At 43.5% G+C, this 144,179-nt stretch overlaps 1 protein-coding gene across 1 annotated transcript; it reads left to right on the top strand.

The window, feature by feature from the left end:
- Positions 1-31,474: 31,474 nt before the first annotated feature.
- Positions 31,475-130,936, top strand: LOC126484843 (cadherin EGF LAG seven-pass G-type receptor 3-like). The gene is made up of 6 exons (XM_050108439.1): positions 31,475-31,594; positions 45,773-45,937; positions 48,235-48,417; positions 64,011-64,121; positions 84,769-85,077; positions 130,637-130,936. Exons 1-6 carry the CDS (start codon positions 31,523-31,525, stop codon positions 130,934-130,936), a joined length of 1,140 nt encoding a protein of 379 aa, XP_049964396.1. The 5' UTR covers positions 31,475-31,522.
- The last annotated feature ends 13,243 nt before the right edge of the window (positions 130,937-144,179 follow it).

Here is a 144,179-nt window from a genome sequence, read left to right as displayed (position 1 = left end):
TTAAGATTAAATAAAATTGGCCATTGGGGATCTATGTACAAGCTTTGACACATAAACAAATGTACAAACGCTGCCCATCATTCCTCCACTTATCAGTGGAGGAGTGACAGCACATAGTTTCTCAAGAGCGGAAATCAGAGAAGATGGTGATGGTGAACGCTGGCGTCACATTCCAACTCGTTTCTGACACGTTTCAGGTCTGTACTCTGGACAGGCCTGCCCATCTCAGGAATGTTACTGTTCACAACCCATTGCGTCACACATGGTGGTTTTTCACAGCGTACATTCTCATGCCGTTACAATCATCCAAACTGATACTCTTCTGTACAATGTCTTATCATTCCGCATTTAGAATTTTCTTAGGTTTAATAAGGGGGCCACATTCTAAGAAAAAGGTACCACCGTGTTTAACTGTTGGCACTACGTATGATGACAGGTAGCGTTCTCCAGGCAGTCATGGAATCCAAAACCTTCCAGCGGATTGTGGCTGGCTATTGCATCATGCATCACACCAGATGACGTATTTTCAGTCTTTCATGTCTAGTGGCGTCTCTCTTTACATCACCTCAAGTGTCATATAGCATTGACTGCAGAAGTGTGTGGTTTATGAGAAGCTGTTCACCATTCTGCCCATTCTTTTTATCTCCTTGCGCGCACTAATTGCACTCGCCGGGATGCTGGTAGCTCTTTGGAACTCACGAGTGATTTCTTCTGCTGATTTTATGCGATTTTCTTCAACCATCCCCGGCAATGCTGGATGTTCTCTCTTCGTAAGTACGGGACGTCTATTTCGTCTTGGTCTAACTGTCCCTTCGCGATTCCACCTCACAACCAAATCAACGACAGTCGACTCGGGCAGCCTTAGAAGGTTTAAAATGTCCCTGACGGATCTGTTACTTAGGTGACAACCAGTGATTAGTTCCTAAACTCTCCTGACCGACTCATGGTTTGCTTCTCTACTGACAGCACTGTACTCCCCGCCTATTTTTATACTGGCGGATCTTCCTCTCGTTATATCTAGTGCTCAATTTCGCATTCCGTTGAGGTATCCGGATACCGTTGATCAGATAGCGTGTCAATGTAGCCTATAAATGCTAGTGTGAAGCAGTATACTATATATCTCAAACCCAAATATTTGTTTCACAATTTTATTATTAATGATACTGCACAACCTGTGTTTCGGTTATAAGCCCATTGTGAAGGACATTACTGATTTCCAAAGATAAACATGATGACAAGCGAAACATAGTCACCTCAACTTCTTAAGGTGGCGAAATATTTGAGCAAATAATTATTTCTATTATTTCTATTTAGGCCATTATTTACAACACACCTTCCCTGGCTGTGATATAACCCATTCCGTTTAGCTCCGTGATTTTAAATGAAGGTTGTTCATTATTATTTTCTTGCTGAAACGCAGGGTGTTCGCAGATTCCGTTACAGACTTCTAGAATAGAAAATCGTGTCCGTAAACGTAATCCAGCTACGCTACAGAGCGTCAAAGTTAGAAACGCCGGCGCCTGTGAATGTATGTATATACAGGGTGATTCCGTGATTTACAAACTTCCAGGGACTCTGGCTCCGAAATGAACGAGTCGAAAGTTATAAGCGAAAACCGTTCTGATACCTTCGATGGTGGAATGCATGTCCCGGTACTGCTGCTGCTAAGGTTGCTGGGTAGACAACCTTCAGAGGTGGTACTATGGACCAAACAAGAAATAATTTCTATTAAACATGGGCTCTAAAATGCAACCCAGAGAAGCTAAGAGCACTTGTACACCTCTGTAGTGTGAGATACACCTCCTCTATTGAACATTCGACTCGTTCATTTCGGATCCAGAGACCCTTACCTTAAATTGATACATTTATCTATTCCATCAGTGTAGCCATGTATGGAAGTGAAACGTGGACGATAAATAGTATAGACAAGAAGAGAATAGAAGCTTTCGAAATGTGGTGCTACAGAAGAATGCAGAAGGTTAGATGGGTAGATCACATAACTAATGAGGAGGTATTGAATAGGATTTGTGGCACAACTTGACTAGAAGAGGGGATCGGTTGGTAGGGCATATTCTGAGGCATCAAGGGATCACCAGTTTAGTATTGGAGGGCAAAGTGGAGGGTAAAAATCGTAAAGGGAGACCAAGAGATGTACACACTAAACAGATTCAGAAGGATGTAGGTTGCATTAGGTTCTGGGAGATGAAAAAGCTTGCACAGGATAGAGTAGTATGGAGAGCTGCATCAAACCAGTCTCTTGACTGAAGACCACAACAACAACAACAACAACAACAACAACAAAAACAACAACAACATCTATTCCATCATCTTTGAAAGTTTGTAACATCACGGAGTCACCCTGTATATACATACATTTACAGGCGTCGGGGCTTCTAACTTTGCGGCTCTGTAGCGTAGTTGGATGATGTTTCCTGACATGGTTTTCTATTCAAAATATTATGTAGTCACTCCCCTCAGCACGTCCTATAAGTTTGTAACATGAATTTCCGAGCACCCTGTACTTTGCAGTCTATTAGGCACTACCTTGAGCAAATTATATATTTACTGCCGAGCCATTATCAATTGTTATCGACGAATGGTGAATAATAAAGAAAAATAAAAGATTACTCTGTCACTTCTTCTGGGAGAATCATAGCTGAAGGACGACAATAGAGAAGTGCGCTCCTATTTGTAGCTGACTAAAGCACAAAATAAATGTATATCACTTCAAATCGTACTTATCATAACTCCGCTATATCCGGTCCCACGCCCTGTTGCGAAAGGAGGAGAAAAAGAAGACCTGTATTTAAATGCTATTGCGTTTGCAAGCAAATTAACAGTAGCCAACTCCGTAGCAAGTGAGGAAGGGCAGCTATACTATATTATACACTGAAGACGCTTGAAACAATCAGAATAAACATGTTCGGATAAACAACAATAACAAAAAATTCAGTTGACAATGACGAATCGAATAATAGCTGTTCTTATCTACAAGATAAAAAGTATTGAATAAGCAACTGGGGAAAAATGGCTGCAAATGATATCGCTACAAAATGCACAGATAATTGTGTTTTGCAATTAAAGAACTGCACCGAAATGTTTTACAGACTACACTGAGGTCACAAAAGTCGTGGGATGGCGACATGTATATACACACGTGGCGGTAGTTCCGCATACACAAGCTATAAAATGGCGGTGCACTGGCTTTAGTGTCGTCAGTACTCAGGTGATTCGTGTGAAAAGAATTACGACGTGATCATCGCCGCAGGACATGAATTAGCAGACTTTGAACGCGGAATGTTAGTGGAAGTCAGGCGCAAAGGACATTCCATTTCGGAAATCGTTAGGGAATTCAATATTACGAGATCCACAGTGTCAAGAGCGTGCCGAGAATACCGAATTTCAGGCATTACTCTCACCATCGACGACGCAGTGGCCGAAGCCCTTCACTTGACAACTGAAAGCAGCGGCGTTTGCATAGAATTCTCAGTGCTAAAAGACAAGCAACACTGCGTGAAATAGCCGCATAAATAAATGTGGCACGTACGACGGACGCATCCGTTAGGACAGTGCGGTGAAATATGGCGTTAATAGTGTACAGCAACAGACAATCGACGCGAGTGCCTTTGCTAACACCACGACATCGCTCCGAGTGCCTATCCTGAGCTCATCGCCATATCTGTTGGACCCCAGACAACTGAAAAACCGTGGCCCGATCGGAGGCGTCCCGATTTCAGTTGGCAAGAGCTGATAGTACGGTTAGAATGTGGTGCAGACCCACGAAGCCATGGAACCAAGTTGTCACCAAGGCACTTCGAAAGCTGTTCGTGTCTCCGTAATGTTTTGGTCTGTGTTTACACGGAACTGAAGCGACCACTGACTGGAAATGGTTATGTTAGTCTACTTGGTGATCATTTCCAGCAATTTATGGACTTCATGTTCCCGAACAACTATAGAATTTTTATGGGTGACAATCCGCAGTTTTACTGGGCCACAATTGGTAGCCTTTGGAACATTCTGGACAGGCGAATGACATGGTAACCCAAATCGCTTGACATAAATCCTACCAAACGTTTGCAGTACATAATCGATATGTCAGTTCCTGCACAAAAATCTGCACCGGCAACACTTTCTTAGTTATGGACGGCTACAGTGGTAGCATAGGTCAATATTTCTCCAGTGGACTTCCAACGACTGTAGAGTCCTTGCCGCGCCGAGTTTCCGCACTACGCCGGGAAAAAGGAGATTCGACACAGTATAAGGAGGTATTCCACTACTTTTTTCACCTCAGTGGACTACTGTGTTGTGTCCTGGGACAACCGCCCTAGCCAGTGATCCTACCACACATAGAACTTTGTCAATCAATCAATGACCTTGCATATCGCAACAGGCAGTATCAAACTTTACTGGACTATTATAGTGATTGTACTGACACCAATCTCTCAGCCAGCCGAACAGTTTGTGACTATTTTTCTTGTATATAATTCAATTGCATCCGAGCGTTTTATGTTTTTATCGATGATTGTATTTTTACCTCTCTTTTTTGGTGTAAGTTCTTGCATATACAGGGTGATTTTTCTACTGTATACAAAATCTAGGGATTGATCGAGTCCGGCCAGGGTGGCCGAGCGGTTCTAGGCGCTACAGTCTGAGACCGCTACGGTCGCAGGTTCGAGTCCTGCCTCGGGTATGGATGTGTGTGATGTCCTTAGGTTATGTAGGTTTAAGTAGTTCTAAGTTCTAGGAGACTGATGAACTTAGAAGTTAAATCCCATAGTGCTCAGAGCCATTTGAACCATTTGAAACACTACTGTAAACATTGAATGGTGTGTTGGTCGTCGGCGAGAATGGGTCTCCTAAAACAACATTGCTGCCCGTCGCCCGTTGCAATTTGCCTTTCCGTAAGTAAACACCATGTCGACAAGCTCTCGATTCGAATACGGAACCATTGTGTACAACGCTGTATCACACCCACTACAAGGTGAGTCAGCAAGAGAAGTGAATAAGACAGAACATTACCAATTGCTATTGTAGGAGGGGCGCTAGGGCATGACGTGTGGGAACATTACCATCTTCTAGGGGAAAAAATGCGTACTGCAACTGTGGCTGCATGGTACAGCGCGTATCAGACAGCAGTCTCTGTAACAAAGTATGACTGAATAAATGGTCTGTAGCGACCATGCATTTCCGGACATAAATTCATTAGACGTTTTTTGTTCCGTATCCTCTCATCGATCAATCCCTAGAGTTTGTACACGGTGGAAAAAATCACCCTGTAGAGTTCAGTATATCCAGCAAATGTCTCACAAAATGACAACGACGAGAAAGTCTAAGGAATCAGAACTTACGTGAAGGTTTATCGACATCGTTCTTCCCACTTACCATTCCGGAGTGGTGCAGAAAACGAGAAATGCGGCAGTGCTACCAGAATTACACTCCGCCCAACACGTAACATGTAAACATGTAACGTAGATGTAGGTTTGGATACACTTCAGCGGCGAAACGATAACCACTGCTGCGCTGTGCACCCAACTCCCTGACACGGGACAAGTCCAGAACTCGTATTACGCCTACGGGCACCGGAAGAGACGAGCAAATGAATCAGCAGGGCAGTACGGATGGTGGGGCGCCAATATTGCAGACACGGCGTTCCAATTTCCACTCAGTTTGCCGATAAAACGATAACTGCCGGACTGATTTCCGAGCCCGGACGGCCGTGTTAGCGGGGCGACCCCGCACGCAAACTACGTTTCTGACCCGCCTCCCTCACATGCCGCGACTGAGAGCCACTGTTTCACTTGTTATGACACGAGCTCTTTTTCAACGAATGCGGATTTTCAGAGTAATTGCGGCTCATGCAGTCACATGATCCTTTGCTTAAAGCCGGTCGTTATTTTTCAGTACAGACTAGCAGTGACACACGCGCGCGCACACAGACACACACACACACACACACACACACACACACACACACACATACTCACACACTCACACACAGAAAAGCACATATCAAAAGCTGTTTTCAACGAAAACAGAATTCAATTTAGCCCCACGCAAAGAGGCTAAATCACACGATAGTTAATTTTTCGATGTCGCCTTTCTTCCCGTAGCTATTCATGTTGCAGATACGTTTCATTGCATTAATACAATCATCCTTTGCAATTTAAGTACTGTGGATTGCATATTTAGTCTTTAGTTACCTGAAATCACTAGAGCGTACATTTAGTGGAAACCACTGACGAGTTAGTACACAGAAACGATTCATTATTGCTACGCATAATGTTTGGATGTTTTTAATATTGCTCTGATCGGGCACGTATTAACTGTAATAGTTTCAGCATGACTTACGTGTTTACTGGTCGTCAGGCTGTACAGGTTGAGGTAAAAACGCAGCACAGCCATATGAAATGAATGCAATGTTATTCACTTTACAGATGAGTATTTGTCCCAGGACTTATTTAGTAATGTAGTGGTCGTAATCATTTAGAATTTAAGATGATGGTTTTAACGATTCCGGTGTCCTACGACCACGTGACACTGTGAGGAAAGTCCATCTCAAGGATGCTGTTCAACTCGCACATCGCATACGCACCTTCGTTCAAAAATGTGTGTGAAATCTTGTGGGACTTAACTCCTAAGATTATCAGTCACTAAGCTTACACACTACTTAACCTAACTTATCCTAAGGACAAACACACACACCTATGCCCGAGGGAGAACTCGAACCTCCGCCGGGGTCAGCCGCACAGTCCATGACTGCAGCGCCTAAGACCGCTCGGCTAATCCCGCGCGACACGCACCTTCGTCTTGGCGAACCATCAGAGATCCATTCTGAACTTTATCGTTTTGTGACAGTTTCGTATTGACAACATCAGATCTCGTCACTATTAATTATTTCTTCCGGAACGGGTTAGCGTTTTCCATTTTAGTCAGATCTCGGCAGGCGTCCACACACCGTTATTTCTGTTCGGAAGTCGAGCTTTGTGTGACAAACTTTGCACACGATTTTCTTATCTCTGAGCCATCCTGGAGAATATCTTAAACACTTGATTTAGATATGTTCTGATCATTGCTCCATTACAATTTGTGACACAACAACGTTGACACACTACGGTAGCACGGACGCTACTTAACACTGCCTGCTCACAGCTGACTGATCGAATCGACATCTGTTGTTTACGTTTACTAGTTGAAGATAAATGTTCCAATGTGTGTGAAATCTTATGGGACTTAACAGCTAAGGTCATCAGTCGCTAAGCTTACACACTATTTAACCTAAATTATCCAAAGGACAAACGCATACACCCATGCCCGAGGGAGGACTCGAAACTCCGCCGGGACCAGCCGCAATTCACCGTAGTTACTGCGCTGATATCGCTTATACTCCAGGAATAATATCAGTCTCGTAACATTTTGGGCCGACGACGTATTCAATTTATAACTAAAGAAAACAATCTTATTAACTTTTTGGGATTAATTTTCCACCTCTGCCGTTCGCACAAAAAAATGGTTAAAATGGCTCTGAGCGCTATGGGACTTAACTTCTGAGGTCATCAGTCCCCTATAACTTAGAACTTCTTAAACCTAAATAACCTAAGGACATCACACACATCCATGTCCGAGGCAGGATTCTAACCTGCGACCATAGCGGTCGCGCGATTCGAGACTGCAGCGCCTAGAACCGCTCGGGCACCCCGGCCGACGCGTTCGCCCACGTTTACTAAAAACACTAGTATATGGTATGTCCGCTGTAAATGGTGTACAAGTGGTAAAATCTTGGCAGTGATGTGGTATATGTGTGAGCTAGGAATTAGCAAGGGAAGATGGATTGGCTGTGAGACCTGACAGAATGGCACAATAGGAACTATCTGTTTATACGTGTACATGATCTCACTGTAAATGAAGTTGCCCGATTTCATGTTGCTTCAAAGAGGACTCTGCAACTTATCTACTAAGTCACACGGCGTAAGAACAGTCGTTGTAAAAACATAAGTGACAGTGATTCCAATTCGACTGGAATTTATGCTGCTGGTGAAAGCAAGCTCACCTCAAACAGTTTTCAGGCGAACATAAAATGGACATTTGCACTTGAGTGTCTCGGCAAAGGCCTTAACTCTCACTTGCACAGACAGCTGTACGTTTTGAATGCGCCAAACAACATAGAAACTATACTCTGTATATGCAGGTTGAAGTGACGAATGAAAATTTGTACCAAGGACTGGATTCGAACCTAGGTCTCTTTTTCTGCTCAGCAGGCAGATGAGCTGACCACTAGGCTACACTGGCTCAGTGACTTTGTACAATTGCACGGACTACCCGCACGCCTCCCTCCTCAGCCCAGTTGGCATTCCCCCTAAACTCGAACAGCAATGCAAAGGCTCCCCGCTGGCCGGGGTGACCGACCGGTTCTAGGCGCTACATTCTGGAACCGCGCGACCGCTACGATTGCAGGTTCGAATCCTGCCTCGGGCATGGATGTGTGTGATGTCCTTAGGTTAGTTAGGTTTAAGTAGTTCTAAGTTCTAGGGGACTGATGACCTCAGAAGTTAAGTCCCATAGTGCTCAGAGCCATTTGAACCATTTTCGAAAGGCTCCCCAACTGCATTGGAATAGCATTTCTTCATCGAACGAAAAGTTCAGTTGTCCAAAGTCACTGTGCCAGTGTGGCATATTTATTAACACATCTCTTTAATGAGCCGAAGAGCCCGCGTTCGAATCCCAGCCTTCTAACAGATTTTCATTCGTCACTTCAACGTGCATATATATATATCGTAGATGTCTGAGGCATGAAGAGGTCTCTGGACCCATATAGATTCACTTGATTGAACATAGGAACTGGTTGGTAGCTGAATGGAGGCGTGCAGTGTGAACCGCCAAATCGTGATTTTGTTTTCAAATGACGTAAGGTGACGGCCCAATGAGATATGTAGCCCGTAGTAAACAGAAGGTGCAGATCAGAGCCAAGATGGTCCTGTGATGTTTTGGTGGTGTTTTTCGTACAACGCCTTGTGCTCATTCATTCACTTTGAACACGAACAAATATGTCTATTACAACTTCCTTGGTAACGGAACATTGCATTTCTTCTACGTTTATTCACACTTCAAAACAAAAAAACAAAAAACAAAAAGTTTTGCATCACCTCGGTTCCGAGAGTTCCGGAACCTGTACAGAAAATTGAAATAGAGATCAACATAAACATCATTTCCGCCCTTTTTTATTGCTCATGAAAACCACACACTGCATGTTGTACCACCATACAGTGAGACCTTCAGAGGTGGTGGTCCAGATTGCTGTACACACCGGTACCTCTAATACCCAGTAGCACGTCCTCTTGCAATGATGCTTGCCCATATTCGTCGTGGCAGACTATCCGCAAGTTTATCAAGGCACTGTTGGTCCAGACAGTTCCAATCCTCAACTGCGATTCGGAGTACATCCCTCAGAGTGGTTGGTGGGTCACGTCGTCTCTTTTCAATCTATCCCAGGCATGTTCGATAGGGTTCATGTTTGTAGAACATGTTGGCCACTCTAGTCGAGCGAGAAGTCATTCACAAGGTGTGCACGATGGGGACGCGAATTGTCGTCCATGAAGACGAATGCCTCATCTATATGTTGCCGATATGGTTGAACTATCGGTCGGAGGATGGCATTCACGTATCGTACAGCCGTTACGGCGCCTTCCATGACCACCAGCGGCGTACGTCGGCCCCACATAATGCCACCCCAAAACAGCGGGGAACTTCCACTCGCTGGACAGTGTGTGTAAGGCGTTCAGCCTGACCGGGTTGCCTCCAAATACGTCTCCGACGATTGTCTGGTTGAAGGCACATGTGACACTCATCGGGGAAGAGTACGTGATGCCAATCCTGAGCGGTCCATTCACCATGTTGCTGGGCCCATCTGTACCGCACTGTATGGTGTCGTGGTTGCAAAGATGGACCTCGCCATGGACGTCGGGAATGAAGCTGCGAATCATATAGCCTATTGCGTACAATTTGAGTCGTAACACGATGTCCTGTGGCTGCAGGAAAAGCATTATTCAACACGGTGGCGTTCCTTTCAGGGTTTCTTTCGAGCCATAATACGTAGGTAGCGGTCATCCACTGCACTACGTAGCCTTTGGGCGGCCTGAGTGCGACATGTCATCAACAGCTCCTGTCTCTCTCCGTATCTCCTCCAAGTCGCTTTGGTTCACTCCAAGACGCCTGGACCCTTCCCTTGTTGAGAGACCTTCCTGGCACGAAGTAACAGAGTGGACGCGATCGAACCGCGGTATTGACCTTCTAGGCGTGGTTGAACTACAGACAACACGTGACGTGTACCTGCTTCCCGTTGGAATGACTGAAATTGATCGGCTGTCGGACCCCTACCGCCTAATAGGCGCTGCTCATACATGTTTTTTTTACATCTTTGGACGGGTTTAGTGACATCTATGAACAGTCAAAGCGACTGTGTCTGCGATACAATATCCACAGTCAACGTCTGTCTTCAGTTCTGGTAACCGGGCTTATGCAAAACTTTGTTTGATGTGTGTATTATGACAATGCTGTGAACACTCCTGTCTTCCAAGACGACAACAGCAGTTCAATGGCTCTAAGCACCATGGGACTCAACTGCTGTGGTCATCAGTCCCCTAGGACTTAGAACTACTTAAACCTAACTAACCTAAGGACATCACACACACCCATGCCCGAGGCAGGATTCGAACCTGCAACCGTAGCAGCAGCGCGGCTCCGGACTGGAGCGCCTAGAACCGCACGGCCACACAGGCCGGTGACAACAGCAGTGTTCAAAATGCTGCACATTATATATTCCTGCTTTGACGAATATTCAAGCATCCTATAGCCCCTCGTCCCAACAGCCTTGCCTCAGTGATGATGCCAGTTCCCGTCAGATTTCCGAAGGTAAACTCAGTCGTGCTTGGCTCTCATTTGGATGGGTGACCATCCGGGTCTGCCGAGAGCTGTTCGCGAGTGGAGTGCACTCAGCCCTTGCGTGGCCAGTTGAGGAGCTACTTGATTAATATATAATGGCTCCGGTCATGAACTTGACAATAGGTGAGAGAGATGTCGATATGCCTGACGATATCTGCAACGAATGATGCCTGTCTTCTGAGAATGGCACGCCAGTCGTTCGGTACCGTTGGGCCTTCTGAGGCCTGTTAACATAGAGTTCCTATAGCTCCCAAATGGCCCACAAAATCGCCGAAAGTACAGCAGCTCACCAGTTTTTGAGGCTATCTGTCACAGTTTTTCCCAAATTTGCCTGTTCGTCTCCTTGCAGTGCCCGACTACTCCAATACATTCATGACCAGCCCAGTGTACAGACATCTTGGTCACTGTGGCATATTGACCCATGGGGATGCGCTGCGGGTTTGTCCATTGCTTCCACATTGGCGATAGCGGTGGCTCTGGAAGATGTGACTGGTTCCCCTTCCTGCAGCAGACTGTTTTCACTGTGACACCTTCAGGATCAGCACACTGTTAGTGACACCTCAGCCACTGGCGGCTAGTCACATTCTTGTCCATTGCTACTACTGTGGCCATGGCGCAGGCTTCCAGGAGTTGCCGTTAGTTTCAATTACCACATATGACTGATCACCGCTGTCCGTGCTTGAAACCTGCTGGCTACAGCGGCGTTCACGGCAACCAAGTGCCCACGCTGTCTGCCCTGTTACGGCTCCAGTGTGACATTATATTCAAAAAGATTCTCTGGAGGGGAGGAAAAGAACCGGCCTTTCAGCACATTACAGTGTTTCCCTTTCCCCTCCTCCTAAAATTCTTACATTTTCACCCCACGGCAGACGAAGACAACACACACAATGTCTGCAATAAAACGACATGAAAATAGTAAGACAATCGCAGTCACGCATTATATAACATTTTCCAATCAGGCACCTTCAAAACAGACTCATTGTACAATTAGGAATATTTAAAACAGAACCGAACACCACACAGCAAGTCCAAAACAACCCTGGTGACATACGCACTCAGCAAATACTTTAAAAAGCTCAGCCCTTGGTCCTGTTTTGCTGACTAATTCCGTGACTGGGCAGCACCCTGAACCACGCCAACAGTAATGAAAACCCAACCAGAATCCTGACAAACTATCTCTGAATACTGTGCAACACTGCGCGAAAGGAGTCCTGTCCAAAATGACACCTGGTAAGATTGCTCTGGCTGTCCTACACAGAAGACGCATTAACTCCAGCCAGGCAAAACCTAGAATGATAGTTCGCCATACAAGGCACAAACCTGAATTCCCCAAAAACAACAAACACGTCATCATAGCAAAACTAATACTGCGTGTCCCAGGCCAGTGACTCACGCACCTGGCCCCTCGAAGAAGACACAACTTCCAGAAAACACAAATAGCAATACAACTACCACTTAAGGTTGATTAAAGAAAAAGACTATTCCTGCCGTAACACTCGCTTGCCACGAACTGCACTTACTCACCCAAGACCATCGAAGCTGCAGGGATAGCTCCACCACTGTACTTCCAGCAACATGACTGCACACTGTCGACTAATAATAGAGCTCCTCCTTTGTAAGCCGGTACATCCCTCACACTAATGACTGAAGCAGCACACAGGAAAGCAAGGCACATTGTCTTATCTACATTCTAATACTGCAATGCTATGCCCATGCTGGCATCATGCGCGACCACACTCTGTTTCCAATTGTTTAGGTGGAGTGGTGTTCGGGCCGGGGGTTGTGCAGATGTGAGGTTCAGTTACATCAAAATACTTCTGATAACATAATAGAGATACACTTTCAATAAAACAAAGTATTCATGTAACTCGTAAGGATCCTTAAATAGGACTCCATGCAATCAAAACAAAAATGTCTTCCAACTTTTGCCCTTATACACATAACGGGGCAACAACATTAACAATTTACAGCACCTGACTCTTTCCACAACTGGTCATTATATCTGAGGCAATATGTGTAGTACAACGCAAGATGGCAAAACAACTTTTGTATTTATTTATGACCATGGAATGAAATGCTGTGTGGCTAGGGCCTCCCATAGGGTAAACTGGTCGCCTGGTTCAAGTCTTTTTAGCTGACGCCACTTCAGTGACTTGCATATCGATGAGGATGATATGATGTTGAAGAAAACGTAATGCTCAGTCCCCAAGCGGAGAAAATCTCTGACCCATCTGGGAACCAAATCCGGGACCCTCGCATGGCAGACTGCCTTGCTAACCACTCAGTTATGGAGGCAGACAGTTGTGATCATAGCTCATAACAGCATACTGTGTCACCAGATACCTTCCTCAATAGCTTACATACAACGTGGTACCAGACTAACTACGCATGTATATTAATAAATTCTTATACATTAATACCAATAATTAATTATTCACTCAGGACGAGTATGAGAATGAATTTGCAGCAGTCACACTCACGGCTTAGTTAAACAAAACACTTTAGCATTGATACAATTAATCACGCGCACGAGTACGTAACAACTGAATTGCTCTCACTCTCGGCAGAAACATCCACGCTCCTGAGTGTCATCAGTAAACACGCAACTTGCCACACGACAACTACGGACTTTTGTAGTCATGTCTTCTGACTTCATTGTTGCGGCCAGTCACGAATTGTTATCCCGTACCAACCTCTTCATCTAAGAGTAGCACGTGCAATATACGTCCTCAATTATTTGCCAGTTATATTCCAACCAATGTCTTCCTCTACAGTTTTTACAATCTACAGCTCATTCTAGTACAATGTAAATTATTCCATGACGTCTTAACAGATGTCCAATCATCCTGTTCCTTCTTCTTGTCTGAGTTTCACATATATTCCTTTTTTCTCCGATTCTCCGCAGAACCGCCTCATTCCGTATCTTATCAGTCCACCTAGTTTTCGACATTCCTCTGAAGAAACATATCTCAAATGCTTAGATTCTCTTATGTTCCGGATTTCCCACCTTGCATGTTGCTTTACCGTATAACGCATTTTCAGAAATTACTTCCTCAAGTTAACATCAATTTTCGATAGTAGTAGATTCCTCTTCTCCAGGAATTTCCTTTTTTACAGTGCTAGTCAGCTCTTTAAGCCATCGTCGGTCCGTCCGTTATTGGTGTTTCGCTGCCTACGTAGCAGAACTCCCTAACTTCATCTACCTCGAGACTATCAATCCTGATGTTAAGTTTCTCACTGTTGTCATTTCTGCTGATTGTCATTACTTTCGTCTTTCTTCATTTAGTCCCAATCCATAATCTGTATTCATTAGACTGATCATTCCATTCAGTAGATCATGAAATTATTCTTCACTTTCGCTGAGGATAGCAATGCCATCAGCGATCTTATCATTGATATCCTTTCACCCTGAATTTTCATTCCACTCTTGAACCTTTCTTTTATTTTCATCACTGCTTCTTCGATGTATAGATTGAACAGTGAGGACGAAAGACTACATCCCTGCCTAATACCCTTTTTTATCCGAGCACTTCGTTCTTGGTCTTCCACTCTTATTATTCACTCTTGTTCCGTATTACGCATCTCTCCCTATAGGTTATCCTTATTTTCCGCTGAATTTCGAACGTCTTGCACGATTCTACATTGTCTAACGCTTTTTTCCAAATCGACAAATTCTATGAATGTATCTTGGTTCTTCTTTAGTCTCGCTTCCATTATCAACCATAACGTCAGAACTGCCTCTCTTGTGCCTTTACCTTTCTTAAAGGCAAACTAATCGTCATCTAACAAATTCCCATTTTTCCTTTCCATTCTTCTATATTTTAGTCTTGTCAGAAACTTGGATGCATGAGTTGTTAAGCTGATGGTGCGATAATTTTCACACCTGTCAGCTCTTGCAATCTTCGGAACTGTGTGGATGATATTCCTCCGGAAGTCAGCTGGTACATCGCCAGACTCATGCGTTCTATACGCCAACATGGGTAATCGTTTTGTTGCAACATCTCCCAATGATTTTAGAAATTATGGTGGACTGTTATCTATCCCTTCTGCATTATTTGATCTTAAATCTTCCAAAGCTCGTTCAAATTCTAATACTGGTTCCCTTATCTGTTCTATATCGACTCCTTTATCTACTCTCACACCAAACAAATATTTCCCTTCATGGTCCCGGCGGAGGTTCGAGTCCCCCCTCGGGCATGGGTTTGTGTGTTTGTCCTTAAGATAATTTAGGTTAAGTAGTGCGTAAGTTTAGGGACTGATTACCTTAGCAATTAAGTCCCATAAGATTTCACACACATTTAAATATTTCCCTTCATAGAGATCTTCAATCTACCGCTCTCTCCGCTGCATGTAACAGTGGAATTCTCATTGCACTCTTAATGTTACACCCCTGGTTTTAATTTCAGAGGAGGTTGTTTGGAATTAACTAAATGTTGAGTCAGTCCTTCCGACGATAATTTAATTTCACCGGAGGTTGTTTTGAATTATCTATATGCTGAGTCAGTCCTTCCGACAATCATCTCTTTTCCTATTTCATCACATTTTTCATGCTGCCATTTCGTCTTAGGTTCCCTGCATTTCCTATTCGTTTCATTCTTGAGCAACTTGTATTTCTGTATACCTGAATTTCCCTGGACATTTTTGCACTTCCCTCTTTCATCTATCAACTGAATTATTTCCTCTATTATTCATGGTTTCTCCGCAGTTACCTTCTTTGCACATATGTTTTTTTTCCAACATTTGTGATTACCCTTTTTAGAGTGGTTCATTCCTGTTCAGCTGAACTGCCCACTGATCTATTGCTTGTCACAGTACCTATAGCCTTAGAAAACTTCAAGCTCATCTCTTCGTTCCTTAGCACTTCCCTATCGTACTTCCTTGCGTATTGGTTCTTCCTGACTAGTCTCTTAAACTTCAACCTACTCTTCATCACTACTGTATTGTGATTTGAGTCTATATCTGCACCTTAGTGCGACTTACAATGCAGTATCTGATTTCGGAATCTCTATCTGACCATTATGTAATGTAACTGTCTTTTCCAAGTTTACTTCCTCGTCTTATGATACTGAACAGAATATTCGCTGTTACTAGCCGAAATGTATTGCAGAACCCTACTAGTCTCTCTCCTCTCTCATTTGTACTACCAAGCCCATATTCTCCCGTGACCCTTTCTTTTATTCCTTCTCATAAAACTGCATTCCAGTCCCCCATGATTTTAGGATTTTCGTCTCCCTTTACATACTGAATATCCTCAATTTTCTCTATGTCTTCATCCTCGGCTTTCGACGTCGGCATGTATACCTGAACTCTCGTTGTTGTGCTGGTTTCCTATCGATTCTGATTAGAACAACCATACTACTGAAAATTCACAGTAGCTTCACCTTCCTGTTCATTACGACTCCGACTTCCATTATACGGTTTTCTATTGTTGTTGTTATTACCCCCTACTCATCTGACCAGAAATCCTGGATTTCTTTCCATTTTACTTCATTGATACCCACTATACACTGATAAGCCAAAAATTATGACGATTTACAGCAGGAGACAAAGGAGATGACAAAGTCTGGTGACAGGTGAATGCCTGCAATCTTATGTATCAAATAATAAGGCGTGGGAACGTGAAGATTAACAGTAATGTCGTTGTTTGTACTAGGCTGGTTCAATAACAGAATGCTCGTAATTACGATGTTGTAGTCTGACGACGTTTTGCATCTGACCCTCAACTTTAAGTGATGTAGAAAAGTCAGGAGTCCTGCAGTAGTCTCCTTCTCTACCTCTGGCGTGCCTGCTTAAATTGCTGAGGGTCCGGCGGCAGCGGGCTGAAATTGCATGCCTTTGGTAGCGAAATGTAAGGCTTCACGGCCTTGTGGCGCACAATGCTCTTCCGCGCAGCTGCGGCTCTCCCCACAACAACTGCAAATTGTAGCTTGAATGAAATCCGGAATTTTTCGATAAGAGGGCCGCCTTGGAGAGGTAAGATGGTTTCAGTGTCCATCTGCTAGTGTGCAGTTAATGGTTGTCCTCGTCCCGTCTATCACCGAATAAAAGATGGCTCATACAAGTTGTACAAAAATACACAATCAAATTAAAGAGGTAGGTCGTCACAAAGAAACTAGGCAAAATTATTCCACAAGAAAGTGTACGCCTTTATCTGCACGAAATTAAAGACACTACGTGATCAAAAGTATCGGGGCACCTGGCTGAAAATGTCTTACGAGTTCGTGGCGCCCTCCATCGGTAATGCTGGAACTCTTTATGAAGTTGGCACACCCTATTTTTTTTAATTCCTTTATTCATCAACAACATGATACATGTGTAACTCACCACCTAATACATTAGTGTGTCCTAGATTATACTTATGTTACAAATATTGCAGATCATCTTATTTTGTTGCTACAGGAGTGTTAGTGCTATTTCTAATTCCACTATGGGCATTGCTAATTCTACTGGTATCTTATTATACATGTTTCTTTTTATTGCTATGTTACTAGAGTTACATCACTGCTGGTATTTTCCTATATCTGGTACTTTCGCTACTAATAAATCTACACTACACTTTCGGCCGGGGTGGCGGAGCAGTTCTAGGTGCTTCAGTCTGGAACCGCGCGACCACTACGGTAGCAGGTTCGAATCCTGCCTCGGGCATGGATGTGTGGATGTCCTTAGGTTGGTTAGGTTTAAGTAGTTCTAAGTTCTAGGGGACTGATGGCCTCAGATGTTAAGTCCCATAGTGCTGAGAGCCATTTGTACACTACACCAATCTACACTTCCTGCAGCGTTACAAGTGTGCCAGCGTATTATAAATCTACGTTATCGGCCGCACCCACCGAGCTAATCCAAGTGGGTCTGCCCCTGTCACCAGGCTGGCCCATAATATTTGAATCGCTGCAATTCTAAGCTAGTAAGGTATTCCTGTGTTATCCTGCATCTAATTCTAATTCCTACTGTCATTTCCAGTGCATATCTTGATCTGGTGGAATGTGCACCCTCCCTCTAGTCCGAGACGTGGCGGATTCCAGCCGCGAAGCGGCTGGCCAAGTTCACGCCTTGACGTAACGGGACAGCTGCACGGTGTCTAAATCGGGTTTTATTTATCGCTGGTTGTTCCTTAGAAAGTCCTTTAAAACTTTGCCCGATATTTCACTAGCAAGTTTATTTAAGATTTGAAAATGGTCATCTTTCCTGAGCCGGTGGTATGTGTCGTGATTTGGTAGTTGTTGTTTTAGCTGATCTTCTATGTCCTCGAAGAGGGGGCACTCATACACCACATGGTCTGGTGTACCCTGTTCGGCCCCACAGTCACACGTTGGTGTAGCCCGCTTCCCAAACCGGTATTGTTATGCCGGGTAGGGTCCATGTCCAGTAAGGAAGTGCAGCAGTCCTCTGATGGCTTGAAGTATCTGAGCTGTAAAGAACTCCTTGATGTTGGGCAGCAGCTCGTGTGTTCTACGACCTCTATCGTCGTATCCCACTGTTCCTGCCATAACTCCTCCCCCCTGCGTTTAATTCCATGTTTACCCCCTATGTGAATCCCCATTATTTCAATTATTTTGTCCCTTTTACCCTTTTTGACCCAGTACCATGCCGCTTGTTCTCTGATTTTTATGTTAAGAGGACAAAGTCCCATTAGTACTAGCAGTGCTCCCCTAGGCCTTGTCCTGTATGCCCTTACGGAACGCAGGAGCATATTTCACTGCACTCTTCTTACGGCGATGGCAGACATGACACTCGTGAGCCTATGTGCCCAGACTCCTGACCAGTAACCCACAATTGATGTTAGAATACTATTATGGTCTAATTTTATTGTCTGGTGGCAAGTGGAAACGCTTATGTCCAATCCCAATCAAGTTATTAGGTGTTTCCGGGGTTATTTGTGATACAGTGTCAATGTGTGATGTATAGTTCCAACTTGCCTTGCGGCGCCGAAGAACTGGTGAGCCGTCTATTCTTACTGTCGGGTTCCTTAAGAGTTGTCCCTTGCGTAGATTTGCTAGGTGATATTGTCATTTTTGTAGCGCTGCCCCAAACAGTCAAGATGGATGTAGCCCTTTCGACTTTCGGTTCTATGTCCTCACGGCTACGACCACCAACCACCAAGAGGAGGTCGTCTGCGTAGGCTTTGATCTCTAGCACATCACATCCATATTTATGTCCCAAAAGAGTGGCCCCAGGACAGAGCCCTGTGGACACCCTTTTGTTATCTTTTTGCTGATTTTCCCGCTAGGGGACGATAGCCAGACCTCCGTCTCCTCACAATAGCTCCTAAGACAGCCATATAGCGGCTCTGGACACTCATTCTCCCACAAGCAGGAGAAGAGCGAAGGCCACCACTTTGTCGAAGGCGCCACTGATGTCCACCATGATGCCGACAATGTAATTGTGCGGGGCAGAGTCTCTGCTGCCAGGGCGATGGCGTCAGACGCCGATCTCCCCTTCCAAAAACCGAACTGTCTGTCACGCATCCCACACGATACGCGGTGTGCTGCCAGTCTGTCTGCTAACAGACTCTCAAAAAGTTTCCACAGCAGGTACAGTAAGCAGACAGGCCTGTATGACTTTGCTTCTTTTGGGTCTTTATCTGGACCTTTCTGGATTATCACTAAATTTGACTTTTTCCATATAGAGGGGAAATTTTTGAGCCGTGGACACTCATTGTATAACTTAGTGAGGGGCGCCACCAGTTGGGGGGCAAGGGATTGCACCACCTCCGCTGTGATGCCGTCTGGACCAGGAGCTTTGACCTTCTTCAGGGCCTTTATTTGGGAACCGACCTCCTCTTCAGAGAAGTGATAAACCATACCATTATTTCCATAATCCTGTTGGTCTTCTCTTCTGATTCGTCGTTGTACTTCTGAATCATCTTCTTCTCTATCGTCAGGCAACAGGACCAGGAGGAGGACCTCAGTAGTCTCCTGCCAAGTTTCCGTCATCCGGGCCCCGTCCCTGACGGCAGACAACTTCATAGGTGATCTATCTTTTCGCGTACTAGCTTGTACAGGACGCCCCATGGGTCCGTATCCAATTGGCTTTGTACATATTTTCCCAACTTCTCAACCTGACTGCCCTTAGCTCCTGCTGAAACTGTTCTTTTGCCTCCCTGTATATATGCAGCCAACGTTGCTTTTCCTCCCAGACGACACTTCGCTTGTAGTCCCTCCCTGCCCTCCTTAGATACTGGCGCATCTGTCCCAGTTCGGCCGACCATGGTGACGGAGAAGCCGCAAGGGCTCTCCTCCTGGTTGGTACAGCTGCCTTCACCGCCCTGATGATTGCTTTCACCAGCTCCTCGGCATATTTCTCCACATTCTCGTCACCTTTCAGCAATGTAGGTATGTCGCACTCCCTCGCCATGCGATCCCAATCAGTTCTGTTGTAGCTGAACTGTATTTGCCACCCCATGTCCCAGTCGCACACCCTATCTCCCAATGCGAATGTTACTAGATTGTGGTCGCTTGTGGTGATTTGATCCCAGACCGTCCAATCTGCTGCCTTGGTTACGAGATTTGGCGTCACCAAGGTAACTTCAATATTTGTGCCCTCGCCCCAAACACCTGTGTAGGTAGGGGGGGGGGGGGGGACGTTGTTTATTGGCGACCATTAGTTGCAAACCCATGGTAGTCTCTTCAGCTGTTCCTCCTCTTTCATCTCGGGTGCCACTGAACCATAGGGGATACTTCGCGTTTCTATCTGTTGTGACGATAAATTTGCGCCCCTACAACACCGTGGCAACAAGGGTTAATTTGTCCAGGAATTCGTCAATTCCTCTCCCATACTGAAAGTACATATTAATAGTGTACTGAAATCCAACAGGTGACTGTATTTCCACGACGCTGCAGTGGTTATCAGAAAACTGTGCAAAAACCGTAGCTCTCAGCGCCCTGTTTGTGATAACGACTGCAGTCTTGGTTCCACTTCACTGTGGATTACCTATCAGCTGGCTGTTGCGAAGGGGATTCGTCCAGCTCGGGAGTATGGCTCCTGAAGACAGAGCACATTCAGACTCCTCTCTTCCACCCTTCGGAGTTCCTGCGTTACTAGCTTATTATTATGCGCGTTTATTTGTCCTATGTTTATCGTGCTCGTGGGAAGTATGTTCGAATGTGAGATTCCGGCCAATTCTTATTCCAGTCATGCGCAATCCTCCCATTTGTAATAACTGATTGATTGTGCAATTCATCCAAATCAAATTTTTCATTCCGTCTTTCAAAAACTTTTTTGACTAAGTCTCGCAGGGCCCCGAAGTCTGTGGGGAGACTCACTGTCTTAAGCTGTATCCTATCCACAGCCTCCAACACCGAGAAGGTGACGTCGCTACCATACCCATGACCAACACGCACCACACGTCTCAGAGCTATAGTGAGGACAGCCGGCTCCTCCAGGCGTGCTAATTGTAAGGCGTGTTCTAGGTTTCGGTATACCGGTACCTTTATGGGGTCCACTCCCAAACCTCTCTGGAAAGATGGATCTTTAGACGAATTAGTACTGCTCACTATATTAGCCTGCACTTGTTCTTTGTTGACCAAATCATTGTGCCTTGTCATCGGAAGACTCGCTACCACATGATGCCCTTTCTGCCGCACATGATCTTCAGGCGACCTTAGTCTTGATGACTACTTCCACTCTCACAGGCATACGTTCAATCATGTGCTGGAAGGTTTCTTGAGGAAAGGCAGCTCATCCTTCGCGGAGTGCTGCACTGAGGAGAGCTATCGATGTCGTGGCACGAAGCCGGCGTTCCAAAAGATCCCAAAGGTGTTCTGTAGGATTAAGGTCAGGACTCTGTGCAGGTCAGTCCATTACAGGAATGTTATTGCCGTGTAACCACTCAGTCACAGGCCGTGAATTATGACAGGTGGTCGATCGTGTTGAAAGATGCAATCGACATCCCCAAATTGCTCTTCAACAGTGGGAAGCAATAACGTGCTTAAAGCATCAATGTAGGCCTGAGCTGTGCTAGTGCCACGCAAAGCAACAACGGGTGCAAGCTCCCTCCATGGAAAACACGACCACACCACCGCCTCTGAATTTTACTGTCAGCACTATACACGCTGTCAGATGACGTTCACCGGACATCCGCCATACGCTACAGTCCGGAACCGCGCGACCACTACGGTCGCAGTTTCGAATCCTGCCTCGGGCATGGATGTGTGTGATGTCCTTAGGTTAGTTAGGTTTAAGTAGTTCGAAGTTCTAGGGGACTTATGACCTCAGAAGTTGAGTCGCATAGTGCTCAGACCCATTTGAACATTCGCCATACCCACAGCCTGCCATCGGATAACCACAATGTGTACCGTGATTCATGACTCCAGACAACGTTTTTGCATTGTTCAGTCGTCCAATGTTTACGCTCCTTACACCAAGCGAGGCGTCGTTTGGCATTTGCCGGCGTGGTGTGTGGCTTATGAGCAGCCGCTCGGCCATGATATCCAAGTTTTTCTACCTCCTGCCTAACTGTCATAGTACTTGCAGTGGATCCTGATGCAGTTTGGAATTCCTGTGTGATGGTCTGGATAGATGTCTGCCTATTACAAGTTACGACCCTCTTCAACTGTCGGCAGTCTCTGTCAGTCAACAGACTAGGTAGGCCTGTACGCTTTTGTGCTGTAGGTGTCCCTTCGTGTTTCTACTTCATTATTGCATCGGAAACAGTGGACCTAGAGATGTTTAGGGGTGTGGAAATTTCGCCTACAGACGTACGACACAAGTGGCACCCAATCACCTGGCCATGTACGTGGCAGTAGGTGGCAGCACAATGCACGTAATGTGAAAAACGTATGTTTTGGGGGGTGTCCGGATACTTCTGATTACATAGGGTATGTTTACACGATAATGCATCTTATTATTAGTACTAATTGACAATTAATTAATAGTTAATCCAATCGTCGCCATTATCGGTAACAGCTTGGCATCTTAGCTCTCTCTCCGAGAAATCATCCACGTTTCCAACCTCTAAATATCGTCTGCACCTCTTCGCTACGAGTGTCTTTGATTTTCTAAGAGTTTTAGCAGCAGCTCCATATGTATGCTTTGGTCCCTTTGTATGATTTATAATGAACAATTCCTCGTGACGCTTAAGATATTTTGCCCTCATTTTAAACTGCCACCGACAAAACAAAACATTAAACTCTCACACTGGTTTATCTATACACTGCGCAAAAGCGCATTGATTGCGGATTCGAGACCACTGCCAGAGATGTCACTGCGGACGTTATTTTAAAACTACGGCGTACGCTTTCTTGTCGAACTGACTGTAGGCAGAGAAATGCTTCCTTTTTAAGCTATACGACGACACATTTTATGCCTGCTACAACAGTAAGTTCATAGGAATGTTCATAATTTGATCAACTAATATAAATTTTTGAATTTGCTCCACTTGTGTCTACATGCACGTGGTACAAAGCGATCATAGACTGTCGTATCCTATCAGAGGCTGCGAAAGGACCTGTAAAGTTTTCTGAAGATGAGCATTTGCCTTTGGAATACGCATTTACTTACTTACTTACTCCATGGCACTACGGTCCTGTGAGGGCCTTTGCCTCCTCAATCCCAGATTTGCAGTCGTCTCCGTCTTCAGCACGCCTGCGCAACCTCCTCACTCCCACTGCTCTCAGGTCGGCTTCCAGATCTTCCAGGCATTTCAGACGTGGTCGTCCTCTCCTTCTTCTACCTCCAGAATGTACCATCATTAGCTTCTTTGGGAGCCTGTCATCCGCTGGATATGTCCTAACCATCTTAGCCTTCCCACTTTGACTGAGGTTACCAAACCAGTTTCTTTGTACAGAGACCCTATTTCTTCATTACTCCTGATTATCTTCCTCAGCAATTCCCTTTCCCAGATATTTAGCTTCTTCTCCAAAGCCTCCGTCAGTACCCATGCCTCACTGCCGTAGATAAGAATTGGTCTGATGATTGTTTTTTAAAGTGTCAGCTTTAATTTCCTACTTGGGTTCTTACTTTTGAGCATGGAGTGGTTTACATGGTCTGTTGGCAGCTTTAAGTCGGTTTGCTATACCTGCCTCCACTTTGTTTTTTGATATTATTATTGAGCCAAGACATTTAAAACTGTCTACTTTTTCGAAGCTGTACCATTCTAACTGGAGATCATCTATGTTTCTTCTAATTCCCTCAGTTACCATGTACGTAGATTCTGTCTCACTAATTTCTAGACCAAGGCTCTTGGCAGCGTCTTCAAACTCTTTGAAAGCTGATCTAAGCGCCTCTGTACTTGCACTTATTACCACATCATCTTCTTAGGCTAATATTTGAAGAAGTCTATTGTAAATATAACCTCCTTGGTTTGAGGTTATTGATGCTACTGCATTCTCTAATATCAGGTTGAATAGTAGTGGGGATAATGGGTCTCCCTGTCTTAGGACTTCTTGCTTTGGAAACGATCTCGAAAGACATTCCTGAACTTTAACCTGGCGTCTGCTGTATTCCAGGGTCATCTTAGTTAATTTTATTAACTTCTTAGGAAATTTGAATGTCTCAATTGTTTCCTACAGTGCTGATCTTTTAACTCTGTCATAGGCCTGTTGAAACTCTACAAAGAGATGTTCTAATCGTACATTATATTCGCAGGTCTTCCTCAGCATCATACCTACTGTAAAGACATGGTCAGCTGTAGAACTTCCAGATCTGAAGCCTGCCTGGTACTCGGCCAGAATCCTTGCCGCTCTTCTACTTACTCTCTTTGTTATAGCAGTAGAAAGGATTTTGTAAACGATGCTCAGCAGAGATATTCCTCGGCAGTTCTTACACTGCATGCGTGATCCATTCTTGCGTAATACGCATATGGTATACGCAATGCAACAATTAATTCCTTTAAGTGTTCTAACAGGTAATTGTCAAACGACATATCGGACGAACGTGCTGGCGATGAAACTACCCTCCCTTAGATTTCTGAGATGGTAGACATCAACCACTGAATCTAAAATGGCGTGAATTAAATATGCTGGGACCACATTGTGCGTAATATATGTCATTCTAGTTATTAACAGCGGATCATTCTATGCAAAATTTGTAAGAATAGATAAAAACCGCAAACGTCACACGAAATCGCCGTTCGAAGTAAGTGAAAATAACATTTGTAGACACACAATTGAAAAACGAACTCCTGGCCCGGTTATTAAGGCCGCCTTGTAGTTCTGCGTCTTGAGGCGTCATGTGGATTCGGTATGGAGGGCATGTGGTCAACACGCCGCTCTCCAGCCCGTTTCTCACACTTTTCAGACCATTAGTGTCGCTGCAGTCTGGAGTTATTTAAGGGTGACCTTTTTGCACGTAAAATCGATCGAGTGTGATTGCTTTTACAGGTGAAATCTGAACGATGCATATGCAAATGGTGCCATTAGCTGATATTAATTTCAGTTAAATTAAAATCTTTTTTTCAGAAAGAATTAGTCGATTCACACAATTTGCTTCGGTGGTTTGACGTTCAAACCTTGTTCAATATACTGGAACATAGCTACAGTTAGACAGACGTTAAAAGGGCTCTACTAATGGCCGCTGGTCCTGGCTACACCAAAAACTTTTTGTCCCATGCTGAAATAAGAGCCGGGCTCTAAGACTCCCGAAAACAGCGATTCTGCGTGCGTCCTTTTCGTACTTATTTGTTACTGCCGAGATACTGATAAATCAACTAATATCAGCCACTACGATTGATAGTCTGATGAATACTTGAGGAAGCATCTGGCATACATGTATCTGGCATCGTAGATGAGTTAGACCCGATGCTCAATCGTGATGTTGACAGAGGCGGAAGCCCTGCGTGTTAAATTTCGAATCCTGTACTGCACAAATTCACTTTTGTATGCTTCCTAGCATAATGCATACAAAAATAAGTAAAACAGCGTTATTTGCAACTTTCTTGACATTTCAGTTTTAATGGTCAGCGGTTGTACAAAATTTGGTTTTCTGCAGTGTCTGTACTTCTTCCAGGCCTGCCTATTAACGAAGCCTGCACTCTTTGGTGTGATCACCTGTAGTACAGTGTTGGTGAGAGTGACGAGGTGTCTCTGTGTCAACAGCAGGGGCGCACACGGAGAGAGCCAACCTGACGGCAACGGCCTCGCCGGAGGCGCCGACAGCCCTGACGACGCCGACGCCGACGCCGACGCCGACTCCTGGCGACAGCGCCACCCACGCAACCGGCAACGGCAGCAGCACTGCAGACTCGGAGGACCCCGACTCCGTGGATTACTACTCCGGCTACGACTACCCCGACCTAGCCAACTACTCGCAAGACGGTAAGGGTGTTCTACCTCCGGGGCCGCTTTATCTGGCGGAATAGATAGTATTAATTTTAATTTTAATAATTAACAACCTCAGTTGCCTCGTTTACCTAGAATTTAGCAAGGTTTCAGTCGGGATAACCCAACCTTCTTCAGAATAACAGTAACTACCGTTTGTCCATAGTGGCCATCGTCAAGCTAATACTACAAATCCTCAGACTGTAAAACTTATCTGGAACTGCCTTGGCCCCATTTCGCGACTCCGATGTGGCAGCCACGAGTGCTGTATTGTTCCAGTACACTGTGGACAAACGGTAGTTACTGTTATTCTGAAGAAGGTTGGGTTTTCCCGAGTGAAACATAGGTAAATTCTAGGTAAACGCTGCAAATGAGGCTGTTAATTATTAAAATTTAAATTAATATTTACACAGTTGCTGACAGGGACGCGAAATGTTGAAGATATTTAAAAATAGCTAGCGACTGTACTGCCCATCGCCATTAAACTAGGCTTTATGTAGGGTCCTGTGATCGGCACGAAAGAACTAACGATCAAGTCTGAACGCGTTTTATTATAACTAAAGCTCCTTCTTGGCGTACACTAATTTCCAAACGCAAGAACAACAGGAAGCACAACAATTCTTGTGGTGGCAAAAACCAAATAAGAGTACAAGACAATGAAAAGAAAAAGAATAACCAAAATACTACTCTACAAAGATTCAACTTCTTACTAAAGGTTATGGCGAGTGTCTACTATGCTAGACCCGGCATAGGTATTAGCTGGAGCTGTCCTAGATGTAGGTATACACTGCCAGTCTGACTCAGCTAGTGTGCTTATAACTCCAACTCGGCGGAGAGCTACATTAGTTCCAACTGGTGAATCTCTGTCACATGGCTTTTTACGAAGTAGTTGCGTGTCTATGCGAAAAATGCGTTGTTGTTTACATCCACTGGCGATGTTTCGATCTGAGCTCTTGAAGGGAGGCCGGCAGCCCACCTTGCTTGTCTGTTGTGCGGGCCCTTTAACAAACAAGGGGCAGCTACGACTTCTCTTAACATTTTCCAAGTAAAAAATGGATTAGACAGCTCCGGTGTTGTATCTCAGATCCAGATGGTAGACAATAATATGGGTATTGAGGATGAACTCGCAAACTGCGAGTATGGTTCCGCGTCAGCTGTAGAATATTTCGACTCTCTATCTGGCACAGTTTTTCATTTGTTCTGAAATATTTTCCATCTGATGCGGAACCATAATCGCAGTTTGCGGTTTCATTCTTAATTGAATATAGCTGTTGATCGTCGGTGTACTGTCTCTGACATTCTACTACAGTAATATTGTTACTGCCGGCATTAACTGTTTTGCCTTGGTGCAGCACGACATCTGAATTTTGGAGCCATAAGGAATCCGGGAGCGTGACAATACGAAGCGATGGCGTAGCTCAGACGACATCAGAGTCGAACATGTCCGATGATTCCCAGTTGTAATGCTATGCAGTGCGTTGGACTGAATGGGACGTACGTTCTCCACAGAACTGCAGGAGGAGATGCATAATGATTTCCCCTATGTGCAGTGTTTATCTAATGGTGTTGCTGGCGAAAAAGGCCGACTTTCACCTTCTTGTCCCTATCAGACAAACTTTGGAGTCATGGAAACAGTTCTTGAGGTTGAGAATGAGGCCTAGATGACAAGAGCTTAAACAGCTGCCCCATCGAATTCCTGTAGACCTTCAAAAGTTACTCAAACATAAGGAAGGCCGGCCGAAGTGGCCGAGCGGTTCTAGGCGCTTCAGTCTGGAACCGCGCGACCGCTACGGTCGCAGGTTCGAATCCTGCCTCGAGCATGGATGTGTGTGATGTCCTTAGGTTAGTTAGGTTTAAGTAGTTCTAAGTTCTAGGGAAGTGATGACCTCAGAAGTTAAGTCCCATAGTACTCAGAGCCATTTGAACCATATTTGAACATAAGGAAAATATTTGGAAAAATCAGCTGTATTGAGCCATTTCGGAAGGTAGCCTATTTAACATGCGTGGTCATTCGGATCTCTCCAGCGTGATAATACATCTGCATTTGAAAGTTGTTACTGACATAAAACTTACTGGTGATGAAAAAAAAATGAACACTAAATTCAAGTTTCCCAATAAATAAAACTGTCTACTGTGGACGAAATGGGTCTGACCGCCGGAAAAAGATTTCAGCACTCTTACGGTCTCCATATTTATCTGTTTGAACAGTCCACGAGTGTACTGCGGTTCATAGTGTTCAACACTCGTGGACTATTCGATCAACAAATATGCCAGAAGGAACTGAAGAATTGCACCCTTATTTATTTATTATTGCTCACAGTTTTGATACCCGCCACCTGGAATCCAATGAGGGTCTTTTTTCCACATAGCTACAGAAAGTTGAATGAAGCTGTATTAACATTCACTCCAGCATTTGTAATTTAACCATTTTTAATAATTAATGAAATTAATCATAAGGGAAATAGAAAATTTTAAAAATGTTGAATGGAAGGGGAAGAACACCGAAAACCCTCAATTCACGATACTAAATTTGTTAATCATTGACACTGCAATCTAGAAGGTGGCCTACTGGCAGTTCCTGATCTCAGCTACTGAGAAACTTCAGGATTAGGGAAGTCATATTCCTAAGGAAGCTGTTGGTGTAGGTTTCTGCATCCTTGACTCATGCTACAGTTACTTACCTCAATGAGAATGAGTCCACTATTCCAGTGGCAGCATGCCAAATCTCTAGAGCTCCAGGAATCGCCAAACTTCCCCAAACAGTCGTGAACCCACCGCGTGTCAGCCCTGACATGGATCCATAGGTGAGCTAGCGCCATCATCCACAGTCCCAGCGGAGTCAAGCAATGGAATGGCGGATTAACCACATCCCCCGCAGTCTGGATTTGCTGCGAAGCGGACATACTGGGTGACAATTATTGAACTGATAAATTCTGAACGGTTCGCGGTAGGACGTTCAAACTGCACGGTTGCCGCGGGACGTGATGGGAATTACTATGCACATACATTGTTTGATTTAGCGACGAAGCTCACTTTTATTTGGACGTGTTCGTCAATAAGCAAAACTGGCGCATTTTTGGGACTGAGAAGCGGCGTTTCGCGATCGAAAAGTCTCTTCACTCGCACCGGGTGACTGTGTGGTACGCAATGTCCAGTCACGGAATATTCGGTGCGATATTACTCGATGGCACGGTGACTAGCGAATGGTACGTAAAGGTTTTGGAAGATGACTTATCCCCATTATCCAAAGTGACACTGATTTAGATAAGATGTGGTTCGTGCAAGACGGAGCTCGATCCCATCGAAGCAGGAGAGTGGTTGATATTCTGGAGGAGCACTTTATGGACCACACTCTGGCTCTGGGGTAACCAGAGGCCACTGGCATGGGCCTCGATTGGCCACCATATTCTCCGGATCTGAACATAAGCGACTCCATTTTGTTGGGCTATATTAAAGACAAGGTGTACAGAATAACCCCAAAACCATTGCTGAGCTGAAAACACCCATTCAGGAGGTCATCAATAGCATCGATGTTCCGACACTCCAGCGGATCATGCAAAATTTCGCTATTAGTCTGCCGCACATCATCCCCAATGATGGCAGGGATATCGAAATTAAATGTTGTGTTAAGAGCGTGAACACCGTGGTTCGTAACTAATGTACGTTCTTTTTCATATAGTTCAATAACTGTCATCCTATAAGTCGTCTATACGTTCCCTTTCAATCTGCCGGTTCTGCCATAGCTGCCACATTGTTGCTCACATATCCACTGGTTCTGGCCGTCCTCACTATAGAAACTATTCTGGCTTCGCTGACTCCTCAGTGATATTCATTCATTCACTCACAGTTTTCGCTTCGACATCGTCACTTACAACTGGCTTTCTCTTAGTATCTAAATATTTTCGAAGTTTCCTTCCAGATATCTCATATGCTACCCTGTTCACCAGATAGTGTTTGACTTTTTGTTTAACAATGTCACGTAGTGTCTCAATGCCATTATTTGAGTCTAAGAATCTTCGTAGTTTGAACACACAATGCAAAATGATCTGGTATAACAATGTTGCCGCATGCACCTATATCTGTCAGATGTTTCTTTATCTCTATATGTAACAGGAAATATTTCGACTGACTCATACACTGACTCATCATTGCCCAACCCAAACCGCTAAGGATAGAAACCTGAATTTTGAAGAGATTATTCGAAATCCTACTCGTAAGGAGGTGAAATAAGGGATGAGATGCTTTTTGAATACATGTAGATATTAAATCAATTTTGAAGCTAGACGTACGAAAACTGGTATTTGGGTTCTTAGTCAGAAAAAACTACGTGTTTCAGCATTTTTTGAAATTCAGCTACTAAGGGAGTAAATAGTAGTTGAAAGATTTTTTTGACAATAAATCATTATTGAAGAAATTACTAAAGCATTTTTGAAGCTACCTCTATAAAATTTTGTGTTTATCTTCTCGGTTGGAAATAAAAAAAATACGAGTTTCAATATTTTTGGAAATTCAACCCCCTGAGTATGTGAAACAGGGGATGAAAAGTTTTACGAAAGTATTTCATTAAGAAAGTGCTTTATAAGCCAAATCTATGAAGATTTGTGTTTCTCTTCTCTGTTACAAACAAAAACTACGTGTTTCACTGCTTTTGGCAATTCAGTCCCTAAGGAGGTGAAGTAAGGGATGAAAACTTTTAGTAAAATATTGATTTATTTTTAAAAAGTCTTAAACGTAAATCTACAAAAATTGGTATTTCACTTCTCGGTTAGATATAAAGAAATATGTGTTAGGAGATAAAAGTTTTCATGTAAATATCTCCACAAGAACGCAAAAGGCATGATAAACAAAAACTTTGAACTCCAGCTACTAGAATAACTTTTTGGTCAGAAGCACATTCAGAAGAGACTATGTTTCTATGGCCTTAATTACCATGAGAAGTTAATAAGGTATTGCAGTTTGTGAACAACATAAAAATTAGATTAATGAAAAACAAAATACTCTGTGCAGGCAATTTACGTGAGAGAATCAGTGGGTGCTAAGCTAGTCCGTGGACTCTCAGTCAGATGTTGCAACAGAAGTGGCTGTCTGGTGTTCCTGCAGACCTATCGAGCGTGGAGCCGGGCGTGATCCCGGTGCCGAGCACCCTGGACGACGATGACGACGACGTCGACAACGAGGTGCCGGGCGTCAGGGGGCAGGCGGTGCGGCCGTCGCTGGCAGCCGGTGGTGGCGCGGGGGCGGCAGCGGCAGCGGCGGGGGCGGGGGCGACGCGCAGGGAGTGGCGGCCCGGCGCGCCAGACCCCGACCTGCACGACCACGACGTCATCGACAGCGTCATGTACATCTACTTCGGCCAGCAGCGCCAGCTGCAGCTGGAGCGCGAGCAGCGCACCAGGACCTCCTGGCGGGTGCGTCACGCTCATGCTATTCGTTCCAATTACGCAGTAGGAAAAAAAGATGCAACACTCTCAACAACAAGGTCATTTTATTGACAGCTGAAGTGGAAGTAATTCATCATCGTTGGAATATATGATAACAAATTCAGACCAAATGAACCATAGATGTCAGTAAAGAGTGCCCAAAGAGTTGCATCAAAACACAATGTCGTCCCCGTCCCCCCTCCCCTCCCTTCAGTGCTGGCACTGCATGAAACGTTCATAAAGATACCGAATGGCATCCTGCAACAGTGTGTCCAAAGCATAGTGCGCCTTTAGTTGAAATTCGGCAATGGTTTTTGTAGGTACCAGAAAACAGGCAAATTCCTGCCTCAACGTGTCCCATTCAGTTTGCGTGAGTTCTCGTGATTTTCTGGCTGGGGCAGTTATTACACACAACGAAGAGAACGTTGCGGCGGAGCAACCTTATGTGGACATGCATTGTCCTGCTGAAAAAGCACGGGATTTGAAATTATTTCAAATACATTTTCGTTTATTAAAAATAATACTGAAATTCAAAAGGAAAAAAGAATCTTTTGGCATAAAATGACATTATTAACCATTTAAGACCATTTACAGATAGCTGTCAAATATAAAAAGCCAATAGTTCGTGGATGTGGCTTCCGATAGTGTCCGATGGGTGTTCAATACGCTTCTGATCAGGAGAGTTTGTTGCCCTAGGTATCAACTTGAATTCACTACCATGCTACTCAAACCAATATAGCAAGATTCTGACTTTGTGACACAGTTATCCTGCTGGAAAACACGATCGCCATCAGCAAGACACACCCTATGTGATTAAAGGTATCCGTACACCCCCAAAATCATACGTTTTTCATATTAGGTGCATTGTGCTGCCACCTACTGCCAGGTACCCGTTTCAACGACCTCAGAAGTAATTATACATCGTGAGAGAGCAGAATGTGGCGCTCCGCGGCACTCACGCACATCGAACATGGTCAGGTGATTGGGTGTCGCTTGTGTCATACGTCTGTACGCGAAGTTTACACACTCCTAAACATCCCTAGGTCCTCTGTTTCCGGTGTGATAGTGAAGTGGAAACGTGAAGGGGCACGTTCGGCACAAAAGCGTACAGGCCGACCTCGTCTGTTGACTGACAGAGACCGCCGACAGTTGAAGAGGGTCGTAATGTGTAATAGGCAGACATCTATCCAGACCATCCATCACACAGCAATCCCAAACTGCATTAGGATCCACTGCAAGTACTATGACAGTTAGGCAGGTGAGAAAACTTGGATTTCATGGTGGTGCGTCTGCTCATAAGCTACACACCAAGCCGGTAAACGCCAAACGACGATTGAACCGTGAAAAAACGTTGTGTGGAGTGATGAATCACGGTACCCAATGTGGCGATCCAATGGCAGGCTGTGGGTGTGGCGAATGCCAGGTGAACCTAATCTATCAGCCTGTGTAGTGCCAACAGTAAAACTGGGAGGCGGTGGTGTTATGGTGTCGTCGTATTTTCTTTTAGGGTGCTTGCACCTCTTGTTGTTTTGCGTGGGACTATCACAGCACAGGCCTACATTGATGTTTTAAGCATCTTCTTGCTTCCCACTGTTGAAGAGCAATTCGGGGATGGCGATTGCATCTTTCAAAAAGTGGTCAAATGGCTCTAAGCACTATGGGACTTACAATCTGAGGTCAGTAGTCCCCTAGACTTAGAGCTACTTAAACTTAACTAACCCAAGGACATCACACACATCCATGCCCGAGTCAGGATTCAAACCTGCGACCGTAGCAGCAGCGCGGTTCCAGACTGAAGCCCCTAGAACCGCTCGGTCACAGCGGCCGGCTTGCATCTTTCAACACGACCGAATACCTCCTCACAATGCGCGGCCGATGTAATGGACTGGCCTGCACAGAGTCCTGACCTGAATTCTATAGAACACCTTTGGGATGTCTTCGTGCCAGGCTTCACCGACCGACATCGATACCGCTCCTCAGTGCAGCATTCCGTGGAGAATGGTCTGCCAATCCCCAAGAAACCTTCGAGCACCTGACTGAACATATGCCTGCGAGAGAGGAAGCTGTCATCAAGGCTACGTGTGGGCCAACACAATATTGAATTCCAGCATTACCGATGGAGGGCACCTTGAACTTGTAAATCAATTTCAGGCAGGTGTCCGGATACTGTTGATCACATAGTGTATAAAACATGAAGGCATTTATTCTAACCTCAGTAATGTTCACCTAGTCTAAATCTGCCTTAGTGCCTTCGATTATTACCACAGGTCCACGGAAGTCTATGTGAGTTCCCCCATGGCGACCGCGATGTGGTGCATGTTTCGAGCATCCTTTCGCCTGGATAAGGGCATTTGGACGTGACCATCGTTCTGGTGTAACAAGAATCGTAATTCACCCGACCATTTGACTTGTCACCATTAATCCACTTTCCAGTCTCGATGATCCCGTTCCCACTACAGTCGCCATGGACGATATTGTTGGAGCAAAATGGTTACACGTAATTGTCACCTGTCCATGTTCAACAATGTGCTCCCAAAAACGTGTAAGTGCACTAGTATTGTCGCAGATTGCCGTCAGTATTGCTTTACAGAGCGGGCAAGCCTCCGACCTCAAATTTATGTGACGCGACGTGCACGTCCATCTCCTTATCGCTTATTTTTGTTTCACCGTCCTTCAACGACTTTCCATAGGCGCTCACGACAGTAGCACGTTAATAGCCGACCAACTGCAAGATACGCGTTTCCAGAAGACAGGCGATAACAATCCATCCTTTGTTAAAAGTGGGGATCCCAATTTTCGACCTGCATCGTCACTAGAATCATTCCCTATTCGTTTCTGCTCTCCTTGTATACTTTCATTAACGGGTCACATACCCGCAACGATACCACGCAGCATGCAGTCTCGCGATGGGCAGTGTGTGTAAGGATATTGCTCATCTGCTAGAGTTTAGAAACAGGAACGACAAGTTCACAGATTTCTCGATTTCCCCCTCTTCAAAGCATCGATTTGCCAAAACATGCTGATATTCTCTTTATGGTACATAACGATGTGTTCACCGCTGACAGTCACAAGTACAGCCGTGAAGTTCGGCTACAGCAGTGTTAGTGCCCTGCTTTACGCAGTTATGGCGTTCAAATATCTTGTCTTAACACTGCCAAGCGTTAGCATAAGGAACGAGCATGTGACAATTGTGTTAGAGAAGGGAAGTTGTCGGCTTCTATTTATTAGGAGAATTCTAGGACAGTCTGGTTCATCTGTAAATGAGAATGCATATAGGACGCTAGTATGATCTATTCTTAAGTACTGCTCGAGTGTTTGTGATCCGCACCAGATAGGATTAAAAGAAGACATCGAAACAATTCAGAACCTGGCTACCAAATTTGTTAACTGTAGGGTCGAACAACACGCAAGCGTTTCGGAGATGTTTCTGGAACTCAAATGGAATTGCATGGAGCGAAGTTCTTTTCGAGGGACAGTACTGGGATAATTTTGAGAAACGGCATTTGAAGCTGACGGCAGAACTATCCTACTGCACTGACATACATTTTGCGTAAGGACCACGAAGATAAGATACGAGAAAATCAAGGCTCATACGGAGGCATATTGACAGTCGTTTTTCCCTCGCGCTGACTGCGAGTGGAACAGTAAGAGAAACGACTAACAGTGATAGAGGGTACCCTCCGCCACTTACTGTACAGCCGGTATGTTCCCCTTTGGGACGGATAACAGAGGCGTGGAAGAAATGAGCCCATGGCAGGTCGCTGAAAGCAGTTGGCAACACATCTGCACACCTAATTCCCGTTAACTACGGGGACATGCTTGAACGGGAAGTTCACAGATTTCTTGATTTCCCCCATTTCAAAGCATCGATTTGCCAAAACGTGCTGAAATTCACTTTATGGTACATAATGATGAGCTCTGACGCCACTTCAATCACATCCCAGATGTGTTCACATCTGGTGAGTTGGGGAGCCAGCACATCAATTGCAAGTCGCCACTTTGTTCCTCGAACCACTCCATCTCACTATTCGCCTTGTGACAGGGCGCATTATATTGCTGAAAAATGTCACCGCCGTCGAGAAACATTACAGTTTCCGCGTGGGATTAGCCGAGCGGTCTAAGGCGCTGCAGTCATGGACTGTGCGGCTGGTCCCGGCGGAGGTTCGAGTCCTCCCTCGGGCATGGTTGTGTGTGTTTGTCCTTAGGATAATTTAGGTTAAGTAGTGTGTACGCTTAGGGACTGATGACCTTAGCAGTTAAGTCCCATAAGATTTCACACACATTTGAACATGATAGTCATGAAGGGATGTACTTAGTCTGCAGCCAGTGTGCGGTACTCCTTGGCCATCATGGTGCCTTGCAGAGCTCCAATGGACGCCTTGATATCTACCTGAATGTTCCACAGAGAATAATGGAGCTACCGCCAGCTTATCTCCATCCCGCTGTGCAGGTGTCAATGAGTTGTTCCCGTGGAAGACGACGGATTCGCGCCCTCCCAACGGCATGATGAAGAAGGTATTTGGAGTATTCAGACCATGCAACGGTATGCCACTGCGCCAGCTTCCAGCCCGATGGTCGAGATCCCATTTCAGTCACATTTGCTGCTGTCATAGTGCTAACATTGGCACATACGTGGGTAGTCGGTTGCAGAGGGCCATAGTTAAGAGTGTTCGGTGCACTCTGTGTTGAGACACACTTGTACTCTACCCAGCATTAAAGTCTGCTGTTAGTTTCGCCACAGTTCGCCGACTGTCCTGTTTTACCAGTGTGCCCAGCCTACGACGTGTGACATCTGTAATAACGAGTAGGCGTCCAAGGACGTCTGAACGTGGTTTTACGTTGGTTTCGCTACGAGATGGAGGCACAACAACAGTCCTCGAACACCCGAAAAGTCGCGCAGTCTCAGATGCATCGCGCGCCTTTCACATTGTGCACACCGACAGCACGCTCACTGGAACTACATGCACCGTGCGTGTGTCTGACTAGCAGTAATTCCTAGCCAGGTGACGCTGCTATTGCTTGGACGGGCTTACATTGATATATTCGAGGTATAGGAAACAAATAACAGTTTACTGAACTCAGTTTCAGTCTGGAACCGCGCGACCGCTATGGTCGCAGGTTCGAATCCTGTCTCGGGCATGGTTGTGTGTGATGTCCTTAGGTTAGTTAGGTTTAAGTAGTTCTAAGTTCTAGGGGACTGATGGCCTCGAATGTTAAGTCCCATAGTGCTGTGAGCCACTGAAATCAGTTTCGACAAAAATAGTCTCCACAATGAAACCAAGGAAAGGATGTTTCTTCAATACGTGAAACAAAATGGATGCTAGCCTTTCACTTAATGAAACAAAGTAAACGATGGTTCGTAAATGACTGAGGCAATTACACTTCCTGAATCACGAAGTAAATAAAAAAAATTTCTATGATACTTGAAAGAGTTGCACACACGTCTGTGACCATGTCTTAAAGTCCTAAGAGTTTTACGTTAAAATCAGTCAATTAAAGTTCTGCAGTCACACTTCCTACAACGAACAGCGTCTTGAAGTCCTAATAACTTGAAGACAATGTGAAAAATAAGTTCCTCACAATTAGGTTCGAAACCAAATTTGAAATTCAACTTCAGTCAAGAAAAATAAATACTTAACAACTCTTATGGTGTGATTCGGTGAAGAGGTGCTGAGAGCCAACAGTAATTAAATATTTAATTCCAACGAGAATAGAAATTTCCAGTCTGACATGTTGTCGGCTAGAAGAACTGCAGTGCAGTTACACAAAGTCTCCACTAGCACACCGTCGATCATTTGCAGTCCCACCTGAGGAGGTCACGGACTGCCAACAGATCGATGGCACACTTCTTGGAGCAGCACAGTGGAAATATTCAGGTTTGAGGCTGCGACGAAACTGCTCTCCGGAGCTCGTGCGCTGGCATAAATAGCCGCCTCGTGTACAGATACGTGTGGGTTATATTCGGCATATGGCATAGCGAATGCTTGAAGACGTTCAACCTCTACCTCCGGCGTATACAGCGCGCTGTGACCGGGCCGGAGTGTTGTTGACGCCCCCTGCTGGTCACGCCGAAAAGTTCCGGGGTTGTGAAATTGTGTGACGTATGCACTGTAGGAGCCGAGCTTGCTGCAACCCGCATGACGAATATAAACTCTGCGTAATGCCGTCGGCGCCTGAAGTCTAAGACGCCACGGCACATAGTTTGCTGCCTGGACTTAAGTTCAGTTATTTTTTAAGGAGAAATACAGAGTGAACCAGAAGAAAACATCGGAGATAGTTAAGGGATATTATGAGTACTTTGGCTCAAGTTTCCCTTGGCCTCTGGTGGCTCGATCTACGGAACGGATGTAATTAAGTTTTTTTTTTTTTTTTTTTTTTTGCATCAACTTATCTTTGTTTTTGTGAAAATACCTTCGCAACAGAGGAAAAAACCTATAGCATATAGTAACCAAAACGTACAACACAAAACACGCAGTAAATAAACCATCTGATGAAACACGTACACTTTTATCACTATTTTCTCTATCAGATCAGTTTGTGTACAGTGCAACAGATGCTGTTTCCTTACACATATTGATGATAACGTCGACCATGATGATCTAGTTTTTTCCTAAGTGCCTATGTACAAGTGCAAAAGTACTGCGAGAAGGTTGCCGTCGCTGCAGGAGAAGTCCAACATAACGTCGTTGTGTCGCTCTTGCATTCGATTCAGTGAACCCATTCACGAAGTGCATACCGGCCAACGCTTCATTAGTAAACCTATCCACACTGCTGTGTATCACAGGTAACGAACAACTAATCTTGCGAGAAAACAAACCCGGAAGAGAAGCGAACAGGACTGAACGCAAGTGTGAGAGCGATGAGTAAAGTGGACTTACTCTTGTCAACAGCAAGCACCCTGACTGACGGGAACAAGTTTGTTCTCAAACACGTGACAGCGCATACTATCGCAATTTGCACAGTTACCCAGGTATTTTCAGTACAATCCAGATACAAAGAGTTCCAGCTACTTTGTAATGGTCCACCACAAGTCACGAGTCCCTTATCCCATAATACCCATAAAATATCCCTGTATATTTACTGCAATATTTTTTGTAATTTCGGGTCCGCATTCTTTAAAGGATCAACACATTCACAGTCATTTTTATTCCACATAACTCGAGGCCTCCACTTTGAAAGGGCACTGTCGATATCCTTCCACATCCTTGACAGAATCCGAGCTTGTGCTCCGCCTCCAACGACCTCGATGTCTACGGGACGTTAAACCTAATCTTTCTTCCTTCCTTCCTTCGAAACAACCAGTTCACCCTGGAAACTTAGCAGTTCATTTTATGATACACAATTTTCTATCGGTCATTACATCTACAGGATGGTTATATTTAAACTTTCACTACTTGATAGGGTCTCTTCGAGAAACAAGTGATCGTAGAACAATGAAACTTTTTTGGAAACGTTTGTAGTGACCTGGGGAATAGAAACATCGATTGAACCATTGAAGCAAACAAATTTTAATTTTCATATGACATTGGAACATTGTTAATTACACGCCGCTGCTCAATACGACTACTATCTGCATCCACGATGGCCTGGAACCGCACCAGAGATACTATTTCACAACTGTTCGCACCACTTTTCCAACGGTAGTCCTTGGAATGTTCAGCTGTGCACTGCTTGAAGGTCACAAATTGCATCTATCATTCTCAGCCACGGCAACAGTAACTTCTACAACAACCTGTGCCGCAATTGGCCTTCAGCCTTTCTCATGAGCAGTTCCCAAATCGCCATTTAATACGAATTTCCGAATCATGTTCTTCAGCCCCGGTGTGGAAAGAGGACCTCTCCGTATTCCTTCAAGGTGTCAGCACTCGCGAAGGACATCACTTCCATTGCTGTTGTTTTGATAAAAAGTGGGTTTACGAGTAAAGCCCTGCTCATCTTGCCTAGACCCATTTTTACTCTCTCTAAATGTAATGCACACTGTAATGATCCACCACCAGTACCGGCGTCTAACGGCAATTTATGACACTAACGCTACTAAGAACTAATGTCCTGCAGCACACAGTCTGAACACCATTCCTATGTAGTTGAGTACCCAGTGACAGACTAGATAGTGAATCAGTTAAATTTTTCAAACGTTTCTCTTGTATATAATAACTGTGGTAAATTCCATAAATATGTTTATTTCTTCATAGAAGCTAACCAACAGTTACAACAAAATAAAATATAAAGCATAGTTGATAATTTAAATGTCTGTTATAGTAACGGTAAAATAAATTTATATTTGACAACAGCATGTAATCTACAGCAAAGTAACACCCCTTACAATATCCAAACCTTCTGTGAGAACGTACTATGTTGATATACCTGTAACACACTTTGCTGTAAACATACTCGTATTTTCATTTCAAAAGACATTGCAAGTGATGGTTTGCGTGTGTGTTGTATTCTGCGTAATGGAGGAGGTACAGAACCCGTAAGTAGACAAACAAGGATACTACTTTTAACATTAGCATAGAGAAAACATCAAAATTCATTTCCTCCGATGTTACGTTTACAGTATAGCCTCAGAAATATGACTATAGAGCAATAGCGGCAGAGATATACACATGCAAACTTCGCACAAAATACTGCTGTAATAAAATGCACTTGACAATGAAAATAAATTCTCGAAACGCGACCATGCTAAGCAGGAAGAAATACGTAGCTGGCGCAGTGTTTTATTATTGAAATCATGACTCTTACAGCTGCGGGCGTTCCACAAACATCGAATGTAGTGAATGAATTTAAATTTATGCATGTCCCCAGGTAGTGGCAGAATCTGCTTAAAAAAGTTGTTTATCACAGTTTCAGCATGATTTCGAGATATAATGGAATATCTCTATGTTGTTAGTAATTCTGAACTGGCGTATGTTTAACACGTGCTATAACATGCTAACATGCCCCACACTAGCGAATAACTCGTTCTTTATTTCATCACAACATAACAGCCATATATTTTTTCGACGTAACACTAAATTCGTAAACGACTTTCAGCTGTTTAAACTTGAGGTTTCGGAGCATTGACATACATCAGTTCTGTTCTAACATAAATAGTATTCACTCGTCCTAAAGTTTCAAACCCTGAAACTATGTGTCCTTGGTGTCCCAAATGAAATATTTTTGGTTAGCTTCGAAACAACGCCATGCAGCCGTGTCTGTTCTTTGCAGTTTACAGCATAAAGAGAGAACTCCACGTTTTTCCTGCGTAGCGCAAGCTATGCTCTTACCAAATGATTTTATGCACTCCACTTTCATTCGTGTTTGACTGCATGTAGCTGTAGTTTAAAAGGTTCTTGTCTATTATTTCCGTGATGTAGTAGGCGCTGGAACAATTTTTTGCTTTCGAGAGGTTGCATACTGCGTTTGCCAAAGATTGGTACCCGCTGTGTTTCCTTAACAGTAGCTAGAGAAACTATTGTGGGGTACACTTTTGCCCTTACTTGGTTTAATTTCTTTCTCCGCAGCATTATGCTGAATATAGTAGTCTGGTAACCATTATACACAGCTACTCTTTGTGTTATACAGCAATCGTTTAAAGTCTTTCGTACAGGCTGGTTATATGAACTTAAACTTGCTACCTCAGTTAGTGTAGACTTTTTGTGAAAGCATAGTGTCATTATACCTATGTAACTTTTTTCAATTCAAAGACAAACATTGTGAGTGGTGATTTGCGTGTGTGTGTGGTATTCTGCCCTAAAGGAAGGAGCACAACAAAACCTGTACAGAGACCGACAAAAATATTATTCCTTATGTTAGCAAAAAAAGAAAGGTTCCAAGATTTATTTTGTGCAGTTTTCTGACTGAAATGTAACTCAAAAAACGACTACAGTGCAAGAATGGCAGAAAAACACACATGCAGATATCACACAAAATATTTATGTAATGGAGTACACTTGTCAATGAGAATAAATTCCCAAAACACGTCGCACTAAGCATAAGAAAATAGTTAACTGGCGTAGTGTTTCGATAGATAAAAACATGGATAAATGCAAACAATGCTTCACTGAAAGCACGTGGTGCATAGTATATATAACAATCCGACACTGCGATTTTAGTTTATTTCTTGAGCTAGGTAAAATAAAATTTGGATAACATACGCTACTGGCCACTAAAATTGCTACACCACGAAGATGACGTGCTACAGGCGCGAAATTTAACCGACAGGAGGAAGATGCTGTGATAGGCAAATGATTAGCTTTTCAGAGCATTCACACATGGTTGGCGCCGGTGGCGACACCTACAACGTGCTGACATGAGGAAAGTTTCCAACCGGTTTCTCATACACAAACAGCAGTTGAGCGGCGTTGCCTGGTGAAACGTTATTGTGATGCCTCGTGTAAGGAGGAGAAATGTGTACCATCACGTTTCCCACTTTGATATCTACGTCTACATCTATATCTACATTTACATCTACATTTATACTCCGCAAGCCATCCTACGGTGTGTGGCGGAGGGCACTTTACGTGCCACTGTCATTACCTCCCTTTTCTGTTCCAGTCGCGTATGGTTCGCGGGAAGAGCGACTGTCTGAAAGCCTCCGTGCGCGCTCGAATCCCTCTAATTTTACATTCGTGATCTCCTCGGGAGGTATAAGTAGGGGGAAGCAATATATTCGATACCTCATCCAGAAACGCACCCTCTCGAAACCTGGCGAACAAGCTACACCGCGATGCAGAGCGCCTCTCTTGCAGAGTCTGCCACTTGAGTTTGCTAAACATCTCCGTAACGCTATCACGGTTACCAAATAACCCTGTGACGAAACGCGCCGATCTTCTTTGGATCTTCTCTATCTCCTCCGTCAACCCGATCTGGTACGGATCCCTCACTGATGAGCAATACCCAAGTATAGGTCGAACGAGTGTTTTGTAAGCCTCCTCCTTTGTTGATGGACTACATTTTCTAAGGACTCACCCAATGAATCTCAACCTGGTACCCGCCTTACCAACAATTAATTTTATATGATCATTCCACTTCAAATCGTTCCGCACGCATACTCCCAGATATTTTACAGAAGTAACTGCTACCAGTGCTTGTTCCGCTATCATATAATCATACAATAAAGGATCCTTCTTTCTATGTATTCGCAATACATTACATTTGTCTATGTTAAGGGACAGTTGCCACTCCCTGCACCAAGTGCCTATCCGCTGCAGATCTTCCTGCATTTCACTACAATTTTCTAATGCTGCAACTTCTCTGTGTACTACAGCATCATCCGCGAAAAGCCGCATGGAACTTCCGACACTATCTACTAGGTCATTTATATATATTGTAAAAAGCAATGGTCCCATAAAACTCCCCTGTGGCACGCCAGAGGTTACTTTAACGTCTGTAGACGTCTCTCCATTGGTAACAACGTGCTGTGTTCTGTTTGCTAAAAACTCTTCAATCCAGCTACACAACTGGTCTGATATTCCGTAGGCTCTTACTTTGTTTATCAGGCGAGAGTGCGGAACTGTATCGGACGCCTTCCGGAAGTCAAGGAAAATAGCATCTACCTGGGAGCCCGTATCTAATATTTTCTGGGTCTCTGGGTCTCACACGATCGCTGTCTCCGGAATCCATGTTGATTCATACAGAGTAGATTCTGGGTTTCCAAAAACGATATGATACTCGAGCAAAAAACATGTTCTAAAATTCTACAACAGATCGACGTCAGAGATATAGGTCTATAATTTTGCGCATCTGCTCGACGACCCTTCTTGAAGACTGGGACTATCTGCGCTCTTCTCCAATCATTTGGAACCTTCCGTTCCTCTAGAGACTTGCGGTACACGGCTGTTAGAAGGGAGGCAAGTTCTTTCGCGTACTCTATGTAGAATCGAATTGGTATCCCGTCAGGTCCAGTAGACTTTCCTCTGTTGAGTGATTCCAGTTGCTTTTCTGTTACTTGGACACTTAGTTCGATGTCAGCCATTTTTTCGTTTGTGCGAGGATTTAGAGAAGGAACTGCAGTGCGGTCTTCCTCTGTGAAACAGCTTTGGAAAAAGGTGTTTAGTATTTCAGCTTTACGCGTGTCATCCTCTGTTACAATGCGATCATCATCCCGGAGTGTGTGGATATGCTGTTTCGAGCCACTTACTGATTTAACGTAAGACCAGAACTTCCTAGGATTTTCTGTCAAGTCGGTACATAGAATTTTACTTTCGAATTCACTCCTTACGCTAACTTTGACGTCGTTTAGCTTCTGTTTGTCTGTGAGGTTTTGGCTGCGTTTAAACTTGGAGTGAAGCTCTCTTTGCTTATAGGTCGGATTGTAGCCTATCGCGATTGCGGTTTATCGTATCGAGACATTGCTGCTCGCGTTGGCCGAGATCCAATGACTGTTAGCAGAATATGGAATCGGTGGGTTCAGGAGGGTAATACGGAACGCCGTGCTGGATCCCAACGGCCTCGTATCACTAGCAGTCGAGATGACAGGCATCTTATCCGCATGGCTGTAACGGATCGTGAAGCCACGTCTCGATCCCTGAGCCAACAGATGGGGACGTTTGCAAGACAACAACTATCTGCACGAACAGTTCGACGACGTTTGCAGCAGCATGGACTATCAGCTCGGAGACCACGGCCGCGGTTACCCTTGATGCTGCATCACAGACAGGAGCGCCTGCGATGGTGTACTCAACGACGAACCTGGGTGTACGAATGGCAAAATGTCATTTTTTCGGATGAATCCAGGTTTTGTTTACAGCATCATGATGGTCGCATCCGTGTTTGGCGACTTCGCGGTGAACACACATTTGAAGCGTGTATTCGTCATCGCCATACTGGCGTATCACCCGGCCTGATGATATGGGGTGCCATTGGTTACACAACTCGGTCACCTCTTGTTTGCATTGACGGCACTTTGAACAGTGGACGTTACATTTCTGATGTGTTACGACCCGTGGCTCTACCATTGAATTGACCCCTGCGAAACCCTAGATTTCAGCAGGATAATGCACGACCGCATGTTGCAGGTCCTGTACGGGCGTTTCTGGATACAGAAAATGTTCGACTGCTGCCCTGCCGAGCACATTCTCCAGATCTCTCACCAACTGATAACGTCTGGTCAATGGTGGTCGAGAAACTGGCTCGTCACAATACGCCAGTCACTACCCTTGATGAACTATGGTATCGTGTTTAAGCTGCATGGACAGCTGTACCTGTACACGCCATCCAAGCTATGTTTGACTCAATGCCCAGGCGTATCAAGGCCGCTATTATGGCGAGAGGCGGTTGTTCTCGGTACTGATTCCTCAGGATCTATGCACCCAAATTGCTTGAAAATGTAATCACATGTCAGTTCTGGTATAACATATTTGCCCATTGAATACCCGTTAATCATCTGCATTTCTTCTTGGTGTAGCAAATTTAATGGCCAGTAGTGCATTTGCTACATACGATCTGAAATCAGACGCTTTATTGTAAACGCGTTTCCACATCAATGAGTGGCATCATCTAGATATCACACAAACACACACACACACACACACACACACACACACAGACACACACAATATGGAATTTCTGTTTTGCCGAAATGAGGTTCTTCATCAAGTCGTTCAGTATTTGTGTAATGGCTCTTGGATGTGACAGAGTTTTTGGTTCAAATGGTTCCAATGGCTCTGAGCACTATGGGACTTAACATCTGAGGTCATCAGTCCCCTAGAACTTAGAACTACTTAAACCTAACTAACCTAAGGACATCACACACATCCATGCCCGAGGCAGGATTCGAACCTGCGACCGTAGCGGTCGCGCGGTTCCAGACTGAAGCACCTAGAACCGCTCGGCCACACCGGCCAGCAGAGTTTTTGGCTGGAGTGCATAACATGTGCCAGTAATATTACATGTGGTGATTATGCCATCACTTAGAATGTAGACATTAGGTGTTCTGTCTCTATACCAGCACCAAAGCCGATTCTACTGGCAACTACCATCAGTCGGAAGAAGTCTACAGACTCAGTTGCTACCGACTCTGAACTGAACTCATCTAACCAGTCATTTTTATACTGAGCTCATGCTCCATGTGTAATGAACTCGCTGTTGCTGGTGCTTTGATCCCAGCGACCCCTCTTTTGACTTTGGCGCTTCTTCGCCGTGGTCCCGCCTGCCGCTGCGACTGTTGAGGGTGTGGCATTGCAGGTGCTGGTGGCGGGCACAGTGGCCGCCATGGTGGCGCAGGTGCTGACGCTGCTGGCGGCGGCACGGAGGCTGCGCGAGCGGCCCAGGGACTGCTCGGCCGCCATACTTCTCAACACCGAGGCCGCCCTCGCCACTGCCAGCCTCGTCTTCCTGTCCGGTGTACAGGTGAGTCCCCCCTCCTCCCACAGCACTGATGCTCACTGTCTAATATTAAGCACCTATGCAGCTGGGAAAACTAACCATAAATATGTCAACGTGTATCTGATCATCAGAACTTAGACACACAGCTCGCTCGATGTCTTACAGGCAGAAATGGGTCAGTCACTGCAGATGTTTAGCCACACAGACCATACGACTCAGTAAAATCCGAGTGGCCTTCTCAACGCCATAATGAAGCCCTGAGGCGTGCTCCACGACATTCAACTCCAGACTTATCCTCTGACTACCCAATCTCATATTTGGTAGCCTAGTCAATCCCGACCTGCCACAGAATCTTATTAACATAGAGGACAGGGAAGGGAGCTGCACTTGTAGCTATTTGCCAATGCTATCTTCCCCCTCCTTCTTTCCCCTACCCACTGTCCTCCCTCTGATGGACATACGTCCACGTAATTCTGTATCGCTTCGGGGAGGTTCGTAGAGGTCTAATGTCTGTGAGTGAGATGCATGTTACGTTGCAGTCAGGACGGCGGAGGGGGTGCTATTTCTGCTGGTCTTTCCTGTGATTTTTGGCATTCAAGTTGTTGAAGCACTTGGACTTAACTCCACATACTTGTGTCTGAGCCCAGTTCTGTTCTCCATCTGGCCAAATGGGCTAAGGTCTATGTTTAGAAAGACGCAATGCGTTAGCTCAGTCTTTCATGGATACTGTAGGTATCTTTGCATTACAATCTCCAACTACAGATCCATGAATGCTGGTAAATGAATGCTGGTCAGAATTGCTGCAGTATCTGTTGATTTTCTGAAAACCGATCGGTTTGATACTATCTTTGAGTAACAGTGATATAACTAAATGGCTGTAGTTTCAGACCAGTGTGTTCAAGTCAGCATGAAGAAACCTGTAGTTTGTTATGCCACTGTGAATTGAATGGAAAGTGTTTCAATGTCCCTGAAGTCCAATAAGAGCGGCATTTTGTGCCACTTTTATCCTCTCAAAGTCCTCAATTCGCTGTTACTAACTGCCAGAGAATGCTGCTGGCCAGTTACAAGAAAGACATTGGTCAAAACTCATCCAATTCTGTCAGTAATACCAGCCATACAACTAAAACTCCCTTTGGCTGCAGTTAAATTCCTCGATCTTCTACAAAGCTTTGCTACACTGAATATTCAAGTTGTTAGCATAATGATACAAAACAGAACATTTTTTGAGTGTGTTACAATGCTTCCTGCCCCCTGATCTCATCAAGCCATAATATGAACTGCTCTGCTTACGAAATATGCTGTAAATATGGCAATCAGTTCCTTATAAATTCTTTCGCCGTAATATTTATAGATTCTGCAGACTAAATTAGCCTCAAGCGTAAGTATATTAGTTACTATTTAAAGATAGTGTCCAAATATCTTAACTCCTTGTGATGATTGCTTGAAAACATTAATCTTACTTGTAGAATTACTTATTTCTGAAGCAAGTAGCTATCTTAAAGTTTCTATATTGGTATGTATTCCTATATCAAAGGAGACTCTCATAACAGTGATTTTAAGCCCATACTATATTTGGATGATTGATAGTAGATGATTCACATTAGGTACTGATGACTTTCTTAAAAGTCGAAACTGGTGTTGATATTATTTGAGTAAACTGACGCTGAGAAATACGATAAAAATTTTTAGTATATACTTTGTTTGTCGAAATAGTAGTAGTGGCACAACAAATAACGATGAAGGGCACCTAATGATACATTATATCATAATAAGTCTGGTATTTTAAGTGACAATTTAAACATTAAATTCGCTTGTTTGCAATTTGGCTTATTTGGTAGATTCTCTTGTAGAGTGCATACCATGAGCTGAGTTGACTATTGGAGTATGCTGTTACATAGACATTGAGTTGGGACGATCGTGTGAGGTGCAGCACTGTGTGTACCTTATGGACATACTAACTCTTTACCAACAATGAACTGATGTGCAGGTTGGCAGAGAGTGCCGATATTATTTGTTTTGCAGGTGGCACTTTAATAGCAGCTGTGCAAGGCAATGTCACTGATGCTGCACCATGACTAGCGACTGAGTATTGGCTCTTCACCATCAGTATGTTGAAGTCCTGTGTGGCGGAGAATACTCACTTGCTTCTCTATGCAAATGACGCTATCTGGACAGCTGTGTCAGGCAATTTTACTTGATACATTCACCCGCAGTATCGCTGGTGCTGCACTACGTGCACCTGGCTGCCACGTGCTGACTCTTCACCATCAGCATGCTGACATTCCATGTGATGAAGTGTGCTGACGTGTTTTGCTGCACAGGCGACGCGGTCCCGGCAGCTGTGTGAGGCCGTGTCGCTGGTGCTGCATTACGTGCACCTGGCGGCCGCGTGCTGGCTCTTCACCATCAGTGTGCATGTGCTCCATCGCCTGCGAAGCCGCTGCCGGCAGCTACTGTCGCTCGCCTGCCCACTCGCTTGGCTGCTGCCCGCCCTCGTTGTATTGGTGAGTAATTTTGCACTGGCGCACAACCAACCACTGCTGTGTTCAGTTCCGTTTGATAGTATATCAATCACTTCTCACAAGAGCTACTGTGAAGTTTGGAAGGTAGGAGGCGAGATACTGGCGGAATTAAAGCTGTGAGGACGGGGCGTGAGTCGTGCTTGGGTAGCTCAGTTGGTAGAGCACTTGCCCACTAAAGGCAAAGGCCCCGAGTTCGAGTCTCGGTCCGGCACACAGTTTTAATCTGCCAGGAAGTTTCATATCAGCGCACACTCCACTGTAGAGTGAAAATTTCATTCTAGTAACTACAATTCCTTGCCCTATATTGACACTACAGCTTCTTTCCAAGTTATGTAAGTAATGGTCCTTGTTTCTTCTGTAAATGGAAGTTCCAGGACTATAAATAATTTTTGTTTCATTTACTCAAATTATTTTCTATTTAATTATTGTTTATTTGCCATTATCGGCCAATTTCGGCTACTAGGGGAGTGTGGGTGAATTAAGCACATCTAAGGGGATTTTATTGTCGATCCTTAAATTTTTATCCATATGTCAACAACTGAATATTAAGCTAATATAACATTCGAGTGATTAATTTTTGTATGATGCCATACCTATCATAATTTCTGCATTGCATTATTGGACCGAATATATCAGGGAAAAGAAGAGTCAAATAATGGATTGTAAAATTTTTTATTTACTATTTTATGCAGTTCCTTCTATGATTTAATTCTCAGATAACTTGGTAAACGATGCAAATTAGATTTAATCCGAAAACAGAACACGCCGGTATCAACCATAGGAGTAAAGCATGAAGTCCAGTGTTGAACAAGATTAATCAAAACGTGGTAAATTTACTGTCTGCTTAAACATATATCACAAAAATAATTATCTGGATGGGCCATTCACTGGACTCTGAATGACTCCAATACAAGCAGGACATGTATCTGAGCCAAATTTTTCTTTCTTTTTCAAATTCATCACACACTGAACAAACTTCTTGTTTTGAATCAGTGTCAATACCATCTGCTTCATGTCCGTCACACAAGTTGGTCAAGGCTACCTCCCAACCTGATTCAGATGATGAAAATTCAAGATTTCTCCTACGAATCTGTCGTTTTGTCTTAGCATGACCTTCTTTCATCTCAGTAATTTTTGTTGTTTCTGACCTTCGCATCGTCTTTCATATCCCGTTTCTCTTCTTTAATTTTCAACATCTCTGTCTCCTGATAGCCGTCAAAATACTGCAGTATTACTTTTTTCTGAGTTTATACATCTGTTACTACATTTGCAACGGTAGATTTGTAATTGAAAATAACAGTTAATACTATTGGGGTACCCAGCCATTACATGCCATAAAATACCTCCGAATAATTGGTTTAATAAAAACGTTGCAAAAATAACTCTCAAACGTAGTGTTAAATAACAAATTACACAGTTGATCCTAACTCTTAAAATTCACAGTAGAAAAATTACAGCAAACTACGACGAAACATATATAATTTAACTGTATGAACTTGGCGGCAACTGATGGTTTCTTCATCCAACCATGTGAATTGTATCAAAAACCAGTACAGCGCAGCACACAACAGGTGCATAATAGCTTGGAAATCGATGTGTCAGATTCCCCGCAGTGTCTAATTGCCCCATCCTTTGCTAGGTACTGCAGACAAAAAAATCAGCAGATGAACGCACGGTGAAGCGTTTTAGTTCTTCGCGTTAACACAAGGTCTACACATGATTGAAGTATATTGACGGGTGGATCGATTTGTTCTACAGTTTTTCTGGGAGTTGTGAGTGTCATGAGGGACTATATTTTACAAAATGGTAAGTACCTTTGTTGACAGAGAATAGGAAAGATACACTTTCACACAGACTTGAGGATTAGGATGAGGAAGTCTGCTAAACGTATCTTGAGACTGAATCTGGCTTGTGTGGAAATGAAGAGATGAAGGTACATAGTGGCAGCAGCAGTAGTAGTTGAACGATGACTAGAAACACGATATTGCTCCATTTCGTGTAATGCATGGGATTTACAGAATTTTCTAGGAGGTTGGATAAAAATGTTGGGATGTGACATACCTTGCATTTATGTAATAGGGTGGAAGTCAGAGTTGTGTAATCCATGGAGAGTTCATCGTATATCAATTGTTTGGGTTTTGGTACAGTTGTTTATAATATATTTGAAATTAATCCCGGAGATGAAACTTTCAAGGTGAAGCTGAGGCACCATTGGGTAGTGTGATTGTCTGGATTGGCAGAGACAGCGGGGTCGTGGTTATATTGGGACGAGAAAGGCCGGCAGCTAAAGGGTTGGAAGGATCTTTGGTACCCTCTTTTAGGGGCAGGAAATTGCGATATTGAGAATGGATAACAGTCTGAAGAAATGGGAGTCGAAATGGAAGACGTAGGGTATCCAGTATCAAACGGAGCTTAGGAAGACTTGCGGTAAAGCAGAAGCCATAGATAATGTTCCTTCGGAATTTCTAAAATTACTGGAGTTGCTTTGGAGAATCTTTGAGCCTGGAGACATATCATGAGGCTTCTGGAAAAGTATAATCCACACAGGCATGAAGGTCAGTTAAATGCGAGAACTATCGAATAATCGGTTTAACAACTCATTCATCGAAGTTGCCGACTTGAAAAGTATACCGAAGAATGGAAAAGAAAAATTGGTAATCTGTCAGATGATAGCAAATTTGACTTCAGGAAAGGGAAAACCATCAGCGGCAGTTCAGACGCTGCTCATGGAAATAGGTGAAAGACTTAAGAAAAAACAAAACATGTCCACTGGATTTGTCGACATATAAAAAACGTTCAACAATGTCAAATGGTGCAACAGTAAAATAGGGGCAACCTATAGAGAAAGGCGGGTAATATGCAATATGTACAAGAGCCAAGAGGGAACATTAAGAGGTGAAGACCAAGAATGAAGTTCTCGGATTAAGAAATGTGTAAGACAGGGATAAAGTCTTTCACCTCTCCTGTTCAATCTATATATCGAAGAAGCAATGACGGAAATAAAAGAAAAGTTCAGGAGTGGGCTAAAATTCGCTAATGACATTGCTATCCTGAGTGAAAGTAAAGAATGGTTCAAATGGCTCTGAGCACTATGGAACTTACCATTTGAGGTCATTAGTCCCCTAGAACTTAGAACTACTTAAACCCAACTAACCTAAGGACATCACACACATCCATGCCCGAGGCAGGATTTGAACCTGCGACCGTAGCAGTCGCGCGGCTCCTGACTGAAGCGCCTAGAACCGCTCGGTCACAACGGCCGGCAAAGTAAAGAAGATTTACAGGATCTGTTGAATGGAATGATCACTCTAATGAGGACGGAGTTTGGACTAAGTATAAATCGAAGAAAGATGAGAATAATGAAAAGTAACGGAAATGAGAACAGCAGTAAACATAACATCTAAATGTGAAGTTAAGGAATTCTCGTACCTTGTAAGCAAAATATACACAAGACAGAGTAAGTGATAAGTACATAACAGGGTGAGTAGCACAGACAGAGGACATTCCTGGCCAGGAGAAGTCTACTAGTATCAATCATCAGCCTTAAACTGAGCAAGAAATTTCTTGACATGTATGCCTGGAGCACACTATACGCGGAAGTAAATATTGGACTGTGGGAAAGAAGAGAATTAAGTGGTTTGAAATACGATGCTACGAAAGGATTTTGAAAATTAAGTGAACTGATTACATAAAACATAAGGAGACTCTCCGCAGAATTGGCGAGGAGAAAACATTGAGGAGAAAGAGAGACCCAATGACATCAAGGAATAACTTGAGGGGGATGTAGAGGGTAAAATTTGTAGAGCAAGACCGAGATTGGAGTATTCAGCAAATAACTGAAAACGACGGGAGCAAGTACTATCACGAGATGAAGAGGGTGACACAGGAAAGGAATTAGTGGGTGGTCGTATCAACCATTCAGAAGACTAATGAGTCAGAGAAACAAATAACGTATAAGAGGTGAGAGGTGGGGACTCGGGATGGAGAGAACCAGGCAAGCAGTAGTCGGTAAAGTTTTTGGCTTGTGTTTATGTTTAACAACTTGTGTATAACCGTGGTGGAGAGTAGCAGAGAACCAATGTATAGACGCCTTCAGCACTGAAAAAGTATTTTTTTGGACTAACTGGCATCGCACAGCTACTAAGCTGCAACAGAGGCTGTGGATTGAGTGGAATCTCTGTCACGGTGAAAACAAAATTAGTCTCCAGGGACAGTGGGGGCAGTACGAGGGGACTGCTGGTAAAGAGTGCAGCGGCAGACGGGGGCGGCTCGTACAGAAGCCCTGGCCTGGGCCGCGTAATTGCCTGTCTGCTGGCCGCTGCCGGCTAGCGGCTGATGGCTGCTCCAGACGGGCTGAACCGGCCGCTCGTCGCAGTAACAGCTTTACGCGCGCGCTAATTGCACCGTGCCTTTGCGCGCTCGTTAGGCCGGGGCTTGCACTGGCTCTGGAAAAATGAGCCGCTGTTGTTGTGTGGAGGGCTCCAGCTGGCGTAATGCGAGCCCCGGGCAGGGCCGGGCCTCGCCAGTGACGAGTGCAGCACAAACAGCGCCGCTGCTAATGATGGCGCCAGCAAACACAGCGCGCCTCCGTACTGTCCTTGTTAGGCCGCGACGCGCTGTGCGCGACTGCGGAATCTGGCAGTGCGCTACCCACGCTAGCATCGCACCAGGTAGCTCTCATCTACGAGACAGTGCTGGTGTGCCAAAATAGAGCCTTAAGATTCTGATGGAACGACCGATACTCTACAGTTGCAAATCACTCCGGTGTACGAGAGGCGACACATTTTCTCCGAACGCATGTTGGTTTTATTCAGGATTCCAATTAACCATATTGTTCCCCGCTCGTTTGGCTACAAAACTCTACTTTTCAACATAATCTGAGAATTGTACTGAAATGCAGGAGGATCTGCAGCGAATTGGCGCATGGTGCAGGGAATGGCAATTGAATCTCAATGTAGACAAGTGTCATGTGCTGCGAATACATAGAAAGATAGATCCCTTATCATTTAGCTACAAAATAGCCGGAAGCAGTTAATTCCATAAATTATCTGGGAGTACGCATTAGGAGTGATTTAAAATGGAATGATCGTATAAAGTTGATCGTCGGTAAAGCAGATGCCAGACTGAGATTCATTGGAAGGAAATGCAATCCGAAAACAAAGGAAGTAGGTTACAGTACGCTTGTTCGCCCACTGCTTGCGTACTGCTCAGCAGTGTGGGATCCGTACCAGATAGGATTGATAGAAGAGATAGAGAAGATCCAACGGAGAGCAGCGCGCTTCGTTACAGGATCATTTAGTAATCGCGAAAGCGTTACGGATATGATAGATAAACTCTAGTGGAAGACTCTGCAAGAGAGACGCTCAGTAGCTCGGTACGGGCTTTTGTTAAAGTTTCGAGAACATACCTTCACCGAGGAGTCAAGCAGTATATTGCTCCCTCCTACGTATGTCTCGCGAAGAGACCATGAGGATAAAATCAGAGAGATCAGAGCCCACACAGAGGTATACCGACAATCCTTCTTTCCACGAACAATACGAGACTGGAATAGAAGGGAGAACCGATAAAGGTACTCAAGGTACCCTCCGCCACACACCGTCAGGTGGCTTGCGGAGTATGGATGTAGATGTAGATGTAGATAATCTCCGATCAGTGCGACGGCTTTACGTTACCTTACTGGGTGGTCCTACATGACGGCATGCTACCACTCCACTGGTCGACGTTGGAGCCAAACTCTTGCTGCATTAATGGCTCCACATCAGCCACGTTCAGCTTCCTGCGGAGGGCATCCTTCTGTGGACCAAACTGATGCTCTTTATGGCTGCGAAGAATCCAGCGGGCACAAACCTTTCGGTACGCCAACTGGTGAACGAGTGTATCAGCGTTAGCAACAGAGTCGTGCAGTTGAGCAGTGAGGTGTTTGATTGTGATTCTTCGATCGTCTTCTGCAGTGTTGCACGTTGAAACACTACAGGAGTCACAACTGTGTGCTGTCAGCCGGCACACGGGAGGCTGGAGAGGTTTGTGCGACCTTGTTGCGACGATGACAGACGCCTCGCCCAACGACTCACCGTACTTTTGTTCACTTCCAGGTTCAAAATGGTTCAAATGGCTCTGAGCACTACGCGACTTAACGTCTGAGGTCATCAGTTACCTAGAACTTAGAACTAATTAAACCTAACTAACCTAAGGACATCACACATATCCATGCCCGAGGCAGGATTCGAACCTGCGACCGGAGCCGTCGCTCGGCTCCAGACTGTAGCGCCTAGAAGCGCACGGCCACTCCGGTCGGCTCACTTCCAGGTCTCCGTAGGCACTCTGCGAGCGCCTATGAATGTCTGGGATAACTTGGTTCAGTGCCAAAAGTAAGTTCATGAGAGCTCTCTGCTTGTAAATATCTCCGGCTGCAGCGAGAATATTTCACGATTTTCCACAGCAAATCCCACATATTTTCAACCGACAGAAAAAAAAATGAGTTGCGTTACTTACTGAACGCCCCTCGCACAGGCGTGCCAGTGTGTCTCAGGAAGAATGGTCAGTATTCAGGGTTATGAATCGAACGCTCATTTGAGACAAAAAACTTCATACAAACATATGTCCTATACCGAATGGTTTTCAAAATAGAACACATTTAGCGGACTGATGGCTTTATGCACAGCTTGTTTGAGTCATATTTACAAAACAGAGTGCAAAATGTTGTGCCGAATAATTCAACCAGAAACGGAGTCTCAGTGGAGTCAATTTTGGGTCCACTCCAATTCCTATGGCAGAAAGGCATCCCAAGCAAAGAGACGGAAAGCAGCGAGATAGGCTGCACTAGAATAAAACGTTCGAGAGGGTGGCTGGGTAAGGGGGGACGTATGCGAAGTTGCAGTATATTGAAAAAAGAAAATTTTTATAAAATCCAAAGATTTCTAGACAATGTAATAAATTTGGCACTGTTATATAGATACTTACATACGTTTTAATGCTTATTGACGTTATATGTTTTAAATATAACAACTGAATTTTTTTCAACAGGGTGAGTACAAATGTTCCTTTTTTTAAAAATCCGCCAGAACGAAATTAAAGTATTTTTGCACAATGTTTGACACGCCATTATTACAAATATTTGTGGAACAGAATAATGATGCCTTATTTTGCTAGATTTTTACAGCTCTCCAAATTTCTGTGAAAAAAAACCGAATCTAAGGGCTTTCCTCTTAGATAAATGCCTTACTACAGCAGTAAATGAAAATTCCTTTCAAAGAATGTTCCACTACAGTAATGAGTAATTGCATGCTAAATTTGAATATTATATTATAAGTGGTTTATGAGGAACAAGTATCTACAGTTGCCAAAATGTTAAGTTACATGAAACCTGACTCAAAGGTTTCCTAGTGCTTTTATTAGGCCTAACCTTACCTGGGTGAACTAGGGCATTCTCCTCTTCATCCTCAGGCAGTTTTTTCTTTAGTGTCCTCCTAGGTTAGCCTGATTATCAAATTGAATAACAATAATGTCACCTGCATCAATTCTCCTGTTATCTATTTCCTTCAGTGTCGACCGTGTAAAAGCTCCTGGATCAAATCCTACCCTCGGTAGGGTCCGTAGTCTGACAAGATTAGCTTAAATGAAACTAAACAAGCATCATACGCTGCAACTACATCAGCAATTTTGGAAACAAATACTGTCTTTTGGCATGGTTTTCCTGTCAGAAAATTGCAACTTTTATTAGTTTTACCACGCACACACATTTTTGCATAAGTTCTGGATCTGCTAAACAACACCAAAATATTCACCACATTGTGACTACATAAAACTGTAAGGAAACACCGCAGGAGTAAATAATGTGAGGAAATACAGAACAACAAGTGGGCGTGGCCCGGTGTAAGCTTCTGATAATTATTAATTTTTCCACACTTAGAAGTGGAATTGGAATGTAATAATCAGGAACTGAAATTACATTATCATGTAGTAAATGGAGATCCAATAAAATATTTTTCGCGTTTGAGTACATTCGCGTTTTACCCATCCAACCTCTTTGATGTTTTGTTCAGTCCCAGAAACCCTCCCTCCATTCAGTCTCTTTACGTTGGATGTCTTTCTGCCATAGGAATAGTAGTTGGCCCAAAACTGAACCCTGTCAGACCCCATCTCTGACTGAATTATTCAGCACAACATTTTGGATTTTGTTGTTTAAGTATGATTCAGACCAACTGTCTGTAAAACCATCAGTTCCATAATCCAGTTCCATATTTAGTTCCAGAAAAACATCTCAAGTGAAGAGAACGAAAGCTGTGAGGTAGGTTGGCCTAGAATAAAACGTCAAAGAGACTGACGCACTAGCACAAAAACAACGAACGAACATTCCTGTCGTATCACCGAATATTGACGATTGCTCCTGGGACACCCTATAGGCACCTATAACCTACAGATATTCAATCACCATCGCCAGTATCTACGTGGTGGTACTGGTCACTAACGTGAAAGGATCGATTGACTGAGTTAAGTTTCCAATAAATGTTTTACATTTATTTAGTCAATATTTACAAAAAAGTAAAAAATCACTTTTCTGCATTGAGAATCAGAACAAGTACCTTTCACTTTAAGTGAACTGAGACAAGATTAACAGAAAGAATAACTGAAAAAGGAAAACGTCACATGCAAAATTAATCTACAGCTTAAGAGCTTAAAGAGATTAACAACTATCTACACACCATCTTTACCAAAGGCGTTTTGAAAATACAGCTTAATGGCAGCATAATGAAACCATGAAGAACTTCACCATTTTAAAAATGAAACATTTAAAAGCTTCCCTTTATGACGAACTTGACTGGTTTTGGTTTGGAACCTAGGTGATGTTGCTCAAAACCTGGCTACTATTTCCACCAGGTTCAATTACGATGTGGACAGGTAAACAATCAATGCTGACTAGATATATAATTTAGATTTTTTTTTTTTGGGTCATCAGTCTTCTGACTGGTTTGATACGGCCCGACACGAATTCCTCTCCTGTGCTAACCTCTTCATCTCAGAGTACCACTTTCAACCTACGTCCTCAATTATTTGCTTGACGTATTCCAATCTCTGTCTTCCTCTACAGATTTTGCCTACAGCTCCCTCTAGTACCATGGATTTCATTCCCTCATGTCTTAACAGATGTCCTATCGTCCTGTCCCTTCTCCTTGTCACTGCTTTCAACATTTTTCTTTCCTCTCCGATTCTGCGGAGAACCACCTCATTCCTTACCTTATCAGTCCACCTAATTTTCAACATTCGTCTGTAGCACCACATCTCAAATGCTTCGATTGTCTCCTGTTCCGGTTTTACCAGAGTCCATGTTTCACTACCATACAATGCTGTACTCCAGACGTACATTCCCAGAAATTTCTTCCTCAAATTAAGGCTGATATTTGATATTAATAGACTTCTCTTGGCCAGGAATGCCTTTTTTGCCATTTTGCTTTTGATGTGCTTCTTCCTTCGTCCGTCAGAGTTTATTTTAATGCCTAGGTAGAAGAATTCCTTAACTTCGTCTACTCCGTGATCATCAGTCCTTACGTTAACTTTCTCGCTGTTCTCATTTCTACTGCTTCTCATTACCTTCGTCTTTCTTCGATTTACTTTCAGTCCATACTGTGTACTCATTAGATTGTTCATTCTGTTCAGCAGATCATGTAATTATACTTCACTTTCACTCAGGATAGCAATGTCATCACCAAATCGTATCATTGATATCCTTTCACCTTGAATTTTAATTTCATTCCTGAACCTTTCTTTTATTTCCATCATTGCTTCCTCGATGTACAGATTGAACAGTAGGGGCGAAAGGCTACACCCATGTCTTACACTCTTTTTAATATGAGCACTTCGCTCTTGGTCATCCACTCTTATTATTTCCTCTTGGCTGTTGTACATATTGTGTATGACCCGTCTCTGCCTATAGCTTACCCCTACTTTTTTCGGAATTTCGAACATCTTGCACCATTTTACACTGTCGAGCGCTTTTTCCAAGTTGACAAATCCTTTGAACGTGTCTTGATTTTTCTTTAGCCTTTATTAACCGCAACGTCAGAATCGCCTCTCTGGTGCCTTTACTTTTCCTAAAGCCAAACTGACCGTCAGCTAGCGCATCCTCAATTTTCTTTTCCATTATTCTGTATATTATTCTTGTACTCAACTTGGATGCATGAGCTGTTAAGCTGTTACTGCGATAATTCTCGCACATTCAGCTCTTCCCGTGTTCGGAATTGTGTGGATGATGCTTTTTCGAAAGTCAGATAGCTTGTCTCCAGACTCATATATTCTACACGCCAACGTGAATAGGCGTTTTGTTGCCGTTTCCCCCAATGATTTTAGAAATTCTGATGAAATGTTATCTATCCCTTCTGCCTTATTTGACATTAAGTCCTCGAAAGCTCTTTTATATTCTGATTCTAATACTGGATCGCCTATCTCTTCTAAATCGACTCCTGTTTCTTCTTCTATCACATCAGAGAAATCTTCCCCCTCATAGAGGCTTTCAGTGCATTCTTTCTACCTATCCGTTCTCTCCACTGGATTTAACAGAGGAATTCCCGTTGCACTCTTAATTCCGTAACTCCGCATGTACTGTAGCTTAGGTGGCTTTCGTAGACCCATTTGTGGTTGTAAACAGTTATCTTTTACACCCTGTATATATCGTTATTTTAAATTAAATAAATTGTATTGTGAACGAGGGACTAAAATGAAAAGCGAATGTGTCTACGAGTTTTGATAGTCCCTACAGACTGAATTTTCCCCCCCACAAAGTATATTGTTCTCTTTTAGAGAATGTGAAGTTGAGAAGACGGCAAAAAGGGGTAAACGGTTATTTGATGCCCTCATTCTCTCCAGTTTTCGCATATCATGAAAAACATAATTGCAACATAGCAGACGGATGCATAATTTTATCGGAGTTCGATTGCCGACCAATAACAGAGAAAGACACCGTACGTATTAACACAAATTAACTAAAATTAGTAAAAGTATCACACATCTCGAAACCCATAGAGAAGTAAGTAAACGAGGTGATGATATAAAGATCCGTCGCCTTGCGCGTCAGTACTGAGAATTTCACACGATTTTGCCATATGTAGTATTTTGCCAAAGTAAACCAAGTCAGTTTTCCACTGCATATTGGGTGGGAATGTGTGCATAGGGGAAACTGGCTTTCACTTGTGCTTGGTACAGAGGGCCTCCTCCGTGTCCGAATGGACAGGACAGTCTCCCTTCGGCAGGAAGCGGTGCGGATGATGGTGTTTACGCCCTCGCGGTGGAGTGTGTCTCGCGGCTTTTTACTTCTACAACGATATTCGCGTGTTTACGATCATCAATAGAATGGCAACCTCCTAGAGTGAAACCACATTTAAATTCACCTTCTTTAACGAATATACGCGAGCGAGAGCGCTCCTCGCCGAACATTTCCTATGTGGCTAAATGAAGATCCCCTTCGGGAGGACATGATTGGAGTACACCTGTCCAGTTTTAGTTGCTTGGTTTAGACCCTACTGACAAAGTGACAGGATCTTAGCATGGACGAAACAAGGCTTCAAATTCCAGCATTCGTTGGACATATCGTCCCAGCAGTTGTTGAACTGGGGTTATGTACAGTTTGTATCTTCGAACCTCCGTTCGAAAGGCTGGCGGAAGACGTGATATCAGCACTGCGCCCTTGTGGAACAGTCCACGGGCATCTAGCAGAGAAATGCACACACTTCACTACATACTCAGTTTTGAACGGCATCTGACAAGTCTGCTGTGAGCTACAGAAACATGACCTGTACTACTTCTTTAGTGGCCGTTTCTGGGCCATGTCATATACGATAGACAGCCGAAGACCAGTCCTGGATGTGGTAAAGAATGCCTCAAACGCAGAATTATACTTCTGGCTTCAGACGGCTGCACAGCAACTTCCACACGATCTTTCACGACCTGCAGTGATCGGACGAGATGAGGCCGACAGTCTAAAGCAGCAACTGGGCCCTCACGCGGAGATCCCACTATGGGATGAAGGTGATATGGATCTCGATGCCATGATTGTGCCTACAGTCACGGCCGGCCTCTGTGGCCGTGAAGCTCTAGGCGCATCAGTCCGGAACCGCGATGTTGCTACGGTCGCAGGTTCGAATCCTGCCTCGGGCATGGATGTGTGTGATATCCTTAGGTTAGTTAGGTTTAAGTAGTTCTAAGTCTAGGGGACTGATGACCTCAGATGGTAAGTCCCATAGTGCTGAGAGCCATTTCAACCTACAATCGCCTTCGTTCCTGAACGTTGCGACTCCACCCCTCCGTCAACTCGGAACCAAATTCCCGTAAACAGAGGTCACTAAAACGATGCAAGAAAAGGAGGATGACAAGGCTGCTTAGTCGGAGTCATGCTTCTAGGATGAATCCGTTCCGCGACCACCAAGTGATTTCCAGGAAGAGGTATCACGCGTAGTTGGCTGTACCCAACCCCATCATGGCCAGGACAATTTATCCAGTGGCACTGGAACACAGCATCTCCCTGAAGACCCCGGTTCGTGGACTGACGACGTAGTTACTAAGCCCCCACCAGACGAAGAAATGCCACAGGCTGCACCGGTGATACCGGCATGATCAGGAGACATACATTGCTTAAGACCGACGATATTCGTTCTTCCCAATATGAGCATGTACGGCAACGTGCTGCCGGTGCAATCGTACAGAATTGCCACCATCTGTTTAAACTTCAGTTGCTACATGACAGGTTACGAGCAGCGGACGCTGACACTACCCTGTTCCGAGAACAAGGACGGAGACTTGGCCAGATTTTTATGGGTATATGGCATCTCATCCCAGCCGCAAACAGAGATGTAGAGCAGTGATTATCATGCGCGATGGCACAGCAGTAGAAGACGTTACTTACCTACCGTCAGCGCGGGTGCAAGCACTAACAGTACACAAAATCAAACCATCTGACAGAGACCGACGACCGATGAGAGCGCTCACAGTTTTATTCTGAAACAATCACGCCGCTCGTTCTGGCACAATATCAACACATCATTGTCGGCCGAAATTTCAACCAGACCAGTATCCAAATTTTAGCAATTGTACTGAGCTCCGTTACTTAGTACATCGACTAAATCTCATAGACACCTGGGAAGCCGTGCACGGCGATCGCCCGGGATATACATGCATCATGGGCCACTCAGCCAGTCGATCGGATTGCATCTACGTGATTTTCTCACTCGCTTCGGGTGTCCTGAATGCGGACCACAGAATTTTTGTGTGCATGACCACTCTCCGACGTCAAAATAATACTCGGTGCCGACTGGAAGGCGTAGTTGTTCGAGCGCGATGAGAAGACAGCATCAACGGAGAAACGTTCTCAATGCGCCATGTCATCGCAGATCTCAACGCCGTCTGCAAGCACTGATTCGTTCTCTAGATTTACCTGACAGCCGACGGCTGGTATCATAGACGGACATCGCAGTAGCCTTCGAAGTTGACTATGGTCATTTCTACAATGAGAAAGACAGTATCGTTGCGGCACTTAGATACATACCACATAGGGTCCATCGTAGCCTTGATGGCCATCATGGAAGACATCACTGATTGGATCGCTAAGTGTGCTCTCAACTGATATCAGGACTACAAGGACTGCTGTTAGAACTTTATAGGGCTTTCAAAGACTTGATACTATCGCTATTGAAAGAAATGTACCAGGAGCTACTGCCCCTACGACGCCACCTTCACGGGACTTTCTTTAAGGTCTAATTATTCGTATACCCATACCCTCTGGAAGTATGCGACCTGACAGCCGATCACTTTACTCAACTCAGAGTTTTAGAGTTTCAAACGCCTCCTCACGATGCATCTGAGACGAGTCCTGCTACCCGTGCAGACGTCCTTGGGTGGAGACACTATACTGCAATCAACGCTGTATGATTACAGGGTCGCCATCACCAATGCAGCACTTTGTCGACTGCAGAGTCCATGACGACCATCGACTTCGCTCAGGCTTTCGACTGCGTGAATCACACCTTCCTCCGAAGGATTCCCCAATTGCTTTCGTCCTCACACTCGTGTGCCTAATTCATGACGTTTCGTCGAGGGTGATGGTCAATGGGCTATTGAACAAATATCGGGCGCACGGTCAGTCCGAGAGGGCTGTCCCCTTTCGGGGATATTGCACGAGAACCATTTCTCTGTGGCCTGCAAAGTCGATTGTCAGCGATCACCCTGTGGGGACGTATATTCAAATACCGCTGTTATGCGGCCGATGTTATCTTCATCGTAATAATTATTAGAACCTCTCACCATTCAGGGTTTGTCCCGCGTATATGTTACATCCATACAAAATATAAACTGCATTTTATAAATAATAAAAATTAGCTGATCGTGTAACTACTGCATTTTTAAGTCACCAAAGCAACTTTTGATGCATGTACAGGTTACGCGCACGAACATAAAAAATCCGTACAAGTACTGTTGTTATTTTGCACTCAATAGAATATTCTTCATAATGCTAAAAAGAAAGTGTTTCCTGTAGTTATTAATAAGTGTGAAACTTGTTTACGAATAACAGAATCATGTTTTATGTAGGCTCTATGAAATATTGAAGCGATGATTGATATGTTTTTGTTCTGCGTTTTTTTTAAATTTTAACTCTTTTTGAAGAAATTTCGTTTTCAAGTGCTAGATGATAAATCTTTATTATCTTTTATTTTTACCACAACATCCTTTTGTTTCATGTTACGAATTAGCAATTTTGAAATTAAAGTTGAATTTAATATAGAAAATTGCTACAAATGCGGTATTGCTTATTTTTAAGTAACAGACAGGAGGATAACTACGCAGAATAACAATGTTCCGTAGGTTATGCGGCCCTTTGTATATCCTCAGTCATTTTCGAAACGGTTGACCGCTTCGAATTTCTAGGAGAAATTAAGACACTGATCGCATGCTCATAAAATGCGATCGAAATGAGATAACCCCAAACAGGTACACAACACACGTAACGTACAGGTAACGCTTTTACGATATTAACTGATCAGTGCTTTTAAAAAAATTACCATAGGATATGCTATGATAGTCTATGGTAGCCCACGGTAGTTTTATAACTCTCGACAGGTCGCTTTAGAGCAGGTTGATGGGGGGACTCGTCGTGTATGTACTGGTTGGTTCAGTTGGTCTGTGGTAGACTTTGTGTCCCATTTTGCCGTTGACAGTTCTGTAGACCTCAACGTCCACGAATTTATTTCCTCTTTTACGTTCTTGTGCTAATATAGACGAATGTTCTCAAACGGACTGGTCGCTGAAGTATCACAGCGAACAGAGTGGATGGAACTAAGGGGAGCGTGATGTACTTTGTTCTAAAGCCTTCTTGAAGATAATATTGAGCATTCCTTTCGGAAATCCAATTTATTTTTCATCATTTCACGATTATTTCATAAGTTCCAGTGAGGCAATCACCACACGACATTTCATTTCAATATGCAGTTTCTTGCAGATTTTCTTGGATGTACGACTTTTAAGTGTCTTTTTCCTTTAACTACCATCTTATGTGGGCCGAATGCTGAGCAAGGTTGTGTGTGTGGCTGTTGCAGGGCTGCTACCTGTTCAACCCGCACAGCTACGAGACGCGCCGTTTCTGCTGGATGTCTGTGGAGCGAGGCATGATGTTCTCCTACCTGGTGCCCGTCGCCTCGCTCATCTTTGTAAGCTGCACACACACACACACACACACACACACACACACACACACACACACACACACACGCACACGCGCCCACCCATCCACCCACCCACACACACACACACACACACACAAGAGCGCACATTCATTGACTCACTCCTCTGTGTACACACGTCAGACAAGCTTAACATATCTGATGCATTATCTTGTGTTATATTCACCAAATTTTCTTCGTGTCAAATATAACAAGATCGACAGGAAAAAATATCCCTTACTACTGAAAGTAGTCGCTCTTATTGGATGGCTTGCTTCCCGTTCCGGCTCGTCGGAGGACCGAACGGGATTAGGCAATAGCTAAACGAAAATACACTGACGGAAAAAAATCGCAAAAAAATGTAATGCATTGTAATGGAATTTCGGAAATACGTGTCTATATAACACATTTAAGTGATTAACATGGCAACAACAGAGATTGATGTAAGTTCGAGACAAGACACTACAAATGTGAAATCCTGGTACAGTAATAACCAATGTAACTACCAGAATATTGAATGCAAACGTGCAAAAATGCACGTATTGTGTTGTACAGGTGTGGGATAGAGTTCCATGCTTGTTGCACTTGGTCGGTCAACAAAGGGATGGTTAACGCTGTTTATGCTTGACGCTGGAGTTGTCATCCAATGATGTCCGACACGTACTCGATTGGAGACGGCTCTGATAGTGCAGGCCAAGGCAACATGTCGACACTCTTTAGAGCATGTTGGATTACAACAGCGTTATGTGGACGAGCGTTATCCTGTTGGAAAACCCTCCCCGGAATGCTGTTCATGAGTGTGTAACCTCCCCCTCACTTATCAACCTTAATGACAGTGAAAAATTAAACCGTGTGCACCTAATGGAAATTTGGGAAAAGCAATCGTCACCGAAGTTAATTTGTCGGTAAAGAGGGAGGAAAGGGTTACATCTAAATGAAAGGAAAAATGCAAATGAAATTGGTCGAAATTAATTTTGAGAAAAAGACAAAATTAATAAAAAAGGAAATGTGCGGTCGTTACGTTAACAATTAATTGGCGTTAATTAGATATTTGAGATTTGGGGAAAATTACGGTCGTCAGTCCTATGGACAGCTACTATAATAACTGAAAATGAAAGATTAATGCACATATAATTAGCACTAAAAGCGTGGCAACTGAAGGTTGACACGTGTTGCGTGAATACTGAATGTTTGTCAGAAGTAATAAATTTCACTACACTCTGACTTAATTTAGCAAAAGAATTAATAAAACCGGAAAACTGAAAGTTAATTTAGTGACTGAAATTAATAGTGAACTTTGTTTCTGAAACACTACGAAATTCAATAAAATAAGGTTAGTCTTGGGCTACCTCAACAATCATTTCAAAAGCTACTTGAATCTATGCAATTTAGAAATAAGGGATTTAACTTTGAACTTGAATTAAATAATTCTGAACAATTAACAATAGTAAAATTTAATACGTACCAAGCTGAGCTGCAGTCACAGGTAAGCTAAAAAATTGTAACAAAACCCCCACTCTTAATTTCTGCTTGTATAATCTAAATATTGTAGCCAGCTATGAATACTTTAACTGAACTTTGAAATTAAAGCAGTGAAATGGAATGATATTACTTTAATGCTGGCGTATGAATTTCAATGACACTCGGGTTTATTCCAGAAAAGGAAGGGACCCTGCTTGGTAATGCAATTGGGACAATGAGCAACATAGGTTCATGCCAAGTTGCTGTATTTTTGTGATGCAACAGTTTGAAAAGCTGAGGTCTGCCATACAGTTCTAAAACTTTACGTGCTTTTAGTCTTCCTTGTTGGTTGATTGAAGGTTTGCAGTCGTCGATCGAAGAGGTGGCGACAGTCACTCATTGTCGGCCGTCGCTGTTGCAGAAGCTGGAAGTTGGCGCGCCTTCTTCTCGACACGGTCACCAGGCGAAACGGGCTCTTGATGTACGCCAGCTATTGCTGCCCGTCCGCGATACCGTGTCAGAAACTATCATAGCAAGTCGAGCGCAATTACATGCTGCCAAACCCCAAAAGCGCGGCAACTCGCGGGAGCGTCACACGACACACCTGCTCCACCACCCTACTCCAGCCAGACTCCCCGCGGCAGAGTTAACACTACCAAAGATCCTAAACACTTTGGTTCTCCACACGACCTATCGATGTAATCATTCGATAGCATAGTTTTCCCTATGCCAGACCCGGCGTAAAAATACAAATAATATTTACAAAACAAACCAATTATACTTCGACATAAATGCATACTACGATATATACAGGGTGTTTCAAAAATGACCGGTATATTTGAAACGGCAATAAAAACTAAATGAGCAGCGATAGAAATACACCGTTTGTTGCAATATGCTTGGGACAACAGTACATTTTCAGGCGGACAAACTTTCGAAATTACAGTAGTTACAATTTTGAACAACAGATGGCGCTGCAAGTGATGTGAAAGATATAGAAGACAACGCAGTCTGTGGGTGCGCCATTCTGTACGTCGTCTTTCTGCTGTAAGCGTGTGCTGTTCACTACGTGCAAGTGTGCTGTAGACAACATGGTTTATCCTTAGAACAGAGGATTTTTCTGGAGTTGGAATTCCACCGCCTAGAACACAGTGTTGTTGCAACAAGACGAAGTTTTCAGCGGTGGTTTAATGTAACCAAAGGACCGAAAAGCGATACAATAAAGCATCTGTTTGAAAAATTTCAATGGACTGGGAAAGTGACGGATGAACGTGCTGGAAAGGTAGGGTAACCGCGTACGGCAACCACAGAGGGCAACGCGCAGCTAGTGCAGCAGGTGATCCAACAGCGACCTCAGGTTTCCGTTCGCCGTGTTGCAGCTGCGGTCCAAATGACGCCAACGTCCACGTATCGTCTCATGCGCCAGAGTTTACACCTCTATCCATACAAAATTCAAACGCGGCAACCCCTCAGCGCCGCTACCATTGCTGCACGAGAGACATTCGCTAACGATATAGTGCACAGGATTGATGACGGCGATATGCATGTGGGCAGCATTTGGTTTACTGACGAAGCTTATTTTTACATGGACGGCTTCGTCAATAAACAGAACTGGCGCATATGGGGAACCGAAAAGCCCCATGTTGCAGTTCCATCGTCCCTGCATCCTCAAAAAGTACTGGTCTGGGCCGCCAATTCTTCCAAAGGAATCATTGGCCCATTTTTCAGATCCGAAACGATTACTGCATCACGCTATCTGGACATTCTTCGTGAATTTGTGGCGGTAGAAACTACCTTAGACGACACTGCGAATACCTCGTGGTTTATGCAAGATGGTGCCCGGCCACATCGCACGTCCGACGTCTTTAATTTCCTGAATGAATATTTCGATGATCGTGTGATTGCTTTGGGCTATCCGAAACATACAGGAGGCGGCGTGAATTGGTCTCCCTATTCGCCAGACATGAACCCCTTTGACTTCTTTCTGTGGGGACACTTGAAAGACGAGGTGTACCGCCAGAATCCAGAAACAATTGAACAGCTGAAGCAGTACATCTCATCTGCATGTGAAGCCATTCCGCCAGACACGTTGTCAAAGGTTTCGGGTAATTTCATTCAGAGACTACGCCATATTATTGCTACGCATGGTGGATATGTGGAAAATATCGTACTATAGAGTTTCCCAGACCGCAGCGCCATCTGTTGTTGAAAATTGTAACTACTGTAATTTCGAAAGTTTGTCTGCCTGAAAATGTACTGTTGTCCCAAGCATATTGCAACAAACGGTGTATTTCTATCGCTGCTCGTTTAGTTTTTATTGCCGTTTCAAATATACCGGTCATTTTTGAAACACCCTATATATATATATATATATATATATATATATATATATATATATATATATATATATATATATATATACACAATAGCAAAACTATCACACTATATAAAGACACAGAAATGTCCTATCTTCAGGTAACAAACTAAGGATAAAATTTTATAGTACAATAGATGGAAATAGGAGGATATGCATTTCCGGCATTACATGCGACAGCACGGGGTAGTATCACAAGACTGACGTACAAACGTGCAGTCAGGATGCGTGGGTTAGCCACGTGAGTGCTTCTGCTGTCGTACAAAGTCGGACCCAAGACCATAACTAAAGTGTGTGTAGCACGTAGACATGTTCGTTGCAGGCCCTCAACTGGCCTACTTCTAATCAACACACTGCCGTCATTGGCACCGAGGTAGAACCAACGTTCATCAGAGAATGCAACGAACCTCCAATCTGCCCTCCAATGAGCTCTCGGTTCACACCACTGGAATTCCAAATGACCATTGTTTGGGCTCACTAGAATGCACACTACAGAGCGTCTGGTTCTGAGCTGTCCTTGAAGTAACCGGTTTGTAACAGTTCGTTGTGTCACTTTAGTGCCAGCTGCTGCTCAAATTACTTAACTTTGGTAGGAAGCTGGTGGGTAGCAATATTTTGACATTCACTTGTGCTTACCTCTGGTGTAATCCCGAGTCCAGTGAATCATAACTACGATTAGTTTCAGAATGTCCAGTTTGGCTCATTTCGGCAGTGCTTTTAGACACGGTTCTGATGCTGTCTTGAGGTACTGCTCATAGTGTGATGATGCTGACATGAGGGAAGCCGTGTGTCCGGTTAAATCCGCGCCTGGTGGACTGATGCCATCTTGCGAACTATTTGGGTAACGTCCGCAAGAAGAATAAAATGGTCCTTGCTGTGTGGCGCCCTCTGAAGACGCTAGCTCCAAGTCAATTTTTTCTGATCTTCAGGTGGCTCGGAACTCTGCTGAGAATGACTTTTGTCTCGTATCTAAGGAGGACGCAGCCACTAAATGACGAATGCTCTTCAGAAGCAACATATACCTGAAAGTGTGAGTGGCAAATTCAGAAAAAAATGTTTGCCTGGGTGCCTGCAAGGGAAACCAAATTGATTTAGAAAGTAGAAGTGGTTAATTAATGACAGAATGCCTATACGTAACATAATGCTCACGAATAGGAGGAAAAAATAGGGTGGCTTTTGAATGCTGTTTTTTCGACATGCTGCTGAAGTACGGCGGTTAAAAACTTGAGTAACGTTCTGAGATGAAGAACATACTCCGCTGGTCATTAAAACTGCAAAACAATGAATGATTACGAATAACGAGATTTTACTGTGAATGTACATAGTTGTAGGAACGAAACATGATTCAATGTGATATGGCCGCAAACGACCCGCTGCCCTCTTACAAACATAATAAAATAGACTGACGATTGTAATTACTACACTTTCTGCGCTTTTAAGAATAAAAACTGTTTGATACGTTCATTGAATTATGTTAGCGAAATGAATTCTGGCACACTTGGACAGTAACAGTACTTATACACTGAAGTAGTTTTGCCTCTTTCGTAAACGGTGTAATCTGTTCACCTTCTCCGAATATTGCGTCGTTACGATCACGGACAGAAAATGAATGTGCCAATTATTTCGATGTGTTGGTCTATCGTCTCGATACAATAATTGAAACCACATTTCTTTACGACTGGCCACTAGCAAATCTTTCAACGAATCTTCTAAGTATTCTACCTGTGTTTCTTACAAGAAAATTACGTATTGCTAACTACTTAGTCGGAGGGAAATGATGTCTGTCCAACAAACCAGCATTTTTGATTTCGTCCCTTTCACTGATACTGAAGGTCTAGAAGAACAAGGGAAATTGACAGCGTGATGGTTTACATCATCCTATATACGGGTTTTTCGATGCTGGAAACAACATTCCTCCTGAAAGGTGCTTCATCGGGAAGTGTCTTCACTATTGCAGCTGTAAAACATCCCGCCAATCTGTTACTGTGTGCCGCCTAGATGTAATAATCTGCAGTGGCCTCAGCAGCGTGCTGGAACTCTCTTCAACTTGGAGCACGGCAGTTTCTCTTTTGGTTGTGAACTTCCCTGTTCTCCCTGGCCATTGTTTATCTTTGGCAGAACTGTATGAGATGGTACAGAACAAGGCTGAAAACACTGCCGATACAGGCATTGAGCATCTCACCCATTACATTAGGTATCGCTGCAAATTAATTGACTAAAGGTACACTAAAAGCAGGACTGAACGACCTAATTAGAGACAGAATAGTACTCTGAGGGGAAAAAAATCATGAGCTACATCCTAATATCTTGTCGGACCTCCTTTGCCCGTCGTGGTGGAGCAACTCGAGGTGGTTTGGAGTCAACAAAGCGTTGGAAGTCTCTTGCAGAAATATTGGGCCATGCTGTCTCTATTGCAAAAATGTTACCGGTGCGAGATTTTGTGCACCAACTGAACTCTGTATTATATTCCATAAATATTCGCTGGGATCCATGCCGGCCATCTGGGTCGCTAAATCATTCTCTCGAATTGTCCAGAATGTTCTCCAAACCTACTGCGAACAACTGTGGCCCGATGACATGGTGCATCGTCATCCATAGAAATGTCCTATTTGTTTGGGAGCATGATATCCATGAAGGGTTGCTGGTGGTCTCAAAAGTAGCTGAAAATCCAGAGGACCCAGTCCATTCCACATCATTATTGAGCCACCACTAGCTTGCACAGTGCATTGTTGACAACTTTGGTCCATGGCTTCGTTGAGTCTGTGCCACGCCCGAACCCTACTATCAGCTCTTACGAGTGAAATCTGGACTCATCTGACATGGCCGAGGAATTACAGTCTTCTAGGATCCAATCCATATGGCTACGAGACCAGGAGAAGCGCTGGGGCGATGTCGTGCCGTTAGCAAAGGCACTCACGTCGGTAGTGTGCTAGCATGGCCCATTAACGCCAGATTTCCCCATACTGTTCTAACGGATACATCTACATCTACATCCATACACCGCAAGCCACCTGACGGCGTGTGGCGGAGGGTAGTTTGAGTACCTCTATCGGTTCTCCCTTCTATTCCAGTCTCGTAGTGCTCGTGGAAAGAAAGATTGTCGGTATGCCTCTGTGTGGGCTCTAATCTCTCTGATTTTATCCTCATGGTCTCTTCGCGAGACATACGTAGGAGGGAGCAATATACTGCTTGACTCCTCGGTGAAGGTATGTTCTCGAAACTTCAACAAAAGCCCGTACCGAGCTACTGAGCGTCTCTCTTGCAGAGTCTTCCACTGGAGTTTATCTATCATCTCTGTAACGCTTTCACGATTACTAAATGATTCAGTAACGAGGGGCGCTGCTCTCCGTTGGACCTTCTCTACCTTCTCTATCAACCCTATCTGGTACGGTTCCCACACCAGTGAGCAGTATTCAAGCAGTGAGCGAACAAGTGTACTGTAACCTACTTCCTTTGTTTTCGGATTGCATTTCCTTTGGATTCTTCCAATGAATCTCAGTCTGGCATCGGCTTTACCGACGATTTATATTGTATGGTCATTCCATTTTAAATCACTCCTAATACCTACTCCCAGATAATTTATAGAATTAACTGCTATATTGTAGCTAAATGATAAAGGATCTTTCTTTCTTTGTATTCGCAGCACATTACACTTATCTACATTGAGATTCAATTGCCATTCCCTGAACCATGCGTCAATTCGTTGCAATTCCTCCTGCATTTCAGTACAGTTTTCCATTGTCTCAAGCTCTCGATGTACTACAGCATCATCCGCAAAAAGCCAAAGTGAACTTCCGATGTTATCCACAAGGTCATTTATGCATATTGTGAATAGCAACGGTCCTACGACACTCCCCTGCGGCACACCTGAAATCACTCTTACTTCGGAAGACTTCACTTCATTGAGAATGACATGCTGCGTTCTGTTATCTAGGAACTCTTCAATCCAATCACACAATTGGTCTGATAGTCCATATGCTCTTACTTTGTTCATTAAACGACTGTGGGGAACTGTATCAAACGCCTTGCGGAAGTCAAGAAACACGGCATCTACCTGGGAACCCGTGTCTATGGCCCTCTGAGTCTCGTGGACGAATAGCGCGAGCTTGGTTTCACTCGATAGTCTTTTTCGAAACCCATGCTGATTCCTACAGAGTAGTTTTCTAGTCTCCAGAAAATCATTATACTCGAACATAGTTCGTGTCCCAAAATTCTACAACTGATCGACGTTAGAGATATAGGTTTACAGTTCTGCACATCTGTTCGACGTCCCTTCTTGAAAACGGGGATGAACTGTGGCCTTTTCCAATCCTTTGGACTCTGTGTAAAATCAAACTGGTATCCCATGAAGTCCAGCGGCCTTCCCTCTTTTGAGAGATTTTAATTGTTTTTCTATCCCTCTGTCGTATGTCCCACATTTATTTCTACGGCGACTTCACGCAGTGTTGCTTGTCTGTTAGCATTGACAACTCCACGCAAACGCCTCTATTCTCGGACGTTAACTGAAAGCTTTCGGATACTGCGTTGTCCTGGGTGATTCCCGAAATTTGGTATTTTCGTCACACTCTTGACATTGTGGATCTTGTAATACTGAATTCCATAACGATTTCCGAAATAGAATGTCCAACTTCCACTCCGCGTTCAAAGTACGTTAATTCCCGTCGCCTTGGCATAATCACGTCGGAAACCGTTGCATGTGAATCGCCCCTGCCAGTGCACTGACCCTCTATTCTCTGTGTACCCGGTACCACCGCCATCTGTAAATGTGCATACCGCTACCCCACGACTTTTGTCACCTCAGTATAAGTGATGATTGAATCGGGTACGCAATTTGTAACAACAAGGGACATTATCTGATAAAGGAAGAAAGTTATGGTTCAACATCTCGTCGACGACGAGAAAATTGCAGAGGAAAAATAGCTTGGATTCGGGCAGCGTGGCTAAATAAATTGATCTTATTCATTTCGAAGCATCTCTCACGGCATTTGACCTGAAACACATAGTAAAACCCGGAAACTTAAATGTGGACGGCCGGGCGAGAATTTCAACCATCTTGGTTCCCCAGTGCGCCACCGCGCTCGTTCACTCGATGTGGGTAGTCTTCTACAGAAGAGCGTGAAAAATCTCAAATATCGAGAGTGTATAATCCACTGACTCGTAACCAAGGTTGTTTCGAGTATGCCACAGGAGATTCGCTGGGAAGCCCTCACACTTCCTCCACGCAACCCCGATCTCTGCCCATGCGATTTCGATAGTTTTGGAACCCTGGAGAAAGACATTCGCGACGGCTGATTGCTCCGGACGAAAATGTGCATGCCTGGATAACATCATGGTTCCAAAGGCAACCGGAGACATTTTTTCACGAAGGCACTGACCATCTTGTTTCACAGTGGGATGAATGTATTAAGAGTTATGGTGATTGTTTTTATATAATAAACTCCAGAATGAGATTTTTCACTCTGCAGCGGAGTGTGTGCTGATATGAAACTTGCCGCCCGGAGTGGCTGAGCGGTTCTAGGCACTACAGTCTGGGACCGCGCGACCGCTACGGTCGCAGGTTCGAATCCTGCCTCGGGCTTGGATGTGTGTGATGTCCTTAGGTTAGTTAGGTTTAGGTAGTTCTAAGTTCTAGGGGACTGATGACCTCAGCAGTTAAGTCCCATAGTGCTCAGAGCCATTTGAACCTGGCAGATTAAAACTGTGTGCCGGACCGAGACTCGAACTCGGGACCTTTGCCTTTCGCGGGCAAGTGCTCTAGCAACTGAGCTATCCAAGCACGACTCACGCCCCGTCCTCACAGCATTACTTATGCCAATACCTCGCCTCCTACCTTCCAAAATTTTACAGAAGATCTCCTGCGAACCTGCAGAACTAGCACTCCCGAAAGAAAGGATATTGCGGAGACATGGCTTAGCCACAGCCTGGGGAATGTTTCCAGAATGAGATTTTTCACTCTGCAGCGGAGATGCGCTGAAATGAAACTTCCTTTCAGATTAAAACTGTGTGCTGGGCCGAGACTCGAACTCGGGACCTTTACCTTTCGCGGGCAAGTGCTCTACCAACTGAGCTACCTAAGCACGACTCACGCCCCGTCCTCACAGCTTTACTTCTGCCAGTACTTCGTCTCCTACCTTCCAAACTTTACAGAAGCTCTCCTGCGAACCTGCAGAACTAGCACTCCCGAAAGAAAGGATATTGCGGAGACTTGCACTTGCCCGCGAAAGGCAAAGATCCCGAGTTCGAGTCTCGGTCCGGCACACATTTTTAATCTGCCAGGAAGTTTCATAAAACAAACTGTTTGCTTACTTTTTTCCATCTGTCTCGTTTTTATTTGACTGCCCGTTACAGTTTTGGCGACTTCGTGTATTTTTGCTGTCTAAAGGTCAATTCACTCTGGACGTCGTGCAACGGAACGTCAACGTCAAGGAATCTCGAAAAGAATGTTTTGAAGTTGGTTGTTGGAGGGGGGAGGGGAGAGGTGGCAGTGGTGTCACCTGCTTACATTGGAAATTAACTTATTCCTTCATTTATTGTCTGTTTTGTTGTGAAGATTGTGAAGATTTCATAAGGGTTTGAATATTTTTCCGATGAGTTATTTCCCAACAAATGAGGCAAAAGATATGAAAGCGAAAAGTGATTTAAGCTTTATAGTACCAGCACAAAGATAAGCTTGACCTGTACATAAGTAAGAACATGAACAGATGTAACAATCTTCATTAAATTTTTGACGATGAAAAAGTATTTTTTTGATGGTACATGTGTCGAGGGAGAAAACAAGGCACCAAGTAAAAGAACGATACGTATGCTCTTCTAAATATTTTTTGTCCTGCAAATGTTGATATTTTTTTAGCTATCCACATGGGAAATTTACCATACGACCATCGTCAATAACCTTCGTTGTGAATTCTTCTTTTGCCATTAATGAAGAAATTCTACTATCATTATTAGTTACTTAATTGTAATACTATGTTACGATATTTTGTACCACAAGATGTCAACACATTATCAACGTTCAGTGCTAGAATAGGCTAACCGACGTTTTGTTGACATTATGTCTGCTACGAACATACTCCCTGTCTGGCCTCATAATACCCCATCAAAGTATGTTTAATTTCAAAATAAATGTAAGTACCATAACAGTTTTGCATGCTAGTAACAAAATGAAGCCACAAGCTGCGTTATTGTCGCGCATAACACAGTGACCCGTATATACCATAAGGTTCCTTTAATTTACGTCTATGGTCACGAACTTTTTGTTAACAGATTACCGGTTTCGGTCTACAATGACCATCATCAGATCTGCAGCAAAAAATGGGAAAAAAACAATTACACCTGCAGATTGTCTACAGCTTGAAAACAATGTATAGACCATAATGAAAAGCACTACTGACAAATTCATGCATTTGTGCGCTTTTATTTGACGATGCCACTATGGGTGCAGTACGTTAGGATTCTGTTTTTATAAAACAGGTATGCCTCTTCATAATTAAAAGCGCACAAATGAATATATTTATCAGTAGTGCTTTTCATTATGGTCTATGTACTGTTTTTAAGCTGTAGACAATCTGCGAGTGTATTTATTTTTTTCCCATTTTTGCTGCAGGTCTGATGATGGTCATTGTAGACCGAAACCGGTAATCTGTTAACAAAAAGTTTGTGACCATAGACGTAAATTAAAGGAATCTTATTGAAAATAAATCCACTTCACACAAAAATATAGTGATTATACCACTGTTATGCTCTTGATTATAAGAAGCCTGAAAATCATGTAAATAAGTTGAATCAAGTTAAAACTAAAAAGAATTGTATTTATATCAATTAACTTTGAATTTAGTTTTTCTGGAGTATAAAGTTTATGTGAAGTATAAGGTTGGAATATGTGGTTTATGTTAAGATATTTCAACGTCTTTGATAATTGAATTGTTGACTTCAGTGCAGTTGTCTTGTGTGTTAATAACCGCTTCAGCTGTTTTTGGTCCCACCCGCTCTGTCGTGTGTCTTGTTACGTACTCGTGGTTTCGCCGTCCTTCAGTCACTTCCGACAGCTGCTCAGTACATTAGCACGCGAACAGCCGGCCAGATTTGTCCTGTCAGGGATGCTCTTTCACAGGGGCTGCGCCATAACAATCCGCCCTTTATCGTTTAGGACAGTTGTTTTCCCCATTTGCGATCTTCGCTAGAATGATTCCCCATTCATCTCTACTTCGCTTATATTCTTTTCTTGTTTATATTAGGGACTGAAGAATCATGAAGTCGACATCGCGCATGAGATCTTCTATATTTTGATTTATTACTAGTTTCGGCTAACAATCTAGCCATCTTCAGATCATAAAACGTTCTCGATTATTGCCATTACGGCTTCACACATCGTTAAACTGTTTCTTAAAAAAATGTTCAATTGTTTGTGAAATCTTAACAGCTAAGGTCATCAGTCCCTAAGCTTACACATGACTTAACCTAAATTATCCTAAGGACAAACACACACACCCATGACCGAGGGAGGACTCGAACCTCCACCGGGACCAGCTGCACAGTCCATTACTGCAGCGCCCGAGACCACTCGGCTAATCCCGCGCGGCAAACTGTTTCTTAAAAAGACGACATGCATAGATGAGATAATTAAAAACAGCTTTTCATGGTTTGTGGCCAGTGTGATTGAACGGCGCAATTACAACTTAACAATTGACACAATCAGTATTTGCATCATTTCGTAGTAGAAATAAAGATAAATGTTTTATAATCTGAAGATGGCCAGATTGTTACCCAACATCGAAGTAAAGAAGACTTCATGTACGATCTTGACTTAATGAGTTTTCAACCCCTAACATACTTCAAAAGAATTAAAACGGATCATGTACTTCTCGGTTAAAAATGTCGAGAAACTTGCTTATGTACTTTACTTACCGTATAATGTGCTCGCAACGCCGAAGAGGAGCATTAAGTCTCATTTTCGGCACTGGTCATAATTTTTTGGTTCATTGTACGAAACGTTGCAGTGTAATATATAAATCATTGCATAAAGAACGAGTTTCGTTGAAATATACGAGATGAAAAATAAGTCAGTATTATTTTGGTCCAAGTTTAGTAATTTGTACTATAATAATAATAATCTTTCGTAAAAACCGAGAATAATATGTGCCACTGCACTCTGCAATTAGAGTTCTATAACCTCCATGAAAATAATTTGTCAACCATTATGACTTTACCATATTCTAGATATCTACTTTGAATAGGCAATGCATGATTCCCAGTTCCATTATAGCCTCTTTTTGAAGGGTCCCTTCCGTAACATTACACTTCCCTCTGTTTCATCTCACTTCATTTCGTTCTGTTACGTTATGTTTCATTCTGTTTCATTTCGTTACGTTACATTTCCTTCCATTTCGTTCCATTACGTTTTCTACCGTCCCGTTCCGTTACGCTTCAAGTTATGTTACTTTTCCTTCCATTTCGTTACGGTACGTTATATGTTAAGTTCGTTTCCTTCCGTTCTGTTCCGTTATGTTACGTCTCCTTCCATTCCGTTTTATTACGTTACGTAATGTTTCCTTCCGGTTCATTTCATTACGCCATGTTAAGCGTACGTTACATTAAGTTTCCTTCCATTTCGTTCCATTATGTTGTAACGTCGCGATAGGTGCCGTTCCATGATTAAAATTTGTGCTCCAATATATGTTCGTACTATCTGATACACAAAACCAACATAAATTGATATTTTACATAATTAATCAACTGTGGAGTAATCTTAGACCCAACTACCGCATGCCTGTGGAATGATTATGGGTCGACGTATTTTCTTTTGATTCCAATGTGCACGTACTGTGTCCTTCGTTCACTTTTTCACCCCTCCTTAAAGTGTATGGTCATGTATGAATGTTTTAAATGTGGTAGCAGACTAACCAGAGAAGTGGTGGGTTTCTGAATCTTCTACCAACTTAAATACTGCCAGTGAACGGCAAAGAGCAAGAACAGGAGGGTTTGGCTAAAGATGTGTAACATTTAAAAAGTTTTCCTAGCCGAGGTTGGTCATGGGCTTCCCTCACCACCTCGCGCTGCTATGAGAGGGCTACGCGCGGCCGTTGGTAGCGGAGAGCGTTTGCGACCGGACGTTCCCTCAGAACGGTTGTGTCGCATACGGTACAAAGGTACTGTATTTGAATTTACTTATTTGTTCAACTCAACAATTCTGTTTTGATAGATTATTTGGGGACCGGTTATGATTTTTAGTGGAATTAATCGGATACAGAGTAATCTGAGACTGTGATTTCCGTTAGGTGCGACCACGCGATGAATAAATTCAAATATAAATCTCCGTAAAACTTAGTAAGAAATGTTACAGCTTGCCTTTTATTATTGATGAACATTTTTAAATTATCTTGTGTCGAAGTCGGAATGTTTTATTCAAAATTTATACCGTTTTGTGAGACGAGTCCTTTTCTGTCAAAGCGTTTCACGCTAGCAATACGCCACCAAAAAATCCTGCTCGTTTCCAGCCATGAAGTTTAAAGATCTTCTCACCAAAAAGCTGTCGATATTTGCCGGCCCGTATTGATTATTTAGTGCATGTGAATGTCTGTCGTTAAAATAGAAGAATGGCCACGTGCTCTCCAAAACTTTCCCTTCCCCACAGGACTATGCAAACAGAAATCAACACGGCTTGTAATACTCAGGTGAGATATTGTGAAATATAATTTCGAAAGGTATCTGATCCCCAGTAAATAATATCATGAATGTTTGTCAAACTGTTAAATGCAAAAGGATAAATCAAAAATAAAAATAAACTACTGGCCATTAAAATTTCTACACCACGAAGATGACGTGCTACAGACGCGAAATTTAACCGACAGGAAGAAGATGCTGTGATATGCAAATGATTAGCTTTTCAGAGTACTCACACAAGGTTGGTGCCGGTGGCGACACCTACAACGTGCTGACATGAGGAAATTTTCCAATTAGTTTCTCACACACAAACAGCAGTTGTCCGTCTTTCCTGGTGAAACGTTGTTGTGATGCCTCGTGTAAGGAGGAGAAATGCGTACCATCACGTTTCCGACTTTGATAAAGGTCGGATTGTAGCCCATCACGATTGCGGTTTATCGTATCGCGACATTGTTGCTGGCGTTGGTCAACATCTAATGACTGTCAGCAGAATATGGATCGGTGGATTCAGGAGGGTCATAAGGAACGCCGTGCTGGATCCTAATGGCCTCGTATCACTAGCAGTCGAGATGTCAGGCATCTTATTCCCATGGCTGTAACGGATCGTGCAGCCACGTCTCGATCCCTGAGTCAACAGATGGGGATGTTTGCAAGACAACAACCATCTGCACAAACAGTTCGAAGACGTTTGCAGCAGCATGGACTATCAGCTCGGAGTGCATGGCTGCGCTTACCCTTGACGCCTCATCACAGTCAGGAGCGCCTGCGATGGTGTACTCAACGACGAACCTGGGTGCACGAATGGCAAAACGTTCTTTTTTCGGATGAATCCAGGTTCTGTTTACAGCATCATGATGGTCGCATCCGTGTTTGGCGACATTACGGTGAACGCACATTGGAAGCGTGTATTCGTCATCGCCATACTGGCGTATCACCCGGCGTGATGGTATGGGGTGCTATTGGTTACACGTCTCGGTGACCTCTTGTTCGCATTGACGTCACTTTGAACAGTGGACGTTACATTTCAGATGTGTTACGACCCGTGACTCTACCCTTCATTCGATCCCTGCGAAACCCTACATTTCAGTAGGATAATGCACGATCGCATATTGCAGGTCCAGTACGGTCCTTTCTGGATATAGAAAATGTTCGACTGCTGCTCTGGTCAGCACATTCTCCAGATCTCTCACCAACTGAAAACGTCTGGCCAATGGTGGCCGAGCAACTGGCTCTTCACAATACGCCAGTCAGTACTCATGATGAACTGTGGTACCGTGTTGAAGCTGCATGGGCAGCTGTACCTGTACACACCGTCCAAGCTGTGTTTAACTCAGTGCCTAGGCGTATCAAGGCCGTTAATACGGCCAGAGCTGGTTGTTCTGGGTACTGATTTCTCAGGATCTATGCACCCAAATTGCGTGAAAATGTATTCACATGTGACTTCTAGTATAATGTATTTGTCCAATGAATACCCGTTTATCATCTACATTTCTTCTTGGTGTAGCAATTTTGATGGCCAGTAGTGTAACTTGTAATTTGAAAGCAACTTTCGTATATCGCTACCTTATTTCTACCCATGTCTGAAAAGAGAGTCACGTTAATAGCATTTATGATTAGGCTATCCCAGTGTTAAGTTCTTGGCACAAGAATAGCTGAGGCCAGCACTTAGTTTTCTCTGACAAACCCCAAATTCTTATTGCGTTATCCGTTGCGACCTTATAAAAATATCCGTAGGTGCAAAAGATCACCCGGGAGTAAAGTTCAATTGATGATAGATTGTTCTCCAAATTTAGGGGGCCAAAACCTTAGTCTATTAACGGGCATGAGAGTGAGAGAAGGTTACATCTGTGATAATAATCTTTCAAGATATTTTGTCACTGCAGGGCATATAAAAAGAATGAAAGAAATTCCTGCTATCAAAAGTAAGCGTCTCCTTTCTTAGCCTGCCATTATAAATTGAATAATAATCAGTACATATAGAACCGAAAGGCATATTTAATGTAATGCAAAAAAACGAGTAGTGTCCAAAAAGATTTCGGGCTTGCAGCCGGTTGTCTTAAACTTCATTGCACGATATTTCGGCTGGGCAACTGCCAGCCATCTTCAGGTGAACCAAACGAGGACTGACGAAGACGTTTTTTTTTTCTTTTCTTTATTGTTATTTTAAACCTGTACAACAGGCAGGCTGTCAGCAGCATCCTACTACGCTCTTCAGCCAGAGGATACACAATGAGAAGAATCACTGAGAAGACACGTAAGATACAGAATGGTGGGCAATAAAACAGGAGACACATAAAGACAAACACGGAGCCGTTCACACTCGACGATAATCCACACTGCAAACTGTTGATACGACGCACAAACACTGAAGAAGACGATGGCACTGGTGAACGATGGAGTGTGACGGTGAAACACTGAACACTAAACATGACGGCACACACGAAACACTGATGGCGGTGATCTCCGCCACTTAGCGTGTGCGAGTCCGGGGACCTGCCAAGAGGGGAAAAGGGGTGAAGTGGGGGAGAGGGGAGAAAAAGGATGCCAATGGCTGAGGAGACGGGGGCAGGAGGAGAGGGACAGGGGAGGGGAGGCCCAGGGGAGGAGGGGAGAGAAAGGGAGGAGGTAGGGAAATGGGGGAGAAGGGAGGGAGGGTGCCCAGAGGAGCAAGCACAGGAGGAGGGCGGGAGGATCAAAGTTGGTAGGAGGGGTAGATGGAGGGGAAGAGGGCATCATCAGGGAGGGGGAGCTGGTGGAAGCCACCTTGGGAGAGGGTAAGGAGGGTGGAGAGATGGAGACCGGGTGGGACGAGTGAATACAGGCGCGGCAGTGGGCGGGGTGGGAGAGGATCGGGGAGACGAGTGGGTGAGGAGGATCGAGTTTGCGGAAGGTGTACAGGATCCGTATCCTTTCAAGGAAAAGGAGGAGGTTGGGGAAGGGGAGGAGATCGTACAGGATCCGCGTGGGGGATGGGAGACGGATGCGATAGGCGAGGCGGAGAGCATGATGTTCAAGGATTTGGAGGGATTTATAAAAGGTAGGGGGGATGGAGATCCAAGCTGGATGGGCATAACAAAGGATAGGGCGGATGAGGGATTTATAGGTGTGGAGGAGAGTGGAGGGGTCCAGGCCCCACGTACGGCTGGAGAGGAGCTTGAGGAGACCGAGACGGGAGCGTGCCTTGGCTTGGGTTGTCCGGAGGTGGGGAGTCCAGGAGAGGCGACGGTCGAGGGTGACGCCAAGGTACTTAAGGGTGGGAGTGAGGGCGATAGGACGGCCATAGATGGTGAGATAGAAATCAAGGAGGCGGAAGGATGGGGTGGTTTTGCCTACAATGATCGCCTGGGTTTTGGAGGGATGACGAAGACGTTCTCCGCTCCATCTTATATAGTGCGCTGATAGTACTGCCGCGCATGCGTTGCAATCGTGGAGACAGAAGGGGCACACCGCCCAGCGGCAGCGCCCTCGGTGGTGGAACTGCAGTACTCGGTTGCCGTCGGTATAGTCGTTGGCGGCAGCTATCAAGGTATTCTGTCGTCTTCGTCTCGGGCAAATTTCGGAGATGACGGGATTCCACGCGTTATTCAATTGGTAACCACTGTCACGGTTCATTAGATTTCCCGCAATGCGTATATCAACTGTTTCTTTGATAATGGAGTCGCAAAAAGTTCTTGCAGTGGTCAAAATAGATTGAATTTCCGTTAGAAATACAATGTTCCGCAACTGCAGACTTACTGGGTTGCAGTAGGCGAGTGCGAAGCTGATGTTCTGTACAACGCTCTTCCACTGTACGCGTTGTCTGTCCTAAATAGGCCATACCACATTGACACGGTATTTTGTAAATTCCCGCCTTCCGCAGTAACAAATCATCCTTCACAGATCCCAGCGAATCCGAAATCTTAGAAGGCGGACGAAAAACCACTTTCACATGAAAATGATTAAGAATCGTTGTTATCTTGAAGGAGATATTTCCGACAAAGGGAAGAAATGCTAGGGACTTGCCTGGCGCGTCCTCCTCTTTCCCGGTTCCTGGCTCTAGTTGAAAAAACCGTGTTAAGTGTCGTCATAAGGGAGCTTGCAATGTTACATTTCGTTACGTTATGTTACATTACATTACATTTCCTTCTGATGCTTTCTTTTCCTTGCATTTCCTCCCATTACCCCATCCCTTCCATTACATTACATTTTCTTCGATTTGTTTCGTTTCTTTCCAATATGTTAAATGTTTTGTTTTATTTCCCTCCATTCAGTTTAATTATGTTATCTTTCCTTTCATTTCGTTTTACTGCATTATGTAACGTTTCCTCCCGTTTCTTTGCGTTACGTCATGTTACGTCACATTTCCTTCCATTTCGTTCCATTCGGTAACGTTTTATTTCATTTTGTTACGTTATGCTACATGTTACATTACGTTATACTCTCCTGGAAATTGAAATAAGAACACCGTGAATTCATTGTCCCAGGAAGGGGAAACTTTATATACACATTCCTGGGGTCAGATACATCACATGATCACACTAACAGAACCACAGGCACATAGACACAGGCAACAGAGCATGCACAATGTCGGCACTAGTACAGTGTATATCCACCTTTCGCAGCAATGCAGGCTGCTATTCTCCCATGGAGACGATCGTAGAGACGCTGGATGTAGTCCTGTGGAACGGCTTGCCATGCCATTTCCACCTGGCGCCTCAGTTGGACCAGCGTTCGTGCTGGACGTGCAGACCGCGTGAGACGACGCTTCATCCAGTCCCAAACATGCTCAATGGGGGACAGATCCGGAGATCTTGCTGGCCAGGGTAGTTGACTTACACCTTCTAGAGCACGTTGGGTGGCACGGGATACATGCGGACGTGCATTGTCCTGTTGGAACAGCAAGTTCCCTTGCCGGTCTAGGAATGGTAGAACGATGGGTTCGATGACGGTTTGGATGTACCGTGCACTATTCAGTGTCCCCTCGACGATCACCAGTGGTGTACGGCCAGTGTAGGAGATCGCTCCCCACACCATGATGCCGGGTGTTGGCCCTGTGTGCCTCGGTCGTATGCAGTCCTGATTGTGGCGCTCACCTGCACGGCGCCAAACACGCGTACGACCATCAATGGCACCAAAGCAGAAGCGACTCTCATCGCTGAAGACGACACGTCTCCATTCGTCCCTCCATTCACGCCTGTCGCGACACCACTGGAGGCGGGCTGCACGATGTTGGGGCGTGAGCGGAAGACGGCCTAACGGTGTGCGGGACCGTAGCCCAGCTTCATGGAGACGGTTGCGAATGGTCCTCGCCGATACCCCAGGAGCAACAGTGTCCCTAATTTGCTGGGAAGTGGCGGTGCGGTCCCCTACGGCACTGCGTAGGATCCTACGGTCTTGGCGTGCATCCGTGCGTCGCTGCGGTCCGGTCCCAGGTCGACGGGCACGTGCACCTTCCGCCGACCACTGGCGACAACATCGATGTGCTGTGGAGACCTCACGCCCCACGTGTTGAGCAATTCGGCGGTACGTCCACCCGGCCTCGCGCATGCCCACTATACGCCCTCGCTCAAAGTCCGTCAACTGCACATACGGTTCACGTCCACGCTGTCGCGGCATGCTACCAGTGTTAAAGACTGCGATGGAGCTCCGTATGCCACGGCAAACTGGCTGACACTGACGGTGGCGGTGCACAAATGCTGCGCAGCCAGCGCCATTCGACGGCCAACACCGCCGTTCCTGGTGTGTTCGCTGTGCCGTGCGTGTGATCATTGCTTGTACAGCCCTCTCGCAGTGTCCGGAGCAAGTATGGTGGGTCTGACACACCGGTGTCAATGTGTTCTTTTTTCCATTTCCAGGAGTGTATTTCCTTCCGATGTGTTCTATTGTTTAAGTTTCCTCCCTTCCCTTCCGCTACATTCTTTCCCATTTCTTTACAATATGTTTCACGTTACATTACGTTTCCTTCCGTTCCGTTCCGTTGTGTTCTGTTCCCTTCCGTTTTGTTTTGTTACGTTACATTTACTCCCGTTACTTACGTCTCCTCCTGTTGCCTTGTGTTACGTTACGGGAAGTTAACTTGACACGGAGTGTGAAGCGACCTGAAGCCATAGCTGGAATGTTCGTGGAAGCTGAGTGCTACGACAGCCGCGTGTCCTGCCGCAGGCGAACACGGTGGTGACGGTGGCGTGCGTGCGCGAGCTGGCGCGCCGCGAGCTGCTGGAGAAGGCGGCGCCGTGCGCGGACGAGTGCTGGTGCGGCGAGGGCGGCGAGCCGGCCGACTCCGCGCTGTGCCTGGCCGGCGGCGCCGACGAGCCGGAGGGCGGCGGCCCGCAGCTGGGCCAGCGCGTGCTGCGCCGCTGCGCCTGGCTGCTGCCGCTGTTCGCCGTCGCCTGGTTCCTCAGCGTCGTCGCGCTCGAGAACCCGCACGCGCTCACGCTCTCCTTCCTGCACGGACTCACCACCGGCATACTCGTGAGTCCGGCCAGCACAGGCATTGTCCTCCTCAATTAACATTTAAGTCTACAAGCAAACCCCCCAAACTACCACAACGTGCATAGGGGAGGGAAGCTCATACTACTGTTAGTCATACTCTTACCCTCCTACATGAAAATGGACTGAGACAAAAACTATCTATATATAAGTCTGCAGGCTTTCGTGGCCGTTGCCACTGAAGTTACACTACAGACCATTCAAATTGCTACACCACGAAGACGACGTGCTACAGACGCGAAATTTAACCGACAGGAAGAAGATGCTGTGATATGCAAATGATTAGCTTTTCAGAGCATTCACACAAGGTTGGCGCCGGTGGCGACACCTACAACGTGTTGACATGAGGAAAGTATCCAACCGATTTCTCATACACAAACAGCAGTTGACCGGTGTGAAACGTTGTTGTGATGCCTCGTGTAAGGAGGAGAAATGCGTACCACCACTGTTAACAGAATATGCAAACGATGGGTCCAGGGGGATAATACGGAACGCCGTGCTGGATCCCAAAGGCCACGTATCACAAGCAGTCGAGCTGACAGGCATCTTATCCGCATGGCTGTAACCTATCGTGCAGCCGCGTCTCGATCCCTGAGTTAACAGATGGTGACGTTAGCAAGACAACAACTATCTGCACAAACAGTTCGAGGACGTTTGCAGCAGCATGGACTATCAGCTCGGACACCATGGCTGCGGTTACCCTTGACGCTGCATCACAGACAGGCGCGCCTAAGATGGTGTACCCAATGACGAACCTGGGTGCACGAATGGAGAAACGTCATTTTTTCGGATGAATCCAGGTTCTGTTAACAGCATCACGATGGTCGCATCCGTGTTTGGCGACATCGCGGTGAACGCACATTGGAAGCGTATATTCGTCATCGCCATACTGGCGTACCACCCGGCCTGATGGTATGGGTTGCCACTGGTTACACACCTCGGTCACCTCTTGTTCGCATTGACGGCACTTTGAACAGTGGACGTCACATTTCAGATGTGTTACGACTCGAGGCTCTACCCTTCATTCGATCCCTGCGAAACCCTACATTTATGCAGGATAAGGCACGACCGCATGTTGCAAGTCCGGTACGGGCCTTTCTGGATATAGAAAATGTTCGACTGCTGCTCTGGTCAGCACATTCTCCAGATCTCTCACCAATTGAATCTCTCGCGAATTGAAACGTCTGGTCAATGGTGGCTGAGCAACTGGCTCGTCACAATACGCCAGTCAGTACTCATGATGAACTGTGGTATCGTGTTGAAGCTGCATGGGCAGCTATACCTGTACACGTCATCCAAGCTCTGTCTGACTCAATGCCCAGGGGTATCAAGGCCATTGACTCAATGCCCAGGGGTATCAAGGCCATTATTACGGCCAGAGGTGGTTGTTCTGGGTACTGATTTCTCAGGATCTATGCACCCAAACTGCGTGAAAATGTAATCACACGACAGTTCTATTATAATATATTTGTCCAATGAATTTCGATTTATAATCTGCATTTCTTCTTGGTGTAGAAATTTCAATGGCCAGTAGTGTAAAATTTTCTGGGTTATTAGGCCGCTTCGTAGTTCTACTAAAATGATCGACATTTATGATCGACATTTATGATCGACATTTCGACCCCTGTGCTGGGATGTTCCTAGCCGGCCTGTGTGACCGTGCGGTTCTAGGCGCTTCAGTCGGGAACCGCGTGACCACTACGGTCGCAGGTTCGAATCCTGCCTCGGGCGTGGATGTGTGTGATGTCCTTAGGTTAGTTAGGTTTAAGTAGTTCTAAGTTCTACGGAGCTGATGACCATAGATGTTAAGTCCCATAGTGCTCAGACCCGTTTGAACCATTTGGGATGTTCCTCAGGGTCGTCTGGTGTCCACTACTGCTAGAACACTGTCAGTGACAAGTGTCGCGTCCTCTTATAAAGGGGAGTTTTCTCGCGTTCGTGCTGGAGAAGTGATAGTATCGTTTAAAATTAATATGGCTACCATTGGTAGGCCATAGTCATAGGCTAATATTCCCGCTCTGATGCAGAAGAAGGGTTGTTGTTGGCTAATCTCCTGTGCATACCAATGGCGGCCCACCGTCATTGGATAGAAAGGCAGTATTCCACACCCACACTGGAGAAGGGTTATTGGTCGAAATTCCTGCTACTGCTATTGGTTGGTCGTCATCATTGGCTAGATTCGAAACGAAGAGAGCAAGACAGAGGGAATGTTTACCAAAATATTATTGTCCTCCGAGGTGACCTGCAGCGCGTTGTTTATGTCGCTCGCGAACCACGGCCGCGTATTCGCTTCCTTGATGGCGGGGAGCTACGATGCCGGAAACCTATAGCCGTCCTCTCTATTGAATTAATTCATTCTTGGAAATTTCAACCGCTTCTCGGACCTTCCTTCTGTGGATGTTTATTTCCTTAGCCAGCACACGCACGTTGTTAAAATCGATGTCAGAGCTACAGTTGTCATGACGTTCCGCTACTGCCGATTTTTCACTTTGTTTTAGCCGCATGTGCCGTTCGTGTTCCTTAATGCTACAAGTCACCTCGGCGGACGATAATATTTTTGGTAAACATTCCCTCTCTCTAGCTCTGTCCGTTTCGAATCTAGCCAATGATGACGACCAACCGATAGCAGTAACAGGAATTTCAGTCAATAACCCTTCTCCAGTGTAAGTACGGAATAGTGCCTTTCTATCCAACGACGGTGGGCCGCAAATGGTATCCACAGGAGATTAGCCAACAACGCCTCTTCTTCTGCATCAGGGCGGGAATTTTAGCCTATGACTATGGCCCACCAATGGTAGCCATATGAATTTTAACCAATACTATCACTTCTCCAGCACGAGCGTGAGAAAACTCCCCTTTATAAGAGGACGCGACATTCGTCTCTGACAGTCTTCTAGCAGTAGTGGACCCCAGAAGATCCTGAGGAAGATCCCAGCAAAGCGGTCGAAACATCTGTCATTTTAGTAGAAATAGGACGTGGCCTAATAACAGAGAAGATTTTAACTTCAGTAACTATGTATAATCTTCTATACGAACCCTGTTTACCTTTATTTTGTGTTTACAATATTTATGCAAGATGTATGTTGGTGGCACTAGAATCGTTATGCAGTATATCACGAATAGCAGTGCTCCAAACTTTCTCAATAGTATTTCGTTAATAGATCATCTTCTTCGCTCCAAGGATTGCCGTTTGAGTTCATGAAGCATCTCCGTATTACTCACGCGCTGTTCAAACCTGCAGGTAATAAATCTAGCAACACGCCTCTGAAAAACTTCGACGTCTTCTTTTAAAACGAGCATGTGGAATCACAAATGTTCTAACACTGTTCGAGCATGTATTACGAGCTGGTAGCCTCACAATCATCAGGATGATTTTCTTGGAATGGTTGAGCAAGGCACTGTATTCGAGGATCATTTCCTTGATGGCCTTGTAATCTGAAATGCAGAAAAGTTAGCATCATACTTTTATTCTTCAAGAGAATTTTTTTTTTAGTCTGATGCAGCCCGCTGCGAATTCCTCTCCATACCACCATACCAACCTCTTCAGCTCAGAGCAGCACTTGCAACCTACATACTCAACTACGAGTATTTTGCTGGGTGTATTCCAAGCTCTCTCTTTCTGTACAGTTTTCCCCTCTATCCCCTCTATAGCCTCCCTCTAGTACCATGCAAGTCATTCCCTGATGTCTTAACAGATGTCCTATCTTTTTCAGTGTTTTCCATATATTCCTTTCCTCTCCGTTTCTGCGCAGGACCTCCTCATTCCTTACCTCAACAGTCCACCTTATTTTAAACATTCGCCTGTGGCACCACAACCCAGATGCTTCGATTCTGTTCTGTTTCACTACCATACAATGCTTTGTTCCAAACGAACATTCTCAGACATTTCTTCCTCAAATTAAGGTCTATGTTTGATGCTAGGAGACGTCTCTTGGCCAGTAATGCTCTTTCTGCCAGTGTTAGTCTGCTAGCAGCACGCCTAGCTCCGTTCTTTGTTTCTTTGCTGCCTTGGTTGCAAAATTCCTTAACTTCATCCACTTCGCGACTATCAATACTGAACTACTGATTTCCTATTTCTGCTACTTCTCATTACCTTCGTCTTTCTTTGATTCACTCTCAATTCATATTCTGTACTCATCAGACTGTTCATTCCATCCAGTAGATCATGTAATACTTCACTTTCATTAAGGATAGCAATGTCGTCATGGAATCGTATCATTGATTTCCTTTCACCTCGAAATTTTATCCGTTTCGTGAACCTTTCTTTATTTTTCATCATTGCTTCCACGATGTACAGACTGGAGAGTAGCAGAGAAAGACTACATCCTTGCCTTACACCCTTCTTAATCTGAGCACGTTGTTCTTGGTCGTCCCACTCTTGTTATTCCCTCTTGGCTCTTGTCATATTGTATATTACACGTCTCACCCCATAGCTTACCCTTATTGTTCTTGGAATTTCTAACATGTTACACCATTTTACACTATCGAGCACGTTTTCCAGGTCAAATCCTATTAGACGTGTCTTGATTTTTCTTTAGTTTTGCTTCCATTATCAACGGCAACGTGAGAATTGCCTATCTGGTGCCCTTACCTTTACTAAATCAAAACTTCTCGTCATCTAACACAATCTTATACAACATCAGAGACGACGTCACAAGTGTCTTGCGATGGCCTCAAGCGGCAGCGTGTGTGTCAGCATAATACCGGTAGTGTGCTAGCGGTGCTTGTACTTTGGCAGGCAGAGTAACCCGGTCAGTCACCTTGTGGCGTGTGGCCGCTTCAGCGTACCACCGACAGCCGGGTGCGGAAGCGCTGAATGCCAAAAGACAGCAGCAGCAGGATAGGAACGAGTTGCCCTCACTTGCAGAGTGTGAACCCAGAAATTCTTGGAGCCTGGATGTCAGCCTGCAGGAGACCCAAGATGGATGGTGTGCGTTCAAGCACAAGTAGTATGAGGCCTAGCAGTTGCCTGTAGAACAGCGGTGGCAACAGCTAGCTGTAGGAGAGGGTGACTGGTGTGGAGAAATTCTCGGTGCGAGTAACTGATACAGACACATATTGCTGGGATGGAACTGCCAGGATCTGTAATCACTCACCTCGTCTCTGTCATTCCAACGCGTCGGGACCCAGGTGATGCATAAACAGAACTTGACATGTGCCAATCCAGTTCACCAGTGCAGCGACGTAGCCCTTGCACCATGCAGCGTAGATGGTATTCCCGCCCAGGCAGCTTTCTGACCTGCCTTGCCACAGTTCGACAAAGCTGGTGCAAATGTGCTGACGCTACAAATGAGTCGCACACTTAGTCTTCCCTATAATTCTCCCAATAAATCGTGATCAACTATTCACCTTCCGTATAACTATACTACTGGCCATTAAAATTGCTACACCAAGAAGAAATGCAGATGATAAATGGGTATTCATTGGACAAATATATTATACTAGAACTGACATGTGATTACATTTTCACGCAATTTGGCTGCATAGATACGGAGAAATCAGTATCCAGAACAACCACCTCTGCCCGTAATAACGGCCTTGACACGCCTGGGCATTGAGCCAAACAGAGCTTGGATGGCGTGTACAGGTACAGCTGCCCATGCAGCTCCAACACGATACCACAGTTTATCAAGAGTAGTGACTAGGGTATTGTGACGAACCAGTTGCTAGGTCACCATTGACCAGACGTTTTCAATTGTTGAGAGATCTGGAGAATCTGCTGGCCAGGGCAGCAGTCGAACGTTTTCTGTATACAGAAAGGCCCGTACAGGACCTGCAACAAGCGGTCATGCATTATCCTCCTGAAACGTAGGGTAGAGCCACGGGTCGTAACACACCTGAAATGTAACGACCATTGTTCAAAGTGCCGACAATGCGAACAAGAGGTGACCGAGACGTGTAACCAATGGCACCCCATACCATCACGCCGGGTGATACGCCAGTATGGCGATGACGAATACAAGCTCCCAACGTGCGTTCACCGTAATGTCGCCAAACACGGATGCGACCATCATGATGCTGTAAACGGAACCTGGATTCATCCGAAAAAATGACGTTTCTCCATTCGTGCACCCAGGTTCGTCGTTGAGTACACCATCGCTGGCGCTCCTGCCTGTGATGCAGCGCCAAGGGTAACCGAAGCCATGGTCTCCGAGCTGATAGTCCATGCTGCTGCAAACGTCGTCGAACTGTTCGTTCAGATGGTTATTGTGTTGCAAACGTCCCCATCTGTTGACTCAGGGATCGAGACGCGGCTGCACGATCCATTACAGCCATGCGGATAAGATGCCTGTCAGCTCGACTGCTTGTGATACGAGGCCGTTGGAATCCAGCACGGCGTTCCGTACTACCCTCCTGAACCCAACGATTCCATGTCCTGCTAACAGTCATTGGATCTCGACGAACGCGAGCAGCAATGTCGCGTTACGATAAACCGCTATCGCAATAGGCTACAATCCGACCTTTATCAAAGTCGGAAACGTGATGGTACACATTTCTCCTCCTTACACGAGGCATCACAACAACGTTTCACCAGGCAACGCCGGTCAACTGCTGTTTGTGTATGAGAAATCGGTTGGAAACTTTCCTCATGTCAGCACGTTGTAGGTGTTGCCACCGGCGCCAACCTTGTGTGAATGATCTGAAAAGCTAATCATTTGCATATCACAGCATCTTCTTCCTGTCGGCTAAATTTCGCTTCTGTAGCATCTTCGTGGTGTAGCAATTTAAATGGCCAGTAGGGTACATTAACCAGTCATTCGATTTCATGTCGCTTTGCAAAGTAATGCTGACGTATGTAAAGGACGTGACTGTGTGAAGCGGGACACCACTATTAATGTATTCATACGTTACGGCATTCGCTTTCCTAGTCATCTTCATTAACATAGATTTTTCCGCATTTAGAGTAATCTTCCATTCATCACACCTGAGACCCATTCCATTTAAGTCAACATGTATCCTCCTACAGTCATTCAGCGGCGACACTTTCCTGTCACTACAGAGTTATCAATAAACAGTAGCAGATTGTTGCTCACTCTGACCAACAGATCGCTAATGAATACACCGTGATCTGAAAATATTCGTTCAAATTAATACAGGAAAAACAGAACATCAAAACAAACATATCTCGAAAAGGAAACTATGGTCTCTGAAGTCAACTTGTAATGTTAGGGAACCTTATGTTAGTGGTGCTGACGTAAGATCTTGTGTTGGCGTCGCTTACTGGGAATGTGTGCTGACATCCAAAACTGTGGAAGTTACTGTATGTTGCCAGAACAGCTCGAGGATGTACACTATGTGATCAAAAACATCCGAACACCTGGCTGAAAGTGACTTACAACGTCTTGGCGCCCTCCGTCGCTAATGCAGGAATTCAATACGGTGTTGGCCCAACCCTTAGCCTTGATGGCAGCTTCTACTCCCGCAGGCATACATTCAGTCAAGTGCTGGAAGGTTTATTGGGGAATCGCAACCCATTCTTCACGGAGTGCTGCACGGAGGAGAGGTATCGATGTCGGTCGGTGAGGTCTGGCACGAAGTCGGCGTTCCAAAACATCCCAAAGGTGTTCTAGAGGATTAAGGCCAGGAATCTGTGCAGGCCAGTCCATTACAGGGATGTCTTTATAGTGTAACCACGACGACACAGGCCGTGCATTATGAACAGGTGCTCGAGCGTGTTGAAAGATGCAATCGCCATCTCCGAATTGCTCTTCAACAGTAGGAAGTAAGAACGTGCTTAAAACATCAATGTAGGCCCGTGCTGTCGTAGTGCCATGCTAAACAACACGGGGTGGAAGCCCCCTCCATGAAAAACACAACCACACTACAATACCACCGCCTCCGAATTTTACTGTTCGCACTACACACGCTGGCAGATGACGTTCACCGAGCTTTCACCATCCCCACACCCTGCCGTCGGATCGCCACATAGTGTACCGTGATTCGTCACTCCACACAACGTGTTTGCATTGTTCAATCGTCTAATTTTTACGCTCCCAACACCAAGCGAGGCGTCGTTTGGCATTTACCGGCGTGATATGAGGCTTATGAGCAGCCAGTCGACCATTAAATCCAAGTTTTCTCACCTCCCGCCTAACTATCATAGTAGTTTCAGTGGATCCTGATACAGTTTGGAATTCCTGTGTGATGGTCTGGATAGACGTCTGCCTATTACACGTTACGACCCATTTCAACTGTCGGCGGCCTCTGTCAGTCAACAGACGAGGTAGGCCTGTACGCTTTTGTGCTGAACGTCTCCTTTCACGTTTACATTTCATTATCACGTCGGAAACAATGGACCTATGGACGTTTAGGAGTGTGGAAATGTCACGTATAGACGGATGACACAAGCGACACCCAATCACCTGAGAATGTTCGAAGTCCGTGAGTTTCGCGGAGCACCCCATTCTGCTCTCTCACGGTGTCTAATGACCACTGAGGTCGCTGATGTGGAGTACCTGGCAGTAGGTGGCACCACAATGCACCTAATATGAAAAACGTATGTTTTTGGGGGTGTCCGGATACTTTTGATTACATAGTGTACCTCTGAAAGAGAACTGCCTCCCACTTCAGCATTGCTGTGAGGAATCATCAGAGAGCCACCTTCAGGAATCGATGGATCGGTTGAGTTCGCCCTGTGGCCTGGGCAACGAGATAGCCTGATCTCATGTGTCTGGATTTCTCGCTCTCGTAGCATATGAAACAGTTGGTGTATGAAATCGTTGAAGAAACAGAAGACCATTTCGTCACTAAGAACTGCCGTCTCTTCTGGTACCATTTGCGGACATGCCAGGAATCGTCGAACAGACATGACAGTCAATGGTCCGACGATATACTGCGTACATACAGGCAGATGGTCGCGCATTCGAGCAGTTCTTGTGAATGCCACGGCTGTAATTAACATACTAAACTATCTTTTGTGCAAATCGTACCCCAGCGTCCGAAAGTGCCGTCAGGCACATATGTACTATAACTAAATATATTTATTCATTTTGGTTAGAGAACACTGCAGCCTATACAGTAAAGTATTTTGTATAATATCATAAGTATATATGTTTTATGTTCTCTACCACTTGTATTAACATGAACGAATACTTTCTGAACAGTCTGTACGGAGAACAAGACTGTTCTCTCTCACTTCTCTGGGGCATTCCTGACGATGACTTTGTCTCTGTTGCAACATCGAGAAGATGCACGATCTCGTTAAACAACTATGCGGAAGAAATCGGGTGTGGACTCAAAGAAGCTACCCTAGCATTCACCTAAATTATATTATTACATGTAATTAAATTATCCACAGCAAAGCTAATTCTGGATGGCATGGCGGGGATTTAATGCACTCGAATACGGCTTCACATCAAGAATAATCATCACTACATCTGAAAATGCCAGATGATTAATCTCAATTTGAAAATATCAAAGGTTACGAATGCTACACAACTACCTGGACAATATGCTTAAGAACACATGCGAAAACTGTTAAAAAGGAAGTAATGACTCTCTGATCGACAGACGTAATGGAAACGACAACGTACCGTCAAATCCATTCTGAAGCAATTCACGGCGACTAGGATTTCGCCGCAGATGTGAAACTCATAGCAGATGTGAAACTGGACATCGCCGTAATGAACAAACTTTACTGGTAGGGAGATGAGCCTCTGTTGGCAGTGGGAGAATTATTAGAGGCATTTTACGAGGTTCATTCATACTCTCCGCTGTGACACGCAGTGGATGGTGACAGCAGGAACGGCGTCGCGTCTCACGCACGGGGCACGCACATTACCTCGGGGTGATTACGCTGCAGCGCCAGTGTTTGCACAGTGTATGCCGAGTACATTGACTGGCAATCCCATGTCATAGCTCAGCTGCTGCTCACTGCTCAAGTGCAATTTCAGCCACAAACACACCAGCTCGTCGCTAATGGACGATTTCTCACCGGCTGGGAAAGTGCACTAGTCTCACACGATGTTCGTGAATTTACGACTGATAGATATCATGCACGTTCGGCGGTAAACAATACCACCTATTGCAGTCGCACTAAACGTACGAGGCGAGTAGAGAGGCTTATCTAGTAGGCAATCTAATTGACCTCCTATTCTGCTACTGGAACCGGTGAGTGAAGCGTTTCTTGCAGATATTAATACAAAAACTCGATCACAAAACTTGACTTTATAGTTTTTCATTCGAGAACAATCAGCCACTACAACGTCGCTTGTCAACATCGTTTTCGAAATGTGTTGTTTGAGGATTTCACGCCATAATAACTCCTTTTAAGCTTCTCGAGTCAAACATATGATGTTTTGGTACAATCTGCGTATCGTTTATACGAGGTAATGCCAACATAGTGGCCATGGAAGGTGAGGAGCAATCCAGAATATCCCGTAAAGAGCTTGGTGCTGAGTGAATAAAAAAATACAGAAAAGTTTATATGGATGTTTTAATGTTTCAAGCGTTCTACATAACCCCCTCCCCCTCCACACACACACACACACACACACACACACACACACACACACACACATACGCACTTGAGTCCAAGGCGCAGAACGATCGTACAACCACGTGAAACTCTCAGAAAAGTTCCTTTTTTTGGAAGCTGTTCAACTCGTCTCTCAGAATGGTTGAAAGTCACACATGTCGCCAAAGCGTTGACCCTTCAAGTGAATTTCTGCAATTTGTTATTTTTTGTGGGTTCATGTTGATGACACCAAGTCTCGTCACCCATGATGATTTTTTCCCAGAAAAGAATTATCTGCGTTTTGTTTTTCAGTCAAGTCGTGCCAGGCGTCCGTGCTTCGTTATTTTCATTTGCAAGTCAGGGCGTGGGACGAAATTAGCACACACTTTTCTCTTGTTTAAAACATTCTGGAGAATGTCCTGAACACGTGATTTAGGGATGTGGCTCCATTGCGATTTGTGACTCAACAGCATTGACCTATTCGTAACTGACTTCTCAAATGTACATTTGTTTTTTACCATTATTAGTTCAAGTTGGCATCGTGGTCACCGCGATGTCGCTTACACGCCAAGAATAATTCAGTTCAGAGCTTTTTTGATGGAGTAGAAATTGTCGTTTTTATCGGACGAATCGACTGAGAACATTACAAGCAACGTTTTGAAAGTATCAAAAATTAAAAAGGTGAAAGTGTGTGGATAAACAGAGGCAACACCAAACCATAAAGCTGTAGTCTGCACCACACAGAATTGACGGATGCAAGAAGCTGGTGTCATGACTGTTGTTTAGTCAGTTCGTGCAGGCTCATTAAATGCAATGACCAAAACATATATGAATATGAGGACAGAATTTTTATAAAATGATACTTACGTTTAGATTTCAGCAGCTACCAACATAGGCCAGTTGACTCAGAACTCAAATAAGGAGGTTAGCTTAGTTTGGAACAAGTAATATGAAGTCTCGGATCACGTTGCATATTGTTACAACCCACTCAGATAAAATAATACCACTACGAATAGATTAGCCAGATACTTGTGGGATACCGTTGTATTCAGTTTGTCTCAAAACATTAGGCTCAAAATCACACAGAAGTCTCACTACCTTAAAGGGAGCATTTTGAGATCAGGAACCAATGGTCGAAGATGAATATTTTCAGTATTAATGTACGTTGAATGAGCAATGCTTAAGGCGCACTTGTTTGTAAACTACCATTGTTTCTGCATCGAAGTTGGTGAAAAAAAATGTTTGTGATGTATCTGTGACCTGTTCGTAGAAAATGGAGCATTACTCATAACATGGACTTGCAGATATGCCTTTAATGTTTGCTGCCGCAGAATGTAATATACAGAAAGGAGAACAAATATACTGGAAAAAGTTTCACAACAGGCTTCAAGCTAACTGGAAGCAGTTGTTTGGTTGTCAGACTTAGGAGAAACTGGCTTATTCAAATCACATTGAACTGGCCAAAGTTCTCTCCATAAGAGTTGTTCGCGCTTTGCGGAGGTGGTGCTGAATTGTGTGAGTGGAGATTTATCAAGATGCATCATAGTGGAGAGTAGTGATGGAGAAGCAGTTAGCCCGTCGAGGTGGTACTCTCTTAGTGACACTGGCTTGAGAGGCTCTGCCATCAGGTCTAGCACTGGCTTGTAGACCGTCAGCTACTGGATCGTGCAGCTACACGTAGTCAAAGCTGATGGGCACACATGGGACCGAAGGGTGGCATCGAATTCGTCTCGGTGGCGACAGTAGTCGAAGACATGGTAATATTAAAGTTTGAATGACGAGTATTTATTGTTGCCCTATTCAGCTTTGTTGCGACAGGACTCCACCTTCGATGACGGAGATGACCAAGGCAGCTCAGCGTTGGGCCATTCAGTTCGCCACTGCAGCAGACAGGGGTCTGGCGCCGTACAGTGCCTGCAACATTCAAGTTCCGGCAGTAGGAAGCCATGGGCAGCTCGCTTGCCTGCCTTCCTGCGGGTTGTAAAGACTGCGACAGACAAAACAAAGAAAACTTCTAGCAAGTCCTCAGAATACAGTGGAAGAAGATCTGGGAGAAACCATTGACAAGTGCACAGGAAGTTGGAGGTTCAAGTATGACTAAATATCAAGTTAGAAAAATTTCGTTTTAAAACTAGAAATTTACTTAAACTTAGAATGAAAGACGAAACTGGATATCATCCTTATATGATAGGGTATTCAGGATTATGTAAAATATTACGAAAAGAAATGAAAATCAATGAGACTATTTTAACATCCCTTTAAGAGAACAAAACAAGATTTATAAGCTAAGAGAAGGCTAATGATCGGCCAGAAGTAGACTACAACAATAGAGCGACTTACCAATGAAAATGAGTTTTCCAAATTTCACCGGTAATTTTTATGGTCGTCTGCGTGCAAAACAAAAGCTAACTACAACATTAACTGACCTCTCTTCGCACCAATGTTCCGGTTATACTGCTTTCGGAATCCAAATATGCTACTGATTGCTCGAAAATTGATACTATTCACAGTTGTGATGAGTTCTCTCTTTGTCTTCTGAAGTTTACTGGCGAGGAAACTTCAGAGCACTTTTCAAAAATCTTTACTTCGTCTACTGACTGCGCATCAACTGCATAGGGAAGGAATTAGAATTAAAGAGAACAGGCTCAATAACCTGCGATGTGCAGATGACATTGTAGTATTGGTACATGGTTTTCAGAACTGCAGACTTTGCTGTCGGATCTCGCCTCGGTGTATCACGCAGTGGGACTGAGCATAAACATTTTCCTTTAAAATATGTCTAGTAAATGGAGCGCAGTAGGAAACGTAAAACTCCAGTACATACAGCTCGACACTGTCAGAGAATAGATCTATCTTGGGCAGCTTGTAAATATGACAGGAGACGTTAGACTGGAAATCGTTCGACGGATAAAAATACTCTAACAACCATTTGGAAGAGATTAACCTAACTCGTGTGGAATATGGCAGTGAAAAACCTGTTTTTGATCAGTGTATCCTCCCAGTTTTTGTGAGACCCGGACACTTCATGCATATACAGGGCGGAAACTTGGAACTGTACCGCGGGGCATGGAACGGTCTATGTCGAGATTTAAAAGCAAACACAAAAAGGTTAGGAGACATCAGATCAATTACCGACGTCAAGTGTATCCAGAAGAGAACAGAAACTATGAAACGTTGGCTGGTCAGCCATATTCCCAGAAGAAATGATGACCGATGTACAAAGGCAGTACGGTACTGAAATGGAGTTAAAGAGACGAAGGCAGACCACGAGAGAGACGACCAGGCCCACGGGACAAAAAACCTGAGGAAGATCGTTGAAATCATCTGGGTAAATATCACCGACACCATTTCTCACAGAAGGAGGTGCAGATCTCCCTGAGTTCAGTACTTGGAGACGCCACATCAGTTAATGACAGAAGTAGCTTATGATGACGATGAAGTTGATGATAAATAATGTGCGCAAGTACTGGAGCTAGCTAAATGATTTGAACTTATATTAGTGCATTATCTTCTAAAGCATGCACCGGGACTTGAAGTGGGAATTTTCAATAGCTTATACGAGTTTAACTTGTTGCTGTAAGGTGTGAGTTGCTTAAAGCCATAAAACACTAAGCCATTTGCAAACTTAAATCTTTTATCTCAGTATTCAATTTTGGGACCTTACCCCATCTGTCGTTATGTTACTGCTGTTGTAGTGATCGGTCTGATGACTGGTTTGATGCATTGAGCGAGTCCTTTCATACGTTTCTAACCACTGCATTCTGTAGACCTCTGAATCTTATTCCTATATTAAAGCCTTAGTCTCCCTTTACAAGTTCTACAAACTTCTTCCGGTTATGAACTTAACTGTTCCTTGAAGCCTTTCAAATTCTCTCTTCTTCTTTTACTCAAGTTCTGCATTATGCTCTTTTCTCTCCGATACTTTTATCATTGGTTATCCGACATGTCCATCTAATCTTCAGCATTATTCTGTAACACCACATTTCAAAAGCTTCTATTGTCTTCTTGTTTCGGTATTGCTTCTATGTAAGGCTACATTCCAAATACTTTCCGAAATGGCCTCTGTACACTTGATTCGATGGTATGATCCCTCTTTATATTAACGAAACGAAACACATTTTTACCTCGTTTCACAAAGCTTTGTTGTTCTTATGTGACATAGGTTTCGAGTTATAAGCCCATCTTCAAGTACACAACTGATTCCAGAGATGGCAGCTAAGCAAAGACAAACAGTTGCTAGCGACGCGGTGTACCTCGGGCACGGTTTTGCTCTTGCACTGCCAAGGATAAATTGGTTAATGTTGTAGTCTGATTTTCTGTGTGAAATCAATAAAACAAGTAGGTCTAAATATTGTGCAGTAACACAAAGTGCGTTAGTTGCTATGAGTTTATTTCACAGTTGTCTTTTTTTATTTGAAGTTATAGTATTTGTCTTGGAGTTATGTATTGGATTTCCCATACTTGAGCGTTCTATAATAGAGTCGCAAGTGGAAAAAGATTTAACATTTGTAATATATTGTAAACTTTGAGTTTAATTGAGGGCTGAAGACAAAGGTAGCGCAGAACATTTGTACGTGTGTGGGACGAAAGTTATTGGAAAAATTACGTCAGAAAAGAATTTTCTTGTTTCAGGAAAGATCATTCTGGCACCGATTGTTTTCCATACGGAAGTGTCTCGATTATTGACATTTGTGATGAACTGTGGCCACCTTAACCTTTGTTGTACATTAGCATTGAATGGGAAGGTTCAGAAGTCTGTTGTAGGAGTACTGCACCCTGAATTCGAAGCAAGACATATCAAAGGGATGACTATTACTTTGTTAGCCCGCCCGGTTGGCCGTGCGGTCTAACGCACGGCTTTTCGGGTGGGAAGGAGCGACGGTCCCCGGCACGAATCCACCCGGCGGATTTGTGTCGATGTCCGATGAGCCGGTCAGTCTGTGGGTGGTTTTTAGGCGATTTTCCATCTGCCTCGGCAAATGCACGCTGGTTCCCCTTATTCCGCCTCAGCTACACTATGTCAGCGATTGCTGCGCAAATAAGTTCTCCACGTACGCGTACACCACCATTACTCAACCACGCAAACATAGGGGTTACACCCGTCTGGTGTGAGACGTTCCCTGGGGGGGGGGGTCTACCGGGGGCTGAACCGCACAATAAGCCTGGGTTCGGTGTGGGGCGACGGAGGGGTGAAGTGGACTGCGGTAGTCGTCGTGGGGTTGCGGACCATTGCAGCTGCGGCGGGGACGGAGCCTCTCCGTCGTTTCTAGGTCCCCGGTTAACATAACATTGCTTGATTTGTGCTTGAACGTCGTCATTTAGCTCACTGAAGATTGCTATTCAGTGTTATTGCTGGTGACGAGTTATATTGCCCTAATGTTAACTCATTAAGAAAAAATTAATGGATGAATCCCAACAAATGACATATCTCCGAATAAGGGGCAGTGTGAACAGGTAATATTTCGCATCTGGAGGTGCAAAAAGTGTTGTACATTATGAACTGCTCCAGAGAGCAGTGTCTATCGCAGCTGGCTTTTTCTAAGCAGCAGGTGTGCCACATTTCGGTGGCAGTTTAAGAAAAACGACCAAAAAAACTGGGTCAGAATTCACAAAAAACCCTATCAAGGTTTTTTTTTTTTTTTTTGGAATTTCGTCGCTCATGCATTTATATTCTGACCTTGTGTCTCCAAGCGCTTACTTAGCCTTCCCATCCGTTATCGAACGGCCGTCAAGAAGATACATTTCTGGACGAAAATACAGTTCAAACCTGGCTTAATGACGACTCCGAACCGCAAGGTTTTTACTGGCGTAGAATCGGTAAACCACCTGAGCATTGTCAAACAGTTTTAGATAATGTGACAGAATCTATTGGTAATGTTTAATTCCTGTCTTATGTTTACTTTTGTGTTCCACAAACTAACAGAAAAGAGCTGTTGATATATGCACTGTACTAACACAGAGGATTTACAACTTACAATGTTCACCTTGCAATGAAAGTCTATTTTAATAAAACATTAAGTAGCTGTAACACGACTGGGCCTAAACTGGCATGAAGTAGCAAGCTATTACATACTTTGGACTAGAAAACGGTTTAGGTCCTGCCCTGAGTGATACTGATGTTGTATGGAAATGTGGTCGTTGGAGTAGTTGTTTATGGAAACCAAATTAATAAATTATTCAGTGCCACAATTTAATAAATGAAATTGTGTTAAAAAACAAAAATAATGTCTGTAAAACCAAAAGCAAGGGTTTTCAAATATATGGTATCGGTACGTTTTCAAATACATGCTTTCGTTACGTTTTCCACCCTTAGACAACGGGGTACTAAAAGTAAAGATTTGGCTGGTGAAGTTTTTAAATATTTTCTTATTGATTTTCGAGCTGTCACAGAACAGCTAAATAGTAGGCTTTCGTCAAGGTTGGAATTGAGAGCCAACGCAGCCTTCATAAAACGCGATCACATAGCCTCAGATATAGACAATTCTCTCTTATTGTCCCTATTCGTGGCTGGACGTCATAACTCATAATGTAAAAAATGAGATTAGTTGTAGTTCCTGTGTGAAATGATATTCTTAGTCTGATGACCATAGCTGTTAACTCGAAGTCACACGTTAAACTAATATCACTCGGGTTTTGCAATGGAAGTGACAAGAAAATATCAGACGGATTTAGCAGTATAATTCAGTTCCATCAAGGAAGCAAGCCATTTTACAGACTTGAAAAACATGTTATGCCTTGTTACCAAGTTTCATTTATACTGCCAACACACCTGACGCATTTCTTGACTAGGCTTAGATGTGAGTATAGATTGTGTCTCAAAGACACTGCTGTCGAGGGAGGGAAAACCAAATATATAAGCATTGAGTTTTATTTCCATTTCTATAACTAGGTTTATGAACTAGAGCGTTGTTGATAGAAATACTCAGCTGCAATGACTGCAAATTAAATATTATAAGCCAATAAGTATCACAATTATAATTATTTTTTAGTCTTAACCATACTGAAAACAGAAAAGCTCGTTCACCAGATACGTTTTAGTTTCTTGGATTATCTCTAGTAGTTAGTCTATAAAGATTGTGAGTAGGCCATTTGACCATTAGAGACTTATAAAACATTTTTCTTAAGAATTATCTCGTCGGTTCTATCCCTAAAACAGGGGAATACAAAAGAAAAGACAACAGAGTGCAAACTAGCATCCAAAGAGAGTTTTAGTAAAAATAGAACATAAATTCCTAAATAAAGAAGTTCTACTGCGCAGGGAAACCTTTCAAATTGCCAAAACAGTGGGCTCAAAATGCCGCGAAGAAAATGAAACCAGTTAATGTGTGCAGTACTACTTCGATTCCAGTTTCTGCCAACATAAAAGTAGAAGCAGTTGTCATCATAACATGGAACAAGGAACACAAGACGCTGATAGTAATGTCTAGAATGAGTCATCCTTAACCATAACTATCATTCAGTCTCCCTGGACAAAATTTCTTTTGCAGCAAACTGTCACGTTGTGGAAGCAATAAACAGGAGATACGGTCTATCACACCTTCGTTCACTCCCACCTGCTCCTCACACTGTCACAGTCACTGTGAATGTGTCCTAAATAACGACACTCTACGCACATAAATACCTACAGTACCTTTTCTGACTGGATATTTGCTGTTGTTCTGAAGATGAGTACTTACGGTAACTACGAATATTATGAGAGATGAATATCCCACGTTTCCGTTCTTCCACCTCCACCACTTAAAAAGTGGTGGCAATAATAATAATAATAATAATAATAATAATAATAATAATAATTTCCTAACTCACTGTCACTTAATAAGTAAGAGTTGTACAGAATATTTCATCAAAATTATAAGCAAATATCTAAAGAGCTAAGTAGGATATTTAAGCTCCAGACCTGGAAGTAAGATGGCTATTACCAAATCGCCAAATATTTTCCACGATATTGGCAAATCTCGACTATGAACTAATAAATATCGGAAAGTCAACGAGTAAAATAAGAATGATATCTGATGTTCCCTATCAAAGTGTTATAGGACCTCTGTTATTGTTATAAATAATTTTGGGCAAAATATGAGCAGCCCTATCAGTTTGTTTGCAGATGAGTCATCAGAAGATGAAAAACAATTGCAAAACGACTTAGACACGGTGTTTTTATGGTGCGAAGAGCGGAGTTGATGCAAAATAAGGAAAATGTGAAGTGATCCACATGAGGACTAAGGGAAATCCGTTAATTTTCGGTTATACGATAAATCACACAAATCTAAAGGTTGGCAATTCAACTAAATATCTAGCAATTACGGCCGAACAGTTGAAAGCTGCAAGAGGTCTACTAAATTGACTGCCTACAAAATGCTTGTCCGTCCCCTGCTAGACTATTGTTGTGTAGTACGGGATCCTTACCAGACACGACTGGTGGAAGACATCGAAGAAGCCCAAACAAGGGCACCTCGTATTGTATAACCCGCGAAATAGGGGAGAGTGTATCACATATATGGTAAGTGAGTTGAGGTGGCAAAAAGAAATGCCTTTTTCGTTGCGGCAAGATCTTTTCACTAAAGTTAAATCACCAACTTTCTCCTCTGAAGGCGAAATTTTTACTGACGCCAACCTCGTATGAACAAATGATCGTCGTAATGATGTGAGTGAAATCAGAGTTTCTATGTTCATTTTCCCCACGCGCTAATCGAGAGTGGAATGGTAGAGAAATATCTTCAGGGTGGTTCGATGACCCCTTTGCTCAACACTTGATTGTGAATTGCAGAGTAAACATATAGATGCGGATGTACTATTAATAAAATTTGTAAAATTTCGTCAGTCATCTCATGATTATGAAAAGCTGCTTTTTTAGGCTACACAGCCCTCCAGAACGAAATCAAGGATTTCTTAGGACTCCGTAACGTCATGTCATTGTGCTCATTTCGAGGTACATTAGAGGAGGAAGAAACAGCTGACTTGAAATGTACATGTCAAATGTGATGTGAATTTATGGCTGCAGTGCAATAGCATACAACTAGTTGCTGAAGTAGTGGCTAAGACAGAAACAGACAGGTTTCTCCAAAGTAGAAGATGAAAAATATTGTAATTTGCTCTTAAAATAACATAACTGCAGTAGCACACAACTAATTGCTGTAGTATTGGCTAACGGAGAAAGAAACAGATTTCTCACAAAATAAAAGTTGAAAGAAGTTGTAATTTATTCTTACAAAAACCTTCTTTCAGCCAAAAAATTAAATTTTCCACCTCACTGTCACGTAATACGTAAGAATAGCTCAGAATATTTCATCAAAATTATAAGAAAATATCTAGTTAACTTAGTAGGATAATTCAGCTCCAGATCTGGAAGTAAGACGACTGTCACCAAATTACGAAATGTTTTCCGTGATATTGTCAAATCTCAACTATTCCATCAGCCGTATCACCTTTTTTAAAGGCTCTCAACGTCTCTCTATAGAACTTCCACCAGCTGCTTTCTCCACCAGATGCTGTGCTGACTTGAGGGCAAGCCTCATTCAACGCACCTACAGAATACACCGACTCTACTTGATAACGCTATCTAGATACGTAAAATACTTTAGAAACATTGGAAATACATACAACCAAATTCGATTTATGGGATTACATTACTATATGATTATCTGTATAATTCTGTAACGAATATACTGGGTGACAATTATAGAACACATGAAATAAAATCGTCATAACTTCTGAACGGTTTCCTTTAGGACGTTCAAACTGTACGGTTGGCCGCGTGGCATGATGGGAATTAGTATCCGCAAATGCACGTGCCTTGTTGTTGTCGGCCATTTGCGCGTGAAAATGTCACGGTACTGAGCGGATTTGTGGGACTGATAGTACGCATTTCGCGATCGAGAAGTCTTTTCACCCTAATCGGGTGACTCTGTGGCGTGCAATGCCCAGTTACGGAATAATCTGTGCGTTATTCCTTGATGGCACAGTACGTAAAGGTTTTGGAAGATGATTTCATCCCCATTATCCAAAGCGACCGTAATTTCGACAAGATGTGGTTCTTGAGAGATGGAGTTCGACCCCATCGAAGCAGGAGAGTGTTTGATGTCGTGGAGGAGCACTTCGGGGGACCGCATTCTGGCTTTGGGGTACCCAGAGGTCACTGGCCTGGCGCTCGAATGGCCGCCATATTCTCCGGAGTCTGAGCACATGCGAGTCGTTTTTGTGAGGCTATATTGAAGACAAGGTCTGCAGCGATAACCCCAAAACCATTGCTGAGCTGAAAACAGTCATTCAGGAGATCATCGACAGCATTGATACTCCTACAGTTCGGTGGGTCATGCAGAATTTCGCTATCCGTCTGCGCCACATCATCGCCAATTATGGCAGGCATATCGAACATGTCTTAGCCTAAATCTGAATATCTTTAGTGACGTTTACATGTTGCATAAAGTGTGTGCACGCCGTAGTTTGTAACTAATTTGCGTATATTTTCATATAGTTCAATAATTTTCACCACGTATATTTGTATCATAAAGATTGTCGAAAATGAAATATCTTGTGTAAAAGTTTTATAATGGGCTATTCAGATTCGAATGACAGCTTTGGCTTTTGACTAATATTATAAAACATAGATGGTATCCGAAATATCAACTTTTGTCAGTTGTTTTAAGATTTCGCTAAGAAGCGCATCGTGTGAGGTGTAGGTAGTGGTTCACACAGGAGCTACAATCGGGATAAAGTGCACAAAATCGCAAAATCGTATTAGGCTGTTAGAAAAGTTCACAGAGAAATAAAACCTACTGGTTCGGAGTTAAAGACATCGTCAAGCCAGATTTGAATTGCACTTTCATCAGAAAAAGGACTGTTCAATAAGGAATGGTAAGGGTAAAAACTTGAGGGCGCAAGTTAACAATAATATGTGTGTGAAGGATAGAAACACTTTTGGATAGCTTTTTTTATTTATTTTATTTTATTTTATTTATTTTTTATTTTACTTTTTAAAATCAGCAGAACGCAGACGGGTGTTATCGTGCAGTAGCAACACTTGAAGAGATCTTGTTGGTCGTTTTTCTCACACTGCGACCAAAACGTGTCTCACGAGTTGGCGACAAACGCCATCTTCGATAGTCACTGCTCTACGGAGCAGTTAGAAACGCACAACATCCTTTTTGTGCCACCAGATGCGAAACATTATATTTTCACACTGCTCTTTGCTCGAGGAGATTTCTTTTATTACGCTCAGCCGTTAATTTCTTCTTAAGAAGTTAGCATTAAAGTATCATAACTTGTCACTTGTCACAGTACTGGACAGAAATGTTCAATGAGAGAACTGACGATGTTCAAGCAGAAATGAAGTAACAGTCACCACTTTCTTTTTTTTTTTTGCTTTGAATTACGGCCTGCAGTATTCCTAAAACTGACTTCTGAACCTTTGCTGTCGCAGTTCAGCACTCATGTCAATAATCGAGATTTCCTGAATGTAGAAAATAGTTTACGCGAGAACGATTTTTCTTGAACAAGAAAATTCTCTCGTGAATTTTGCAATAATACTCGTCCCACACACGATATAGATGTTCTGAGCCAGTTCCTCTGCGTTAACCCTTCTACTAAACGCAAAGCGAACAACGTCACCTTTTTCTACTTGCGACTTTATTTTATAAGGCAGAAACAACATTCATAAGATTGAGGTGTGCAAAATCTAATACGTAACTGCGATACAAATACTAGAACTTAAAATTAAAAGTTTACAGTTGATAAATACACTCATAGTAATATAAGCACAGGCGTAGATCCTAGGCGCACATATTTTGCTTGATGCGAACAATTTCATGGGGAGGCAAACAGTTTGCTTCATGATTCGTGTACCAAAGTTTCTTATGTACAAATTTAAGCAACAATAGTAAGCAATTTTAGCGTAGTCAGTTCGAGAGCAGAACCGTGTGCAAGGGTTGCCATGTCGCAATCATCTAGGTAGATGCCATCTGGCTGTATGACCAGGAAACTGTTGAGCATAAGCATGAGCTATTCAGCAGACATTTTTTCTGGATGTTTAGAAAGTGAAGCAAATTATCTTTGGAGTTCCAGTAGGAAGAAACATATAGCAGATAGACGGAATAAGTTTTAAAAAATAAATGAAGCAGTGGACTCACTCTGTTCTTTGTGTTTACATTGTGCGATGTTTAGCCATTAGACTAAGAGCAAATAGAGTACTGTATCAGCTCGTGAGGAAGGCTACGCTTCTTCCAGAAACTTTTGCATCCTGTAGTCTTGCCAGGCCATACATCTCGCTGGACGTAGGATTCTGAGGGGGACCAGTTTTATTGGTACATTAAATTAACGACTCATCTATCTGCGACAGCTAATTCCGGCCAGGATTTATGTTGAAGAGTGTACACTGTACCCCTCTGCAATCTTCAGCACTTACGATACTGTTACGTTACTGTACGGATTCTGAGAGCATGATTTCACTCGCTGCATTTATTCTCTCAATTTTCCGAAACGTTACTGGGTAAGTATGCTTGCTGTTTGTATCTCCTCCCAGCTGCGCCTCGAAGGAATCGCAGAGTGGCTTCACCCGATACCACTAGCGGCAGCTTTGCTCTCAGCCCCCATCTCGCACCGAATCCATTCCATCCGACTTATCGTCAAATACTAGTGGCGGGGCAGGGCAAAGCAAATTCCGGAGCACAAAGGCGGAGCGCGCGCTTAATTACTCGTCGGTAATTACGTCTGCCTGCCTGGCAGCCAGCCCGCCGCCTCCGCAGAGCGCACCCTGCGCCTCACCAGCCACGCCGTGCCTCGCGACTTTCTCTAAAGCTGAGAGCTGTTTCCTACCAGCACACACACTTCCCAGGATCATGGAACGTCTGTTAGTGCGGATGCGAGATTTCAGAGCTTTTTAACCACTTCCTCAGCAGGGAAGCCGATTCAAGACTCTTAAATGCAGATTTAAAGGTTGCTTTTCGCGTATAGATACATGCTGATGTTTGTAAAGGCTTCTGTCACGTGTTTACAATACTAAAAAAACGTTTGCGACTCACAAAATTATTTTATTGTTTCTCCTCGTTTCTCTTTCCTTACATTGTTCTACATCTACATCTACATCTATACCTACAGATATACTCCGCAAGCTAGTGTACAGTTTATACCAAAAATATCGTTTTTCCTCTCCTTTTAGCGTACTAAACGAGGGAGAAATGAGTGTATATGTGTTGCATGCGGCCTAATCTGTTATTTACAGTCGCGTTCGCTGAGAGTGGGGTGCAAAACTAAAGGATTAAAGTAAATTTCGCATGACGTGTCACTTTAAACACAGCTCGGTGAAATTTGGACTATACGTAAAAATAACTGCTACAGTAAAGAGAAGAAGTTAACTGGAAGAAATGCATAATGAGACGAACAGAAACAACACTTTTATTCAAACGCTATAAATACGCTGACGTATTCGTGACTCGTGACAGTCGCCTGGACCTTAAAAGAGGCGGAACATGGTTCTTAATAGATAGTGTGGTCACCAAGTACGGCAGTGAATGCTGGCCAAGGTTGGTAAGGAGATCTTGCCGAAGGGCGTTCCATTCCTCTACCGCCGTGTTTGCAACTGCTTGATAGACATTCGTACATGTGGACGTGCTACAACACCTCTCTCAAACGTATTTCACACGTACTCTGAGGGATTTAAGTCAGGGAAACCGGAAGTTAAGTCCATTCTCCAATCACCGCCTCCTCCCAGGAGCCTCCACCTGAGCTGTTTGATGTTGCCACACACTGTCAGCCATAAAAATGAACTCAGAATTCAATGCACACATGAAAAGACGAACACGGTGAAGGAGCACAGTGTCACAATAACGTTGGCTTGTTAGCGTGCCGTGTTCAAAGATATGGAGGTTAGTACGCCCATGCAACATTGTCTCCCCCACCATAAACCATCGAAACGACCATATTCGTCAACGTTTCTAGGTGAATTACCTGTTCCTATCTCTCGCTATATGATGGTGTTTCCACCATTGATGAACACGATCAAAAATTTGTGAAATATTATGGGATTTAACTGCTAAAGTGATCAGTCCCTAAGCTTACACACTGCTTAAGCTAAATTATCTTAAGGACAAACACACACACCCATACCCGAGGGAGGACTCGAACCTCCGCCGGGACCAGCCGCACAGTCCATGACTGCAGCGCCCTAGACCGCGGCGAACACGATCATTTCGGTGGTCCAGGTGTTATGGTGTTGGGGGCGTGATGTTGTATCGGTCTACTGACCGTCAAACCTTTGAATACGGTACACTCGCCGCTCAGTGTTACAGTGATAGTGCTGCTGCGCAGCAGAATAATTTTATTGTTCAAATTTTTTGAAGTTCTGCAAGGTGAATTCAGAACAGAGAAGATTAGCTTTGGAGAAATTGGAATGTCAATAAGGCGTAATGCCAATGTAAAACACAGCAGGGCCAGAGGCGAGCGGTTGCAAACAGCCTCAGAGCGAGGTGGGAAGAAACGCAAACTTTGCCATGCTACGTAACAAGGTACTGTGAGGTAACACTACATACTGCAGATTCAAAGGTAGGTTCGACGACACAGGATAATTACTGAATTATCACAGTGAGGACCGGAACACTGACAAGACCGATAAACGAGGACAAACGAGCTCATACACAAAGAGCCAATGCGTCAAAGGGACGTGCTCGGCATTTTAAGCAATGAAGCTTTCGGAGCTCACACATTCACTCAGTCTGCCATACTGTCCGTGTTGCTAAACCATAAGGATGTTTTTTATTCCAGTCTTTGATCACAATACCAATTCTATTCACAATGACCGGTTTCAGTCCGTAATGACCATCCTCATATCTTTTCTACACCATGCCCTAAAGTGATAAGGCAATAATGGCATCGTCAAAACATATAAATATAATCAGAAGATCTAAAATAAGCTGTAGAATAGGCCACATCGTCCACAAAGTCATTATTGCAACTCAGCTAAACATCATGTGGAAGTTTCTTTCGTCCTTACATTTCGGACACCAGAGCATTTCCGCCATTTCGTACGGACTTCTGACATCAATAGCTACTAGTTCACCACAGCATCATCAGCGAGTGATATTATAGTGGTGCTGTTTCTATCTGATAAGTTTAGGTATACTGATAACATTAAAGGTCCTATTACGCATCTTTGAGGCATACGCTTCGTTATTGGCATTTGTGTGGTACATTCGCCTTCCACCAGAATTTACTTACCATAACTTGTATTCTGATCGTAAGTTACTCTTATACGATCTTGTGTTACAACAGAAGTAAATCTCATTCCATTAGTTACACTTTTCTACATCTTTCAGTAGTAATTGATGCATATACTAATTTATAAAGTGTGTTACAAAAAGGCACGGCCAAACTTTCAGGAAACATTCCTCACACACAAATAAAGAAAAGATGTTATGTGGACATGTGTCCGGAAACGCTTAATTTCCATGTTAGAGCTCATTTGAGTTTCGTCAGTATGTACTGTAATTCCTCGATTCACCGACAGTTGGCCCAATTGAAGGAAGGTAATGTTGACTTCGGTGCTTGTGTTGACATACGACTCATTGCTCTACAGTACTAGCATCAAGCACATCAGTACGTAGCATCAACAGGTTAGTGTTCATCACGAACGTGGTTTTGCAGTCAGTGCAATGTTTAAAAATGCGGAGTTGGCAGATGCACATTTGATGTATGGATTAGCACGGGGCAATAGCCGTGGCGCGGTACGTTTGTGTCGAGACAGACTTCCAGAACGAAGGTGTCCCGACAGGAAGACGTTCGAAGCAATTGATCGGCGTCTTAGGGAGCACGGAACATTCCAGCCTATGACTCGCAACTGGGGAAGACCTAGAACGACGAGGACACCTGCAATTGACGAGGCAATTCTTCGTGCAGTTGACGATAACCTTAATGTCAGCGTCAGAGAAGTTGCTGGCCAGCGTCAGAGAAGTTACTGCTGTACAAGGTATTGCTGACCACGTCGCTGTATGGAGAGTGCTACGGGAGAACCAGTTCTTTCCGTACCATGTACAGCGTGTACAGGCACTATCAGCAGCTGATTGGCTTCCACGGGTACACTTATGCGAATGGTTCATCCAACAATGTGTCAATCCTCATTTCAGTGCAAATGTTCTCTTTACGGATGAGGCTTCATTCCAACGTGATCAAATTGTAAATTTTCGCAATCAACATGTGTGGGCTGACGAGAATCTGCACGCAATTGTGCAATCACGTCATCAACACAGGCTTTCTGTGAACGTTTGGGCAGGCATTGTTGTTGATGTCTTGATTGGGCCGCATGTTCTTCCACCTCCGCTCAGTGGAGCACGTTATCGTGATTTCATACGGGATACTCTACCTGTGCTGCTAAAACATGTGCCTTGACAAGTACGACACAACATGTGGTTCATGCACGATGGAGCTACTGCACATTTCAGTCGAAGTGTTCGTACGCTTCTCAACAACAGATTCGGTGACCGATGGATTGGTAGAGGCAGACCAATTCCCTGGCCTCCACGCTCTCCTGACCTCAAATCTCTTGACTTTCATTTATGGGGCCATTTGAAAGCTCTTGTCTTCGCAACCCCGGTACCAAATGTAGAGACTCTTCGTGCTCGTATTGTGGACGGCTGTGATACAATACGCCATTCTCCAGGGCTGCATCAGCGCATCAGGGATTCCATACGACGGAGGGTGGATGCATGTGTCCTCGCTAACGGAGGACATTTTGAACATTTCCTGTAACAAAGTGTTTGCAGTCACGCTGGTACGTTCTGTGCTGTGTGTTTCCATTCCATGATTAATGTGATTTGAAGAGAAGTAATAAAATGAGCTCTATCATGGAAAGTAAGCGTTTCCGGGCACATGTCCACATAACTTATTTTGTTTCTTTGTGTGTGAGGAATGTTTCCTGCAAATTTGGTCGTACCTTTTTGTAACATCCTGTATACAACAAAAGTCACTCACTTGTACAAAATTCCAGTATGAGTCTGTGTCGGCCAGTTGTGTAATTTTGACGTGGCAGCCATGGTGCATATCCTGGCTGCCGTTTCCTTGGGGGCGTAGTTAATCATTTTATTCATTTAGTAACTAAACCTGATATGTGGAAAATGATAAAAATGAGGTAGGTCAAAATAGAAGTGGAAGGGGAAGGGGAAGAAGGAAAGAAGAACCAATTATTTAAAGAAAAATAAATGTTTAATATAACACGTTTTTAAATTGCACTAAAAAGTACAAAATAATTTCTCCTTGCCCCATACAGATTCCTAAGTCCGTATAGGGAGTCCTGAAAATTTCTGCTTGAGAAGTTCTGTAACTATGATAGCAGTTTTTAAATTTATAGCCAAAAACGTAAGGCACATGCACTACTTAATAGATACATGGATAGTTCACCTACTAACTACTGAATATTGTATGTGCCTGGCGTTTTTCGTTACAAATCTTACAAGTATTGCAATAGCTACTAGAAATTCGCAGCCAAAATTTTTCAGGTCTATTTGTATGGGGTTTGGAGTGTATATGGGGCTAGAAGAAATTATATTACAATTATTACTCCCATTTAAAAATGTTTTATATTAAAAATTTATATTTACATAAATAGTTTTCTCCTTTTTAGTCTTGCGTGTGTGAAATTTCTCAATGGAATTAAGACATTTTTTTGATGAGACTACATTTTTTAAAGTAATTATTTATATAAAAACTGCAACCTTGGCCGTGTGCGTGTATGTCACATGTATAGGACCCATCTCCTGCTCGCAGCTCTCTGTCCATCTCCTCTTACCCCTGTCTGCTCAGCTGTGCCCATCCACTCACATGCAACCTGCAGAACATTCTGGTCCTGCAGGACAGCCGAGATGTCAAGTGTTATCGAACTTTATCACCTCAACCCCCACCCCTTCCGTACAGGTCCACAAGAAAGCGAGTTAACATTGCACTGCCATACGGTTCTGAGCTATTTTAAAATTTTAAGTCTTTAGCTCAAGAATGTTAGTTTAAAATCAACTACAAAATTTGTACCTAACAGACAGACAGACAAGAAACAGACTTAATAAAACGAGTTAAAAATGATATGATTGGAGGGCGGCAAAATAGGAAAGAGGTGGAGATGTGTTAAAGGAAATCATGAGCAGCTTGGTATTTAACTATGTTCAGATTCTTAAGATCATGAAGTCTTGGCAGAAGAGCCAACACCGTGTTGCAAGAGGAGGCCGAAATGCACGCTGTTAAGCTCACGCAGATTGGCGTGAGGTCTGGAACAAGGTAAAGTAATTATCCTATAAAGAAAAGAACGTAGTTCTTGGAATACTTAACTTTAATCCATAATTGTAGAAGATCTCTCTTGACTGTACATGCTTCAATATATAAATATCAAATGCTATGGCGCCTTGCTAGGTCATAGCAAATGACGTAGCTGAAGGCTGGGCTAACTATCGTCTCGGCAAATGAGAGCGTATCGGTCAGTGTAGCTTCGCTAGCAAAGTCGGCTGTACAACGGGGCGAGTGCTATGAAGTCTCTTTAGACCTGCCGTGTGGTGGCGCTCGGTCTGCAATCACTGACAGTGGCGACACGCGGGTCCGACGTATACTAATGGACCGCGGCCGATTTAAAGGCTACCACCTAGCAAGTGTGGTGCCTGGCGGTGACACCACAGATCACCTCTCCCTATCACGGAGAAGCATGTTCCTTCTTTCGGCGACTAAGAGAAATTATTCCTCTCCTGCCCAGAAGACCAACGTAACAATATAAAAAGTATTTTTTACGTCTATTATTCTATTTGTAACAACTTTGTATTGACTGGTATTGGAAAACTAAAAATTTAATAATGTCACTGTTGCAGTTATTGTGACTTTCGAGTATATGTTGTTCCATGTTTTATACTGTATCATAAAAAAAAATTACTGAAATGTGTGCCCTTTTACATTACAGAGTCGTTTTCATTGCAGGAAAAGAGTTATTAGGCAAAGAAACGATGAGAATTAAAAAGAAAAGCGGATGGCGTTTCGGACAGGATGAGGGGGGCTGAGGGGAAAGCTCCAACACAAAGTTTGCCCAGGGCACTTGTTAACCCAGTTAAGCCTCTAGTGTCGCCACTTAATTAATTTATTCCATGCATTTACCCCTTCTTCCTACACAGTCTTACTAGTACCTTCAGCCGTTTAACAAGAGGGTGAATACAGCCTAAATGAGAGGTGAACTGTCAAAAAGCCGATACTCATCTTCCAATCAAACTACGGGCTGTAATCCTCTTTTCCTTTAAATTTACCTGCATTTCGACGGGTTACGTTGTATCCTGTATTATTCTTTTCGTCTCTACACATCCACAACGCCTAACTTCTTAGACAACCAGTTTTAATTCTTCTAATCTTCATTTACCTTGCAATTTTTCCTTTTACTCTTAGGTATCCTGTGTTTTTAAAATATTTCCGAGTCCCTTAAAGCTTGATGCATAAATCAGTCCCATGTTCTGATGAATGGTTTCCCTAATTTTCGTCCTTAGAAGCACAAATTTTGCTTAACGTCATTTAAGTGCTGGTGAAGTCATACAAACAGCTTCGCTGTTGTTTGGAGATCCTCAAGTAATTTTAACCTACTTCAGGAGCTGAGGAGTGCTGAACTGACTTTCTAGATATGCATACCTGTACCACAGTGTATGGCTCAGACGGTGACTTCACATGTAGCAGATTATAGTCACACTGGCACATTCCAGTTGACTGACGAGTGACGACCGGTTACAGGTGACATGCATTTACTATCAAGTTTCTTACAAGCCAAATAACAGGCTGTTGTTGTTGTGGGCTTCAGTCCTGAGACTGGTTTGATACAGCTCTCCATGCTAATCTATCCTGTGCAAGATCCTTCATCTCCCAGTACCCACTGCAACCTACATCCTTCTGAATCTGCTTAGTGCATTCATCTCTTGGTCTCCCTCTACGATTTTTACCCTCCACGCTGCCCTCCAATGCTAAATTTGTGATCCATTGGTGCCTCAGGACATGTCCTACCAACCCTTCTTCTAGTCAAGTTGTGCCACAAACTTCTCTTCTCCCCAATCCTATTCAATACCTCTTCATTAGTTACGTGATCTACCCACCTAATCTTCAACATTCTTCTATAGCACCACATTTCGGAAGCTTCTATTCTCTTCTTGTCCAAACTATTTATTGTCCATGTTTCACTTCACTCCATACAAATACTTTCCTGACACTTAAATCTGTATTCGATGTTTACAAATTTCTCTTCTTCAGAAACGCTTTCCTTGCCATTGGCAGTCTACATTTTATATCCTCTCTACTTCGACCATGATCAGTTATTTTGCTCCCCAAATAGCAAAACTCCTTTACTAGTTTAAGTGTCTCCTTTCCTAATCTAATTCCCTCAGCATCACCCGACTTAATTCGACTACATTCCATTATCCTCGTTTTGCTTTTGTTGATGTTCATCTTATACCCTCCTTTCAAGACACTGTCCATTCCATTCAACTGCTCTTCCAAGTCCTTTGCTGTCTCTGACAGAATTACATCGGCGAACCTCAAAGTTTTTATTTCTTCTCCCTGGATTTTAATACCTACTCCGAATTTTTCTTTTGTTTCCTTTACTGCTTGCTCAATATACAGATTGAATAACATCGGGGAGAGGCTACAACCCTGTCTCACTCCCTTCCCAACCACTGCTTCCCTTTCAGGCCCCTCGACTCTTATAACTGCCATCTGGTTTCTGTACAAATTGTAAATAGCCTTGCGCTCCCTGTATTTTCCCCTGCCACCTTCAGAATTTGAAAGAGAGTATTCCAGTCAACATTGTCAAAAGCTTTCTGTAAGTCTACAAATGCTAGAAACGTAGGTTTGCCTTTCCTTAATCTTTCTTCTAAGATAAGTCGTAAGGTCAGTATTGCCTCACGTGTTCCAACATTTCTACGGAATCCAAACTGATCTTCCCCGAGGTCGGATTCTACTAGTTTTTCCATTCGTCTGCAAATAATTCGCGTTAGTATTTTGCAGCTGTGACTTATTAAAGTGATAGTTCGGTAATTTTCACATCCGTCAACACCTGCTTTCTTTGGGATTAGAATTATTATACTCTTCTTGGAGTCTGAGGGTATTTCGCCTGCCTCGTACATCTTGCTCACAAGATGGTAGAGTTTTGTCAGGACTGGCTCTCCCAAGGCCGTCAGTAGTTCTAATGGAATGTTGTCTACTCCCGGGGCCTTGTTGCGACTCAGGTCTTTCAGTGCTCTGTCAAACTCTTCACACAGTATCGTATCTCCCATTTCATCTTCATCTGCATCCTCTTCCATTTAGATAATATTGTCCTCAAGTACATCGCCCTTGTATAGACCCTCTATATACTCCTTCCACCTTTCTGCTTTCCCCTCTTTGCTTAGAACTGGGTTTCCATCTGAGCTCTTGATATTCATACAAGTGGCTCTCATTTCTCAAAGGGTCTCTTTAATTTTCCTGTTGGCTGTATCTATCTTACCCCTAGTGAGATAAGCCTCTACATCCTTACATTTGTCCTCTAGCCATGCCTGCTTAGCCATTTTGCACTTCCTGTCGGTCTCATTTTTGAGACGTTTCTATTTCTTTTCCCTGCTTCATTTACTGCATTTTTATATTTTCTCCTTTCATCAATTAAACTCAATATTTCTTCTGTTACCCAAGGATTTCTACTAGCCCTCGTCTTTTTACCTACTTGATCCTCTGCTGCCTTCACTACTTCTTCCCTCAGAGCTACCCATTCGTCTTATACTGTATTTCTTTCCCCCATTCCTGTCATTTGTTCCCTTATGCTGTCACTGAAACTCTGTACAACCTCTGGTTTACTCAGTTTATCGAGGTCCCATCTCCTTAATTTCCCACCAGGCTACAGAGATAATAAATGTTCCGATTATATAGAAAACTACCTAAATAATGAAATTGGCTAACGTACACTGACGGAAAATAACCACATAACCAAGAAGTGGTTGTATGACATAAACGAAGTTGGAATGCACGTTTCTACGGACGAAACATGATGTCTTTTCAAAGTTCACGCCAGTCGCGTAGGAGTGGCTCTATTAAACTATGACGATGCAAATCATATTTGCTTTAAATACACGCTATAAAGGTTGCGATCGTTAGTTACCTTTGGGATTGGACGTTGTGAGTTGATGATAGTCAATAATGCCTTAAAATTTGACAAAGATGCCATTAATAACAATTCACTGACAAGAAAACTCTTGAATGTGAGGTAGTAACTTCAATGTTTAGTAATTCTCACCTGAAGTTGTTGTGTTAACAATTAAGAAAGGAAAAATAATAGCTGCTACTCTCTCACTACGTGTATTAGGAGGACGACGGAAGATGAGTGTCCGGGAGATATAGAAATCAACTTTCTACAGGATGTATGTATTCCACTTCACAAAATGGACATCGTTGACATCCAAGAGGAATTCAAAACACACTGTTAACTTCTAACATGAACACTAAATGACAAATGGCGTGGCATAGAGATAAAGACGTTCGCACCAACAAGACAGTTACAACCGTGGAGGACGTTCATTTCGGTATCCACTACAAAAGAATGATTATAATGGAGTGATGAGAACTGATTGAATGTGATGGCGTGCAACCGAATGTGTAACAGTTTATCAGGGAGCATACCGTGAAACTGGCTATGCTTTAACGCGTTGCTGCAGATCGGGTGATAATAGGTTCTGTTGGCACGGAAAAATAAACATCCAGAGGCAGAAATTGACCGGTGGTTCCGTGTGGTATATCACACACTTTTCAGGGGAGATGGGATGCTCTGAAGGAGTATAATTTTTATACTCATCCCAGGAATCGAGCATAAGCAAGTTACTTCGACGAGATATTGTCCAAAAACGGGGTTCATATCCTAGTTGTAGCTCTCTTACGCCCATTTTCTCATTCTTCTTTGGTTTGACGTATTCCCAACTGATCACACACACGAGAAAGAATCATAGGGGGCAGAGAACCTCCAGCTTCTCGCAGCAAAGTAAATAACTTTCCAGCCAATTTACCATCCAGATTGATAGTCGGCATAATTGTATATGAATGCGTTAAGCCGTTGATGTGCGTAACGAAGTAGATCACTATCATGTCCATCCTGTAAATTGTACCGAGCATCTTTGAAGCGCACAAACACCAGTTTTTGTATCAAGCACAACTTGTCCTCTCTTGAATACCCGTAATTTTTCCTATACACGGTCATATTGCTGCAAACCTATTTGAAATCTGTTCGTAATTTGCTTTTTTACTGTGCTGCGGATGATCTTTCACGTACGTAATTATGTTTAGTACCCGCTCCTTGGACAAGGATTATCCTTTAGTCCGTTTCACTGGACGCGGTATTTGTGTCTCCCTGTCCGACAAGGATGATGAACTACATGGATCGACACCTGTTTCAGTATAACTTTCGGTTGTGAGGCACGTATCACCATCATTGTACTCCTCATCTACATCGTCCGCACAGTCGAGCCTATACGACACCACACATTTCACTGGCTCATTTTACAGAAACGCTAATATTACATATGTTACTTCTTCCTCACTCTGTGAAATACCTTGGGTTCCTTTCTGAAGAAATGCCAACTACATCAACTGTTGTAGATATGATGCGATATTTGCTTTGTTTATCGTTGCTGTTGCTCTGCTTTGTATCAACACCACTAACGCTGTTGTGAGTTACTTGTCGATTAAGCATATCAAATGCGCTCCATAGCCTCATAATGTGCTCACCATTGCATGCCTCCAGCCCGAGCCCGATCCTGTTGCCGTGGGCAGTCAATATTGTGGGGGCGTCGAATACGGAAAACGCTATTAGTCTTTTGCGGCCTCGAACGCAAGGAATTCATTGTGAGTTTGAATGAGGTTGTGTAATAGGGCTACGAGGATATAGATACTCCTTCTACGGTATTGCAGAAAGACTTGGCAGGAATGTATGCACTGCGCATGGCTGCTGATAGCGGTGGCCACGAGAATGTGTAGTCGCAAGAAGCCTGGAATCCGGACAGGCACTTGGAACTACTGAGAGGGACGACCATCGTGTTAGGTGTACGGCCCTGGGACGTCGTACTGCTTCTGCAGCAGCCATTTGAGCAGCGTTTGGAACCACAGTGACACAACGAACTGCTTCAAATCGTTTACTTAAAGGCCAGCTCCGAGCCAGATGCCCTATGGCGTGCTTTCCACTGAAACCAACCCATCGCCATTCGCGAGACAGGGCAGGGAGGTGGTCTGTTGTGTATTTTGATGAAAGGTGCTCCTGCTTCGGTGCCAGTGATGGTTGTACGTTGGTTAGAAGGAGGCTAGTTAAGGTCCTTCAACCAAACTGTCTGAGTGCTGGATACACAGCAACTCGCACCTGAAGTTATGATCTGGGGTCCGATTTCGTATGACAGCAAGAACACTCTAGTAGTTTTCCCACGCACCATCGCTACAAATTTGTTCGTCAGTCTGGTGATTTGACCTGTTGCGCTACCAATCATAAACGACCTTCCAATGGGTGTTTTCCAACAGGTTAACGCTCGCCCACACACTGCTGTTGTAGCCTTAACATGTTCTACTGAGTGTCGACCTGTTGTCTTGGGCTGCTCGATCATCAGATCTGTCTCCAATCGTGCACATTTGGGACATCACTGGAGGGCAGCTCCAGCGTCATCCTGAACCAGCATTAACCGTCCTTGTATTGACCGACCAAGTGCAACAGGTATAGAACCTCATCCTAGAAAGTGACATCCGGCATCTGCACACATTCTGGCAGTTATATCGGTTATTAATATCCCAGCATTTCATATTTGCAATGGCTTATCTCAAGCTTGCATTCACCTGCAATCCTGCAATGTTAATCCCTTATGTGTGTTGCCTAGACAAATGTCTTCCTTAAATTTAATTACTCTCCATTATTTGGATATTGCAATTTTTTTCTTCTTCATAATTTTAAGTATTAGTTCGCATCATTATGAAACACATTTTAGTGTTTCCATAATGACGCGACATAGTAACCAAAATTATTTCATTCAGATTGTATAATGAAATTAGGTTTTTCTAGGAAACTTTACTGTGGGTAAGTGTCATGTGAAACTGCTTGTCAATAAATGTGCAAGTGAGACTGCTTACTACACGCTGTGTTGGGGCCACTTGCTGTCGCTCAGAGCCACTTTGGCGAACCCCGCCAAGCCACGATGGTTTTCCCTGTCTGTAGAGACCCGCGGTATATCCTTGCCCTAGTGACGCTTTTAAATCTCAGTATCTTCGCGACCTGAGGTCAGGTTCTGAGGAGACGTACTGATATTTCGCGCAGTGTTCATCCTACATATCCCAGCCACAAGATATGCCGGACTGTTTCGTTCTCCCTGCTAATGATAATGCCGTATAACCCGTCGGACTGCTGACCTGAGCGTCGTTCATCCAAAAGGGAGCAGCTTGACTCTAGGTGAACTGTGAGTTAAGTCAAAAGAAAATCCTTAGAGTTAAAGTAACATTTAATGACTCGAATTAAACATTAAATGAACTTAATTGAAAGTATATAAATGATAATAACGTAATGCATAAAATAATAATTGTTCTCATAGCCATATTGTGTGGTTTCTTTACATAACAATGTTGTATTGAACTAATTACTCCTATTATTCTTCTGATCTTGCCAAATACAAGTCATCACTAAAATATTTTTTTTATTCAAATCGTGGTAGTTACTTGACTGTCAGACCTCTTTTATTGCAGTGTCGAGTCAGTTCCAGTACTACGATGGTTCCACAGTCGCAATACAAGCTATTGACAAAAGGAATACTGTAGCGCTCTTCACAGTCAGCGGGTCGTCTTCAGATTCTCGCCACCCCTCTAGGTCGTAAAACTTTACTGCCGGGCACTCTTCGCTGCTGTGCCGCAGCCAGGTTGTTCCTCTCCATTGATATTTCGATCTGCACAGTCTACGATCCTCGCGTGGGGCTATTGTTTACGTAACGTACACGTTGCAGAGTATTATATTCTTTATTCCCGCCACATCTCCATATCACCCTGACCTCTGGATGTAATGCTTTCACCAACAATGCTGAAAGGCGACTCTCAGCTTCATTGAGGAAGTCGTGCTCAGTATGTATGTGAACAAGACGGAAATCAATGTTGTCACTATCACGAGAAAGTTGCAATTTGTCGTGAACCACAGTAGCAAGCAGCGATTTGAAATACAATATATTTAACAGTCACTGAACACACATATAATAAGAGTTTACATCATCTTATGTCTTACGAAGAGTATTACTAATCAGAGATATAAATGTGCGGACGACTTCACTTTGTAACATCCTCCCCACACTAGTCAACTTCCAGGGGGGTGACCAGCTGAATCGGAAGTGCTATCTGCTGTCCTTCTGTCGTAATCAATATTGTCGTCCTTACTTTATTGTTTCTTCTCTGTACACATCTTTCTACTTTCCCTTTACTTCACATGTGACTTGATCGTCCATCCTTTTGAATCACAGTAAGATCACCTGGTCGGAAGTCAGTACATCTTGCACATATGCCTGCAACTTCGTGGAAGCTCCTAAGCTCCATGAGATACTCCTTGGTCCATCTTCTCCAAATGTCGTGTACTAGTTTTTGATTTAGTTTAAATTCTTTGTTCAGAGTGTGTGTCGGTAAGTCCAGTGGTAAAGTAGTCCAGTGGTCACATTTAAAAGGCCTTCAACATCGAGAAAGCGTGCTGTTGTCAGAGGTTCTGCTTCATCTGGTGAGATTGGCCTTGAGTTTATTGCAGCTTCGATGCTGACCAAGATGGTGTAGAGTCGCTCTGAAGTTAGACTTGATCGTCCCAACGTTTTCCGTAAGCATCATTTGACGATGCCCACCATCCTCTCCCACCATCTTCCTCACCAAGACGCCCGTGGTGCAATGAACTTCCAAGTGATTCCGTTTTTGACGAGTAAGATTTGGGTCTCTGAGGTGGTTAGTGAGTTCCATAGTTCCGACAATTCTCTGTTAGTGACGTGAAAGGTCTTTGCATTGTCAGTGTAGAAGGTATGCGGCAGTCCACGCCTACTAGCAAATCTCTGTAATGCCGTCACAAATGTGTTGATACCCACATTGGAGCAGAGCTGTAAATGTATTGCACGTGCTGTTGCGCAATTGAAGAGTGTTATAAGGGCCTTTTCCATGGTCGTACCTGTCTTGACTTAACAAGGCCTAGCAAAGTCTATGCCGGTGACAGTAAAAGGCTTAGATGATCTCATTCGGTCTGTGGATGGGAGACCTACAATTTGTTGCCCTCTTGAAGTCTTCATGATGTTGCATAGTAAACATGTATGCAAGACACTTTTAATGGTTTGACAACCTTTAAGCATCCAAAATTCTTGACTAAGTTTGGATAACACAAATCGGACCAAGATGATGAAGATCAATATGTTTTTGAAATATGAGGAGTCCTTGAAGCGATGTGAATCGTCTAGAAGTGATGGGTGTCGTTTCTCACTGGTGAGATCTGCAAACTGCTGTTTACCTCCCAGACGAATGAGTCCCTCTTCAATGAATGGATGAAAGCGTCCAATTTTAGAGTCATGCGGGGTAGGTTTACCGTCATAGAGTGCGTGGAATTCCCGCGTGAAGCACTGTCGCTGGACTATTTTGATGAAGTAAGTGCTTGAATTTTCGAGCTCGATTGCTGTCAACTCTCCAGCAAGTTTATCTTTGTGACGAATCTTACATATGAAGCGAAGCATCCAACCCGTTGCACGAATTAGTCTCCAGCCGTAGGAACTGAGTATGGAAATATAGATGCTGGGAGATATAGCAACTGCTATGTATTGCGAGCTAACAGCCCTTGTGAAAATATTGAACTTTCAGTTAGCGAAATGGGCCACTTCTTCAGATCAGTTACAGGACATATGGAGTACCGAAGCACGAGAGAGTACTACATCTACTAAAGTTTTTACATTCCGTCTTTCTTCCGGGAGGTCGTGACGCATATTTGGAGTAGCAGATGGCCAACATTCTTCTAGGTGTGCAAGACATGGCGGGTTTTCCCACCTAACACACACACAGATTGGATCAATTTGCCAAGAAGTCGCCGTGTTAAGTGATGCACTGGGCTATCATTTCCAGTACAATGTCTGCACTGTAGGATGTATGCGTGTGAATTTCTGTCATTCTATTACAGATGAAAGTCTTCCATCGCTTCACATCACTGTGTATCCAGCCTAAGGTCACTGCAGTGTTCGTCCACAACACTGCATGAGTAATGTCGTATCCTCTAGCTGTGCAGAAATATCTTAGCAATCGCACTCACACAAGTGCACCTAGAAGTTCGACATGTGTCAGCGTTACCCTTTTGAGATGTGCAAGGCTGTTCTTGCCACAGGTCAAGTGAATCATTGTGTTGCGTGTAAAACACTGTAGACATACGGAGCTACGCCATACGCTCGTTCCGAAGCATCACAAAATACGCGAATTTGAAAGTGGCGATCTTTGGTAGTTGATATCCATCGTGGGGCGGTATACTGATGGAAGACAATGGAGGTGAAGTGAACTACCAAGTGTTGCCAGGTTGTTGGGTAGCAACCCATTCCAGTCAATTCCCTTAAGACAGGTTTCTTGAAATAATAGTTTTGCCATAATTGACACAGGAGACAATCATCTTAGTGGATCGTAAAATTTAGCTACAGTTTGTAAGAGTTTCGGTTTCAAGGTACGTTCTCAGATAATTTTTCTGTGACATTATCTGTGTTAATGTAGATGATGTCCGTTGCTGTGTTCCAATATACGCCTAAAACTTCAGTAGCTGTAGTAATCTCTCGTCCTTCGGTACTCCATATGTCCTGTAACTGATCTGAAGTAGTGGCCCATTTCGCTAACTGAAAGTTCGATGTTTTCATAAGGGCCGTTATTTCGTAATACATAGCTATAGCATTATTGTCGTCCTCTGTACTAAGCGCGAAGTCATCCATGAAAAGATTGTTGGCTGTTATCTGTACGGTGACGTGAAATGCGGTCTCAGGTCTAGATGCGTGTTCTTTCAGCGTTGCCGAAAGCTGTAATGGACTGCATGCTAGGCAGAATGGAAATCTAGTGAAACGGTAAGTCGTTACTTCGTTCATCGTATGGTAGTTCGCATGACTATCATGAAAAACTTAGTGGCATAGAAATCTTGTTAAGTTTCTGTCGTATTCGTGCAAGATAAGTTGCAGAAATGCCTGCGCAATTCGCTAATAACAGCCACGGGTTGTATTCGGAATCGTATCATAACGGCAAGTGTTTCTGGCACAATATTTGGTCCCGTCTTTACAGTGTTGTTAAGAGAGCGTGCGTTTATCTCGTATGAAAACTTGTCAAAAACGATGCTCTATTTTATTTTACCAAGTTTCTCCTTCGTAGCTGCATGATGTGGAAGGTGGAACATGGTGTTACTTGGGGTCTTCAGGAGCGAGCCCTGAGAGCCCTGAGAGTTTTTGGTTCTAGTACGCGACTATAAGCATTTACGTCTTCGAGCGCGCGCAAAGCTTAGATCCAGCGGTTGCGCTCGATAAATGTAGAATTAAGGGATTCTTGTATTTCAAGTTGGATCAAATTCTGACTGGTTATCAGTGAACACCGATCTTCTGTCAGGTCCTCATTGAATAAGCAGTTGTCATACGTTACTTCCAAATCCGGGCCGTCGTTCTGTGCTCCGGCAAAATTTTAACCATTGTCTGTTAGGATCTGAGCGATTACATGATGTTAGAATAATTGTGAAAAGCTCTCGCACTTGATCCGGTGTTGTGCTTGGATAGCCTTCCTCGGTGATTGTTCCCACTGTTTGTATTTTTCCAAGGCGCTGACAATACTCTCAATACGATTGTCAGATGTAGCGGTTTACTACACGAAATCGTCAATCAACATCGGTCCCCTTATTTCGTAAAGCAGTAGACGCATGTAGAAGCATTCAGCGGTTTCTGGATGTACCGCATAAGCTAAACAAATTGACGCATCGTTGAATACCGGGTGATCAAAAAGTCAGTATAAATTTGAAAACTTATTAAACCACGGAATTATGTAGGTAGAGAGGTAAAATTGACACGCATGCTTGGAATGACATGGGGTTTTACTAGAACAAAAAAAAAAACAAAGTTCACAAAAGTCAGACAGATGGCGCTGGACAGCAAAACGTCAGTGACTGCGCATGACAATCGTGTAAAAAAGGAGCTGTAATAAGAGAGAGAATCAGATGCGCCAGCAGTCGCAGCAGGTTGACGTTACCTGAAAAGGCGCTTTTAGTGAAGCTGTATTATCAGAGGCGTGAAAGATCTCTTGCGCGCGTCGTTTGGTGATGATCGTGTGCGGAGTCGCCACTTTCGTCATGCTTGGCCTCCCATGTCCCCAGACCTCAGTCCGTGCGATTATTGGGTTTGGGGTTACCTGAAGTCGCAAGTGTATCGTGATCGACAGACATATCTAGGGATGCTGAAAGACAACATCCGACGCCAATGCCTCACATAACTCCGGACATGCTTTCCGGTGTTGTTCACAACATTATTCCTCGACTACAGCTATTGTTGAGGAATGATGGTGGACATATTGAGCATTTCCTGTAAAAAACATCATCTTTGCTTTGTCTTACTTTGTTATGCTAATTATTGCTATTCTGATCAGATGAAGCGCCATGTGTCTGACATTTTTTGAACTTTTGTATTTTTTTTTGTTCTAATAAAACCCCATGTCATTCCAAGCATGTGTGTCAATTTGTACCTCTCTATCTACATTCTTCCGTGATTTATTCAGTTTTCACATTTATACTGTCTTTTTGATCACCCGGTACAATCTCGTATCTTTCAAGTGTAATACCACTTTCGGTCAAGTGAGTTTTCTCGACGTCGTGTTCCATGTACAGTACTTGGCAATTTTTTAACACAACAATGTTCTCGTAAACGGGTCTCTTCTGCACAGTTCAAAAAAAGTGTGAAGAATTACGTTGACAGAATACTGTGCAACTTTTTCTGCTGTTTCCCAAGCGATATACACTAGTTATCCTTTCTAAAGATCAAGATGGATCGCTAAATGGACAACTGCTGGATCTCAATGCGTTTCGGGAAACTGTAATGTGCGTCCCACTGCTTCGCTACCGTTAATACAAGCGGCTATCAAAATGTTTCCGTTCGAATGCTACACAGTCCAGATTCGGTAAGCCAACCACACAAATTCGCCATGAGCACTGAGGAAATTATTCCACCGATGCAGCAGGTTGAAGATATCCATTCAGTAAAACAAGATGTTCTGCTGCGTGACGAAGATTGTAACACCCTGCTCCATATCCTCGTTGGAATGGAATTGTAGACAGTTCAAGGCCTTTTTTATGGACCGATGATGTGAAAAACGCATGGGAGGGAGGGGGCAGGGGGGGGGGGGGGGGAGACATCAGGACTATAGGGCAGGTGCTCTCATGTCTCCCATTTGAGTTGGCGTAACTTCTGCGCTACCTTATTCCTGATATGGGGTCGAAAATAGCTCTGAGCACTATGGGACTTAACATCAGTCCCCTAGAATGTAGAACTATTTAAACCTAACTAAGCTAAGGACATCACACACATCGATGCCCGAGGCACGTTTCGAACCTGCGACCGAAGCGGTCGCGCGGTTCCAGACTGAAGCGCCTAGAACCACTCAGCCACTTCGGCCGGCGATATGGGCACGTACCCTATCATGAAGCACCAGCAGCTCTTGTCACAGAACGGTGGGTTTGGACATGGGAAACAATTTCACGTTACGACTCGAAACTGGTGACAGACGCACTCATAGTCTTCACCTAGAAGCTGGTGGGGAAAAAGGGCTGGGATGTAAGGTACTATATTTTCTTTTATTGGCAGGCATTCATTCAACTGACGAGATGCTGGCGTTGGACAGCGAGGAGATTAATAAGTGTATTACTTGTAAGAATACAGCTGAGGACTGATTCTATCGCTATTTGAGATCAGAACTCGCTGTAGACGCCTGCTTGACAATCATCCTGCAGCCCAGGTAATTGAAGCGAATAAACGCTAACGCGAGTGATGGGAAAATGCATTACTGTTCTAATTATACATCAAAACTGATGTGAGAAAAACAACAGTCTTAATGAATGGGTCATCGTGCAACACATGTACTCGAGAAAATCGATGTCGCAAAATATGGCAGTGGGGTTAGTAGTCGAACGTGCGTTCGCCTCTATGTAAGATCACAAACTGCCGAAAATTAGAGGGCTTCTTACCCCTCTCATGCCCCCGTCCCTCCATCCCTCCCTCCACCTATTGAGGGGACACACGCTTTTTCCAACGGCCAGCTGCTACCACCGAGTGGGTCGTGGTTTTTCTGTAGCCTACCACCATTCTGCCGGAGGACGAATGGGCATGCCACGAGCTTGTGGTGAGCTGACTGTCCTTCTCCCCTCGTTAACCTGGAATTACCAACACATTTTCCATAGCGCCTATTACCGGGGGTGGGGGGTGAGCAGTGGTAGTTTATGACCACCATAAAATAAATTTAAAAAAATTTCGTGAAATGTTCATAACATGTAAGCTTTCCTGGCCGGCGTCTTCATTAATTAAAACTTCCGGGCTGAATTGCCGTGGTCCACATATAAAACTGCTTCTGCTTCCTGACGTTTCGTTCCTACTGCGGGCAACATCTTCTGAGGTGAGTCGGCGACTGGCTGCTAGGCGCTGGAGGTCCCGCTTATATAGAGCGCTTAGATGGCGCCACCATTCATCACATGCTTCTCTCGGTACAGAGATCTACAAGGACGAAAATAATTTTAATAAAAAATAAGAAGGATTAAAACTATACAAAATATGGCGGTCGGCTCTGTACCAACGAAGTGACTATCGATTACCTATAATCGAGAGAGATGCCACTAGCCAGAGATAGTTTTAAAGTCGAAAGCACGTGATGAGTGGTGGCGCAATCTAAGCGCTCTATATAAGCGGGACCTCCAGCGCCTAGCAGCTTGATTTCTATCTCACCGTCTATGGTCGTCCTATCGCCCTCACCCCCACCCTCAAGTACCTTGGCGTTACCCTTGACCGTCGCCTCTCCTGGACCCCCCATCTCCGGACAATCCAAGCTAAGGCACGCTCCCGACTCCGTCTCCTCAAGCTTCTTTCTGGCCGTATGTGGGGTCTGAACCCCTCCACCATCCTCCACACCTATAAATCCCTCATCCGCCCTATCCTTTGTTACGTCCATCCGGCCTGGATCTCCGCCCCCCGTCCCCCTACCTTTTATAACTCCCTTCAAATCCTTGAACGTCATGCTCTCTGCCTCGCATCCGTCTCCCCTCCCCAATGCTGATCCTGTACGATCTCAGTCCGTTCCCCCACCTCCTCCTTTTCCTTGATAGGATACGGATCCTGTACACCTCCCGCAAACTCGATCCTCCTCACTCGCTTGTCTCGCCCGTCCTCTCCCACCCCCGCCCACTGCCACGCCTGTATTCCCACGTCCCACCCGGTCTCCATCTCTCCACCCTCCTTACCGTCTCCCAAGGTGGATTCCGCCAGCTCCCCCTCCCTGATGATGTCCTTCTCCCCTTCATATACCCCTCCTATCAACTTTGATCCTCCCCGCCCCCACTTCCTGTGTCCTTTCCCTTAGGCACCCTCCTTCCCTTCTCTTTCCTTTTCCCCCGTCCCCTCCCTCCACCCCTCTTCCCCCGGGGCTTCCCCTCCCCCTCCCTCCCTTCCCCCTATCTCCCCTCCCCATGGCATCTGCTCTCCCCTCCCCCTCTCCCACCTCCCCTCCTCCTCTCTTGGCAGGTCCCCGGACTCGTATAAGGTTAGTGAACATTCGCGCGCTGGAGATCAACGCCTCGTGTTCTGTGTGTGCCGTCGTTTTGCGCTTAAGTGGTTAAGTGTTATTCGTTTTGTACAACTACGTTCACGTGTGACAATTTTCGTCTCTGTATGTGTCCAAGTGTCTGAACAAATTTTAGCTTGGACTCTACGCCCGTGAATGGCTCCATGTATTTTAAAAAGTGTTTGTCTCCGTTTATATGTCCACCATATTTTTATCTCACATTGTCTTCATTTGTATCTTTTGTGTTTCTCTGCGGCCCAAGAGCGGCTGCTGGCCTTCCTGTCAACAGGTTTAAAAATAACAATAAGGAAAAAAACGCCTAGCAGCATATACTGCTGCCAACCCACCCCGTTGGGAATTGAAATACAATAAAGAAAAAAAAAAGAAAAGTCTAGCTGCCAGTCGCCGACTCACCTCAGAAGATGTTGCCCGTAGTAGGAACGAAACGTCAGGAAGGAGAAGCAGTTTTATATATGGACCACGGCAATTCAGCCCGTAAGTTTTAATTAATGTTCGTGAATTGTTGTTTGCTTATATTAAAAACATACTTTTTGAAGTGAAACTGGTGTGTAAGTAGGGCCCAGAACCTGAAAAAATCTTTTAGCAGACTCTTAGCATGTACTATCGACGGGATAGGGGTGAGCGGTACTTTACGTCCAGCACAATAAAATCTAAAAATGCAATTTTTGGGTAAAATTTAACCGAAAAATTTAAAATATTTCTGGTTCAAATGGCTCTGAGCACTATGGGACTTATCATGTGAGGTCATCAGTCCCCTAGAACTTAGAACTACTTAAACCTATTTAACCTAAGGACTGCACACACATCCATGCCCGAGAAAGGATTAGAACCTGCGACCGTAGCGTTTGCGCGGTTCCAGACTGAAGCGCCTAGAACCGCTCGGTCACACCGGCCGGCAAAACATTTCTGGAATCTGGTAGAATAATCGAGTATAAACAACGCTTTTTTTCAAAATTTTAAACCATAAAGTAACTGATTACTGTATTTTCGGAAGGTCGGCACAAAGTACGCTTCTGCCCCTTGGGAATGCGAGGCCTAAATAAAACATAAATCAAAGTGCTCTAAAATGTCAGGGCAAAGTGTCCCCTGTTATTGTATATCGTCGTCTACCACAAGATGTTCTCTTTCACATTCTAGAATCACGCGGGCGCGTGATTTAAAACGGTATGCACATTTTGGCGTTTGGCACTTATTTATTTACTCTTGTCCCTAAGTATAAGTTTGAGACTGTTGGCTGCCTGCGAAGTTTGTGTCTTAGGGCTGGGGTGGTGTCCCGTGTTGCAGAACTGGTACATGTTCATGAGTGTGTCGGCGGTGATGACGCCGTGTGAAGACCCGCCAGCGGCTGTGACTGCCCCCGCCACCGTCATCTCCGCCCCCGAGGCGCCGGCAGCCGGGCTGCAGCTGAGCCGGGAATCCCTGGACTGCCAGCCGCTGCTGGGGGCGGAGCTGCCGCCTCCGGGGGCGTGGCCGGCGGGGCCCAGCGCCGGCGCCGCCGCCTCCGCCCAGAGGCCCAGCATCGCGCAGCGCCGGGGCGAGCTGCTCGAAATGAGTCTCGACTGCATCAGCACCATCAGCGCGTAGAGGCAGGCGCTGTCCGACCCCGAAACCGCCGGCCAACTGGGCGGCAGACCGCTGACGACCGCGCATCGGCGTACCGACAACTCAACTGACCAAGTTCAAATTCTAACAAACTTTACAGGAGTGAACCAGGCACAACGTTTATTGTAGAAGTGGCTGTGCTTGACTGGAAGTAGGGCGATGCCCTTTAGGTATCGTTTACTAACTAGGCATACTGCTATCTTTCTTCTTTGGGATATATCAAAATGAAATATGCAAATTGTAGGCATTGTTGGAGATCAAAAAATGAAGCTGGGGGTTCGGATATGTATGCAAGGCGAAAGCTCTCCGGAAATTTTTTAAATGAACGTAAGTTCAATTGTGAGGAACTAATACACCAATCTGCGCAGCGTGTGTAAGTGCGAGCTTTCATGTACAATAACGATGGGCGATGCGCTATAGTCCATTTCACAGGGTATGTGAAACACTTGCCAAATAATGACGCACATGAAGTATCCATGCAACGTAAACCAATACTGTGCCTATTCTCGGTTCCGCAGTTGAGTCTGCACTTTTCATTAGTAGTAATTGAGGCCATTTCTCCATGCGGAATCTGTTATACTGATTGAAAAATTCTTCAATGTCAACATTTCGTCGCGAGATCTACACGATATTAATCAGATAAAACAACATATCTATCAGCAAAACCACTAAATCATAAATTCTCTTTACTTTATTCAACATTAGACCTAAGGATTTTTGTAACTTATTTCCGGATACCGTACGTAAAGCAACAAAATAACTCAATCTTCGCAAGTGCAACTTTGTTTTGTCTTTATGTTGGTACTGCCAGAAAACAACTTCCACTTATGCTGAAACGCAGATTTAAAGAATTCACATCAACTCACAATTCGTCAGCGCACAAAAAAGATAGTTCTTGGAGACCTATCGTTTCTAAGATCGTTTTGTATTTAGGATAGGAAGTCAAGAGACAGTAAATTGCAACTGTGTTCCTCTTTGCTCGGGGTGTAGGTGTAGAATGCTACTATTTCGCGACCACCTCACTGCCATTGACACCACACTACAGGGTGTTTATTTTCCAAAGTGATAAAAATCCCAAACGTTTCAATATCAGACCGTGAGGGCTACAAGAGAGACAACCATGAAGACAATAAAAATGAGCTGTATTTAAATCATTTTGAAAAGGGCTTTGTCGCCTACAATGCCTTACGCTGTCATCTCTCGATTCAGTTTACTGACCCGCTTTGTGATACTATGACAAAGCTCTTATGCATTGAGATTTCAGTATTTATTGGCTTCAGTTCTATCTTTTGACCACTTAACGAAAGAATACGACAGTTAGACAAATTACGAGGCGAATTTCTCAGTTCATTTGCATTTATTAGTTTCATCATTTTAGAGAGGCGATGAGATAGATGTAGGTAGAAATTGGTCTTTCTGCAAGAATACATGAGGGATGTTCTGAAAACAACAGCCGCCAATGAAGTCACATACAAGGCTAGTTGAATTTTTCGCTGGTGTTAAGAACAACATGATGATTATATTTTCTACAGCAGTATTCCATTTTTGGATATGTAAGCCATGACCAGATCACTGTTTGTCGAAATCACAGGTCAACAGAGAGTGGGAAATGGTAGACAGGATAAGGAACGACACTTCGTAACGATTATATATAAAAACAAGTTAACAGATAAAAAACTTGATTACACTCTTTCTACTGTTTTACCTCGCGTGCAAATCAGTTTCTGTTGAAACTATATTTAACAGAGGGAGAAATGAAACTATTTTTTGCTTCATTTACATAATTTTTCAGCTTTTTTTCTTCACATGAAGCAATCTTTGTTTATACAAAATCAGCATAGTTCAAATTACTACTTGAAAGCGGTAGAATTTCTTTTCTTATTTAATCCGTGATGTTAATAAAGAATTGTCTCCTAATGACTCAGGCGGCTGAAGACGGTTTCGTCGTTTTGTTTTGCTTTCATCCATTATTCATCGATTATTTATTACCCTTCCACAGGTGTTAAGAAAAGCACACTATTCACAGAGCAGATTCATTGTTATGACGAATTTGAGTGGAAATTGATATCTTCATCCAGAAAACTACAATTGAAAAGAACTTATTATCTCATTGCAAAAGCACAGAATGGAAAAAAAAACTGCATGACCTTGTGCGCCTGGCATAGTGGCAGCGATGATTGCAAGAATTAATTGACTATAGTCTAAAGGCTGCAAAAATCAGTACATAATAGTCGTCTACTACACTGCATCATCCTGCAAATTGGATCCTTTGTAATCAAGTTAGAGCCATCTTTAGGGAACAGATGCCTCAGGATACCGGCTTCTGTGTTCTTCAAAGTCTCCGTTTCATTTCTGGGGAGTCTTATTGGTCTTGGCCAAGATAGGTCCTTTTTTGAGTCCAGTGGGAGTCAGCGAATGTGAAATCATGTTCGTTTTCGAAAGTCTCTAACTGCTACTTTGTCATTTTCTTTGCTAAGGGTGACTTAGCGAACCATTAAATGAGAACTCCATTTGAGCAAATGGCATGAGCTATTCATATCACTTAGTCATGAAACTACCTGCTGATTAAAACAATGTACCTGTCGAGGACGCGAGACACAGCTTTTATCTGTTAGGTAGCTTCACAGCAATTAACAGGCAGCTGCCGACTAAACGATGTATTGTGGAATCATGATTCACTCTGGTGCGGTCTTTTGTTCCTTTTTCTGCATTTCGAGCTTGTTCGGTGCTGCCGCTCCATGAGAAATATTACGAATGTAATAATATTACAGAATGAAATTCGTTGACAAACCACTGGTAGAGTGACAATGAGCGATAAGTTTTAATCCACGAAGCATCTAATAGTCATTTCCCACGCTCCTCTACCGTGTACCACTCATTTCCTAAGATTGTTGTTGTCCTGAAAAATGACTTTTTAAAGCCAATACTGGGACGTTACTGATGCATGTGCTGCCAAAGATGCTTCTAAACTATACAACAGGTGTGTACATTCTGTCAGAATGCTACGGTAATTCACTGAATCAATATGCCGGTCAGGAATTAAAAAAAAAAAGCAAGAAATCCTGTTTGTAAAATGAACCTATTGTTCAAGATTAATCATCGTTATCTACTACAAATATCAGTCCATGTTGCGAACTTCAGATGTCCTTCCTTCTGTTTATCGACCTGCCAGTTCTGCTTAGGCACCGAGACTACTTGTTTCGGAAGTAGTGCGCAACTACTTCAGTTTCCATTTCTGGCGATATATCATGACTTCATGAATTTGGCTGTAGACGTTGAGTTCCTCTTCGTTTGGTATTCCATCTCTCCTTGTTGAACCAAAGACGTTCGGTGGTATCCCATTTTCTGGACCAGAATCCTACGTTATTTTCGCACCAGCAACGAATCAACATTCATCACCATATGCGGAAACATATTCAGAGGTTTGTGCTCCTGACTTCAACTCTGAATGTAGGTTTTACATCTGAGGTTTATCGAACCAAGATTATCTGACCACATACATTTTAAAAGACGGTGCTTTTATCAGTCAAAAGAAACAAAAAAGAACAAGTGAAAACTGAATAGACTCTCTGCCTAGATAATAATATTTTAACTCGTATTTGCAAATTAGTTTAGACATGTTACCAATCCTCAAAGCAACAATGAATTCACTCTTGTTGAATTCTCTTCTAAATATTCGAGAGCTCCTCATGTGATTTTTGTCGCAAATCTTTTGCTACCTATGCTTATCTTCCGATGCTTGCTTCAATCATTATCACTACTGGAAGATAAATATTCTTTTGATGTTGCGATTGCTGGACTCCAAATTCGCTGACAAAATCATGGATTTCACATTGAAAACGTAGGTAACATAAGCGTTTGAGTCACTGACAGAGGTGGAAAAATCCTTACCCATTACAGAATGAAGGGAAAATAAACGAAGCGCGTGGGAGATGTGGAGCATTGTAGTTCATGTACTGATCACGTATCTGTTACCTTATTTGTCAATAGAAAGCTGTGTTTTATACGCAGTGTAGATACAAATAATGTTATTGATTCTTCTGATTTGCTGTCTAATACATGAGGCATATTAGTCTCCAAAAATATTTCTGTACTACGAACTTTTCTTCGATACACATATTTGTAGGAGGTCTGGCTCTGCAAGCCGATAAGTGATTACCAAATAGCAACACTACTTCGTATGTATCGTTTCGGCGTTTCAAGTATTCCAGAGACTGTTCACTCCATCGACACGACAGAAACTTTACACCTTACGGTGATTTAAACCGTGTGTATCTACGCATGTGTGTAGAACTGTAAAAATAAATGGAATGTTGTACAAGAACGTTTGGAATGGTAAATATCCGTTTCTCTAGGCAATACCGTAATCAGGCGGCATTTGCACTTCCGAGTAATTACTCTTCGGTGCTTCCCTTTCCTTTAGCGTGACACTCTGTAGATTATAATTTTGTCATTGCACGACACGTACGTCTCTTTAAAGTCTGGGAAATTATTTTTTGTTAGAATAACAATAAGAACTTCACCTGAAATTTAAATCGGTGCCATGTCGTAGAGCTACTGGTACACCGCTCATTTCAGATACCCTCGTCGCCAAGTACTTTAGTCCGTGCGGTTTTGAGAAGGAGCTCTCCAATCCTTTTGCACGTTTCGAAAAGGATTTGGAAGTCAGGTTTATGCCATCAGTACAAGATGGTCACTGAGACGAACATGTGTCACTCCTCTGTATTGTCATGGATGCTCGGCCAGATGAACCGCTTCGCGCTAGTGACATCGCTCAAGTGATGAAAGAGAACACAGTGACGATGCCCGATTTAAAACCATATGTTTCCATTTAAGAAGACCAGTATATAGAGTAACAGACAACGTTTGGTTCACAGTTGTGTGGAAAAAAGTCACCACAACCCGTTCACTGCTGCTAAGACTTTGCTCTTTATTGAGGAATGGATAGAAATTTGAAACAGTACAAAACTGCCTGCGGTAGTCGACGAGCTACCATGAATCACATCGATTTTCTGTTGTCTACGGTCGCTACGCTTTGTCCAAGGACAACTGGAAATTGCTTGATGTATTCGCCTGCTTTAATCGTAATAATCGAGGTGGTGCTAGAGTGTTGTGACTTTATCCGGTAAAATGAGAGGAGATAAACAATGGACAAAGAAATAAGAGAATGCAAAGATGAATTACGTGATAATGCTTCTTTCTATAACTCATCAGAAACAAAAAGCCAAGAGCCAGCCTCGAATTTCTAACCAGACAGTCGTTAATTCTCTTCAACGTAGTTACAAGGAGATGTTTGAACTAGTACAAAGCTGAAATTGTATCTTCCCTGCGACCACAATGTGAATGCTCAAAACCGATAAATGCCTACAACGTTTTAACTAACAGTTTTATGTAGCAAAATAATAATTCATTCCTGAAATGTGCAGTACGAGGATGACGGTGGTTGGGCACAGATTCCGCTGCGACACTGTTACTGTTTTAATATACGTCGGTGCCACTATAATGAGTAAGACTCTAAAGCACGTCATATAATGAGGCTAACCGTTTCTCCGTACTATCCGTTACGCAAACTGACACGGAATCTCTTAGGAAGGTAAGACGAATATTTCAAATTAACATCGTCACTATTGAGAAATAACCTGAATGGCAATCACGACATTTTAATGAATGATTACTGTACAGGGAATGCTGCGAAGTGAATGGGAAGTAGACGTGTTAGGATATATAGATCTGCTGAAGTGTCCTTCCGTAGATAGAGAGAAAAGTTGTGCCGTCGAAAATAGATGCTTTGTAGATGTAAAAGCAATAGTAAATGGCAACATTTTGCACCATGAGACGACTCATCTGAATAAAAAAGACGTTTGTACCGAAGATTTACGTACAGTGTAGGACTATTCCGAACAATAGCGTACCATTACACGGGTTTGACAGTGAATGTTGGTAGCCGTTGTGACAGTAATAAATTCGCAGACCACAAAGTACTTGTCTTTATTCTGCCGGTGTGGTGGCAGAAACTCACCCACGTGTCCTGGGATGGAATCCCGCTGCTCACTGGGAGCACTCTTTGTACCTTTTCCAGTCTTCCTGTACTCGCAGCTTCACCGCGTATGTACCGTGACAATCGCAGATTTTTTTTTCTTCCGCCTGTAGTTTGAGCCCTCGTGTAGGAAAGTGGTAGCTGTGGATATCTGAGTTTTACGACTAGTACTTTGGCTTCAGGGAACTAGCACACTTGTAATAGTCTAATTAAAGTTACATGGTAAGATACCAATACCAGAGACATGTGGTCTGATCCGCATTTATTTCTGAGCTCAAATGAATTTGTTCAGATCCACAGTGCACACTCTTAACGTGTTGATTAAAGTAAGGTAGTTTACTGCGTTTTATATAACAAACAGGATCCCGTCATATCCATGGCTTGTTTCCCCATTGTTCATCGTGTTTATGGCTCTGTTAAACGAGGATGTTAGATAATAAAATCTTTGCTAACTGGTTAAAAAGGGACGTATTTCCTTGTAGAAATGTTTTACTATTGGCATCGCACGAGGACCTCTGGTTTTACTAACTGCTAATGCGCCGTAGGTAAACTAAATCGATAGTAACCTCTTTACTGGCGCATTATCAGCATTAGCAGATTTTATACTGAATTTTATCTGAGGTGTGTGTGCATGTGTTGTCTGTTACCTATTCCACATGAAAGCCGCGAGGATCATTATTAAGAACAGCATTTTTAATGATCTTCTTTGCTAATATTCCGTCCTTGATTTGTTAATATGTTTCTTTTTCTTCACCTTCTTTTCTTGAATGTGCAGTTCGAATTGCAGTTACTTTATATTTCCATTAATAATTCCTTGGATTCAAACAGAATTTTCTAACATTTTTCCCATGTGATTATTGTTGTGATTCGTAGCATACGTTCAGAAGTTGTTAGACGATTCTAAACTTTCCTAACGTTTTTCTGTCTTGGAACCGACACTGGTATCCACTCTGTATTGGCTTCGCTCGTTGTTGGGCAATGCGATGTTTCACATTAACATCGCCTGTCTGCATGAAACTGCTGTGTCAAATGTGCGTGGGAGTGACTTCATCCGATACTACACATTGGTGGCATTGTGCACTCTTCTGAAACAGTCGTCATTGGGATGCACTTTTCATATCGCATGGGGCACCCTAAGAAAGTGTTACGAGTTTGTGAGTCACATATGCCAGAAATGGCTCGTCTATGTCCGAACTTCTAACATAATAAAAGTGTAAAATATCTTTCGAAACACGCTGTATGTGAGGTAATAGCTTAGGAGCACAAACATCTCTTTACTGTAATACCTCGTTTTCTTTTATGTGTAAAAATGAAAGAAAAATTTGGTTCTATTAAAAGAAACATTCACTTTGAATACATATGGATTGATTTCTATGTTTACTAATCCTTGTACCTGTGAAGGACAGCTAGTTTCTTACTGCTTGTTCATTTTATGAGCAGATACTATCCTCACACATCATGGAAACACCTAACTTTCACACCGTCAAAGATTTACTATCTCGTCACTGTTTACTTGACATATGACGAAGATGTCGCTTTCATTTGGTGTTTTTCTGTTCGTTTAATCGCTATTTACAAAGACGCTTGCTGGTGCGAATGTATCAGTAGTAACAGGGATTCTCTAATGTAGACAAGCAAAATGAAACACTGATGACATTCACTTGTAAGAATGAAAAAACGTCACTGCTTGAGGATGAACACACAAGTTTTTAAAATGCGTCCTGACAGATAAAGTAATATACTGTGACTGTTAACAGTCTTACTGTCATCCAACAAAAAATGCCTATATAAAGCCATGGGTTCTCGTAGACTAGTTCCTTGTACCCACCCTTGAATTCTGTTTACAGTCAGGAGCCAGTTTCTGGGATTCGTTTCATTTGTCCAGGATAATATTACAGCAGGTGTGTGGTTGAGGCCCGAAACCTGATTCGGGAAACGAATGTGAGGGATATAGTATCACACGCTCGTATCAAAAAGAATAGTTCCTGTACAACCAAACAACAAATTTCGTTTTTAAGAATAGTTGTATTTTAGTATGAGTAGGATAATCAACAGCTGTTGATTTTCGAGCGCAATACTGAAACAGATTTTGCAGGTATTGGTTCGAAATCTGAATAAAAAGCAGAAACGAAAAACTTTTAATGTATAGGAATAACGGAGTGCGTAGATCCAATTTTATTTTTCCAGAATTTGGCTACTTCATGGCGAAGTCGTTTCGCAAATCTTTCAGTAACTTTCTAGTGGATGACTTCCAGTGCCGTTGGTTGATGACTACATAATTTTCTACATGGAGAGTGCATCCTGTCATTCCTCACAACACTTAGCAAGTTTTACGTGACAACGAACTGGAATTTTTCATGAAGAAATCCCCTTTGGAAAAGGCGTGGTTTGGATGTAGTGGAACGTCGAAAACAGAGAGGTTCAGGTACTGTGAAGGCTACGCATTCCATATTTGATCGAAAATAGCAACGTGAACAGCTAACGGACCAATTTTTTTTATCTTCAACTTGATTTTAAAGTTTAGGGATAAAGTCATAAAAGGACTGTCTGCTCAATATTTCGATTGCTGTGTGGATTCGTGTGATCAGATGTTGCCCTGAAGCTACAGAAACAACAAACAAAGATTCTTCTTACTACTGCACATGGAATACTAGTAAGTCAAAGAGCTCCCTCCATCAACCTCATCGATTTGGACAGGTAGCAACTAAAACTGGCATCAAAGAGAGCTGAAACTACGTTACGTTATATCAGAAACATTTGAAGAATTATGGTAGGACCATATAAGAACCTGTCAAGAAAATACCTATTACAAAAGTATGATAGTGTTATCTTGTAAAGACATTGACCACTGAACCTGCTCGTTCGCTTATCATCAATTAGTCCAGCCCGTAACGTAAGTATTCCTTCGTGGCTTCAGTTTGCATTCGCATACGGACGACATTACTAACTAGGCAACCAAACAATAGCTAAAAAGCATTGGACGTCACTTCTGTTGAACCCCTGCGCTACACAACGCAAACGTCATCCAGTTCCGAGATGGACTTTTCTCATATAAGATCTGATCAGTGTGCTGTATTCCGTACCACACTAAGCAGTGTTGATGTTGTTTCGACACCCCCTGCACGCGGCTTATCGAAAGTCAGAAGAAGCGAGTCTGACCTGTAGAGAATTTTTAATGCACGTAACTAAAAAAAAAACTTGTTTATAAAACGCAGTAAACTACATTCTGTGACCTCGCCGTGTTCTCTGCACACTGCCACGCATCAGCAGAGATCGGCGTCGTCCGCGGTTTACGAAGTACCTGTTCCCTTTAGTATGCATGGTTTCGTTTCATCTTCTTTCTATGGCATACAGCGCTGAGCTGTGGGCCTTACAAATCCGGAAAGCCTTGTCGAAATTGCTACATTCTCCCAAATAAGAAATTTCTCGTTGTCTGCATTTTAATGCTTAGCAGCAGGTGTTTAAAGAATATACTGTACTTAGTTTTTTTGGAAAACTAAAATACGTTCCAAAAATTATGAACAACCTTTTGGAGATACGTATTTCTGGAGATTTATTCTGCTACGTTAGCAAGTAAAGTGATTTCTTAATTTGGGTATAGCAGTGTATGTATATACTGTGAAATAGAGTACTACTAGACGAACAATATTGAATCTGTTATAGAAATGTTCGTTTTCTTAAGACTCAGGCATTACTGTATTCGTCTACTACTGTTTGGGAAAATAATGAAACTATATATACATATATATTTCTGTCTGAGCCAGTTTTCATTATTATAATATAGCAAACTCTATCTTTTTTGCTGCTGAAATTGTAATAAATATTGTTCTCTTAAACGAAAAGAAGCAAAATTATGATCTCCCTCCTTGAAAGTGGAAAAAGAGATATAAATGTGTTTGCTTACGTACCACTCATCCACTCTACTTATTCCTTTTACCTTCTCTTGCAAACTCAAATGTAGGAGTGACAGATCACGTCTTGGGGAACAACTTTTGTTAGAGATAATATGTCCGTTGATGCTTCCTCGCGACACTGGTTCAGTATTTGATAGCCATGGGACAATGAAACTTCACGATGCAGAATGTACTAACCAGGTGTCCTGCATGTTAATTTCCGCAATAAATTGGCACGATGATGTTTTACAGCAAATAAATCTTAAGAATGAGTATTTTTAAGTGGGGAAAGATATTTAGAACCAAATCAGCAACTTTAATTTTGGTGGGTCCACTCCATTTCGTAGAGAGCACATGACTGGAAACAGGCAACACTCAAGGCGTACACACCGCAGAATACTTGTACCTCGCAGGGGCCTAACCAATAAAAACGGATGCCTAGTGTCACCGGGAAGCATAAGCAGACATTTTGATCTATCACCCTCAGACGTTTGATGCAAAGACTTTTAAACACCCAGTGTGTGTGTGTGTGTATGTGTGTGTGTGTGTGTGTGTGTGTGTGCGTGTGTGTGTGTGAATAAGTGTGTGCACATGTGAGCATTTACCAATTAAAAACTACTCTATTCCTACAACAAAACTCGAATGGAGAATGAAATGGGCTGTTGCTTGATGTCCACTCACTCATCTCTTCCACATTACCCTCACATCTCTCCTAATCCTTACAATTGCTCTCCATCCTTGACTATGTTATTCCACTTCAAGCCTAAGGTATCTAACAGAGCTCCTGTCTTCCTCCCCCATTTTCGTTACAGGTCGCCTTCCGTCTAACACAGTCCAACAAAGAAGTCACTGGATCGAGAAGATAGCACAGATCGTCTTTTACTTTTATTTCTCTCGCAACCTTGGTGACTCTCGCGTTTTACCTCTTCAGTTTCGTATATGTGATGGATGAATCTATAGTCAAACACTCGATAAGCGTTGATGGTATATTCACAAAAATGTATTGATATTATGTAATACTGAAGAGCATTATTGACAAGAGAGCTTCTCTGGTGGATGTGTATGCAGTTGAACTAGTAGCCTGTACTACATGCAAATATTATAATATCGTACAATCAGCAGCTGTGTAAGTTTTCATTTCTGTCAAGTTAAAAATGCACTTTGCTTATCTGAAGTACGTCTAACAGTCTGGAGGTTTTATTCCTGTGAATCACAGCCAGATCTACTGAATTACAGGGAGGCAGCAGTTCCGAAACCGTTTCAATGCTAACAGTGTATTAAAAAGTCACTAACTCAAGAAATAGTTTTTATTCTTTAAAAATTTCGTCAAGTCTCTGCAGATTTCTGTGAAACATTCTGAAAAGTGAATTGCTCCATTTTTCCTGTATTTATGCAACGCCCATACCGCATGCAGAAGCAAAATGCAGTGTTGTAAGTACATAGATAAATCAAGATTGGCACTATGGAGTGACATCCCTGCAAAACTTACTACATGGAACGTATTCATTGTTAATATACTATTCTAAATCTAAGCGACACGGAAAGAATTGTAATGCATGCTCAGTACCTCATTAACCAGTCTTGTCGAAAATGTCGCTTTGCTTGGCACAGCCTGAATACAGGTCGTACCATAGTACCATACCTAACGTGAAACACGCTACACAATATTCAGGGAAGTAATATGCTGTTCACTAAAGGCAGCTACATTTAAGTAATCTTCAGCATGCATCTGTCACACAAGACATAGTCAAAGTTCACAGTATTTGTTTTTCAGTTCATAGCATTCATAAATTGATGGTCCATTGTGACCACAATGACAGCACCATCTATTTTCTACAAACAATGTCATTAGTTCCAACAATATTCGCTTGTCAACACAGCGCTGTCAGTGAGCTGAATTCAGATCTTGTCAATATGTGAGTACACGAACTGTTATGGTTTCACATGATGAACTGTTCTTTGTCCAAGTGAAACTTGTATGAGACCTCACATAGAGTGCTCATTTTGGATAACTGTACTGACATGGACTTCACACAGCCCGATTTTCACTGTATAGAATTTGAAAGGGGTAAGTACTGTCTATTGTTTTCTAGCTTGCACACCATTCCATGGTGTTGCAATAGATTGTATCAGTTCAAAATTACTCTAACCTCACGTCACAATATGTTCATTTTACATACAATTTTCCACAAGATATCACAAGTGAAGAAATTGAATTCCCAACTAACAACGTACCTTACTTAAAACAAAGTGAACAAACAAGAAATAAACCCAAAACTTATTAATTTGCACGTTATGAAATGTGCATATCTGTTTAATAAAAGACTATTCAGTGGACTCAATCATGCTACACTATAGGTGAATGAAAATATGTGTACATTGAATATGGATGGTGAATAACTTATTAAACACTCATTTTTTCCTCTCATAAATACGTTGTAATTTCTGCAGAGATCTGGACTACATCTGTCAGAACACATACATATTGTTATACGAATAATTTCTTGACATTTGGAACTGGAGTGATTGGTGTATGCTCATTTCATAACATGACCTCTTAAAAGAAAAGTAATGAAATTCTCGAAAACATTATCAATTTATCTATCAACCTATAATGAACCATATGTGAAATATAATCAAGGAGCATAGTGACAAGAATTAAGATGGTTCAAAAATGGTTCAAATGGCTCTGAGCACTATGGGACTCAACATCTGAGGTCATAAGTCCCCTAGAACTTAGAACTACTTAAACCTAACTAGCCTAAGGACATCACACACATCGATGCCCCAGGCAGGATTCGAAGCTGCGACCGTAGCGGTCACGCGGTTCCAGACTGAAGCGCCCAGAACCGCACAGCCACACCGGCCAGCTCAAGAATTAAGATCCTACATCTATTTGCGCTAAACTGTAACTGCAATTTTTGTCATTTAAGTCACTGAATCATATAGAAGAAAATATCCTTAGAACAAGCGTGCAAACACACACACACACACACACACACACACACACACACACACACACACACACACACACACACACGCTTTTATTTATTTATTAGGTCTGTACATCCTGACAAAAGAATGTATACTAAACTAAAAAAAATTAAAATGGTTTTTACACTATTTTGTGAAATATATGCAGTGGTATAGGTACACACACTGTCCACCGCACTCAATATTAGCCTGCTAAGTTTGTAATTCCATAATCTTGCCAGGTGCTGGATTTATTAATAAATAGAATGCAGGATTAGGTATTCTGGCTACAATAAATGGTCCAGAGCACACCAGGTACCAC

The sequence above is a fragment of the Schistocerca serialis genome, chromosome 6 (genome assembly GCF_023864345.2).
Source record: "Schistocerca serialis cubense isolate TAMUIC-IGC-003099 chromosome 6, iqSchSeri2.2, whole genome shotgun sequence".
Taxonomy (NCBI): domain Eukaryota; kingdom Metazoa; phylum Arthropoda; class Insecta; order Orthoptera; family Acrididae; genus Schistocerca; species Schistocerca serialis.
Note: the sequence above shows the minus strand (reverse complement) of the source record. Positions and strands in the feature narration are given on the sequence as shown.

Bases quoted from the DNA above. Each gene is read 5' to 3' on its own strand.
- LOC126484843 (XM_050108439.1), top strand. From the start codon at position 31,523: ATGTACATCTACTTCGGCCAGCAGCGCCAGCTGCAGCTGGAGCGCGAG. The intron at 31,595-45,772 runs GTGCGTCACGCT...GTGGCATTGCAG, and splicing joins GCACCAGGACCTCCTGGCGG to GTGCTGGTGGCGGGCACAGT. The intron at 48,418-64,010 runs GTGAGTAATTTT...TGGCTGTTGCAG, and splicing joins TGCCCGCCCTCGTTGTATTG to GGCTGCTACCTGTTCAACCC.